Source organism: Papio anubis, chromosome 6 (assembly GCF_008728515.1).
Source record: "Papio anubis isolate 15944 chromosome 6, Panubis1.0, whole genome shotgun sequence".
Classification (NCBI taxonomy): Eukaryota; Metazoa; Chordata; class Mammalia; order Primates; family Cercopithecidae; genus Papio; species Papio anubis.
In genome coordinates this window covers 82,189,109-82,322,255 of record NC_044981.1, presented here as the reverse complement: position 1 = coordinate 82,322,255, position 133,147 = coordinate 82,189,109, and the positions used below count along the sequence as shown (strand labels likewise).

The 133,147-nt window shown below is 38.5% G+C and overlaps 2 protein-coding genes across 2 annotated transcripts; one reads left to right on the top strand and one right to left on the bottom strand.

Moving 5' to 3' along the window:
• Positions 1-3,579: 3,579 nt before the first annotated feature.
• On the top strand, positions 3,580-4,950 carry LOC110743123 (small integral membrane protein 30). Its single transcript, XM_031667295.1, is given in 2 exon segments — positions 3,580-3,601; positions 3,604-4,950. Coding segments are annotated over 2 exon segments (174 nt in total). The 3' UTR covers positions 3,756-4,950.
• Positions 4,951-44,365: 39,415 nt separating this feature from the next.
• On the bottom strand, positions 44,366-130,767 carry HTR1E (5-hydroxytryptamine receptor 1E). Its single transcript, XM_021937578.2, has 2 exons — positions 130,159-130,767; positions 44,366-45,906 (listed from the first exon to the last, which is right to left on the bottom strand). The coding sequence occupies exon 2, from the start codon at positions 45,719-45,721 to the stop codon at positions 44,624-44,626; it is 1,098 nt and encodes a 365-aa protein (XP_021793270.1). The 5' UTR covers positions 45,722-45,906; positions 130,159-130,767; the 3' UTR covers positions 44,366-44,623.
• Between the last annotated feature and the right edge of the window lie 2,380 nt (positions 130,768-133,147).

Below are 133,147 nucleotides of genomic sequence, written 5' to 3'. Positions count from 1 at the left end.
CTTTAACTCTTGAATAAACATCTTGAACTAAGCATCAGCGAAAAGAAGCAATGATGATTATTGTCTTTAGTCCCTGGAGTTTTGCCTTCACTTAAATTAGAGGAATTTCCTGATAGATTCATTTGTTATGTCACTTCACATTTTTATGTGAGGGAAGCTGGTTGTGGGGTTCTTCTCAGTGTCCAATCTTTTCCATAGGACAAAGGCAATAAAAATCACCAGCACAAAAAACAACTCCATGAAGCTACAGCACAATGAAAATGTTGTCTTTAATCTTTCTCTTGGCCAAACAAATTCAAGTGTTTATTGTCTGTGTATTCTTTGCTCAAAATAAAGAGAAGGTGTTCTACTTAGTCCTATGCCGAAATCGTTCCATTATTCAGAAGTATCGAAGAAAGCCTGGATGACAGTTTTAAGTCAGAGCGAAAGATGTTAGTGTGGCTCTGAAAGAATTTAATTTCCTGATCCAGGAATTAAACATATGGAAGACATTTGCTCGGACTGTCTGTTCTCTCCATGTGTTGACTTAAATGTAAGCACATTATTGAGTTTCCTACACCTTTTATAGAAGCAATAGATGCCAGTATCCATTAGAAGAGAAATGCTGTTTTGGATAAATTCAGGAGTGCTCTCACCAAGAGGTTCATGTACATTTCCCTTCTTACAGATAGGTAGAACCATGTGACCACTTTTGGCCAATGAGCTGTGAGCGAAAGTGACTTGTCACTTCTGGGCTGGTATGAGTTCTCTTTGCCTCCCATAGGCACTGAGGATGTTCAGCTAATAGCGCCTGCAGAAGCTTGGGTCCCCAAGGGACTACATGCAGCAGGGCTCCCCACCTGCAATGGACATGTAATGTGAGTGAAAAATTAACCTCTGTTCTATTGAGCCACTGAGATTGCAGTATAGCCTGCCCAGACTTGACCAGTGCAGGCATTAAGAAGTATCAAAAAACATCCCAATACAGGGGCTCCCTTGCTATGTTTTCTTCACAATGATCCATGTTTGCAAGATCAAAGTCAAACTTGTGGGGAGAGGCATGGATGGGAGCAAGTATACAATTTATTTCACAGACTTTTTGGCCAGAGTTTTTTGATGCTTAATTAGAGAATAGCTACTTATTTAGAAATGTTAAAACTATTTTACAAATGTGTTGTATGTCCTTTGTTGATCATTCTTAATGTTTCTTGGTAATAGCAGTCTCCATTATATCCTTAGAAGTGGCTGGAGTGAGGAGGGCATGGTGGCTCACGCCTGTAATCCCAGCACTTTGGGAGGTTGAGGTATGTGGATTGCTTGAGCCTAGGAGTTCGAGATCAGCCTGGGCAACAGGGAGAAACCTTATTTCTACAAAAAATACAAAAGTTAACTGGGCTGGTGGTGAACACCTATAGTCCCAGCTACTCTTGGGGCTGAGGTGGGAGGATCACTTGAGCCCAGGAGGTTGAGGCTACAATGACCCATGTTCACACCACTGCACTCAAGCCTGGGTGACAAAGTGAGATGCTGTCTAAAAAAACAAAAACAAACAAAAAAAAGAAGTTGTTGGGGTGTTTTGTTGACCAGAGCCTGAAGGAAAAGTTGACCTGGTGGTGCTTGGTGCCAGTCTGGCTTCTACTTTCTCCTTTTGGCAACTCCAATGATACTTTACTACCTTAGGAAATCCAGAAGGGCTGAGTACCTCACACTCAGCTTCTGAGAAACTGCTTAAGCTTCCACACCCTCAGGACTACAGTTACAAAGACCTGCTAGGCTGGGGGAGGAGTTCTCTCCAGCTTTGCTCTAGTGAATAATACCTTCAGAGCTTTTATGCCAGTCCAGGACCTTTAGCTACAGAAATTAATACACACCTTTCAACAATCCCTGCCTTCAATCTGCTTATAATCTACCTGAGGAAAAGGACATAAAAACAAGGGTAGAATAACAAAACGAGTGAATAAGTACAGAGAAATAAATGAGTGGTCAAAAAAGAAAGCAGTGGAGATTCCTACTCAAAACAGTGACTTCAGGCTGAGGGAAAGGAGAATATGACCTATGTCTGAAGTGATAAGTCAACTTTTGACAGAGGAAGGTGGACATACAGACAAGTGGAATGGTATGCAAAAGGGCATGGAATGGTTATGCAGGAAGATTGGAATAAAGCAAGACCTGGGAGAAGTCGGGGAAAAGCCTGGAAAGACAGGTTGGGAGAAATGCCCCACAAGTGTTCCCAAAGCTGGAAGAGTTTACAGTGTTGCTCGGCATGCTGTTAGCATTGCTGTAAACACACAAGTTAAGGGCAAGATTCTTGCCAAGAGAATTACTGTGCATATTGAGCACATTAAGCACTCTAAGAACTGAAATAGCTTCCTGAAACGCGTGAAGGAAAATGATCAGAAAAAGAAGGAAGCCAAAGAGAAAGGCACCTGGGTTTAACGGAGGTGCCAGCCTGTTCCACCAAGAGCAGCACACTTTGTGAGAACCAATGGGAAGGAGCCTGAGCTGCTGGAAGCTGTTCCCTATGGATTCATGGCGTAATAGGGGTTAAGAAAAATAAAAGACCTCTGGACTGTAAAAATGTTTGTCTTCATTGAGTAGAGAAGTGTGGTGTCCCCTTCCCCAAATAAATATTTAAAGCAAATAATTCTGTCCTAATTCATTGTGTAATGTCTTTACTATTCAAATTTAATATATTTCTTGCTGAAAGATGTGAGGTGGCAACAAATTACTCAATTGGTTAGAAATTGGCCAGGTATTATTTATGAAACATTTGTGTTTGTTTGAAGATAGTCCCTCTAAATAATCATGAAAGAAATAAAATAATTTACAAAAAAAAAAAAAAAAAAGATAGGTTGGGAGCAGACTGTGGAAAGCACTGGATATTGGACTAAGGATCTAGAACTTTTAGCTTTTAGGGAATAGTCAGTATCTAGCCATGATTTATTTATTTATTTATTTATTTATTTATTTATTTATTTAAGACAGAGTCTCGCTCTGTTGCCCAGGCTGGAGTACAGTGGTGTGATCCCCACTCATTGCAACCTCTGCCTCCCTGGTTTAAGTGATTCTCCTTGCCTCAGCCTCCTGAGTAGCTGGGATTACAGGAGCCCACCACCATACCCAGCTAATTTTTTTTTGTATTTTTAGTAGATACAGGGTTTTGCCATTTTGGCCATGCTGGTCTCGACTTCCTGACCTCTGGTGATCCACCCACCTCGGCCTCCCAAAGTGCTGGTATTACAGGCATGAGGCACCACTCCGGCCTCATTTTTTTAAGCATGGAGAGTATCATAATCCTAGTGGCGCTTAAGTAGCAGTAGTCTGTCCCCAGGAGCAAGGTTCATTGGAGGGGAAGGACTTGGAGGTGAGTATACTTTCAAGGCAGACAGTGCTCATGTGTGGAGATGGGGGGAGATAAGGAGGTTGTGATTACAAAAGGGGGTACAAAGTGGGTTCCTGTAATGGCTGCCTCCTGGAAGGCAGTGTCACAAGGAACCTCGGTCTCAGCATCTAGAGCTCCAGGAAGGAAAAATTTCAAGTCAGACAGAATTCTATATATACCATTTCTTTGGAACCTTCAGCCCTCAAGATTCCAACATCATGACCTGAGTTTCAACACAACTGACTTAGTCCTCATGTCACTATTTTGGTGTTGCCTGTGTGAAGCCGTAGAAGCCTGTGATGCAGTTGCTCTCTTGTTAGGTGTGGTTCTCAGCATTACAGGCATTCTTGCTTGCTTGGGGGTATATACACGAAACAGAAAGGGACAGATGTGACTTTGAAGGGCCTACTGAATCAAGCCTCACCGGGAAAGGCTTTGTGCTATTGAGGCTAAACCTGAACTTTGGTGAAAGTTTCCAGGAAGAATCAGTAAATAGGAGAGTTTTATATTTTTCATTGTTTCCATGAAATGGGAACAACAACAAAAAATTTCTTTACAACAAATAATGCACAGAAAAATGCAGCCTATGATTTGTATTTGCTGGTTAGAAAGAGGTCAAGGAAGTAAGATGCTGAAATTTATATAAGTAATATTTCATAGTTTTAAAATTCTCAAAGCACATGAAATAGGAAGAAGGAAGTTCTTGCCCAGAATCCTGGAAAATCACCAGTATTCAGTTATAATCACTACTTCTTGAATCGTTGAGGAGTCTTTTCTCCATATTTTTATTTGATTTTTGTTTTGTTATCTCCCAAGTTAATATTGTATTTAGATATCAAATGGTCAAAAAGGGAAACTTTTATCTCTGGGGAAGGAACATTTAGAAAAATGTATTCAGTATAATACTGAAATTCAGGAAAGATTTATTGTAAAAAAAAACTATAGACATTGACATGGAAAAGATTTAATGTTATAACAACTTTATATCAAGTGAGTAATATCCTCCTGATGAGAAATACTATATTAAATATAAACCCATTATGTTGTAAAAGAAAAAAAGGGTGGGGTGCAAAGCTGACAATATTGCATCATTGATAATGATAATGGTCAATGTGTTAGCTTGCAGAGAGTGCCAGACACTACCAAAAGCATTATATACTTTAACTCATTTAATTCCCATAGAAACCTGTGGGGAAGGTATTATTATTTGTATTTCACAGGTTTAAAAACACAAGGGAATTTAAGTCACCTGCCCGAGCTCTCACAGGTGGTAAGATTTGGGGTGCTCTTCAGTGACTGCCAAGGGATGAAATTGGAGAGCCATGGTAGAATCCAGACATTTGGCTGAGCTTCTCTGCTGATAGGAGAGGGGATGCTAAGCCTATTTTGGGTGAAACCTCCCCTTGGGAAGCTAGAGCATTGCCTTCCTTCTTCCCCAGATCGCAATGCTGCTGGGTGGTACCTAGGAGGTAATGGGGCGGGAGCAAGGTAGGTCATAACCGGGATATCTTCTCTCTGACTGAGTTTGTTTTTAACTAGGACATCCTGAGATTTCAGTGAAATGTGCTGATGGGAGAGGAAGAGAATGAGTTTTGGTGCAGAAAGGCATCTGAGGTAGGTATTGCCATTTCCTAGCTGTGTATCATTGCACAAGTTACTTAACTTTGCTGAGGCTTTTTTCCCATACCTGCAAAGTGGAGATTATAATAATACCTCCCTCTCACTCAAAGGGCTGTTGTATTAAAAGGGGTGAGGATATAAAATACTCAGCATTCACATATAATAAATACTGCTTTAGTGTTAGCTATTTTGTTATAACTCAATTAAATTTTGTTAAACATGTACTATCAGCACAAGAAAACTGGAAATTGGAAAAATGCTAATATAGCTACAAAAGAAAAATGCTAATATAACTGGAGCCAGTTGAGACACATCCGATTTCCCTCCTCTCTTTGTCAAAGAACCTTTCAGTTCATGTTCTGGAGGTAATGAAAAGCTCATTATTATTTTCTCTTCTGGTTTGCAACTCTTCCTTTCAGGGGTTTGACAAAGGGGGAAAGCGCAAGTTGCCTTATCTAAAACAGTGTGATAATCGGTTGTCTTAGTGGCATTTCATGTTTTATTTTCCCAAGGGGATGGTTCCTGGAGCAGATGGACTGTCTGGGCCCCACAGGCAGCCTCTGGGCCTTCTTACAGGAATGCATTTAACCTATACTCATAATATGCACACATTCACACAGTGTACATATACAAAATAAAGCTGCTAAGCTGCCAGTGCCTCTGTGCAATTAAAAAAAAGGTGATTAAAAAACCAAACTCTCTATGCAAGGACTTCAATTCGTTATAATTGTAAGCCTCCAATCTCACTCTGAGCTAAAGGATATTGCACATTATTGATCTCTGAAAACCACTTCAGCAACCTCTTCCTGAGCTGGCTGTTTTTTTTTTTTTTTTTTTTTTACTTGCAGTGATGCTTTCTTTCTTTCTAAAAGATGGCCACTTCCTTTCATTCAGTGTTTGTGCTTCTTCACGTATCAACACAAGAGAAAAAAAAATATTTTAAATGTTATGTGTCTGAAAATGAGTCCATGGCTGGCTGCTTTTTATTTACTTGCTGGTTCCAAGGTGCTTTTGTGGACTTTGAGCTCCACCCAGTGGCAATGTGTAGCCAAAAACCTAAAAAAAAAAAAAAAAAAAAAAAAAAAGACATGATTGGGAGATGAAAGAAAATATCAGAAGCGATTAATTAGTTTCCTTTTAAATGACCTAGAGAACCTGGTGCTTCAGAAGCAAGAATATGACCAGGTCATTGCAGTCAACATCATTGTAATGCTGACCTTTTCCTCCTTGCATTTTGTTCCTTTGGTTCTTTTGTGCAGTTTTATTATTAGGGTTGCTCCCATGTGTTTAAAAAAAAAAAACCAAATGAGTTTTTGTGATGGTTTGTAACACCTATTCCCTGAGGCTGTTAGAAATAGACATGTTAGTAGTTTAATACTGGATTGATAGCAATCTAATTCAAGTCTGCATGTTCCCACTACCACGCCATAGGGGTCTCTGAGACATGTAATGGTACTCTACTGAGGAGAGAGCTGCCTTGTCTCCTTATTGTAACTGGGGCCGGCCACATAATTCTTCTCTGTTTTTAAATTCAGGGTACTTCTAACCTTGTCAGGCAAACTAAATTTGCATGTGTTATAGACACTCACACACTGTTAGCTCACACCAAACTCACAAACAAGAGAGTCCTTTAGATGCTATCATTGCTTGTCCTATGTCAAGTGCAATGTCAAGGAAATCCAACACAGGTCCTTCCTTTTGCTGACATCAAATTTCATCCTGTTGGTTTTGGTCCCAGTGTTGTTGGGGACCACTGAAGTGTTTTAGTCATCTGGTCTAGTGTTATATTATCTAGAAATTTAATAATCATTTTAGGCTATGTCTCAAGTGATTGATAAACATTTGAATAAAACAGGGATAACAAGTGCCATGGCAGCACACCAGCATTCTCTGTCAACTGTTAATCAACATTTTGGGGGTTGGTTTCAGGAGTTTAGCTGGCTACTGTGAAGTTAATAAAATGAACACAACTGTGACCATTTTATTTATTTATTTTTGAGATAGAGTCTTGCTCTGTTGCCCAGACTGGAGCACAGTGGCGTGATTTTGGTTCCCTGCAACCTCTGCCTCCCAGGTTCAGGCAATTCTCCTTGACTCAGCCTCCAGAGTAGCTGGGATTACAGGCACCTGCCATCATGCCTGGCTAATTTTTGTATTTTTTAGTTTCACCATGTTGGCCAGGCTGGTCTTATACTCCTAACCTCAGGTGATCCGCCCACCTTGGCCTCCCAAAGTGCTAGGATAACATGCGTGAGCCACCACGCCCAGCCAACTATGACAATTTTTGATCATCTTTTATACCCAGGCTTTGAGCTAGGTTCTTGACATGTAGTATTTCAAGGGCTCACATTTCTGCAGAGTACACATGATTATCCTCATTTTGTAAGATGTCAAATAGAAGGCTGGAGAGATTAATTGGTACACTCAAGGTCACACCCAGGATGGAGCTAAAAGATTCCAGCTACTGGGGAGGCTGAAGCAGGAAGATTCCTTGAGGCCAGGAGTTGGAGACCAGCCTGGGTAACATAGAGACCCAAGTTGGTCTCCAAATTCTAGCCTCAAACAAAAACAAAAAAAACCTGGTGCACGCCTGGGCCCTAGCTACTCAGAAGGCTGGAGAGGGAGGATTGATTTAGACCAGAATTTCAAGGCTGCAGTGAGCTATGAATGTGCCACTGTACTGTATCAGATAACCCATCTCTAAGGGGAAAAAAGTTCTCTTTCCTGTTTCTACTTTCCCTGCTAATTCCTAATTATCCCTCAGGCTCTGGTATGGTTCCTAGTTTCTCTGAAAGCCTCTCCTGAGCTTCCTCTAGTGGGTTTTATTCCCTTTCTCTGTGGCACTATAGCATTCTCTGTCTTACTCTATCATTCTATAGTAACCAAGTGTATTGTATTAAAATAATCTGTAACCTCATTTAGATTAAGCCCTTCTTATGAACAGGAACTTTGTCTTATTCACAGTTGTATCTCAATAACCAGTCTACTTCCTTACACATCCTAGATGCTGAATAATTATTCTTAAATATATAAATGAATGAATAAATGGAGAAATTCTTTCACAATAATGTATTCGATTTAATGATGTCATAGAAGTTATTGAGTGTGTATTAGGCTTTCAATTTTTGATGATCCGTTTCATCCCATGATATCAAACTGCTGTCTGTTATTCCTTGTAGGAGTTTTGTGTTGGCCTTTCTCCTGCTTCTAACCTGTTGAGGACTTGGAACCTAGGTTTTGCACTTGGTAGAGTTTTGCATAAAAAACCTAAGTGGGCCGGGAGCGGCGGCTCACACCTGTAATCCCAGGACATTGGAAGGCCGAGGCAGGCAGATGACGAAGTCAGGAGATTGAGGCCATCCTGGCCAGCACGGGGAAACCCCGTCTCTGATAAAAATACAAAAAATTAGCTGGGCGTGGTGGCGGGCGCCTGTGGTCTCAGCTACTTGGGAGGCTGAGGCAGGAGAATGGTGTTAACCCGGGAGGCGGAACTTGCAGTCAGCCCATATAGCGCCACTGCACTCCAGCCTGGGCGACCAGTGAGATTCCGTCTCAAAAACAAAAAACAAACAAAGAAACAAACAAAAAAACAAAACCTCAGTGGACACAGCAAAGAATCCGAGTCTCTTCTCTGAGCAAGTGCATAAACTGTAGTAGACTTTAACAGACGATCTATATTGGCTTTTCAGTCAGTTTTGTTTATTTCCTCATTCTTAGCTATGTTGGGAGTTTGTGATATATTATTCTGTTCTGAATTGCCATTTTCAGTTCTATTCTCCATTCTTAGTCCCTTCTAAAACTTGTAATTATGGGCTGAACCCATCAGCCCCCCTGCTGAGTGATAGAAAGGAGGATGCTGGCATGCCTGGAAACCTTCTGGTCGGGACCCTTTAGGGACCAATCCCATGGAAAACACAGCCTTCTTACCTTGCTCCTCCTGTTCCTGCGTCTTTTCCTTCCCTTCTCTCTTAAGCAGCAGGGTTTCTTGTGAGTTTTGAATCTAATTTAAGACAATACAAGCCTCATGTAGGACTGTAGTGTCCTCCTCCCGGCCCTGTGCCCCATGTTAGTCATTCCTTTCTGTTTTCCACCTTCCCTGCTTTCTCTTACCAATTAGCAGCCACCTTCCTGTCCAGTAGCTCAGCCCCTAGCCAGGCTTCCCGTGCTGTACTCAGGCATGATTAGCTACTTGAACAACTATCCTTGTTAGCGAAGATTAACCAAATCTTGACCTTCTGGGTCAAAAAATACATACTGGGTCTGTGTTAAAAAATACATATTCCCATTGGCTTTTTGAGACACGGTTGTAGTATTTTCCAAATCCGGCCCCTTTGGCAGAGAAGTTTAGGGTGTTATTTCTGAACACTTAGCTTGGAACCTGATTCTCCAGCTCTCCCATGATTCTGTGAACTACCCCCAATCATTTTATATAAAAATTCCTGGCAGGGTGCGGTGACTCATGCCTGTAATCCCAGCACTTTGGGAGGCCGAGGCAGGTGGATCACCTGAGGTCAGGAGTTCGAGACCAGACTGGACAACATGGCGAAACCCTGTCTCTACTAAAAATACAAAAATTAGCTGGGTGTAATGGCTCTTGCCTGTTATCCCAGCTCCTGGGGAGGATGAGGCAGGAGAATCGCTTGAACCTGGGAAGTGGAGGTTGCAGTGAGCCGCTGCACTCCAGCCTGGGCAACAAGAGCAAGACTCCATCTAAAAAAAAAAAATTCCTTTACTTTCTTAATCAGTCAGCAATAGAAGTTTGTAATTGATAACCTAGACAATAGAGAAAGATCTTTGGCTTCCTGTTTTTTCTCTATTTCTCTTTGCTTTTTAAGGACTTTACCTCAATTCTTCCTTCTGCTTGCACACAGAGCATCATAAGAAACTACATCCATTAGGAGAACTTCTCAATGGGACCTGTGGCCTCTGCTGACTTCATTTCCTGTTTCTGAGCATGCTCATTCCTTCTCTATATCAGCACTTGTCTCAGATCAAATTTCTCAACATGAATTCACCTTTAGATTCCCAGTGAATATCCAGGGTGCCGCTCATCTTTCCTTCTTGCTCCACGTGCAAGATTCATTCTTGTCTTCTGCATTTTGGGGTCTGAATTCTAAAGTTGCCATAAATAAAGCTAGTTTCTCTACTGGTGTTTTCTTGTTCAACAGAGAATATTTAACATATATTTACTATGTACCAGACACTTTTCTAGGGACTGGGATTTCAGCAATGAGTAAAGCATACAAATTTCCTGCCCTATTATACCTTATATTTTAGTTAACAAGCATATTAGTTATATATTTAGTTTATATATAATACATATTAATTATATTACATATTTATTATATATAATTTATTGCATATATTATATATAATTTATATATGCATATTATGAAAAATAAGTAAATATATAGTGCGGCAGATGGAGATGAGGGCTGCAGAGTAAAACAAGCAGGTGAGAGGGTCAGGGGAGGATATAGGAATAGAGTTGTGTTTTACAATATGAGGTTTGAGCAAATACATGAAGAAAATGATGATCTGTATAGAGAAAAGTATTCCATGTAGAGAGAACAGTAAAAACAAAAACTCTGAGACAGGAATGTGTGCTTGATGAGATGACAACTTTGCCCCATAAATCATTTAGAATGTTTCTTAATCTGCAAATGTTTCTAAAACATTATGTGGCAGAATTTCTAACCAGAAAGTACAATCAGCCCTTCCTATGGTTTGAATGTATCTCGCCAAAAGCAAGCATTGGAAACTTAATTTCCTGTGCAGCAGTGTTGGGAGGTGGAACCTAATGGGAGGTGATTAGGCCGTGAGGGCTCTGGAGAGGATAATGCCATTTTCGTGGAAGTGGGTTTATTATTATAGGAGTGGGATCCTTATAAAAAGATGAGTTTGGCCCCCTTTTCTCTTTCTCTCTCTAGTCCTTTTTTGCCCTTCTGCAATGGATGACACAGCAAGAACACCCTTACCCGATGCAGCTCCTTGACTTTGGACTTCCCAGACTCCAGAACCATAAGTCAATACATTTCTGTTTATTATAAATTACCCAGTCTGTGGTATTATGTTATAGCAGCATGAAACGGACTAAGACATTTCTCTTTTACGTTCAGTCTAACAAGAGGCAGAACTAATGTGTTCTTCCTGGGTTTTAGAAGGTGTTGTACTTGGGCTTAGGGAGTTTAAATGCCCCTTTGTTTTCTATGCCACCCTGTCATCATGATACTTGAAGGCACATTTCTGGGATTCCAAATTTAGGTAGTCTTAATTTCTTCCCCGAGTGGAGTGGGGTTTGGGCAATTATATATTTAATGAGCCAGGTTTGGAAACCCCTGGGATATTGGGAGGAGGACAGGGTCAGGATTTGAGTATTGATTCTCTTCTAGATGGCCATGATGACTGAGGAAGGCATTGTGGTACTCTGCCAGAGGTCAGGGTGCCAAACATGGACTGCTGGGTTCTGCCACTTATAGCCACCTAGTTGTGTTCCTGATGTAATCCCAAGGAGGTTGGGCAAATACAAACACACTGCATATAAACCACATATAAGTCACATTTTGCTGAGATAAACCCAAAAGACACATTTTAAGTAAAGGACACTAGTGAATATCAGTCTGGGGCGTATTCAGTGAGTCTTTTTTGTCAGTTAGTAGAAAACATATTTAACATGGCAAGGGCATAGACACCAGCCCATCAGTGGTGTCTCCCAGAGGCACCTTACAGTGCCAGGTGTTAATTCTTCAGTCATCGATTTTTGAGGAGTTGAGACAGGGAACCAGGGGAAGGGGCTAGGGCAGTGTTCATTTATGAAACAAGGGTGTTATCTCTTTTGAAAATTACTTCAGTAAGAAAATCATCATATTCATCATACCAAGGATTACACAGGCTGTCTCTGTGAAAGGGCAGGATGGGGCATCTTGAGGACTACACTATTAGACTTGTTTTGAGGATTAAATGTGTAATAATGTATGTAAAGTACTTAGAACATTGCCTGGAGCAAAGTGAGTATAAAATAAATGTTACCTACTATTGTTATTATTGTTACTAAGTCATTAATTTCTTTGAGCCTTAGTTTTCTCATCCATGAACTGAAGATAAAAATAGTGAAATATTATAAGAATTATATGTAACAATGTAGGTGAATACACTTTTATAGTTGTAAAATGTAATGCAAATGTTAGTTGTATTAATCATTATGCAGGGAGGAGAATGGGCAGAGGGAAGAGACAAAGTCTTCAAGGACTTTAAGGGGAGCCAATGTTTCTGTACAGTATGAGTCTAACTTGCACTGAGTGGGCCAAGGACAGGAATAGGGGGTGCAGGGAGGGTTGGAAATGCCCTACCTCACTTTCGAATCTACTGAGTGCCATGTGCTAAAATTCAAAAGGATGATTCCTATACCCTGAGTACAAGGGGATGGGAACTAAATTTTATTTGAAAACTACTCAGAGGCAGGTACTGGGTTAATAATAATTATAATAATTATTATGGTACTAACAGTATTGAAAAATAGGCTGGGTGCAGTGGGTCATGCCTGTAATCCCAGCATTTTGGGATGCCAAGGTGGGAGGACTGCTTGAGACCAGGAGTTCAAGACCAGCATGGGCAACATAGTGAGACTGCCTCTACAAAAAATAAAAATTAAAAAAAAAATTAGCTGGGCATGATGGTGAGTGCCTGTAGTCCCAGCTACTTGGGAGGCTGAGCTGGGAGAATCACTTGAATCTAGGGGGTCAAGGCTGCAGTGAGCTATAATTGTGCCACTACACTTCAGCCTGGGTGACAGGGTGAGACCCTGTCTCAGAAAAAGAAAAAAAAAGTGAAAGAAAAAAAGGAAAATGGAGAAAAAATGACATTGAGTGCTTAGTTTGTGGCAGGTGTTTCATTTATGCCATGCATTATAATTCTCTCAAAATCCCCGTGGAGGAAATAGAAAACCCCATTTTGCTGAAGAGGAAACTAAAACTAAAATAATTCCTTTTCGTCTCGCTTTTGTGTTTAGTGCTTCTTACCCTCAGCATACAGCCAGACTGACTGACAAACACAACCCTAGAAGTTCACAAAACTTTTGTTCTGCCATTTCTTTTGGTTTAAAACATTTAGAAGTTGTAAGCAAGCTGATTCACCCCAAGTTCAGTTAGGTTGGTAGTAACTGCAGTTTTCTCTGCACAATGTTTTCGTTTCACCTAAACAGAAGAATTGAGGCGAGTTTTTTTAGACTGCTAAAATCTTGATACATTTATAGGCATTAATAGGAATCACAAATGAAAAAGCTCAAAAGATAGTTAGATATTGAAACATATGCAATATTCTGATATCTCAGAGTAAAAACTCCAACTGTCTTCAAAGACCTTCAAAGAGATCAAGGCTAGAAGCTTTGGAAATGTGAATTACATTAGGACTGACTGCTAGCTATGAAAATGGCTTGAAATAGCAAGAAAATAGAACCAGCATGAACAATCGTGTCCAGCAAGGCCAGAATGCTGCCTGCCACTTTTCTTGGCCTTACTGAAAATTTTTGATAAGATAGATCTGGACATTTCTTTCGAATGGTGGGTCTTTGATAAGCAGCCTGGAACATGAACAGACAGTATTCATTAACTTTCCATTCAGTCCGTTTTAGGAAAACTCAGTTTGTTCATTTTTATTTATAAAATAGTTCTTTTAGGATAATACATTGTGAATGAAGTAGATGAATTAGATTTCACAAAATATATGCACGCTGTTTTTTCTATCTGAAAATGACCTGAGTGTCTCAGCATCAATTGTTCTGTGTTAGCATCTCGGCTGTGATGACAGCTTTTCCGTGATTGAACACCATTCTCATTTTTTGCCTATGGTCACCATTCATATGCTTGTGAAAGATGCCTGGCTGGCAATAGGGCACATGGTAATGAAAAAAAAGATCAGAGACATAAAAACGTACAGCTGGAAAACATTCTAGACATTATCCAGTGTTTCTCAGACTGGAGTAAAATATGGACCTCTTTTAAGGGCAAATTTCTAGGGCCCTTTGTATTAACCTACATTATTTATAATATTTAAATATTTACATCTATAAAACCAAGGTTAAGACTAATTATTTAATGTGACATAATATTTTGCTAAAAATTTATAATACTGAATTTAATACAAAAATATAAAAAATATTTGGGCTTTATATGTTATTTGAAGATCTGATTATTTTGATCTTGAACATAGTGGACCATCATCTGAGTCCTTATTATTATTATTATCTTACCTTTAAAAAATAAATTTCTATTAAACCATTAATCTATTAAATGGACTTATAAAGGTATATTCCAATACTGAAGATTTAAAAAGTTTCTCTGTCTCCTAGACTGGCATGATTTTGGCTTACTGCAACCTCTGCCTCCTGGGCTCAAGTCGTCCTCCCACCTCAGCCTCCCTAGTAGCTGAGACTGCAGGTGCATGCCACCATGCCTGGCTAATTTTTTTGTATTTTTGGTAGAGACCGGGGTCTCACCATGTTACCCAGGCTGATCTCGAACTTTTGGGCTCAAGCAATCCACCCTCCTCAGCTTCCCAAAGTGCTGGGATTACAAGCATGAGCCACCATGCCCAGCCTAACAAGTTTCTTTCAACCAACAAAACAGGTAGGTATTAGGTGCCACATTTATCCTAATGAACTGTTTCAGCTGGTGTATAGAAGCAGTATGTTGGCTAGCAGAGTGAATATGGTTCTGACTGTCACAATGTTGTTGTTTTTGTCAGCATGTTCAATATGCTTTATGATACTTGAATTCTATCACCTTTATTCTCTATTCAAACACTCTGAACCCTTCATTTAACAGTGCCACTGTGATATCATGTAACTTACCTTGTTATACGTTTAATCACTTATTACATTTATATTTTCCCGTTTCTCATTAGCCAGTGAGATGGAGCACATTATTCTGTTTTATTATATTCGATTGAGATAATTGAGTAAAACATGTATAACAAAGCCTGGCACCTAGTAAGCATTCAATAAATATTGCTCTTATAATCCTTTGCAGAGTCTGAAACCTAAATTCATCTAAAAGATGCAAAGAAGCAGCAATTACACCCTTAGTATAAGAGATAGATACATTATCCCTATTGCCAAGCTTTGTTTTGCAATGAGCTGGGATTACACATTTAATGGATACGTATGTTTAGGAAAAGGAAATTCTTACAGAGATGTTTTTTAAAGTTGCTACCGTATTTATTTTGACGTAATGAAGTCTCCTCTCCCCATTTTTCTTAGATTCTTTGGCGACAGTGTGGGGAACTTGGAGCTTCTGATAAATAGTAACCCCAATACTAATTCAATTCTAATTCTGGGGTAGGGTCCAGCCAGGTCTGTTTTTGTTTTTATCCTTTAAATCAGCCAGGGTCGAGAACTACAGAGTTACATAATATACGCATTCAGCCCATTATTAGCAAAACTGACATAATCTTTCTTTACCTCAGTTTTTTCATATGTAACATGTGAAGATTGGGTGAAGTACTCTTTAATTAATTCTTTTAGTTCAGGTACCACAAGTTTGGCTAGCAACTGTTCTTCTATGCATAAACATTTCAACAAACATAACTCTCAAAAATTATACAAGTAATTCAGTTTCATTGTAGAAAAATTAGAAATAAAGTTAAGCAGAAAGGGAAAAATAAAAGCCATTTATTGACATTTTATAATCTTTTCATACTTTCAGAGTGGGTATATTGTATGTGTGTGTTAAACTTATTATTACGATGAGTGTTTGAGAGATATTTTTAAACAATATCTGTCTGATATGTTAGCTGAAAAACTGAGCAGAATAACATATCAGTAGTTTCTCTTGTTGTTTTTAATGTCAAATAATCTTTCTCCAAAGATTCAAGGACATTCAATAGTATGTTGCATGTAGTAGTCATTCAGTAGTCTATGTTTTTAATTATTTGGTTTACAACAAATAATTCACAGTTTTATAAATGATAAACTTATTTTTACCCTCATTTATCACACTCAGTTTCCTTATGGATTAAGGTAGCACCTTGATTGTATTCCACATCTTCATCATTAGAATTTTCTCTCATCACACTCCCTTTACTATGTGAGTTTCTAGCTAATGTGTTGCATGTTAGATTTTATTTTCCAATTTTTTATTTTGGAGATAGAGTCTTACTCTGTCACCCAGGCTGCAGTGCAGAGGTATGATCATAGCTCACTAACCTCAAACTCCTAGGGTTAAATGATCACTCTGCCTCAGCCTCCTGAGTAGTTAGGACTAAGGCATGTACCACAATGCCTGGCTAATTAAAAAAAAAATTTTTTTTTGGTGTCTCACTATGTTGTCCAGGCTGGTCTCAAACTCCTGGCCTTAAGCAACCTGCTTGCGTTGGCCTCCCAAAGTGCTGGGATTGCAGGTGTGAGCCACTGCACCTGGCCCTGATGTGCTTCATAAACTATGTGGGTGAGAATGTATACTCTGAATTTTTGGGGTTAAATCGGTAATCAAAGAACTATGCATGAGACAAGATGGGTGCAACTTTGAGAAATTTAGTTTAATTCCACTTTTTGAAAAAAAGTATGGTATACCCTTCATAATGGCTTGAGACATGAAACTTTTCAAGGGAATTCTCAATTGTGTCTTTATTCACAAAATCCACTGGAGTGAAACTATAAACATTATCACTTACAATATTTTCTTCTGCTGCTGCTTCTTTTGTGTTTGATCTCTATCTAGTATGCAATCTGACATGAAGACACTTTCTACCAAACCTGGAATATTTGGATTGCATTATTTCCCTGCTACTGCTCTTTTTTATATGTAGATCAATTTTGAAAACTGGGTTTTAAGGGCCTGATAGTTCTTTGATAAAAATATTATATATTAGTGCTATCCATCATACATGACACATTTTTTTCTCCCTCACTGCCTAACTAGAACTTGCAAACATTATTTAAGTTGGAGATAGGGCTCTGGACTAGAATTCGTGTTATTTTACTTTACCGTTTGGCACAGTTATCAGTTGAGAGCTCGGAGGTACCATTGTAAAACATAATAGTTTATGAGTTTAAGGAAGAACATGGGCCTTCCTGGCTCCTGTCATTCTGTTAGCATGTTAATTCAATGAGGTTGCTAGAAAGTGTTAGAATATGAAATTCATAACTACTTGTACAATAACCACCTACTGAGAAAAAAATGAGTGTTTAGTATGAGATGAAGATGCATTTTATTACTTGCTAATTGACCATTTAAAAATGCATACAAAGAAATAAAATTATAGTTAATAAGGCAAGTGTAAATATAGGTCCAACTTTAATAAATGTATCACTTCCTTTTTCAGATGCTGCCCACAAGTCTGTGCTATTTATATTTTTAAACCTTCTCTTGTACCATTCACATCACCAAAGCTTCTCTTGTTGAGGTCACCAGTGACCTTTATGTTGCTAATCCCCTGGTCAATTCTAAGTTTTCATCATCTCATCAGCAGTATTTGCAGAGCTGATCATTCCTTCATTCTGGAAACACTTTCTTAATTTGGCTTCCGGAACCACACTAGCCACTTTTTCTCTCTTTTGCTGAATGCTCTTGTCTTCCCAGTCTTTTAAGTTTGGTATTTCTCGGGGTAAAATCTTCATTATTTTCCTCTTCATTATTTTTACTCACTTCATTGACAATTTTACTCAGTTATATACTTCCAAATATCAACCATATTCTAACAACACCTACATTTATCTCTCTAGTCTGGACCTCCCTTCTCAATACCAATTGGGGATATAACCAAACATCATCTCAGCATAGCTATTTGTAAGTCTAGTAGAAGTCCAAAATCAAACTGCCCCCTCACTGATCTTATTCCTCTCATGGTTTTCTCTGTTTCAGTTAATGGAATTCAGTCCTTCTAGTTGTTCAGGCAAAAATCCTTAGGGTTATCCTTGACCTCTTTTTTCTTCATACACCCCACATCTAATCCCCCATTAAACCTCATTGGCTCTACTATCTTTAAAAATATGTTATTTATTGACCACTTTTCACCACTAGTCCCTTGTACCATATGACTATTATCTCTTGTCTAGATTATTGCAATAGCTTCCTAACTCATCTTGTCTCCCTACACTGTATTCTTAACTCAGCAATCAGACTGATCACTCTGTTAAACACTAAGTCAGATCATGGTGCTCTTTTTAAGAACTGTCCAATGGCTTCCCAATTTCCCTTAGAGTGAAGTCGAAGTCCTCATATTATGCAGCAAGGCCCTATTTGATCTGATTCCCATAATCCCTAAAACCTCATCTCTCACTATTCTGACTGTTCTGATATCCCCGATGCTGCCCCTCTATTCCTTGTCAATCACACTTCACACTTCTTCTTGTTGTTTTTGAATAGGTTGGGAATGATCCCTCCTCAGTGCCGTCTTACTTGTTGTTCCTCTGCCTGGATTGCTTTTCCTTAGCCATCTATAGGACTCTCTCCATTATCTCTTTCAAGTCTTTTCTCTAACACCACGTTCTCCTTCAGGCCTTCTGAGATTATGCTATTTAACATTTTAATGCACACTTCACTCAATGCTCAAGGCTGTAGCATTCCATCCTATTTCTATGCTTTGGTTTTCTCTATTGCATTTATCACTTTCTAAGATAGTATGTAATTTATTCATTTATTTTGTCTAGCATCTGTCTCCCCATACTAGAACATAAACTCTATAAAAGCAGAGATTTTTCCCTCAGTGCATCAAACTATGCAGAGCATGTGGTAGGCTGTCAGTAAATGTTTGGTAAGTGACTAAATGATTATGGTAAGTGCTAATAATGCCCTAAAAATTAAAAAATACTTAATATTTTAGAAAAATTCATTTTTTCAAGATGTCACCTAGAATTAGGGATGTCATAGAGGAGGGGGAGAGAAAGAAAAAATCTTTAAAAGTATTTTAAAGGTTTTATTTTATTGGCAGAGGTTAGAGATTAGGGAGTTAAATAAGATGAAAACAAATGGAAATTCATATCTTCTTATTGAATTGAAAGACAATGTTATAAAATGTCAATTCTCACAAAGCTAATAAGTGAATTTAATGCAATTCCAAACAGAATTCTGTATTAGTCCGTTTTCACACTGTTATAAAGAACTTTCCTGAGACTGAGTAATTCACAAAGGAAAGAGGTTTAATTGACTCACAGTTCTGCATGGCTGGGGAGGTCTCAGGAAACTTACAGTCATGGTGGAAGGGGAAGCAGGCACCTTATTCACATGGCAACAGGAGAGAGATGTGCAAAGGAGAAACTTCCAAACACTTGTAAAATCATCAGATCTCATGAAAACTCACTATCATGAGAACAGCATGGGGGAAACTGCCCCAATGATCCAATTGCCTCCCTCCATGAGCAGATAAAATTTAGGTTTCTTTAGTTAATGAAGTTATAAGCTACGATTATTAAAAATAATAGCATATTAAAAATTATCCTGGAAAATGTCCTGTAGATAGGATTTTTGTCTTATTAGAATAAGCTTGCTAGAATGCCAAGTCCAGGATTGGCAAAAATTCCGCCTCTCTGCAATTTCTTTCAAGTCCCTGTTTTCTTTTTGTGTTTCACATTATGTTAGCTTTGAAACCAGGAGAATTAAGTTATTCTGAGCAGTTACCAGGTGAGCACAGATGGTTTTGTATGGTTGCTAGGTGGAAAAATCTGTGGCACAAATTTATAGTCATAAGTTGGGTATGCCAAAAGAGTGGAGGATATCCACTTCTTTACATGAGATCTATTTCACCAACCTGTTTTTCTTTTCTCCCACTCATTCATCTACAGGAAAGCAGCTGAGTGAACTCTTATGTATCGTGATCAATAATCTCTCACTTGTTCTTAGAAACAACATATTGTTTCTTCTGTTTGTTCCTGGGTACTTTTCATATTTAAAAACCCCAGATGACATATGGTTCCATTGATTAAGAGGGTCAAAGCTTAGTGACTAAGGGCACATAAGAAAATATCTCTAGGGGTCAGATCTAATATATTGCATGGGTTTATTTGTAGTACCAGTCAATTGTTTTTGGTTTCTCTTTACGGACCAAATAAACTAGCTAAATATGAGTTACAGCTACAAAGTCAAGGGTCTCCTAGTTTGGTCTGTTCATCTGAAGAATGTAATTCTGTTGTTATTTTATGAAACTTCTAGTTTTCACAAAATCCAAATAAATAGCTGGCTTATAGTCAGAAATCTACCACATTTAACCGACCTGTCAACCAGACATCTGCATTTTAAAGGTGGCATTTCTTACTGTAGTTCATTGTGGCATTACACGAGCAGTTTCTGAAACTCTGGTGGAAATGCATTCTTCAGAGAAGATGTCCAGTGTCTCACCTAAGACTCCACTGAGACTACCAAAGCTCTTTTATCTTTCAATTTCCTCCAATGAAACAAGCATAAAAATGGCAGCAGGTGCACACTCTGTGTGGGCCCATGGCAGCATCCAGGTGGGGGTGCCTGTGATCCCTGAAGCCACAGAGGGCATGCTACAGTGCTGTTTCAGCTCTGCCATTCGTGGCTGGCTTAAGTGTTAACAGTTTAGTGGGCCCTTTGCCTTGTAACGTGGGGCAGTTGCCCTCCACCAGTGAGGGTAAAGGACCAGTGTGACAACCTCTTTTTTTTGGGTATCCACACTCATGGCTCCTGAACTCTTGTCTGATGTCCAGGAAAAACGAGGTTACATGAATGAATTGAAGGATGGTAAATGTGGAGGATTTTTGAATGATGAAAGTGGCTCCCAATGGGAAGGGGAGCTGGAAAGAGGATGGGGTGGGCAGGTAATCTTCCTTTCAAGTCCTCCGAAGTCAAGCTGTCAAGCCGTTCCTCTGAAGTCAAATCACTTCTTTCCAATGTTCAGCTGCTTCACCCCTTCTCTCTGACTGAGTCTGGGGTCTTTATAGGCACAGGATAGGGGGCAGGGTGGGCCATGAGTAGTTTAGGAAAAGGCAACATTTGAGCAGGAAAACAGACATAGAAGTTCTGCCTTTGGGCTGTGGGTGTTAGGCTTTTTGGTTTGAAGGTGGGGTTTTGTCAGGGACCCGCCCCTCTCTGCCTAAAATTTCTCTGCCTCCTGTTGCTATCACTATCACATACTTGTTGCTCCAGAATTGGCTGTGATGTCAAGCTTAAATAAAATTCCAGATGCAGACTACCTTCAGTAATTAATGTTATTTGAGAAGGTTGATTTGAAGGAGAACAATATTTGGGAGGGTTGATTTGATTTGAATTCAAGTCACTTTGATGAGAAAAATATTTATTGAATTATGCTTCCACAAAGTGTTGAGCTCTTTTGATGTTAAAAGTCAATAGTACCTCCATTGTAGGAATTTATACTTCATTTTAAGACCTGCTTATGAAAAAGAACTAGAACTAGTAATAAGGGTTGTACTGCATAGCTAGATTGGGTAGCATGGATCTTGAAATTAAAGAAGAGTAATTCCACAAAAATGGCTAAGAAATAAGAGTTCTTCAAGAAGGTGGGACTTGAAGTAAAACAGGAAGTGGGAACTCTTGAAATGGAAGTCACTAAGGAATTGAGACTCTAAATCTTAGATCAAGTCCTAAGCATGGAAGAGTCTCTAATTTCTAGATTCTTCTTTGTTAAAATTCACTCCAAAGTGCAAGGTCCTGAGGTACCAAGAACAAAAGGAACAATCTAAGAATCAAACTTTCTTTTTTTGAGACAGAGTCTTGCTCTCGCCCAGGCTGGAGTGCAGTGGCGCGATCTTGGCTCACTGCAAGCTCCACCTCCTGGGTTCATGCCATTCTTCTGCCTCAGCCTCCAGAGTAGCTGGGACTACAGGTGCCACCACGCCCAGCTAATTTTTTTTTTTTTTTTTGTATTTTTAGTAGAGATGGGGTTTCATCATGTTAGCCGGGATGGTCTCGATCTCCTGCCTATGTGATCCACCCCCCTCGGCCTCCCAAAGTGCTTGGATTACAGGTGTGAGCCACCGCACCTGGCCCCAAGAATCAAACTTTCATGGGATGCCCAGAGCCAAAAGAAGAGTGACCAGGGGGTCATACTGGGGAGTAATGGGAACCAGGGCCAGGTTCTTAAATAAAGATGGATTAAGGAGGGCCTTGGCTATCCAAATAAAGACTTTTTAGAAAACATTTATTTATTTTTATTGACATGTAACAATTGTATATATTTATGGGGTAAATGGTGACATTTTGATACAATTTATAATGATGAAATCAAGATAATTAGCATATCAATTTCAAACATTTATCAGTCTTTATGTTGGAAACATTCAATATCATCTCTTCTAGCTCTTAGAAAATACACAACACATTATTGTTAAGTTATCCTACCGTGCTACAGAAAACTAAAACTTATTGGTCCTATCTAACTGTAATTTTGTATCCTTTAACAAATCTTTTCTTATCCTTCCCTACCCCCTACCCTTCCCAACTTCTAGTAGCCTCTGTTCTACTCTTTATTTCTATAAAGAAACTTGGGTTTGACTTGTGCAATCAGAGACCCAGAAATGTTCAAAAAGAATTTTTTTTTTTTTTTTTAAGACTTGAGGACTGAACACTATTTGTTCAGTTATTTGGTTAAAGATGAATGGTGTCTGAAGGAAGAGCCTGCCAAGCTGCTCTTATGGCCAGATCAGGACAATTGGAAACCAGCTCATTACTTATATACCAGTGGTGGCAGTTGATTTTTTTTTCCTTTCTTTCTTTTCTTTTCTTTTTTTTTTTTGAGACAGAGTCTCACTCTTGTTGCCTAGGCTGGAGTGCAATGGTGCAATCCCAGCTCACTGCAATCCCCACCTCCTGTGTTCAAGTGATTCTCCTGCCTCAGCCTCCTGAGTAGCTGGGATTACAGGTGCCTGCCAGCATGCTCAGCTAATTTTTTTCTTTTTTTGTATTTTTAGTAGAGATGAGGTTTCACCATGTTGGCCAGGCTGGTCTTGAACTCCTGACCTCAGGTGATATGCCCACCTCGGCCTCCCAAAGTGCTGGGTTTATAGACATGAGCCATCATACCTGACCAAAATTTATTTCCTTTTAGTACTCCAATTCTGCTCCACTAATGGTATACTCCTTTTGGGTATGTGGTACAGATAGATGGAAGGTTCAGATTCTCCAGTTGGGATAACACCAATATCAAATTAATGGCATCTGAATAAATGATACATTATTTTGAAGAAAGCTGTGTTAGAACTCAGAGAACTTAGAAGAACTCAGAGCTAGAGAAGAGAATTAAGCTCTGTATTTTTTTTTTTTTTTTGAGACAGAGTTTCATTCTTTTTGCCCAGGCTGGAGTGCAATGGCGCTATCTGGGCTCACCGCAACCTCCACCTCCAGGGTTCAAGTGATTCTCCTGCCTCAGCCTCCCGAGTAGCTGGGATTACAGGCATGTGTCACCACCCCGGCTAATTTTGTATTTTTAGTAGAGACGGGGTTTCTCCATGTTGGTCAGGCTGGTCTTGAACTCCCGACCTCAGGTGATCCACCTGCCTCGGCCTCCCAAAGTGCTGGGATTACAAGCGTGAGCCACCACGCCCGGCCAGCTCTGTATTTTTATTCTGGCCATTCTTACACTAATCAGGGTGCTGTTATTCCATAAAAGTTGGTATTATCGACTAAAATGTGATCCTTTCAAATCATATGTCAAAGCCCTAAGCCCCAATGTGACTGTATTTAGGAGATGGGGATTTTAGGGAGGTAATTAAGGTTAAATGAGGTTATAAGCGTGAGGCTCTAATCCTATAGGATTAGTTCTCAAATTTTAGGGAAGAGTTTTTTGGCAATACTTTGGCAAGGACTATTATAAATTGTGGTCATGGATGAGAAATTTGTAAGACAATTTCCTAAAGAAATCTGCACTGTTGTGCTGGTAAGAGTAGTTGTGTTTCTTAATACAGAGTGTTGATTCATGAACTCTAATTGAAGTTTGTGAGTGACTGAACTTCATAATAGCAGGGACTGACACATGTATTTGTGTAGTAAGGAGATTGTCATTTGGTTGCTAAGCATTATTTAACACTATGCCAACAAGCTCTTTCTCCTGAATAATCCTATGTTGCAATGTGTATTTACATAACAGTTGGTTTCAGGCAGAATCAATATGATTTTGACTTAGGTATTCTAGGACTGTTTTAGGTTTTGCATTCTCTTAAATATCAATTTGTGTGATTCTAAAATTAAAGCTGGTCTGCCAGACACTATTTTTTTGCCACAGGATGTGTAATAATAACAATAATATTCCCTTCCTCTCTCCCTCCCTTTCTTCCAAAATGCTACCTGTTTCTAACCTTGTAGTTACAGAAAACAATCTATCAATTCAAAGAGAACCCATTAAGATGTGTTGTTTTCAGGTTAAAAATATCTGTTAGTAGGAGAGTTGCTGTAGTTTCAACATCTGTTCTGGTCATGGCTAGCAGAAGCAAGTCTGCATCGGCTGGTAGGGCTTGTAATCTGGAATTGGTGCTCTCTGGGTGGCTCATGCCCAAATGCTGTTTCTTTCTCTCATGGGGCATTTTATGGACTTTTAAGAAACACCAGCTTCCTTTCCCTTACCAAAGCCTTCAACATTTCCCTGAAGTTGGTGCGGCATTCCCCAGCAAATGGCTTCTGAGGTCCCTTCTAGTCTACACTATGCAGTCTCTTTCTGCGGGGCTCACCACATCTCTCCAGGCAGTCCTCCGGGGTAAGGGCCCTTAGAGGTCACTCAAGCTTTACTATCTGCTGCCGTGCTCACCCCAGGCCTTTGGAAACATTCTTCCTCAGATGGGTGCAAGTGCGGCTTTCTCACATCCCAGGTTTATCTCCTGGCTCCTAAAGCCACTCCAGGCAGCTTCTCATTTTAAGAATTTCTAGATAAAAGGTAGGCCCCAGTACCTACTCTCCAATTCTGGAGGATGCAGGTTAAACTGTCTCTCATGGCTGTGCCAGGACAGAATAACATAAGCCTGCAGCTCAGTACATGTTTAGTTGGGCGCTTCCTTCCTCATTGCATACCTTTTATCCTCCTAGAAAACACCACCTTTCTCTCTGAGCATTCCTTTGAAAGCCCCGTCCTTGAGCTAGTGGTAGGGGAAGGCGCTTAGCTAATCAGGGTGGAGTTTGGGGTTGGAATGCCTGACATGCTGACAATTCTGTTCCAAGAACTCACCAATAACTTTAAGTCATTTCTTAGCTTTCTCTCCTATATCCTGGTAACGTGCTAAGGGTTGTAATCTTGATTTTTTGGGTGCTTTTTAGCCAGTCCTGTATTTGGCCCCTCTCTAAAATGTTGAGATACCTGTTATCTGTTAGTTTCTGCTGAAACTAGATTAGATTAGGAAATGTCCCATTTAATATTCAATTGTAAGAAGAATAATTGGAATTGCGAAGAGGAAAGAAATCTCATAGAATTAATAAAAGTGAAATGGAAATATGCCATCAATAACTTACAATCAAGGTAGAAAAGCATAACAGGAAAATGTGTTTTATAATTGTGAGCATTGCAATGTGAGGTACTGCAGACAGTTAAGCACAGATAGTAAACACATCGAATACTATCTTAGGCATCTATTTTATTATATGAGCTCTTTATAGGGCATGCATATGAAATGGCAAACTACAGGAAACACATTAGAGTATAACTTAGCAAAGTGTTCACATCAATAGTACAGCATTTGATTCTTGAGTTTGTTAAGCATGACATGTAAGAGTAATGAGATTGTTGAAATATATAAATAAAATACACAAAATTTAAATAATTATGAAAATTTGATAGAGTGGTAGCAGATATTCTTTTAAAATAATTTTTAAATTTTAGAATAATTTTAGATTTACAAGGAGTTGCAGAATAGTATGGATCATTCCCATGTACTCCATACCCAGTTTCCTCTATTGTTAACATTTTAAAAAAAGAGGTTTTTTTTTTTGAGACAAAGTCTTGCTCTGTCACCCAGGCTGGAGTACAGTGGCACGATCTCAGCTCACTGCAACCTCTGCCTCCCAAGTTCAAGCAATTCTCCTGCCTCAGCCTCCTAAGTAGCTGGGACTACAGGCCCGCGCCACCACATCTGGCTAATTTTTGTATTTTAGTAGAGATGGGGTTTCACCAAATTGCCCACACTGGTCTCAAACTCCTGAGCTCAGGTAATCCGGCCACCTCGGCCTCCCAAAGTGCTAGGATTACAGGTGTGAGCCACCCCACCCTGTTAGCATCTTATGTTAGTATGAAACATTTGGTGCAACTAATATATGCATAATGTATGTAATAAGAATCACACATTATTAGTTTGTTAAAGTTAACACTTTATTCAGATTTCCTCAGCTTGTTCTTTTTTTCAAACCTGTTTGTTTTTTATCCTGCTATTCTTCTTCTGTCCCAGGATCCCATCCAGGAAACCACATTACAGTTAGTTGTCATGTCTTCTTAGCTCCTCTAGACTGTGTCAGTTTCTGACACTTTCTTTTTGATGACTCTGACAGTTTTGAGGAATACTCATCAAGTATTTTGTAGACTATCACTCAATTTAGATTTCTTTGCTATTTTTCTCATGAAGAGAATGGGATGATATGGGTGTTTGGGAGGAAGACCACAGAGGCAAAGTGCTATTCTCATCACATCATATTAAGGGCACATGCTATCGCCATGATTTATTACTGTTGATATTAACTTTGATCACCTGACTGAGGCAGTGTTTGTCAGGTTTCTCCACTGGCACAGTTAGTCTTTTTCCTCCCTTTCTGCATTGTACTTTTTGGAAGAAAGTCATTTTTCACAACCCACACTAAGGGGCAGTATCTAATTTATTTGGAGAACTTGATGGGTGATTTTTCTATTTATCCCATTATTTATTTAATCATTTATTTATATAATTATGGATTTATAATAGTTATTTTATTCTTTAGGCTATAATCCAATGCTATGTTATTTTCTTTGTTGCTTAAACTGGTCTAGGTTTGGCCATTGGCAGCTCCAGTATGCCATTGCCATACACCTATCATTGTGTTTTTTTGGCACATTTTGTTTTCTGGAACTACAAGATGCTTCAGACTCATCTTATATATTCCCTGCCTCAGCACTAGAACCCGTCATTTCTTAAAGGCATCCCAGTTCTTTTTATTGGAGGATGGTGTTAGGAACCAAGATCTGAGCACTGAGTGTGCTCATTGTTACTGGTGACTAGTTGTATTTTTAAACTTTGGAATTTCTATACTATCAGGAAAGAAGTAAACAATAACACTTGTAGGTTGTGTATGTGCATCTGTCCGTGTGGGCTAGAGATTAATGAAGAAATTTCCAAAAACACTAATACCTGGAAAGCACAATCTGAGAGAGGTTTTAAGTTTCAAAGGCTGAGGACTTTCAAGTCAATGAGGATAGATTTTTCTGGATGAGGGGTGGAGACTTTTGCCTTGAGGAGAAGTGGCATGTGTTCTAACCTTCAGGCATTGCATTTCCTGAGACAGAGGGTATAGAGATGATTGTTTTCATGAGTGTTAGTCTTGTGTCTTCCTTGTGGGTAGCACCCTAGTAGGGACAGGAACTTTGGTGGATAACTGGGTGGGTACTCTACTAAGCGTAGGGCACTAAGTACCTCAGGAGAATTCTCCACAGCAGAATTTGGCATCAGGGAAACACAGAGACAGCAGATGAAGATATCTTTAAATCATCCATATACTCTGAAAAATGAGAATGGTCTGAGGATAAGGGCTCTCTCCCATGATTTTCTGGAGTGCATTTGCCCTGAGTCCATTTATGCTTTCCGTGTGCTCATTCCAAGCAACAATATTTTATTTATTGCTTTTTAAAAAGTAAAAATCAATCAACCTAAATTTTCAGAAATGTGTCTATGTACTTCTGTTTCAGTTTCATGAATTTTTTTGTTTTCTATGTGCCTCTGTTGGAAACTTATCTAACAAACATCCAAACCACAGTTGGGTATGATTGTTAGGGCTCTCCAGTGTTTAGGATACTGGGACAAAGTCAGGAGCTTAGGGTAACAAGAAAAATAAATATTTGGTGGCAGGGGAGGGGGGCGGAATACTCTGATTACTATTGCTGCATAAGAAATTACTCCAAAATGTACTGGCTCACAACCACCATTTATTTGCCCACAAAATTGTGAGCAATCAAGAAGAGTTTGGGTAGGCAATTTTTGCTTGGGATGCCTCACACATTTGCTATCAGATGTCAGTTAGGTCTGCAGTCCTCTGAAGGCTCAATTTGGCTTACAAGATGGCTTATTCCCATGGAAGCAGATGCTGGCTGTCAGCTGGGAACTCATTTGGGACTGTTAATCAGATCATTTACACCTGGGCTCTCTAGGATGGTGGTCTCAGGGTAGGTCGACTTACATGGTGGTGGCTTCTTCCAGAGCGAGCATTCAAAGAGCAGATGGAAAATTGATGGTCTTTCCTGACCTAGCCTCAGATGACAAAGTATAATTTTGTTTTATTTTATTGGTCTAGTCAATCTTAAACTCATCTAGATTCAAAGAAAAGAGACATAGCTCTCACCTCAAGATGAGAGTAGTATCATATAGTTTAGAGCTATGTTTTAAAACTGCCAAAGCAATAAAACGCTTTCAATCTTAAATATATCTCTTACCCCGTCTATGTAAGTGTGCTTGTCTAGCACTTGAGTTTTGATTTTGAGAGTCATAGAACAATTTTTACTTGTCCCGTATCTTTGAAGCATGAGCTAATGTTCAAGATTGAGTCCTAAGGAGAAAAGGCACCAGATGGCTTGGCTGCTGCAACTCTGGGGATATGCAAAAGGCATGGCAGTGCATGAGGCATGGTGAAGAGAACCAGCTCTGCCATTTGCTGGTGACAGGGCCATGAGCAAACTACTTAGTTTCTAGGAGTCTATATATCCTCAACTATAAAATAAGCACAATGATAGCATTCATTCGTTAATTTCTTCATACAATTATTGAACATCTATTATGCATGAAATTTATAGGATTATAGTGAGGATTATGCATGAGAAGTGCTTGTCAAAATGTCTGGGACATGGTTAGAACTCAATAAAGGTTTTAACACCGTTATTATAGTAAGTAGTGGTAATATTTTGTCAACATGGTGTAGTTGAGGTAGATGAACCTGTGATTCAGCCCAAGACATACCCAGTAGACCAGAAAAAATGGATATATTTAATGGCCAACATTAACCGTGGGGACATTTTCCAGGCTGATAAGATTCTGTGTTTGGGGAAGGAGAAACTTGGAATAGAGCCAAGCAACAATCAGAACGTCAGCTTTCAGCCAGGCATGGTGGTTCATGCCTGTAATTCTAGCACCTTGGGAGCCCAAGATGGGAGGATCATTTGATGCCAGGAATTTGGACCAGTCTGAGCAATATAGTGAGACCTTGTCTCTAGAAAAAAAAAAAAATTAGCCAGGCGAGGTGGTGTGTGTCTATAGTCCCAGCTACTCAAGGGGCTGAGGTGGGAGGATCACCTGAGTCTAGGTGTTTCAGACTACAGTAAGCTATGGTCATGTCACTGCACTCCAGCATGGGTGACAGAGTGAGACCCTATCTCTAAAACCAACCAGCCAACCAACCAACCCACCAACCAACCAACCTACCTACCTCAGCTTTCATCCCAGATAGGAGGCACTCAATCTATGGGCAGGGCAGTGGGGAAGGACTCCACACTTACCACATGGACACGAGGTCCTACACCATGAGGCCTGTTATTAGGTGTCCATTGGTATTATGTGCTACATTGTGGGCCCCCTATCTCCAAATTCATATGTTAAAGCCACAAGGCCTTACAACTCAGAAAGTGACTGAATTTGGAGAAAGGGCCTTTACAGAGGTGATCAGGTTAAATGAGGCTGGTAGAGTGGGCCCTAATCTGATCTGACTAGTGTCCCTACAGGAAGAGGAAATTTGGACACAGACACCAGAGTTGTGTGTGCACAGAGGAAAGACCATACGAAGACGCAGTGAGACAGAAGCCATCTGTAACCCAAGGAGAGAGGCCTTAGGAGAAACCAAACCTGCTGACATCCTGATCTTGAACTTCTGGCCTCCAGAATTGTAAGAAAATACATTTCCATCATTTAAGCCACCAGCCTGTGGTATTTTGTTATGGTGACCCTAGAAACGAATACAGCCATAGGGCTGGGATGTGAGGGACAGGTAGAAAAAGGGTGGGGGGTGCAGAAATCAAAAGAGAACTCTGGGACGAGGAGCTGGGGTCCTCAGGGACAGGAAGAGGTGTGATACAGGGAGCATAAAGTCTCAGGTCTGACTACAGCAAAGATGGCTCAGGAATCAACACAGGCGCCCTTTAGGATGTTCAACATGAGTAGATGGTGGGTCTCAAAAATGGTTGTTTGGGAAGTAGGGCCTTGTGGATCTTCATATGAGGAATGTTTTGATAGACTTGTCTATGAGAGGCTGGGAAACACAGGGGCTCCAGAGATGGTGTGTTGGTGGTGGTGGGATTCGGTCATGGAGGGCTATCAGGGATTTAATTGGTTATAGCATTAGGCTAACCATAATTTGGTTTATTCTAGGGGTCGTGATTTTTCTTTGGGTCAAAAGTATGATATTTATGCCATGCAAGGTGTTCAGTGTGTGTGCATGAGTATGTGTGTATATAAAATTGTATGGGAATTAGGAATGTATTTTAGTTAAGTTCACTTAGATCTTAAGGTTATCTGACTGGTTAGGGCATTTACTCATATTTTTTATATTGCTACACTTCTCAATAGACCATTCTTATAGAGTCTGATGCAATAGGAAAATTTAAAAATAAGAACAAAATTAACTTCATCATTATTATGTTTCATAAATTAAATATTAAGTGAAACTGGTTTACCCAGTAATTTGAAAATTTACCTAGTAGTGATTTGTTTTGGGTTTATATTATTGGCTCAATGTTTTTGATACATTTTTGTATTTTGTATATCCCTTTATTTACTTATTTTATTCCCCAAGTCAGCCTTCCTAGTGTTCAGGCATATGATAAGCAGATTAGAGGGTCATGCAGAAAGAATTCATGTTGTACATTGGATGATAATGTTATGGCCAGTAGGGGGCATCAAAGAACTGTCATAAGTACAGGCTTTGATTAAAAAATACTTGCATTTTAATTGCCAAAGCATCTGTTCTAAAATAATTCCAAGACGTAAATGTATATTTAAATCATGTTTACATTACTGAGTGATAATTTGGTCCCAATCAGTATAGATACACCTTAATTATACATTTTAAATAAGAGTGGATCTTATTTATATCAAAATGGTAATTGCTGAATTTTGATACTCAGGAAAAATATAAAGGGTGAAATTTCAAAATAAATAGTATGATTTTGGCTTCTGAAATACTGTATGTATGTATAGCCCCTTGGTGCCTCTGTTTCCTCCTCTCATAAATGTGGGAATTGAATATACGCTCTCCAAGGTCTAGTTTCAGTATAATATGACAATAATTTTTTATTCTTTTTTCTGGGAACAGCACTGAAAACAGGAGGATTTAGATGCATACTGTATCAAACACTGGAGGGCTCTGAGATCAAATCAGAATTTGGATTAAAAGTGCTGGGCAGTTTCTGGATAGACATCAAGTGTCTGACTTCTTAGCATTATTTATCAAATTAGAATCCTTTTAATATCATTGCATTATCTTAGGCAATTTTAAAGATTTTTTGACTTTACTTCCCATCCCCTTCAATCTCTTTTTCTGTCTTTCTATTTTACTCTCTGGCTTTGTAGTTAACTAAAGCACTTTTTGAGTACTATATAATTTAACTCTCACAATAATCTGGGGAGTAAGTATTTTTACCTGTGTTTTGTAGAGGAAGAAACTGGATTCTGAGAGATAACACTGCTTTCCTGATACCATTCAGCTAATAATTTTGGAATTGAAATTTAAACATAGGTTGTCTTACAACATATTCAGTATTCTTTTCAGTCTACCAGAGTAAGTCTCAAGTTAATTTCAAATATGTTACTTGAGAGAAGTAACCTATTAAACTATGATTATTATTGCATATATTTTCAAGAATCATAAGAGTTAGTGGTGAAATTAACTGTTCTGATTTCTCATTAGCAAAAATGCTATGGCTTCCTCTATATCTCCAACTCTGATTTTATCTTCTGTCTCTGTGTTGGACTCATTAGCTTTGGTGCCTTCAAATAGTAGAGCATATAGCCACTTGCACCTCTGGGCTCCCATTTTAATAATTCTTAGGCAGCATCCATAATCCCAGGAAAGGACCCGGATTGACCAGACCTTGGTCACGTGCCCACTCCTTGCTGGGACTGGCATTCTGTGATGGAACGCCTCCTTGGAGCCATATGAAATGGGGATGGGGGAAAATTTCCTCAGCTGTTGCGGGAGCTGTTTCCAAAGGAACAGAGAAAGAAAATGGTTTCTGAGCCTGGGCTATTGGTCCAGCGTGGGTGCTACAGAGGTCTGTGGGCAGCTGGGAGCAACAGGAGGACTCTAGCATCTGATGGTTGTCAGAAGAGTAAAGAGCACAGAAAACAAATTTCACTTATTTAATTCCTTTACTGGCGTCGAGTCCTGGCTGAATGCAGGCAAGAGCAAGTGTAGGAAAGGCCCAAAGAGTATAACAATGTTAAGGGTTGAACTTCAGAAATACCCCGTAAGGTAGTTTTTGATTATCAATATAACAAAAGTCAAGGAATGCAAAACTATGATTCCTGGTTTTTCTTGATAGTCTAGGGCCCATCCTCAAAATGAGAAGGTGTGATGTACCTCCTCACCTGGGGTGACTCTCTGTATTGAGGCTTTTATCAGGACACACAGCCTGAGAATTCTAGCTTCCTGAAGGGCAACAAGGTGTAAAGCTCATGGAATATAGTCAGGTGGAACTCTGGCAGTTAGGCGAGCCATTTTTCAGATGCTGACTTAGATGCACATTTAAATATCTTGTGTTAATGGTATACACACATATCCTGAAATTTAAGCACACATTTTAGATTCTTTATATTGTATTAAATGCAAAGTAAAGAACATTCCGTTGGGAAAGGGTCTTTTATTGATGTTTCCTTATTGCTTGTTTTATGTTTTTGTGTCTTGCTGGATTTGCAGTATCCTATAATTCAGGTGTGACAGAGGCTAACTGAATAAACAGGAACAGATTCCTCTCTTTCCCATTTTCTTTCTGCTTCTCTTGGCCTTTTACTTGCTTTAAAAGACAAGGTAGATGGTCTCAGGATCCCAGTCAGCTAAATTCTCCTAGCTTAGGTACTCTCTTTAATCTTGCCTGAAAAGGATGTTTAAGATCCAGAAGTTTTATTAGGACAACAAAAGAATTAGTTGAAAACATATGAACCCAAATAATGAAATACATTTATAAAATATTTAATTTGAAGCATAAATGCACATAGCAAATTATTTAAACAGTATCATTATAACTTAATTTTGGGTCAGGTATTAAATGCTAATCCCTCTGCACTGGGCTATGGGCAAAATGAGTGATGCAGTGAGAACTCTGTCCTGGCCCTTGTTTTCTACCTTCATGGCTCTGGTTCTACATGTCTGCTTGCGGTCCCAAGTGTGGACACTCATCTCCATTGTCTTTCTGAACCAACTTGCTCAAGGGTCAGTTGGATTTTCTGCTATAGTTGCATTAGAGTCCTGCAAGTATGCCTGTATTTACCTGCTCTTTCTTTCTCTGTTCTTAATTGCTATTGCTGAAATCATGATACACACGAAATGCAGATTTCATCCTCCTGCCAATTTCTCTTCAAATGATTTTGAGTGAGAATGACTTACACTGGGTTATGGGAATCTATGCCATTCAAAGTGTGGTCCCTAGACTAGAAACATCAACATTACCTGGGGATTTTTAGAAACACACTCTCTCAGGTACTACTCTAGACCATAAAGGAAATACTTCCCTTTATTGCACTTTAACACACTGTATTGAAAATGCTACTTAATTTGTCTCTCACTTTCATTACAATGAAATCTCAGTCAGGGAAGGAATCTGTACTGTCTAGTTCACCACTGGATATATAGGACCTAGCGTAATTCCTGGCACATAGTAGGTGCTCAGTTAATGCTTGTTGAATGATAAATGAATGGATATCTGCTGGTGTGAGGGATGTTTGCTTAACCATGTTGTGAAGTAACCAATGTGTTTAGAAGGGCTCAGTGAAACAGTAGGGCTAGCAGTGGAGACAAATGAGGTATGTAATTCACACCTCTGATTATATTGTTATTTCACAGAAAGATTTTCTGCCCAGTTGACTATGATTAAGCAAGGATGGACAATCTGCAAAGTAGAAAAATAATTCATCCATTTGGCAATAGTGACTTGGTCTATTCTACTATATTCTCAAATTGTGAGATTTATGTCCTGCTTCTGCAATTACTACATGGTCCTTTTTGCAATCTGAAACTTTGCTCTCTTTCAATTTAAAGAGTTTATCTTCTAGTTAAATCTACTTGTCTTTCATCCTTCAATTTTATTTGTGAAATCTCTCTAGCATCTCCCCACCTTCCCCCTCCCCTCACTTTCTTTTTCTTCTTTGATATAGACTCTCCCTTATTTCTCATTGGCTTTTTCCAACACGTGTTTACCGAGTCGTCATTCTTCCATCTTCTGTCTTTCATTCAAGAATGCTTTCAAAACTGAAGGCCTGATCTTGTTCTCCTTTGGTTAAAAAACCTTGGGTGATTTTCTGCTGTCTGTAAGGTAAGATCTATTGTTCTTAGCAAGGCATTTGAGGCCCTTTGTGGACAATCTTCCCTGCCAGCCTCTTCTCATGCCATTCCTCTTTCTACCGCATACTCCGGCCACCACAGGCTACTTCTCATTCCCTGAACACCATTTATATCTCAGCATCTACATGCCTTTGTTCATGCTGTTTATCTGAATAAATTGTCAGCCTAGCAAACTCATATCATGTTCCACTTTAAAATGTGATTATTACAGGCTCCTTTTTCCTATGTCTCACATACATTTTTATTTAGGCTTCTGTGCTCACGTAATGCATTGTACATATCTCTATTATAAAATGTGTCACACTCTATTGCAATCACTTATTTACTTGGCTTTCTCTTCCAATAGACCATATGTTCCTTAAGGGCTGGGGCTCTGCCTATTGACAACACAATGTGTTGCAAAGCTTTACACACAGAGTTAACAAATGTTTGTTGATTGAACTTTATCTTCAATTTATTCTCTAGTAGATTGAATCCTCTCCTCCCCCCACTGGATTTTAGTAATTTCTCTTGGTTATTTCTATTCAGAAAAGACTTCCCTAACGAGAAATATGTCTGTTTTATTTGCTGGAGTATATTCAGATCTGTAACATATAGATCTATAGCATATAACATCTATTTATAAGATAAGAGGAGGTGATTCTGTCCCCCTAGGATGGCTGTGACTGGGCTAAGCCTGGCTGAGCACATGGTGGTGGTTAATATCATAACTGTGCTCTCCAAATCCCTTGAAAAACCCAGAGAGGATGCTAATGGGGCTGGTGAAGCCTGGTCCGCAATCCTTGTTCAGATCCTGTTAGTACTCTCATCCCTCTGCCCAATACCCCCCTCATCCTTCCTTCACTACTCCTTCTCACTCTCAAGGCCAAAACTAAAGAAAAGTCAGTTGTTCCTTATATCACTTCATCCTAGGAACAAAAGCAAAAACAACAACAACAAAAAAAGGAAAGCAGCAACAACAAATAATAATAAATAAAATTGAAATACAGGTAGTAAAAAGTAAATGGAGGAATTTAATTTCACTGAGGGAACTGAAGTGTATCAGGGAGTAACAAAAACTCTGTACATTTCCACAATGGAAAGGTCAATAGAAATGAAAATCATGACTTGAATCTGGCCCAATTGCACTTATTGTTCTGGTTTATTGTAATGGTAACTGGTACAATAAGAGTAAAAGGAATCTCTGGACTATTCTTACAGCTAAACCTCAAGGATCTGGGAATAGTTTGGTACCTGGAAGGCTGTTTGGTGTTGGAAGAGGCACTCTAGGGAATAAGTGAAATTGTTAGTTTCTCAGCAGCAGGAATTAACTGCGTTCATTCTTGTCATGTGCGTTGACTGTGAGTGAGCTGGGGTTTTAATCAGCCTCTGTTTGCTTATCTTTCTCTTTCTGATCCGTTGACAGTGGTATGTCCTTTGTATATTTTTAGTTCAAATTCTTGAGAGAGTAAGAATGTCACCATCTCAGTGAGTCACGTTGTGTTTGGGGGAAGCTTTTGTATCAGACCGTGTCATAGCACATGGCCATCCTTGGGCCAGGTGCTCAACTCCCCCGATCAATCATCTGCAGGCAGAGAATAAGGGTGGGGCGGGAGGTGTCACCTAGTGCTACATGGTGCTTTGTGCTTAAGGAACCAGCTAAGGTTGCTTTTCTAATGGAAGCTGTACGTGATCACCCATTTAGAAGAAGTTTGTGGGCAGGGCAGGCATTCTAAGGCAAGATCTTTTCAATATAGAACACATTTTGGAGACTCTGATTTTGACTTATCTTCAGCACGATGAATGAGGCTGATATCTCATATCCTCCTATTACAGTTTTCACAGTGTCCAACAATCATACATAGAATAACATGTACATAGTACATCTGATGTTATGCTTCGATATTACATTTCTAATTGCACTCTCCTAACCATTTAGCCTGTGACACTTGGCCCATGTCAAACCGATCTTTGCTTTCCTTACTGAGGTTGAGAATATTGTTTCTGATTCTCTCTCTCTCTCTCTCTCTCTCTCTGTGTGTGTGTGTGTGTGTGTGTGTGTATGAGATTAGAATGGGAAGTTAGGTCTTAGTTTTTATTAGTTAAAAATGATAAATAAGAAGGAATCAAGTAAAGCTATCAGGTAAAAAGCTGCATGCTGCCTCAACATTTTTATAGTATTTGTCAAGACAATTTACATTTTAATTATTCTTATTGTTTGCTGTAAAACACCTCTTCCACCCTCCAAAGTACAGGAAGAAAGGCTGGCTAAATGTTCAGCTTGCAGCCTCAGCTTTTTCATATGACTACTTCATACCTCTTGAATGCATATTTTATCAGCATCTTTCTTACTAATTTACCTAAATACTTTTGCTATATTGCCAAATTGTTCTCCTTTGTTATCTAACTTCCAGCTCAGGCTTGATTTCTTAACTGAGCAACTGATTTATTCATTTACCAATCTCTCATTGAGTGTTTACGAACTGGAAACACTTGAGGTTACTGGTCTGCTTATTTTTAGACTGCATACAAGTCTAAGTTTTTCTTAGTTATCTGTTTCCAACATCTTTCTTTTGGATATCTTCATATATTAGCTTTCTTGAGTCATTACTTGATGTATGATTGTTGGATACTAGACAAATTGGAAAAATACGATAGCCCATATGACCTTCTTTCTTGTATCCCAAAATACAGGAATATGTATTCCTGCTTATAGATATTCTTTATATATTTTCTTTGAACAACCATCCCTTCTCTATTCTCCAGAGTTTCCAGTATCACCTTCATTTTCCCCAAGATTCATATGTGCAAAGTGTTCTCCTATGTCTCCTTTCTCTCCCACCCCCTTATAATTCTTTCTAAAATACCATTTTATACAGAAAATAAATACAATGGACTTTCTAAAAATCTGTTCTTAAGATCTGGGTCTCATGGTTTTCCACTTGGATCATCTACTGCCCCACCCCCACTTTTCTTTTCTCCTTACAGAGATCCCAGTGCCTAGTACGATGCTAAAGTCATAGCATAGGCTAAATTAACATTTTTAACAACAAACCACAATTGACATTATTAATATATTCTAACCTCTGCTCTTTCCATTGCTGTGTTCTCTCTTGCTTCATATTATTGCTTTTATTCCTATTTTTCTTTTTCAATTAAAAAATTTCACAATCTACTTAAACTTATATCAGGTACTCAATGTGTTTTGATTACCTAAAACTCTGCTGATGCCATCTCTCAGTCCTTCCCTTTGCTGTTTCTTTTGTATCATTATCATTGTCCTGGATACTCCCTTTCCTTTAAACAATTTTAGGTATTTAACAATTCTACTTCCATATGAGAAGGTGCCCTCCTTACCCATTACATAGTTCTCCTTCTAAATTTCCTTCATTCCTCCCTCCTCCTCCTTCCTTCTCCTCCCCTCCTTCTATTCCTTCCTTCCTTCAGCCTTCCTTCCTTCCTTCTTTCCTTCCTTTTTGGCAGAGTCTTCGCCATCCTTCACTGGAGACTGGAGTGCAGTGATTTTGATCTTGGCTCACTGCAGCTTCTGCCTCTTGGATTCAAGGGATTCTCCTGCCTCAGTCTCCTGCGTAGCTGGGATTACAGGTGTTCACTACCACAACTGGCTAATTTTTGTATTTTTAGTAGAGATGAGGTTCCTGTGGTGACAGGCCCCGGTCTTGAACTCCTGACCTGAGGTGATATGCCCACCTTGGCCTCCCAAAGTGCTGGGATTATAGGTGTGAGACACTGGACCTGGCCTCCTTCTAAACTTCTTGAAATCTATAATCAATGTATCCATTCCAATTAAGTTCACCCAATATATATATTATATAAATTACATGCCACCATGCTCTGTGCTGGGTGCTTCCAGGCAGGCAATAGATGACTTTACTGAAGGAATTTCCCCTCAGAGTGATACCTATTTATTCTGAAGAAAATAATTTCAAACCATTTTTGTGGTAAGGCTGAAACCCACTGTATATTCTCTAGGGTGTGGTCCTAGATGATCCCTCTAGGGGTACACTGGATATTCTTGAAACCCTGAAATTATCCAAGGACATTCCCTATGTCCTTGGACAACATCCCCTATGTCCTTGGGTAATTTTAGGGTTGGATGTCCTTGGATAATTTTAGGGTCCCAAGAATATCCTATGTTTCCTTCCTACCATTTGAAATGTCTCCTTCTCTTATGGACCAGTGCCTGAGATTCCACCTCATAACATCATTACTTGAGGACACGTGAATTGGATAACACTCTTGCTTTCTCTCCAATTTAAGACAAGCTCTCCAATGTATCAACTAGTTAAGGTCTGAAGGTTGTCCATCAAATCCTTTTTAATTTTAAATCTGAGGTGGCTTAGGTAAGACTATACTTATAGTCTTTGTAAGGTTTTCCATCAAATAAGGATGTGAGTCAATCCTCTGAAGCATTAATACCATGCACACACTCCTCTTTGCTGATAGGCATTTTATTGGGCCCCTTTCTTAGTTACTTCTGCCAATGTCATGGGAAACTCTTTAATCATTGTAGTGTTTTCATTTGCTGGCTTGACCCTCACTTTAATGTTGAGTAAATTCAAATTGGCTTTGAAACTTTGAAACCTTTCATGGCTCTTAATGAAATTTTGTAAGCCACATGTTCACCATGCCTCACCTTTAAGTTCTCAAACAACCCCTAGTCAACTTCTAAATTAACATTAGACTTCTGAGCATCCCATGTTGATGCTGATACTTGTGAATTTCTCAGCAGGTGGTGATATTGGTATTTTGGGTGGGACAATCCTTTATTGAGTGGGACTGGTTTATCTACTGCAGGATTTAGACTTACTGAATCCTACCACAAAAATGCCATTACTATTCTCTATGGAGACAACTGAAATGCCTACACATATTCCCAAACTCCTTTTAAAACTACTGTGTGGTGCTCAGACACTTTTATATCTCTATAATTCCATTCACATTAACAGACATTGAGTGCTGACTGTGTGTAAAACACTGTAGGGGTCCCTAGAGATACAGAGAGGAAACAGACACAGTCCCTTTTCCTTCTTTTCTCCTTAATTATTGTCCATACTTTAGGTGCAGTGGTCTTCACCTGTTACGTGTGGCAGTCCTTGAAAATTGAGCAAGATTTGATCCCATTCTCATATGCAATGGTTGTCATTTTCTTAGCACTTTTACTTAAAAGTTGTCTTTACTTATATTCTTGTCATAGTCATATGCTTCTTTTCACTAATTTTTCCAATGCTATCACTGCTTTTGCAAATGCTGTGCATAATGGAGTTAAAAGTTGTGTGTAGAAGACCTTACAAACTAAGCTAAGGCAGCACACACATTAGTAGACCAAGACCAATGTGATGGTTGAAACTAAAATGCGTTGTGCTGGAAGCCAGTGCAGTTGCTGGAATTTATTTAGGAACTTACCTCAAAAGTAATTATCAGAGTTTGAAAACTGAAGTCCAAAAGTGTAGGAGGCCTGTAGTGTTACCCAAAGCAGACCATGGTAGCAATGCTAATGGGGGTTCTTACTGCCACCTGTTGTAACTAAAGGACCTGTCAGGTCTACCAGGGAGTGACTTATATTCAAGAATTCTTTCACCAAGAATGGAAAACTAAGAAGTCCTAATTTCTAATGGAGGTAATCAAAATGCCATCCCTAGGACTTACTTTTAGCATACTAATGTTTGCATGAGAAACACTGACCTTAATAAAAGGTACTATTACTTCATTCAAGCTTTAATTTAAAGGGGACAACAGTAGTCAATGGCAGCTGGCACTATTGACTCAATAAGCGAAGCAAATAATAGATTATTTTTCAACAGGTTTGGTTTATACCAGGAAATACATGCAACTTCTTTGCTAAGGGCAGAGGCAGCTGTGAGATAAATGTATTTAATTAGGACTTACCTCATAATTAGGAAATGAGTTAATGAAAATAAGCAAGTAAAAATTATTATGCATCTGCTTTTTGATTTTATTTACTTAGACTCTTAAAACTTTAAAACTTTTATAATTGCCAAGAATTTTCAAAGATAGTATCTGGAGGATAATGGGAAAGCAGTGTGAGTTGCTCATATACTTTCTAGATATTGTAGTCATAATAAATACTAATTTTGAGCGTAGGCACAATCTTGGTAAAATCACCTGTAATTTAGATGCCAACATCCTTGTGCATAAATAACCACTAGCTGGGCAGCCATGTGACTTTCTCAGTAACATTTGAGTTGCTCATACAGAAACCAATAGCCCCTTGTGGCAGATATTGTTCTTTGTCCCCTTGTATCGAATCTCTCCTTTTTCCTTTCTCTCTTTTGAGAACAGCTTATCTGGAATCCTAATTAATAAAGGATATTCACTTATATTCAATGAGAAATTTATTTTCTTTCTATATATAATTTTTTCCCAGAATTTTTCGAAACAAACCTGGAACGTCAGGGTAAGCTTTGGAAAAAAAAAGGGTCAGTATAGAACCATGGAATTTTGGAAGTTTTGTTTTCTCACGGAGAAAAGATGTCACATTTACATTTTCTCCTCCAGGGACTTAATTCCATTCACATTAACAGACATTGAGTGCCAACTGTGTGTAAAACACTGTAGGAGTCCCTAGAGATACAAGAGGAAACAGACACAGTCCCTGCCCTCAAGGAGCTCACAATATACTAGAGAAGACAGCACAAATACACAAACAAATGCGCTAGAAGATAGGATGCATATAATATTAGAGATACAAGTGAAGTTATATGGGAGCATAGAGCTGGGAGAGAGGACTCCCATAGGGACAGGGAAGGAAGAAGTATCTCAGGAAGACTTTTTAGAAGAGATTGCATTTGAGCTACATATGAAGCATTGGTGGAAGAAAGATGTGAAGCCATGGAGGTCAGATTTCTAAAGCAATGGGATCAAATGTTAGGGGAGTTTAGAAAGCACAGGTAATACTCACATTTTTCTGGAGCATGAAGTAGGTGAAAAGAAGTGGTGAGATATAACTCTGCAAAGATAGTTTGGGGTCACAAAGTAAGAGGCCTTGAATGCTATACTATGGACTATTAATTTATTTTATATTGCTAGGGAAAGAGTAAAGGATTTTGAACAATGCAATTAAAAATCTACTGTATGCTCTAAAATAGTGACTCAAACTTTAGCTTGTATCAGAATCTCCTGGAAGGCTTATTAAAACAGAGATTAATGGACTCCACTCTTAATTTTTGATTCAGTAGGTTTTGAATGGGGCCCTTGATTTTGCATTTCTAACAAGTTCTCAGGTGCCGCTAATGCGGCTAGTCTGGAGATGCCTCAGTGAGAAACTCACACTGGGAGATGTGTGGGGGCCGAGTTGCAGGTGGGAGAATCCAGAGGCAGGTGGATCAAATAACATTTGATCTAGGGGAGAGGACCAACTTATTGGAGAGTAAGGTGGCATAAACACATGTTTCTGTAGAGGTAAATGGACAAGACTTCAGGACTATCTGGATGTTGGAGACCTGAGGCAAAGAGAGAGAATAACATTCATCTAATAGGAATGATAAAAAGCATGGTAATTCTGTTATCTGAGACTGAGAAGGTAGAAAGAGGAGAAGGCTTGAGTGTGGGGAAATTATCCTGAGTTAAGTATAGGAAGGCTGTGTTTGAGGTACCAAAGAAATATTCATAGGGAGAGGCTCACCAGATGTAACTTATGGGTCTGCAGTTTAAGAGAAAGATCAGGACTAAAGTCACAAATTTGGGAGCTACAGGCATGAAACTAACAGTTGAAATGGCCAAAGTTGGGATGGAATATAGAGCTATAGGAGGTGATTGCTGAGAACAAAGCCCCAGGAGGAAGGAAAGGAGACAAAGAATAAAGAGACAAGGAGGTAGTTGGATAACCAGGAGAGCAAAATATCCTGGAAGGTATGGGCTTAAACATGAAAGGGATGGTTAGCTGTTGTAACTGATGAGAGAATGACAGGTAGAGACGCAGAGAAGGGCTACTGGCAAGTCTCCAGTGACCTTTGGGAGATAAGTTTGGGAGAACTAGGGTATACTCAGATGGAAAAGGATAGAAAAGTCAGTGGAAGGTGAGAAGTGGATGCAGAATGAGTGGATTAATGATTGGAGAAACCCAGGTGAGAGAGTTAAGGGAGAGATGAAGTAGGATCTTGATGGGGAAGTAGGGCCAGAGGAAGTTGATTTTTGTGTCCAAGAGATTTGAGTAAAGTAATAGATGAGATTAAAGAGGAGTGGGGAGGAAAAGTGTTGAGATGGAGAGGGAGAAAGGAAGGTGCAGAGGGAGGTTGGGTGTAAGAAGTAAGATTCTAGTAAGGTTGAGAAGGGATTGATTGAAGGACTAAAAACACAGAGGTGGAAAGGAGGCAAATCAATGTCTTCTCCCTACAAAGAAGAGTGAAGCGACGGGGAGAGGCTGTGGATGAGAGACTAGGAGCAGAGGTTGAGAACGGTCACCTACTTAGGAGTAGGTGCAAGAATGTACAAACTTTCAGTCCTCCTGCCCTCACTCTTGACTTTGTAATGGTGTACTCCTCCATGTGACTACAGCAGTCACTCCTTCTCAGGCCACACCCATGGCCTCAGGTCCCATCTGCAGCCTCCTGGTCCCAGGGTAGAGTCTGGCACGGAAGCCACAGTTATTCTGGGAGATACAATTTCATTCTCATATCCTGATGAGTGGCCTTTAGTGTAAACACAGATTTTCAGCTTTTACTTTTTTTCTCCAAGAGCACAACTGGTAATTTTTTTTTTTTTTTTTGAGACAGGGTCTCACTCTGTTGCCCAGGCTGGAATGCAGTGGCACGATCTCTGCTCAGTGCAACCTCTGCCTCCCAGGTTCAAGTGATTCTCCTGCCTCAGCCTCCCGAGTAGCTGGGATTACAGGCACGTGCTACCATGCCTAGCTAATTTTTGCATTTTTAGCAGATATGGGGTGTCACCATGTTGGCCAGGTTGGTCTCGAACTCCTGACCTCAGGTGATGCACCTGCCTCAGCCTTCTGAAGTGCTGGGATTACAGGAATGAGCCACCATGCCCAGCCGCAACTGTTAATTTAATGAGTAATATTCTCCAACGAAGTTCTTCAGATAATATATTCTGTCATTTGATCACTGCACCTCATTAAGCTTCTTAAAAAGTTTTCCAAATTTGACATGTACTCCCACCTTAGCCCTGCTACAGTGAAAGTGTATATGGGAGGCTTAGCTGGGATAGATTTTAGAATTGGAGGAGACCCAATGTGTCTATCAGGTAATATTGCAACACACTGACCAAAGTAGATTTAGATGATTTCTTATTTGCTTTATGTTTTATATTCATAGTAAAAGACAGAAAACTGCCAGTGCATTTATTCCAGGTATTTCCATTTTAGAAAACGAGGAAGTGTATTTAATCATGAACTAAAAAGGACAAGCCAGCTGTACTATTTTTACCTGAAAGGAATAGGCTATGTAGTCACAGTGCTACAGTAAACGACTTTAGCTCAGGTCTGCAAGCAGTAGATGACAGCACATCACTTTCTTTGAATTCTTTACGTAGTCATGCAATTCCCACTGGAATATGTATGCAGATAGAGCCATAATCTCAGATTTAATGCCATAGAGGGCATTATCAGGTATTTAATTTATAAGTAATAAGAAATTCTGCAAAGAAAGATATTTTTGGCATTCTTTAATTGCAGGGTAACTGAAATGACTAGGAAAAACCAAGCCCATAAAAAGTATTTACTATTTCACCTTATTATTACTTCTACAAAATTTATGTTTTTGTATGATAATGTTTATTTGAAATTATGTATCACAGATAAGACCAGAGGTAGAAAACAGCACGCCAAATAACAATCCTCAAACAAAACAGAACAAAACAAACAAACAAACAAGAAAACAAGACCACACATACTTACAAACTCTCCTGAACCAAGTATGTCCAAGAATTAATAAGTTGCACCCCTTACCCCCATCCACTCATGAGGCTCTGGTAAAAGTCGTGCCTTTTAGCTTTTGACAGTCTAAGCATGCTCTCGGCATCTAATGAGCTTTTTAAAAGCCAGCTTAAAATCTTCATTAAAACTCGTATAGAGCAGAGGGTTGATCAGAGAATTGACATAACCGAGCCACGTCAGAAAATCGGCCACTTCCGAGGACACGGTGTAGATGCTCAGACCCACAATCAACTCTTTGATGAAAAATGGCAGCCAGGACAAAATGAATGCGCCCAGAATCAACCCCAGGATGCGCGCTGCCTTCCGTTCCCTGGTGCTAGAAATCTGCTGGCGTTCTCCTGGGTGATCTAGATCATTGTCGAAGGGTGGGATCCTGATGGAGGCATGGAACTTTTCAAACTCTGTGGTAGGGTCTGAAGTGGAGAAGTCAGACACACAGAAAGTCTGTGTAAGTTTACAATTTGCAAAAGAATTCTGGCTATCTGTGCTTCTGTTGCTTAAGTGCCGACTCGATCCCCTTTTCTGGTAAAGGCTCTTGGCCGCGTGGTAAATCCGGTAATAGAGAATCAGTATTAAAGTCAAGGGGATATAAAACGCACCCAGCGTGGAGTAAATGGTGTAGATCACATGGTCGTGCTGGATGGTGCACTGGCTAGGGGGAGGGCTTAGGCGGCGGTGGCTCCTCCAGAACAGAGGGGGCATGGAGATGAAAATGGAGATGGTCCAGACGGTGAGGATCATCAGCGCCGCCCTCTTGGCCGTCCTCTTCCTGGCGTATTCAATAGCATTGGTGATGGCCCAGTACCTGTCCAGGGCAATGACACAGAGGTGGAGGATGGAGCAGGTGCAGCAGGTCATGTCCACACTGAGCCACACCTCACAGAGGAAGTATCCAAGCTTCCAGCGGTCCATGACAATGTATATGATGCTCAGGGGCATGACGAGCACGGCTACCAGGAGGTCCGTCACGGCCAGAGAACAGATTAGGTAGTTGGCAGGCTGGTGGAGCTTCTTGGTGGTGCAGATAGCCATGATCACCGCCAAGTTCAGCAACGTGGTGAGGGTGGTGATGACCACCAGAGTCATGCAAATGAGCATCTTTTCAGTGATGGTCTTGGGCCTCACAGCCATGCCGGCTTCTGTGGTACAGTTTGTGATGTTCATGTTTTCCCTGTTTCAGTGTACACTGTGGAGAAGCGGTTGGTTATTTTTCTTTGGCTGAAAACTACGTAGCCTCGAAGGTTTCTCACTTGTAAGGAGGCTGTAATTTGTTCAGCTATGTGGTCTCTTGTGTTCCATTTTCTGTTGGTAAAGGGAAGGGCCACAGCATTTCTTCTGAGTGAAGGTTCCTGGAAAATATTATGCTATTGGTTAATGAATGAGAAAGCCACACTTTTCCTGGAAAACATGAAAATAGTTTGATATTTATACATTCTTTATAAATTTTAATTTTCTCTTTCCTGTGGAACTTGAGCTCATCTTTACATTGTTCCTCAAAGGATACTTTTTCACTTCGGGGAAGTTTTCAAACTGTTTTTTTTTTTTTTTTTTTAAATTATATTTTAAGTTCTGGGATACATGTGCAGAACGTGCAGGTTTGTTACATAGGTATACACGTGCCATGGTGGTTTGCTGCATCCATCAACCAATCATCTACATTAGGTATTTCTCCAATGCCATCCCTCCCCTAGCCCTTCACCCCTCAAAAGGCCCTGGTGTGTGATGTTCCCCTCCCTGTGTCCCTGTGTTCTCTTTGTTCAACTCCCACTTATAAGTGAGAACACACGGTGTTTGGTTTTCTGTTCCTGTGTTAGTTTGTTGAGAATTATGGTTTCTAGCTTCATCCATGTCCCTGCAAAGGACATGAACTCATCCTTTTTTATGACTGTGTAGTATTCCATGGTGTATATGTGCCACATTTTCTTTATCCAGTCTATCACTGATGGGCATTTGGGTTGGTTCCAAGTCTTTGCTAGTGTAAACAGTGCTGGAGTAAACATATGTGTGCATGTGTGTTTATAGTAGAATGACTTATAATCCTTTGGGTACATACCCAGTAATGGGAATGCTGGGTCAAATGGTATTTCCGGTTCTAGATCACCTGAGGAATCACCACACTGTCTTCCACAATGGTTGAACTAATTTACATTCCCACCAACAGTGTAAAAGCATTCCTATTTCTCCACATCCTCTCCAGTGTCTGTTGTTTCCTGACTTTTTTTTTTTTTATTATTATACTTTAAGTTCTAGGGTACATGTGCACAACGTGCAGGTGTATTACATATGTGTACATGTGCCGCGTTGATTTGCTGCACCCATTAACTTGTCATTTACGTTAGGTATTTCTCTAAATGCTATCCCTCCCCCATACCCCCACCCCACAACAGGCCCCAGTGTGTGATGTTCCCTGCCCTGTGTCCAAGTGTTCTCATTGTTCAATTCCCACCTATGAGTGAGAACATGCAGTGTTTGGTTTTTCTGTCCTTGCGATAGTTTGCTCAGAATGATAACTTTTTAATGACTGCCATTCTGACTGGCCTGAGGTGGTATCTCATGGTGGTTTTGATTTACATTTCTCTAATGACAGTGATGATGAGCTTTTTTTCATATGTTTGTTGGCTGCATAAATGTTTTCTTTTGAGAAGTGTCTGTTCATATCCTTTGCCTGCTTTTTGATGGGGTTGTTTGTTTTGTTCTTGTAAATTTGTTCAAACCATTTTTGACAAAAACATCACAAAATTTTAAATGTACTTTGCCACCCCAATTAATTTCTTATTATATTTATTCTTTTATACATGTTTATATGTAAAAAGGCTTTTTTTTTGCATTTGAAATATTTATTCATATTATGTAACATTAAAAATTCTGGGATCATTACATTAAAGAAAAAATTATATTGCTTATAAGAAGCAGCTTTCAAATTAGATTTTAAACTTTCACAGTAAATAGGCTGGGTGTGGTGGCTCACACCTGTAATCCCAGCACTTTGGGAGTTTGAGGTGGGCAGATCACCTGAGGTCAGGAGTTTGAGACTAGCCTGGCCAACATGGCAAAACCTCATCTTTACTAAAAGTACAAAAATTACCTAGGTGTGTGGTGGCACACACTTGTAGTCCCAGCTACTTGGGAGATTGAGGCATGAGAATCGCTTGAACCTGGGAGACGGAGGTTTCAGTGAGCCAACATTGTGCAAATGTACTCTAGCTGGGTGACAGAGTGAGACTGTCTCAAAAACAAAAACAAAAACAAAACTTTCACAGTAAATATTAAACTCCAAAGGTATGTAAGTGTCACAGTGGGATTACACAACTTTGTCTAATTATTTCTAACATTTTATGCATCATACTGTTCTATTTTTCTTTGGAGAAAAGCATATAACATTACATTGATATTTGTGGAAAATTATTCTCTGAGTAATACAATAAATCAACTGTGAAACAGCATCATCACCAAACTAAAGATGTTTCTATTAAAAAAAGTATTTTGTTTTACTTGACATTTGTGGCTGTCCTTCCCTTCCCTTCCCTTCCCTTCCCTTCCCTTCCCTTCCGTTCCCTTCCCTTCCCTTCCTTTCCCTTCCCTTCCCTTCCCTCCCTCCCTCCCTCCCTCCCTCCCTCCCTTCCTTCCTTCCTTCCTTCCTTCCTTCCTTCCCTCCTTCCTTCCTTCCGTCCCTCTTTCCTGCCCCCTGCCCTTCTTCTTCTCCCTCCTCCTCCTCCTTCTTCTTCTTCCTCTTCTTTTCTTCTTCTTCTCCTTCTCCTCCTTCTCCCTTCTTCTTTCTTCTTCATGCTCTTCTCTCTATCTCCTCTTCTTTCCCCTCCCCTCCCCTCCTTTCTCCTCTCCTCTCTTTCCCTCCTCCTCCTCCTCCTTCTTCCTCTTCTCTTCTCTTCTCTTCTCTTCTCTTCTCTTCTCTTCTCTTCTCTTCTCTTCTCTCTTCTCTTCTCTTCTCCTCTCTTCCCTTCCCTTCTCTTCTCTTCTCCTCTCCTCTCCTCTCCTCTCCTCTCCTCTCCTCTCCTCTTCTCTCTCGTTCTCTCCAAGATAGCTGTGATTAAGCTGGTCAGTCAATGAGCTAGTGTCATTTTTATAGAAATATAAAATCAAATACAAATGTATATTCATGAGAGCACAACAATCAAAATTACATGGAAATATTCACAGTTAATGACTGCTGGATAGAAGGCTTATCAAATTCTATGATTTGACTCCACGGGATTTGGTCCAGGAAGACTTCAAGGAAATGTTAGCAGTTTTAAGAAGAGATATAGATTGATGTGCATAAGATTTAACAGACAGTGATTTCAGCAAGGGATGGAGGCAGGAGCAGGTGAGGCACATGTGTAAGAGGGTGTGAATGTTGGAGGGAGTCTTTGGGTGGTTTGGAGATAGGTGGCAGGAGTAAAAACCTCCAGCCTGTGGACAAGATCTAGCCCTAGTTTTAATTTCTTCTGCTTATAGAGCAAAAACCAAGAAGGGGGAGAGATAGGTGACATTTAGCCTTCAGATATAGAAAATAAAAGAAAACAAGAAGTTCACTGAAGACCACAAATGTGTCAGTTGTTTTCAAGACAGTTTGTATCTTTCTGTAATTAAATGACAATCTTTTAGCCTGTTTCCATTATGCACTCACAGCATTTCTATGACTATACCTACTATTCAATGACTCTTGTGTTTCTCTAGTTCTTCCATGGGGCTAGTTCTATGAACAACCCCCTCTCTTTTGTAGACTGAATATTTTCTTCTCTGCTGGTACCTTTCCCTCCTTTTTACAAACAGTTTAAACTTGCATTTGTATCTGAGATAGACTGTAAAATGGAAAGATTGTGGGCTTTGGAATTAGACAGACCTGGGTTCAGATTCCAGCGGTGCCATCTACTAGCTGCTTGGACCGACCTCTATCCATTGTTCCCTGTGTTGCATGGTCAAAGTTTCTTCACGTTGACCTCTTTCTCTCTAATTGAATGAAAAAAGTTGTGTTTTTTTGTGTGCATGTACTAATCCTTGGTTATGTTTTCCTTGGGTTCTAGAGATTTATTGGGTAGAATGGTTCTCAATAAAAAGGCTTTTCCATTCTGGTTGTAAGATTGAGAGTACAGAGAGTAGCATTGATAAGGAAAACTTTAGAAATTTCGATTTATAGTAGAGGTAATTAGGAAATGTAGTGATTTTGAAAGCATGCAGTTTAAAAACATCAGAAATAATTCAGCTTTATAGATCTTTTAAATCTGCTCAGTTTATCTGAGCTCCCATAACTCCTAACTGTCATCTCTCTGGTGACATTTTCTTCCTTATTTTGTGACTATTTTTTTATTCTCCCCAACAGACTATACATTTCTAGTGGGTGGGATGTATGCCTGATTCACATTTTGGACTACTTCTAGTTAAATTAGTAAAAATATTACAGGTTGAGAGCTACTTTCTTAGCTCTTAACATGACTTCCTGGTTTATTTTGTGCCTAAGCCTTTCAGAGTAAGAGTTAAATTTTGTATCCCTATGTTGTCAGTCACCCCAAACTCCTTCTCACACCTAGCTTGCCGTCTTCCATCTTTTTTTCATTTAACAAATATATTTTGAAGTTTGTCCCATAATAACACATATAATACATTCTTTAAAATGGCTAGGTGAGATCAGGCCCAGGAAGACCTAATTGCAGAGCAATTATGGATTGAACAATTCTGAGAACTGGGCCCTGGAGCTCTGTACTGTTTTTGAGATAGGGTCTCACTCTGTTGCCCAGGTTGGAATGCAGTGGCACAATTATGCCTCACTGAAGCCTCCACCTTCCCAGGCTCAGGTGATCATCCCAACTTAGCCTCCTGAGTAGCTGGGACTACTGGCACACACAACGATACCCTGTTAGTTTTTATTTGTTTTTTTTGTAGAGATGTGTTTCACCATGTTACCCAGGCTGGTGTTGAACTCCTTGGCTCAAGTGACCTGCCCTCCTTGACCTCCCAAAGTGCTGGGATTATAGGCATAAGCCATTGCGCCTGGCCTCTTTTTAAAGGTCAAGTTGGTAAGAAGGAACCAGCAAAGCAGACAGAATAACAGCCACTGAGGTGGAAGAGAATGATGAGAAGTAATTTTATTCCAAGGCCAAGTGAAGAAAGCTTATAAAGCTGCATAAATACTGCTGATGATTCAAGGGTGATGGGGACTTGACCACTGGGCTAGGCAATAGGATGACATCTATGCCCTTGACAAGGGCAATTTGGTGAAGCAGTGGAGATAAAAGGCTGAAGGTGGGGGTTTCAAGAAAGAATGGGAGAAGATAAGACAGACAATAAATAAGAAAGGTTATTTCAAGTGCTTTGCTGAAATGGGGAGTAGAGAAATAATAGCTATGGAGAAGAATGTGGAGTGAATTTTTTTTTTTTGGAGAGAGATCATCTTTTTTAACGAGGCTATTTACAGTTTTCTTTGCTACTACACTCAGTATCCTTTATATTGGGACAGAGAGCATTTTTGGAGTGAGTGAAATGTAAAAGAGGAAGAAGAAAAGCAGTAATGGGGGAGGCTGATGAAAGTGGTCAATGGGGCCTGGGGGCATCAAAGAAGTAGAGTTCCTTGAGCAATTTTAGGGATCATGTGGGGGCAGTGAAGACGTCAAAGATAATAGTCACACTCAGGAAATGATTCAACCTCAATTGTGTTGAGTTTCTTTAACTTCTCAGGAAAATAACATGTGGTTTTCTAACCACTACCAATTCCTTAGTGTTTTTCTAACCGCTACCTTAACCACTACCAACTCCATAGTATGATTTCTAAGTAGAACAGAGCTGGTTAAATAGCACCTGGGAATCTGTTAAGCCTCTTCAGCTTTTCACATAGTGTGGGAGGAGGGACTATAATAACACTCAACTCAAAATACATTCTGCAGAACAAAGCCAAATACTAATATCAACACACCAGACTTTTATCGGTCCGCCAGAATGGAAAGTTAACTGCAATAATCAGAGGTAAAAATGGATACGTCCTGTGAGGAGTTGATGGAGGACCTTTTTGGGGAATTTGTAACTTTAAATTTCCACTTTATTGTGACATAAAAAATATCATGAAGTCCAAGGCCATATTTAAATGGCTTTTCATAAAAATTACAAATAAGAGAGAATTACTCTAAACCAAACTGGTTAGTGTACGCTGCTCCTCATTTCCTGGGATACTCTGGAGCCTCTGCTATACCATCCCAGTGAAGGTCAGAGCACTAGGGAGACGAGGTTACAGGGATGATAGATGTTAAGGCCGACTTTGTCATACTATTCTTCAGGGGTTTGTCCTTTGCAGCAGTTGAAGAGGGACAAGAATCTCTTCCTCATCCGGGAAGAGTTTCCAAAGCACCTAAGCATTATCAAGAAGGAGGAGTCAGCTGGCACCTGCTCATCTTAAAAATTCTCTTAAAGAGGGTTTTATATTTTGGATCTGGTTCCTCCAATAGAAAACTGACATGCACTTCATAAGTCCTGATTTACTTTAAACTAAAAAGTGTGCCTGAGTCAGCGGTTTTGGAGAGGAAGTTTGGAGTGGTGACTACCCACATGGACTCTGAATGCTGACTCTGCCACCTGTCAGCTGCGGTGTAATCCTAAGCATGTTCTTTAACCTTAGCCTGCTTCAGTTTCCTCCTCTTTAAATCAGGAGTAATGACATCTTTCTCTAAGATTAAGGTAATGTGAAGATCAAATGTGTTAATACACATAGAAGCTGAGAACAACGCTTAATACATAGTAAGTGCTATGTAAGTGTTAGAGGTCATTTGTTATATGAATTTCCTCAGTGTTTTCTGCATTGGGTAATGGAGACAAATTTCATCCCACAAACTCTGATGTGTAATAAAAGCCTATTAAAAATAAGTCAACTTAATTTCATTTTTTCATTTTTCATTTTTTCTTTCCAACTTTTATTTTAGGTTTTGAGGGTACAAGTGCGGATTTGTTCCATGGATAAACTGCGTGTCACAGGGTTTGGTGTACAAATTATTTCACCACCTAGGTAATAAGCATAGTACACAAAAGGTCGTTTTTCAATCCTCACCCTCCACTCACCCTCTACCCTCATGTAGGCCTTGGTGTCTATTGCTCCCTTCTTTGTGTTCATGTGTTATTCAATATTTAGCTCCCAGTTATAAGCGAGAACATGTGTCAACTTAATTGCTGCCTCTAAGCTTCTCACTTCTCATGCTTGAGACTTTCTCTAATCCCAACCACATCCCCAAGTCTCTGGAGGATTATGCAGGGCCAAGGCATTGAGGTTTGATTGGGGAGAGAGGTTTCAGGTGTCACAGGCACAGAGAAAGTCCCTGGTAATATATTTACTGTCCCCTACTCCTACAGTTCTTTCAGATCCAGACTGCTTCCCTAACATTCTTAGGAAATGTCCCAATGTCGGGAACCCCATGCCTAGGCCCTAAGTCCCTAGCCACACCATGCATTTATCCCTTTTAAAAATATTATAGACTCTCCAAGGGACTTTCAGAACTTCTGGCCCGAGTCTTAGACTCCCAGGATCTTTTCTGTTCCTCCATTTTTCAGGGGATAGGTATGTAGACCATGGGAGAAATTCCTTTCTTCCTTCCACTTTTTTTTCCCCTAACCCTTTCAGCCACCTTCTAAAAGCTCTCTTTTCCTTTTTTGCTTATTTACAAATCTTTTATTAATAGATCTCCTATGGGCTTGGCTTTGAGAACATAAATAGGGATTACTGTCTGATACTTCTGCTTTCTGAAATATCTGTGAGGTAAGGAAGCGTAAACCAGGCCACATGCTTGACTGAGGGAGAGAAAAAATAGAAAATAGCATCCAGCCATACATGTAACATTGCTTGTTGACATACTCCTCTTTCCTGGCATTTTTTGAGTTATCTGAAATATGGGACAAATATCCTTACCACAAAGTTTTGCTAAGACTTTGAATTATCGGAAAATATTATATAACATCTCAACCATTAAAAGTTTAACATGCTTGTGGACCCGGAGCATTCCTGATCAACTCATTTACTTTGCATGCAATCATCATCATTTAGAGAATATTTTCCCGAACTGCTTTGAAGGACCCCAGGGTATACTTGCCTTTCTCTATTTAGTTCCCAGTATTTTCCCAACCTGTGTAAGTCCTGACTTCTGTCCCTTCCTGGACACTTCCAGATACCACTTCCCTTTGATAAGCCATTCCCTCCTGCTACAAGGTTTCTGTTTTGCACATGGCCTCTAAACCCAGCCAGGAAAACTGCCCTCAATTCTGTCAGCGTAGCCACCCTCTCTCCTAGCAGCATTTCCTGGCTCCACGTGATGTTCTGAGTTGCAATTGCTCTACCTCTTGCCTACCAAAAATTCAGAGGTCATACAATAGCTATTGCAAATGGCATTGAAGCTGTCTAAAGTCAATGTATTAGAAGTTTAAGTATCTTAGACCAATAACTACTTTAAAGAAACCACAGAGAATCAAGAAACTAACACTACCTTATGATTAGGCAATCATTGGAATCCAAACTGTAAAAGAATTCATGGGTTAAATCACCCAATTTCTTCAAAAATAAATTGCAGACAAGGAGGGCGATGAGAAGTGTGGCATATAGACTAAAAGGGACTTAAAAGACACATAAAAATAAAAGCAAGCAAACCAAAACTATCAGTCTCAGGGATATGTATTTGAGTGATGTAACTTTCAAGGAAGCTTAAACATAAGGAGGATGGTTATTTTTACAGGGGAAAAACATGATTGTGATTGAGACATAGCTTCTGTGTTCAGCTAAGTTACATTTCTTGATCTGGGTAGTGGTTTGCAGGGGTGATTATCTTATAATAATTTAATAAACTATGCACTTATTTTAATTTAAGAGGTTTAAAAAGATGCTCTTAAATGTAAATAATAATTCAGCCTGGAATTCTGTTTCATGCGTTAATCAGCAAGCTGCATTTCATACTCTAAAATCAGTGCCTGTGAACTTAATTATGAAGGACCTCTTGTCTCCAGGAAGAGTCAACACTCACCTTTCCCCACAGAGAATGGCTGCTTTTGGACATTGATGTATGTGGCATGCTCAGTTCATTTTTAATTTCACCAATTTAGCTAATCTATTGGTTTTCAATAACTGTTAATTCACCATAAATATTCTTTCATCTCTTCTTTGGTTGTTCTCATTTTGCCCAAATTACTTCCAATCATTTAAAGAAGTCTTCAATATGTACCAATTTCTTCTTTTTTATTATTTCAGGAATGGCACCTTGGCCTCACATTAGTAATTTTTTCTTTCTGTTTGTTACATTTACTTTCTCAGCCTTTGGAAATACTTTTCTTTGCCTCTCCAGGGAAAAGGAAGGGTGGATGATCTGTTTCCCAATTAGATCTTCAGTAGAAGCAGTGGGAAGATGTAGAGGAGATACTGCAGTGTGCGATTCTTTATTCTCTTTTTCTTTTTTTATTTATTTAAATTGTGATTGGAATATGACATGTGATTATTACAAGGTTATTATATTCATAAACAAGAAAACATTACCATTTTATAAACTCAAAACAGTGCATAGAGTTTTAGGAGATGTTTATATACTCTGGATACAAGTCTTTTGTTGTCACAATGTTTTGCGAACATTTCTTCCATTCTGTGGTTTGCCTTTTGTTGCTTTTTGACAAGCAGAATAGTTTAATTTTTTTTTGAGACACAGTCTCACTCTTTCACACAGACTGGAGTGTAGTGGCATGATCTTGGCTCACTGCAACCTCTGCCTTCTGGTGTCAAGCTATCCTCCTGCCTCAGCCTCCCAAGCAGTTGGGACCACAGACATCTGCCACTACTTTGGTTAATTTTTGTATTTATTGTAGAGACAGGATTTCATTGTGTTGCCCAGGATGGTTTTGAACTCTTGAGCTCAAGTGATCCACCACCTCGGCCTCCCACAGTGAGGGGATAGCAGGTGTGAGCCACCATGCCCAGCCAGAAGAGTTTAATTTTTAAAAATATTTAAATTTTTTTGTGGGTACATAGTAGGTGTATATATTTAGATGGTACATGAGATATTTTGATACAGGCACACAAAAAGTAATCATCACATCAAGGTAATTGGGGTATCTAATATCTCAGCATTTATTCTTTTTTTGTGTTACAAAAAGTCCAATTATACTCTTCTAGTAATTTTAAAATGTAGAATAAATTATTGTTGACTATAGTCACCCTGTTGTGATATCAACTGCAAGATCTTATTTTTTTCTATCTGACTATATTTTTGTACCCATTAATCATCCCCATTCTCTCCATCCCCTGCCTCTGGTACCCTTCCCAGCCTCTGGTACCCTTCCCAGCCTCTGGTAACCATCGTTCTACTCTCTATCCCCATGAATTCATTGTTTTAAATTTTAGCTCCTACAAGTAAGTGAAACCGTGTGAAGTTTGTCTTTCTGTGCCTGGTTTATTTCACTTAACATAATGATCTCCAGTTCCATTCATGTTGTTGAAAATGACAGGATCTCATTCTTTTTTATGGTTGAACAGTACTTGATTGTACATATGTATCACATTTTCTTTTTTTTTTTTAATTTTTGTTTTTATTTTAAGTTCCAGGGTACATGTGCAGGATGTGCAGGTTTGTTACAAAGGTAAACGTGTACCCTGGTGATTTGCTGCACCTATCAACCCATCACCTAGTTATTAAGCCCCACTTGCATTAGCTATTTTTTTTCTAATGCTCTCCCTGCCTCCTTCCACCCCCACCTGCAGGCCTGAGTGTGTGTTGTTACCCTCCCTGTGTCCATGTGTTCTATTGTTCAGCTACCACTTATAAGTGAGAGCATGTGGTGTTTGGTTTTCTGTTCCTGGGTTCATTTGCTGAGGATAATGGCTTCCAGCTCCATCCATGTCCCTGCAAAGGACATGATCTCATTCCCTTTTTATGGCTGCAGAGTATTCCATGGTTACATGTACCACATTTTCTTTACCCAGTGTATCATTGGTGGGGATTTGGGTTGATTTCATGTTTTTGCTGTTGTGAATAGTGCTGCAGTGAACATACACATGCATGTATCTTTATAATAGGATAATTTATATTCCTTTGAGTAAATACCCAGTAATGAGATTGCTGGGTCAAACGGTATTTCTGGTTCTAGATCTCTGAGGAATTGCCACACTGTATTCCACATGTTAAAGTAATTTACATTCCCACTAACAGTGTAAAAGCATTCCTATTTCTCCACATCCTTGCCAGCATGTGTTGTTTCTTGACTTTTTAATAATCACTGTTCTGACCGGTGTGAGATGGTATCTCTTTGGTACCACATTTTCCTTATCCATTCATTTGTTGATGAACACTTAGGTTGCTTCCAAATCTTAGCTATAATTGTGCTGCAATAAACATGGGAGTGCAGATGTCTCTTCAATATATTGATTTTCTTTCCTTCGAGTATATACTTAGCAGAGGGATTGCTGAATCATACTGAGGAACCTCCAAACTGTTCTCCATAGTGTTGTACTAACTTACATTCCCACCAACAGTGTACAAGGATTCTGTTTTCTCCAATTCTTCACCAGCATTTGTTATTGCCTATCTTTTGGATAAATGCCATTTTAACTTGGGTGAGATGATATCTCATTGTAGTTTTGATTTGCACTTATCTGATGATCAGTGATGTTGAAGACATTTTCATACACTATTTGTATGTCTTCTTTTGAGAAATGTATATTCAAATCTTTTGCCTATTTTAAAATCAGATTATTAAATTTTTTCTCCATAGAGTTGTTTGAACTCCTTATATATTCTGGTTATCATTACCTTGTCAGATGGATAGTTTGCAAATATTTTCAATATTTGTGGGTTATCTCTTCACTTCATTGATTGTTTCCTTTGCTGTGAAGAAGCTATTTAATGTGACATGGTCCCATTTGTTCACTTTTGGTTGCCTGTGCTTATGGAGTATTTCTCAAGAAATCTTTGTCCAGACCAATGTCTTGGAGAGTTTCCCCAATGTTTTCTTGTCATAGTTTCATAGTTTGAGGTCTTAGATTTAAGTCTTTAATCCATTTTGATTTGACTTTTGTATATGGTGATACATAGGGGTCTATTTCATTCTTCTGCATATGGATATCCAGTTTTTCTGGCAGCATTTATTGAAGAGATTGTTCTTTCCTCAATGTAAGTTCTTGGCACCCTTGTCAAAAATGAGTTCATGGTAGATGTACGGATTTATTTCTGGGTTCTCTATTTTGTTTCATTGGTCTATGTGTCTATTTTTATGCCAGTACCATGCTGTTTTGGTTACTATAGTTCTGTAGTATAACTTGAAGTCAAGTAATATTATTCATCCAGTTTTGTTCTTATTGCTCAGAATGCTTTGACTACTCTAGGTCTTTTGTGGTTCCATATACATTTTAAGATTATTTTTTTCCATTTCTGTGCAGAATGTCATTGGTATTTTGATAGGGATTGCCTTATAGCTGTAGATTGCTTTGGGTAGCATGGACATTTTAACAATATTGATTCTTCCAATCCATAAACATGGAATATCTTTTTACTTTTTTGTGTCCTCTTCAATGTCTTGCATCATGTTTTATAGTTTTCACTGTAGAGATCTTTTATTTCTTTGGTTAAGTTTATTCCTAGGTATTTTATTTTATCAGTAGCAATTGTTAATATAATTACTTTCTTAATTTCTTTTTCTGATTGTTCACTGATGGCATATAGAAATGCTACTGATTTTTATCTGTTGATTTTGTATCCTTGACTTGACTGTATTTGTTTATCAGTTCTAATAGTTTTTTTGGTGGAGTCTTCAGGTTATTCCAAATATAAGATCATATTATCCATAAACAAGGATAATTTGACTTCTTTTCTAATTTGAGTGCCCTTTATTTCTTTCTTTTGTCTGATTGCTCTAGCTAGGACTTCCAGTACTATACTGAATAACAGTGGTGAAAGTGGGCATCCTTGTTGGGTTCCAGATCTTAGAGGAAAGGCTTTCAGTTTTTCCCTATTCATTATGATACTGGCTGTGGGTCTGTCATGTGGCTTTTATTGTGTTGAGGTATGCACTTCCATACCCATTTTTTTTGAGGTTTATCAATCATGAAGTGATGTTGAATTTTATCAAATGCTTTTCAGCATCAACTGAAGTGACCATATGGTTTTTGTCCTTTATTCTGTTGACACAATGTACCACATTCATTGATTTGCGTATGTTGAGCCATTCTAGCATCCCAGGGATAAATCCCACTTAGTCATAATGAGTGATCTTTATTGTGTTCTTGAATGTGGCTTGCTGGCATTTTGTTGAGGATTTTTCCATCAATGTTCATTAGAGATATTGGTCTGTAGTCTTCTTTTTTTGATATCTTTGTCTGGTTTTCGTATTAGGGTAATACTGGCTTCATAGAACACATTTGGAAGTATTTCCTCCTCCTCTATATTTTGGTATGGTTTGACTAGAATTGGTATTAGTTCTTCTTTCAATGTTTGGTAAAATTGAGCAGTGAAGCCATCATATCCTGGATTTTCCTTTGCTGGGAGAACTTTTTATTACAGCTTTGATCTCATTACTTGTTGTTAGTCTGATCAAATTTTGGATTTATGCTTGGTTCAATCTTGGTAGGTTGTATGTGGCTGGGGATTTATCTATTTCTTCTAGGTTTTCCAGTTTATTGACATATAGTTGCACACAGTAGCCTCTAATGATCTTTTGAATTTCTCTGATATCAGTTGCAATGTCTCCTTGTTTCATCTCTGATATTATTTGGATCTTCTCTCCCTTTTCTTAGTTTGACTGATAGTTTGTCTATTTTGTTTATGTTGTTAAAAAAACAACTTTTTATTTCTTTGATTTTTTTGTATTTTTTGTTTCAATTTAACTTATTTCTGCTCTGATCTTTATTATTTCCTTTTTTATAATAATTTTGAGATTGGTTTGCTTTCGCTTTTCTAGTTGTATAAGATACATTGTTAGGTTGTTTATTTGAGGTTTTTCTACTTTTTTTCTTGTAAGAACTTATTGCTGTAAGCTTTTGCTGCATCCCATAGGTTTTGATATGTTGTGTTTCTATTTTCAGTTGCTTCAACAAACTTTTCCATTTCCTTCTTTTTTTCTTTTTCTTTTTTTGTGATGGAGTCTCACTCTATTGCCCAGGCTGGAATGTGATGGTGCAATCTCGGCTCACTGCAAATTCTGCATCCCAGGTTCAAGCAATTCTCCTGCTTCAGCCTCCTAAGTAGCTGGGGCTACAGGTGTGTGCCACCATGCCTGGCTAATTTTTTAATTTTTAAGTAGAGATGGAGTTTTGCCATGTTGGCCAGTCTGGTCTCGAACTCCTGACCTTGGGTGATTTGCCAGCCTTGGCCTCCTAAAGTGCTAGAATTACAGGCTTGTGCCACTGTGCCTGGCCCTCAGTTTCCTTCTTAGTCTCCGACCCAATAGTCTCTGACCCAATAGTCTCATAGATAGTTCTTTTTTGATAAACATAAAAATTGATCCTTCTGGTCTTAAAGCTTGAAACTTGTATTTGTTTTTATCTGCATTCCTTCCTCAGGAAATGACCTTCAGGCCTCTCACAAAAAGTATTAAAGAACTGAAACTCACCAGATCACTACATCCAGACAATGAGATACCAGATGCTTCATTTGTCATGATTGTTTCCTTGCCGCTCTCTAGTTCCTGCTTTCTTATACATTGTTACATTTCTTCCCTGCTATATAAACCCCTAGTTTTAGTCAGTCAGAGAGATGGATTTGAGACTGAGCTCCCATCTCTTTGGCTGCAGCACCCAGTTAAAATCTTCTTCCTTGGCAATACTCATAGTCTCAGTGACTGGCTTTTTGTGTGGCAAGCTGCAGGACCTAGACAGAAGTCCTGGTGTTTCAGTGACAAAATGTGTTTCTTGTAGGCACCAGATTGTTGGGTCTTGTTTTTTAAATCCATTCATCTACTCTATGTCTTTTGAGTAGAGAGTGTAGTCCATTTACATTTAGTGTTATTATCCATAAGTAAGGACTTACTCTTGCCATTTTTTTTTTTGTTTCTGGTTGTTTTCTGGTCTTCTTTTCCTTCCTTATTTTCTTTCTGTCTTCCTTTTGGCAAATGTGATTTCCTCTGGTGGTATGTTTTAATTTTATGTGTTTTCTTGTTTGTGTTTCTGTTATATGTTTTTTTGATTTATGGTTACCATGAGGCTGGCAAATAATCCCTTATAGCCCATTACTTTAAACTGATGACAACTTAATACTAATTTCATAAATAATAAGCTAACAAGCAAAGAGAAAACTAATAAAAATGCTACATGTAAACTTTATCCCCCACTTTTAAACCTTTTGTTGTTTCTATTTATAGCTTATTATACTGTCTTGGAAAGTTGTTGTAGTTATTATTTTTGATAGATTTATCTCTTAATCTTTCTACTCAAGATATGAATGGTTTACACACCACAATTATAGTGTTATAATATTGTGTTTGTTTGTGTACTTATTATTTCCAGTGAGTTTTGTACGTTCAGATGATTTATTATTGCTCATTAATGTCCCCCTTTCAGATTGAAGAACTTCCTTTACATTTCTTGTAGGACAGGTCTGGTGTTGATGAAATCTCTCAGCTATTGTTTGTCTGAGAAAGTCTTTATTTCTATTTCATGTTTGAAGGATATTTTTGCATGATATACTCTTTTAGGATAAAAGTTGTTTTCCTTCAAGCATTTTACATATGTCATGCCACTCTCTTCTGGCCAGTAAGGTTTCCACTGAAAAGTCTGCTGCTGGAGATAATTGGAGCTCCATTGTCTGTTGTTTCTTTTCTCTTTCTACTTTTAGAATCCTTTTAAAAATCTTTATCCTTTGGGAGTTTGATTATTAAATGCTTTGAGGTGGTCTTATTTGGGTTAAATCTGCTTGGTGTTTAATCGTCTTCTTGTACTTGAATATTGATATCTTTCTCTAGGTTTTGGAAGTTCTTTGTAAAAATAATTTTATATTATAATTGTTTTATCTTCTTGCTGAATTGACCCCCTTTTCAGCAGTCATTGATATGGGAATAAATAGAGGTCAAGATCCCATAACTGGCAAACCCAAGTTGTTTGGAGATGTGGAACAACCCCAGGAACAGGAAAAAAGCCAGTTACATCACTCCAGTTCCTGGGGTTGTTGGTCCCATGACAATGGGAATGCTAATGGAAAATACCATTATTGCTGCAAAAAAGTGCTGAGGCTTGATGAGTGGGAAGTGCTGAAGTTTAAAGAGCTTGAAATAGCCACAAATTAGCTGTTATGTCTTCTGTGTCATGAACAGCACCCCAACCCAGCTCAAGAAGCAAGGTAGGCCAGCAGAAATTATATATTTTTAAAATTTATTCTACTGAAATGGTTTAAAATGATGCTTTGTATTTATTGAAAGCTTAATGGCAGGTGTTTGCGTACATAGCAGCACCTCACCAGGGAGCATTCCAGTATCATGCAGGGTCATGTAATCTAGCTAAGTGTAGCTGTTAACCTAGTGATTAACATGGGAGATGCTGTCACATTGAGGATGGATGCTGAACTTTCTCAAGCTACCTTGGGTAAAAATTTGCCTTTTCTAGGATTGCATTTCCCAAGTGCTATTCCAATAAGAGTTGATACTCATTTTAGGTCCCAAACCTTTTGGATTCAACTGATCAAACCAAAGAAAAACCACTGGTAGAGAAAATCAGGGAAAAGGTGAAAAGGAAAAGATTGTGGTAATTGAGTAGAAAAAAATTACTCTAATAGTTTTTTTCTAAGGTGCTTTTTGTGGCTTAGTTACATGGGAAAATGTTTAGGATTGTTCCTTGCTATTAGTCCTCATTTTATGTATGTTAGTTCTCAATGAGGTCTCCCCATTTTAGTTATTTAGGATTGAAAGGCTTATTTTATAAATTATTCAGGTGTATTGTCATATTTGACTTTTACTATATACTTTAACCTCATTTTTAAATTTTTTGTATTGTTAGAGGGTAACTGTATAGTTTATTTGGTATATCTTAAAACCTATTTTTGAAAAACAAAACAAAAAACCCCAAAACTGTCCTGGCATGGTGGCTCATGCCTATAATACCAGCACTTTGGGAGGCTGAGGTGGGCAGATCACTTGAAGCCAGGAATTGGAGGCTAGTCTGGCCAACATGGCGAATCCCGGTTTCTACTTAAAAATAAAAAAATTAGCCTGACGTTGTTGCCTGTGCCTGTAGTCCCAGCTACTCGGGAGGCTAAGGCACGAGAATCATTTGAACCCAGGAGGCAGAGGTTGTAGTGAGCTGAGATCACGCCACTGCATTCCAGCCTGGGCGACAGGGCGAGACTCTGTCTCAAAACAAACAAACAAACAAAAACAAAAACAACCCCCCCAAAGAAACCCAAAACAATATTCCTTTCATATTCTTTTAGCTTATAATATCTATAGTAATATTTCTTCTTTCATTCTTAATCTTGGTAATTTCAGTTGTTTTCTCTTTTTTCTTGATCAGTCTAAGTAGTAATTTTTCAATTTTATTGATCTTTTTAAAGAACCAGCTTTTGAATGACTTAATTTCCTCTATTATTGTCTATTATTTTATTCCTTTCAGTCTTTATATTTATTATTTCCTTCCTTTTATTTACTTTGCTTTAATTCATCATCCTTTTCCTGGTCTCTTAATGAAAAAGCTAAGATAATTAGTTTAAAACATTTTGTCAGTAACAATATAAGCACCTAGAATTATCCATTTGCTCTAAGCATTATTTTAGCTGTATCCTACAAATTTCAGTATATTGTATTTTCATTGTTAGTCAGAACTATTTTCTAATTTCATGATTTCTTATTTGACTTACAGAATATTTAGGAAGGCATTTATTAACTTAAAATTTTTAGGGATTTTATATAGATTCTTTCAAAACGTATTTTTAGTTCTATTGCACTCAGGCTCATAGAATATATTCTGTATGATTTTAATGTACTGAAGTTTATTGAGACATTTTATGGCTCAGCTTGTAGTCTATCTTGGTGATATTATACTTATGTTTCAAAATAATGTGTATTCTGTGATTGTTCCACATAATGGTCTATAAGCGAATTTACTTGATAGTTTTGTTCAGATCTTATATACCTCTATCAGTGTTTTGTCAGCTTGTTCTGTCAATTCTTGAGGAAATTGTGTTAAAATCTCTAACTATAATTGTGGGTATGTCAATTTCTCCCTTTAGTTCTGTCAATTTTTGAGTCATGTATTTTGAAGTTCTGTCATTGGATATATACACATTTAGGATTCTTACTTTTTATGAATAATTCTTATAACATTATGTAAATCTCCATTTATCCCTGATAATATTCTCTGTTCCAATGTTTACTTTGTATAATATTAATATAGCTATTCCAACTTTCTTTCGATTAATGTTTGCATGACATATCTTTTTTTAATCCTTTTATTTTTAACCTATCTATGTCTTTGTATTAAGCGGGTTTCTTATAGCTAGCCTGTAATTGAATCTCGCATTTTTATCCAGTCTGACATTCTTTGCTTGTTAGTTGGGATGTTTACATTATTTACACTTAGTGTAATTATTGGTATGCTTCGGTTTAAGTCTACTATCTTTTAACTTATTTTCTCTTTGTCTAAGCCTTTTTTGATTCATTTCATTAGCATTTTGTAATTTTCAGCATACAAGTCCTGCATGTTATGTTAGATTTATACCTAACCATTTTATTTTATTTTGGAATAATTGCAAATGGCATTGTGTTTGAAATTTCAGTTTTCACATGTATATTTTTAGGATATAAAAATATTTTTTATTTTGTGTGTCGATTTTATATTATGCTACCTTGCTGAACTTATTAGTTATGAGTTTTTTTGTAGATTATTTGAAATTTTCTTCATCAATGATTATGTCATTTGACATAGGAACATTTTTATTTCTTCTTTCTCATATGTATGTCTTTTCTTTTTTATTCTCGTCTTATTTTAGTGGTTAGATCTACCAGTACTATGTTGAATATCAGTAGTAAGGGCAGACATATTTATCTTATTCTCTATCTTAGAGATAAAGCATTTAGTTATTCTCTATTAAGAATCATGTTAGCTTTAGGTTTCATGTAAATGTTCTTTATGAAGTTAAGGAAGTATTCCTCTACTACTACTTTTATGAGAATCTTTTTTATAATGAATGAATGTTAAAATTTGTCAAATAATTTTTCTGTGTTGATTGATATGATAATGTGATTTTTCTTCTATAGCTTGATAATCTGGTGGATTATACAGCCTTGCATTTCTAGAATAAATCTCACTTGTTTGTGCTGTATAATTCTTTTTATATATTGCTGAATTCTTTTGATAGTATTTTGTTAAGGACTTGTATGTCTATATTCATGAAGGATTTTTTTTTTTTTTTTTTTTTTTTTTTTACTATCGTTGCTTGGTATACTGGCTTCATAAAATGAGTTGGAGAGTGTTCCTTTTCTATTTTCTGCAAGAGATTGTGTAATTGGTGTTAATTCTTTAATCTTTTTATAGAATTCTCTAGTGAAACAATCTGGGCCTGGATATTACTTTTTCAGGAGTTTTAAGATTATTAATACGATTTTCTTAGTAGTCGTAGGCCTATTTAAACTTTTTCCTATGGGTGAATTGTAGTAGTTCGTGCTTTTTGAGGTATTGATCAATTTCATCTAAGTTGTTATATTTACATGTATAGAATTGTACTTAGTATTCTCTTATCTCTTTCATATCTGCAGGCCTGTAATGATATTCCCTGATTCATTACTGATATCAATAATTTGTGTCTTTTATTTTTCTATGTCAGTTATAAGGTTTGTCAATTTTATTGATCTTTTTAAAGAAACAACTTTTTCTTTCATTGATTTTTCTCTATAAAAATTTGAAGTATTTAAAGATTTCTCCTGAGTTGCTTCTTTGGCATATGAATTATTTATAAGTGTGTTGTTTAGTTTCTGTTTAGAGATTTTCCGGTTATACTTCTATTATTGATTTCTAATTGGGTTCCATTGTGGTCAGAGGACATACTTTGTGTTAATTTAGTTCTTTTGAGTTTTCTGAGGTCAATTTTATGGCCCAAGATAATGTTTATCATGGGGCCTTGAAAAGAATGATTATTCTGCTGCTGTTGTTTGAAGCATTTTATAAATATTTATTAGCTCTTGTTGGTTGATGGTATTTTTGGTTTCCTTTATACTCCTGTTGATTTTCTATCATTTTGTTCTGTCAGTTTTTGAGTGGGGTATAGAAGTCTCCAGTTCTAGTTGTGGATTTGCCAGTTTCTCTTTCCAGGTCTGTTACATTTTGTTTCATGTATTTTGCAGGTGCTATTTTGTTTATGCACATTTAGAATTGATATGTCTTCTTGGTGGAGTGAGCTTTTTATCATGATGTAATGTCATTCTCTTTCTGTGGTAATTTTCTTTACTCTGAAATCCACTTTATCTGATATTAATACAGACATTCCTACTGCCTTTGATTAATCTTTTCATGGCATATCTTTTTCTACCCTTTTACTTTCAACCTACCTAGTTACATTTGGAGTTTTTTTGCAGATAGCATGTAGTTGGGTCATGTTTTCTTTTCTTTCTTTTTTTTTGGAGATGGAGTCTCACTCTGTCACCCAGGCTGGAGTACAGAGGCATGATCTTGGCTCACTGCAGCCTCCGCCTCCCAGGTTCAAGTGATTCTTCTGCCTCAGCCTCCCGAGTAGCTGGGATTACAGGTGCCTGTCACCACGCCTGGCTAATTTTTGTATTTTTAGTAAAGATGGGGTTTCACCATATTGGCCAGGCTGGTCTTGAACTCCTGACCTCAGGTGATTCGCCCACCTCGACCTCCCAAAGTGCTGGGATTACAGACTTGAACCACCGTGTCTGGCCGTGTCATGTTTTCTTAATCTATTCTTCCAATCTTTGTCTTTCATTCGTATGTAGACCTTTATTAATTAATTAATTAATTAATTATATTATAGAGATGAGGTCTCCTTATGTTGCCCAGATTGGTCTCAAAGTCTTGAGCTCAAGTGATCCTTCCACCTCGGCCTCCCAAAGTGCTGGGATTATAGGTGTGAGCCACAGCTCCGGGTCAGTATGTAGACCTTTCAAAATTCAATGTAATTATTGATATGTTAATCCTTAAGTATGCCATTTTATTTTTTGGTTTTCATTTGTTTTCACTGTTTATGTTTTTCTGTTTATTTCTCTCAGCTCCTGCGGGTTACTTGGGGACATTTTTAAGGGAATTCATCATAATTTACTTACAGTGTTTTTGGATTTACCTCTTTGTAGAGCTCTTTTAGTAGTTGCTCTAGATATTATATGATATATAAACAACTTATCCCATCTATTGATGTTACCAGTTTCCAGTTCAAGTGCAATGTAGAAACCTTACTTCCCTTTATATCATTTAACCCTCTTTCCATTTATAATAAAATTATCTTAAATATTTCCTCTACATCCACTGAGAACCACATCAGACTGTTACAATTTTACTTTAACTATCAAACATAATTTAGAAAACAAGAGGAAAATGAAAGCGTATTTCATTGATTCATATTTTTGCTCTGTTTTTTTTTCCTTTTTTCCTGATGGTCTAAGATTTCTCCTTATCATTTCTGTTTAGAGAACTTTCTTTAGCTATTCTTTTAGTGTAGATCTTCAGGCAAATTCCCTTAGTTTCCCTTCACCTGAGACTGTATTGAATCCTTCATTAGTGAAAGATATTTTCTTTGCATGTGGAATTCTGGGTTGACAGTTCTTTTCTGTGAGCACTTGAAAAATGTGCCAGATTTTTCTGGTCTCCATGGTTTCTGCTGAAAAACCTAGTCATTCAATTTTTTTTTTTCTCCTGATAGGTATGGTGTCATTTCTCTTTCACAGCTGCAAGATTTTTTGTTTGTCTTTAATTTTCAGAAATTTAAATATGATGTGTCTGGTGTGATTTGTTTTATTTATTATATTTGTGGTTTGCTCAGCTCTTTGAATATTTTTCTACATCTTTTGCCAAAATGGGACATTTTTAGCCATTATTTTTAAAAATACTTTTTCAGCCCTGTCTTCTTTCTCCCTTATGAGACTCCACTGACATGAATGTTAGATCTTCTGTTACATCTCACAAGTCCCCAGTACTCTGTTCATTTTCTTCTGTTTATTTTATTTCTGTCATTAGATTGGGTGATTTCCATTTTTCTATCTTTAGGTTCACTGATCTTTTCCTCTGTCTTCCATGCTGCTCTTGAGTCCATACACTGAGCTCTTTAATTTCAGTTATTGTATTTTTCCATTCTAAAATGTTAACTTGGTTCTTCTTTATATCTTCTGTTTCTTTGACAAGACTTTCTATTATTTTATTTGTTTCAAGTGTGCTCACAATTCTTCACTGAGATGTTTTTGTTATGGGCTTCAAAAAATTCTTTTCATCTGCGAATTGTTTTTTTTTTTCTCAAGTTAAATTTTCCTGGTCTTTGATATGATGACTGACTTTTTATTATAACCTGGACATTTTGGGGATTATATTATGAGACTCTGGATCTTCTTTGAATCTTCTGTTGTAGCAGTCTTCCTCTGACATTGCTCCAGGGAGAGAAGAGGAGTACTGGATGATTGCTGCCAGGCAGTGGTAGAAGGAAAGCAAATTTGGCCTTTTCTGGCAGGAGAGGAGATACAGTCACTTTTTTAAAAAATTATTTTGGTAGTGCTTGGTAGAAATATAGTGGCTATAGTTAGTAAAATTTAGAACATATTCTGCTTCTCAGACTCCTACACAAATAATACTTCACTTGTTCTGTGAAGAGCAAACATCGTGTTTCCTTTCCTTCTGCAGCCTGTTGTCACCACTCCACACCTGGCTGCTGAAGGCATTTACTTTTCCCAAGGTTTCTTTAACTGTCCTCTTTGGATTTAGCAATGCGTTGGTTATAAAACTCCGCCATTCCCCAGGCAGGAGCTTGCAATGCGATACATTTATACTATCTATTTTTTAAATAAACTTTTTATTTTGGTAAAATTTTATATTGATAGAAAAGTGTAAAGATAGTACAGAGAGTTCTTATATACTGTCACCCAGTTTTACCCATTGTCTAAAAGTTTTCTTCTTGCTTGGTTGTTCCTTTTCTGGTCCTTTTTCTGGAGAATGAACTTTGAACAGAAGTGGTATGCACTACTTCCAGGTCTTGCACACAAAACCCTTTAATGTGCTCTTAATCTCCATCTAGCTATTGGATAGTGAGGTCTCTGGGGACCTAGAGGAGGGCAGAGCTGTGGGATGAAAGTATTTTGGGTCCCTGAATGGACAGGTGGGATAGAATATTCTTAGCCACACCCACCACTGACTTGCATTGAATGGTGATATGAGTGAGAAACATTTTAATATTTTATGGTGTTAAGCCATTGATATTTTGGAACTAATATTACTCATCTTAAGTAACACATCGATTCTCCTTGGGTAAGTTACTTAATCTTTGGAAACTTGGTTTTACAATTTGAAAAATGAGGATAACTATATTTACCTTACACATTTATAGAGAGAATTAAATGAGACAGCATTTGCCAAAGTGCTTGCACATTTCCTGTCACCTAAGAGATACTCAATAAACATTTGTTCAGTCTATTGTTTGCTGAACATGTTCATATGCTGATGGATTTGTTATCTACATATTGAACTCTGAAATATTTACTCATGTTTGTGTTTTTGAATGTTTAGTCCATCCCTTTTAAATTTATTCTTCAGCCATCAAAGTGATAAAACAAAATGTGAACCTAATATATATTGACCAAAGTATAATGCATTTGTCAGTCCAGTTCACATTGTTTTTTGGTAAACATTCATAGTAGTCTTGAGAACTTGAATTGAAAAACTGTTTTTAATAACCTCCATACCACATGTTTTACAAGCTACGCCCAGGCCTTCCTTGGAATTTTTGGAAACACAACTGTATATTTCTATGGAAAGATGATGAGAAAAAGGGCAAGTTATACAGGTAATTTTCCCTATCTACATAAAGCTTTTGTAGAAAGCAGATACATTTCTTTTTTATCCATTAAATCAGTTGCATTCATTCACAAAATCATTTTGAAGGGATTATTGTTCAGAAGGCAAATCCAGAAAAAGGTGTTAAAGGAAAGAGGGTGGTTGAGATTTTTCTGATGAGGCTAAGGGATGTAAGTGGGATGGGTAGAGGGGGACAGTTTGGGTAGGAACTGAAATCTTCAGAATTGAAAGCAGAGGATGGCCTGAGTGGGAAAAAGAAGTAATTTAGAGGGCAGGGTGGCAGAAAGGTGATGCAAGTGATTGGCAAAATGGTTTCACCACTTTTAGATGATAGTGTGAAAGTCAGATGTAATATTCTGCACAACTTATAAGGAAAATTTAGAAAAATTTCTCCAATTTGAAGAGTTTGTATAAAACATATGTTTGCAAATGGAGTCTATTCTACTATTAAACATTTAATCATTACTAGGCAGCCACTACACATTTGTGTTTCTGTGAAATCTGGTTTACTTGTTGGTTTGAGCTTTTACCTTCCTTAATTTTTTGTTTATAACATATTCTGCTTCTGAGATCACTACACAAATAAGACTTAGTTTGTTCTTCACTGAAAAAACATCACTTTTCCTTTTATTCTACAGCGTGTTGTCACCACTCCACCCCTGGCTGCTGAACGTATTTAGTTTTCTCAAGTCTTCTGTCTTCCTTGGATTTGGCAATGCATTCGCTATAAAACTCTACCATACTCCAGGGAACAACATGCACTAAGATACAGTTGCACCATCTATTTTATGAAATAAACTTTTTATTTTGGTAGAATTTTATATTTATAGAAGAGCTGTAAAGATAGTGCAGAGAGTTCCTATATACCCCTCATTCAGTTTTACCCATTGTTAACATCTTACATTACCATCGTACATTTATCAAAATTAAGAAAAAGACATTGGCTCGTTACGATTAACTAAATTTCAGACTTTATTTGGATTTAACAGTTTTTGCATTAATGTCTTCTTTCTGTTCCAATTCAGGACGCCACATTGTATTTAATTTTTCATATCTCCCCAGCCTCTTCTGGTCTGTGACTTTCTAATCTTTGCTTGTTTCTCATGACTTTGACTGTCTTAAGAAATACTGGCCAGGTATCCTGTAGAAAAAAATGTCCCCCTGATCTCAGTTTATCTGATGTTTTCCCTCATGTTGAGACTGGGGTTATAAGTTTTGGTGAAGAGTATCTCAGAAGCCAAGCCCTTCTCATTAGATCATATTAGAGAACATGATATTCACATGACATTACTGGTGGTGTCAACGGTCATCATTTGGTTAAGGTAGCATTTGCCATGATTCTCTGCTATAAAGTTACTATTTTTCCCTTTCCCTGCTCTATTTTTTAAGAAGTGAATCACTAAGTCTAGTCTACTTCCAAAACTGAGGAATTAAGCTCTGCCTTTTGGAGAGGGAGAATATGAACATACATTATATGGAATTCTGCAAGGAAGATTTATCTCTTCTCCCTTATTTTATTTGTTCAGTCATTTATTTATATTGATATTGACTATGCATATATTTATGATTCAGTCCCAAGGGGCAGTAGCCTTTAGTGCTGGGGAAATTACTTTTATAAATTCACTATTGAGGCCTATTTATGTTTATTTATGTAAGTATGAACTCATGGCTATTTATTTTATTCTTTGGGTCATAATCCAATACTACGTTATTTATTTTATTGCTCAAGTTGTTCCAGCTTTGGTCACTGGGAACTCTTTCAGTTAGCTCCTGCTGAACCATTTCTTTTATGAGACTGTTTTCCTTTGTCCTGTATAGACTGGCAATGACACCTCTTTGAAAGGTGATGGGGAAAAATGATTTGTCTTGTGAAATACAGATAAGGTTTTAGTCAATACAGAGTCTATTGAAGGCAAATAAATCCTTTTTATAGGAAGGACACCTGTAGCAGTGTTATTTACTTTTCAGCTGAGAATAATAAAAATGAACTTTATGAGATGCCTGTCATTTAAGCTAGCTGGTGCTTGAGGTTGTAGTAGCATATTTTAAAACAATGAAATGACTTTTTTTTTTTTGACCCAGCTTAATAACACCACTGAAGTAGGAAACTCCTCAGAGAAGAACTGGGCTCCCTCCTGTGCTGTGCACACATTTGCCTTTTGAATCTTTTGTAGTGCAGCATGCCTTTGTGGCAGACCCAAGGGAATACACATGGAAGCTGCCTGCAGGGCTGAGGTTTCCTGCTAGGCTTCTACTTAGTGCCATCTATCTAAGCTTCCACCTAATGCGTTGCTATCTCAGACCACTTGATACTGTTCCAGTCACCTGCAAGGACATGTTCAAGAAGAAGGTTTGTATGTATCTTTTTTTTTTGGCTCAACCTACACTAGGTTGAAAAGCAAGAGATAGTATGTTGTATAAAAATGGAGGAGTGAAGAACAGAATCTGCCTGCAAATGTGTCTTAGATTATTAATGATTAGTTGTGTGACCCTGAAAAAGACACTCCTTGCTTCAGGTCTGTTTCCCTATCTGTAAAATTAGGACCTCATTATTTCTGACCATCTTTTGGGGCTAACATCCTATGATTTTTATTCTACAGTCAGTGTTATGGTAATTGTTCATACAGTTTATAACTTCCAGAAATTAATGGCAAATAGGTTGGGAAGGAACTGATTAGAAACTACTGCTTTTTCAACAAGGACCAATAACTTATCCTCAGGTGACAATGTTGTCTATTATTTTCCCCTAGATATTTAATTGAATTTTACAAAGTCACAGGAATCCTCCAATACCAGTTATCTGATTCCTAAGGCACTCTTCTCTTCCAACAACCACCTATGTCTGCAAAGTATAAGTAGCTCATCATTTTTTCTCATGATTTGGTGATAGCTTCTTAAGTTGGTGCAGAAAACATCTTCTAAGACCACTTCTCATCAGGGCATAAGGCACTGCACACTTTCATTCAATATGTTCAAGGCAGAATTTGGTGATTTGGGGACTGGTACTCAGGAAGACAGGCAAAAAGGACAGCTGCTTGGGGAGAGAAGATCTGGGGCTGGCTTCAGGGAGAAGGACATCTGGGAGGCAGTGTGGTGTCGGGGTAGGGGCAGTAACCTGGAGGATCCCTCAGAACAGATGGCTGCCTTGGGTAAGGGGTACGTGCATGTATTTATCATTCAGTTCCAAGAAAGAAGTAGCCTCTAGTTTGGGGGAAATTATATTTAAAAACATGCTGTTAATGCCCAATAAAAATGTCAGTGATTCATCACACTTATATGGCACTATTATTTCCCAAATTTACTTTCACTTTAATTTCCTGGCTTAACATTAATTTCTGGGTTTAACTTTGAACACATAGTCTTTCTATCAAACGTACACACTTACACCTCGACTTGGCTCTTATGTTGATATTTAATCATCTTTCTCTTTTCTGGGCTTATTTTCTACTCTTTGGTGAAAAAACAGGAGAAAACAGTTTTTCACCAAACAGGAGAAGAAGTGGTGTGTGGTTTCTCACATTTATGCATGTTTTGGGACTTCCTTCATTTCAAGTTATCATTTCAAGAATGTTTATATAGACAGCATCCTTGGAGGATAGATATAGAGAAAGGGAGTCATACTTACTGTCTATTATGATAAAGATAATACTGATAATACTCCGCTTTAGAATAAGGAGTAGGCATGTTTTCTGCCCACTATAAATGATTTAGGTTTTCTAAGGTAAGTTTGCAAACTGTAATGCAACCCATTGCATGCACAAGAGTTATCTGGCCCTCTTTGCATCCATCATTCTGTGGGAATTTGGGCTTGGGAAATTGCTGTAAGAAAATGTTCATACTCTGTCTACTGCTATTACTGTGAGAAATAAAGTCCTTTCACTCTGATCCAGGAGTCTCCTGTGTTCTGCTGGCTTTCATGAAATTGACATGCTAATTTGTTAGCTTACAAATAGGGTAAAATCTCAGATTTTCAAAGTTAGTTCTTTGCAGTGTACTTCCCATGCTATACTCATAATGGGCTGCGTATAACCATTAGTTTCAGGGCATGGTCTTTTTTTGATCCATACCTACCTTAAGTTTGATGTGGTACCAAGGAAGGGTCTGATAACTTAGTTTCTGAAAGAATGAGATTCAAGTATACATTTGGTCACTCTCTAGCTTTGTAATGTTGGCAAGTCAATATCTGTGTCTTTTTACCTTCTCTTTTCAATGGAGATGACCTACTTGACAAAGTTATTGTGAAGATCAAATGAGATACTATGGATACTTGTGCTATTCAATATAGCAGCCATATATAGTGCTATGGTTTGACTATGTCCTCTCCGAAAGTCAGGTGTTGCCAATGTGTTAGTACTAAAAGGTGGAGCCTTTAAGAGGTGATAGGGCCATGAAAGCTCCTCCTTCATGAATGAGATTAAGGCACTTGTAAAAGAGGTTTCACACATTTGGTGAGCTTGCCCTTCTGCCTTCTGCCATGTGAGGACACTGTATTCTTCCCCTCTGGAGGATGTAGCTCTCACCAGACAACCAAACCTACCAGTGTCTTGATTTTGGAATTCTCAGGCTCCAGAACTATGAGAAAATAAACTTCTGTTCTTTAGAAATTACCCTTCTTGCTATTTTGTTGTAGCAGCACAAAATGACTAAGACTCATGGCCAGTTAAACTTAATTACAGTAAAAATCAGTTTCTCAGTTATACTAGTGCTAATTTTCAAATGCTCAATAGACACATGTGATTAGTGGCTGCCATATTGGACTGAATATATATATATATATATTTCTATTATTGCTCACAATTCTGTTGGGTAGTGCTGATAAAGCTCTTTATACATTGCAGAGCATTAGAGAAATACAAGATAGTTTTCTTTTTCCTTTGCTATTGAAGGGAGGTTGGATGAGATCAGCTTGTCTGCCTCACTGCTAACTTGTGGCAAGTTTTAAGACTCATGTATGCCTTGGAGAGCCCTAGCTTTTTATATACAGTATAGTAAAAAACCTAAGAAAGCTTTAGCAACAGATGCAAGACTGGGAATGACGACTAAGCCTTATCTCATCTCATGTTTCAGTGATTATACTGACACTGCGTTGGGCAATGATTGCATATGGTCTCAGCATGAGAATTACTGTGAATTGGTGATTGATATTTGCTTGCCATGGCTGTGGGAAGGGGTTGGGGAGCATGCATCCTATATATTTGCCATCTTTGTTCTATATGTGTTTATTTACTTTGTATTTGGTTGTCTTGCCTCAATGGTAAATGTGTTTTTGCTTTCCCTTTGTATAAACATATTTTCTGACTTCCAAGTTTCCAATATTTACTTTGTCAATTTTTGCCTCCTTTTCTTTTTCCTTCATCAATAGTATGGTTATGAAAGAGGCCAAGGGGACTTTGCTATGTTTCTTCTTACCCCCGGTGAACCTTCTTAGCTGCTAAGCTATCATTAGCTACAATTCCTTCTAGAATATGGTTAATTAAATTTCACTATTACTTAAGAAAGTGTTGAAAGAGTCTATGGGGATTAGTCGCACTAAGCAGAATTTGATAGGGTACTCATATCTCTATAAACATTATAGGATTATATTTATTTTTCTTAACTGCTACAAGTGAGGTACTTCAGATTTAATGGGAAATGTGAATAGTCTCACCTCATGTAAACTTCAACTCATGGGTGCTTACTGATGGAGTGCTGGGCTGAGTATTTGGAGGTAGTGTTCAGATTCAGCAGAAGAAAGTTATGACTGATTAGTGATCAGTCACTAGCAACTAGCCTACATTGATATCTGAAGAACTAAGATATTTTATTTTCCTAGAATTTAAAAAGACTGCCTTCTAAATGGCAGCAAAGGTCTTGAAGACTGTCATCTTTGTGCAATCTAATTTCAATTCTAGCTCTGCCTAGAGAAAAACAAATTCTTCCAAACACCATGAGTATGTATTCAAGCTCTTACAAAAACACTGGTAGAATTGTGATCCTATACAATACTTTAAAAATGTTTCTAAGAAGTACAGCAAGGTAGTGATATAAACTTTTCTCCTGTGAAAAAAAGCATATATAGTAAATAACACTCCTCCAGATATTGGAAATAGTAAATGTTACCAGAATTTGTTCTGTAAAATGTGAAGAATGTCATCATAAATTTTGAACTAATAGTTTTGCCAGTTCTCCAGATGTTTAGGACTGACAGAATAGGTAATGACAGTTTTCTGAGGTGAAGAGTCTGTGGAGAAAAATATCTCATATTTATTACACAAAGTAAGAGGGGATGACAGAGGAGAAATGTATAGAGAATAAATGAATTCCAGTAAATTTAATCTGTGATTAAAGTCAGAAGCATTCAAATATGAGACAGATAAGAGCACTGCATGCCTCCCATCTTGACCTGACAAGATACGGTTTCCAGAGTCAAGACATGCTTTAAAAATTTCACCTTGTTGCAATGTATGCTGCAGCATTTAAAAGAAGCAAGTTGATGCACACATTGAATTTTATTCAGTTCTCCAAACCTGGGTAGATACTGGTAATTGGGGCTAAAGGATGACCATGGTCTTTGCCTTTGAGGTGCTCACATTCAACAGGGAAGGCAGATCTGAGTGAAGCTGGGCTGATAAGAGGACCAATCACCCAGTTAATTTATCTTTTGCAGCGCTAATGGTTGTCCTGATGCTGTCCTCTAATGGTTGTCCTGAAGCTGTCTCTGCTGACTAGCACTATTCTAGTTCGTTTGATTTGGAATATCTTCCCTCATGTCTTCTGCTTATCTGAGCCCTGCTTTTTTTCTAAGGCACTCAAATCCCATCCCATTTGTGAGGTCTTTTTGGGCATTCCTTACACTTATTTAAATATCTGGACCAAGTTGATACCTTAAAGGGCTTGGATATTATAAAAATATTTTGATGTTCTCTATACACGTGATTAAAAATTGTTAATCATAAGTATAAAGAAATCCTACAAAGTTCTTACCTTTATTTTGATGAACATTTTAGTTCTATTTAAGGACACATCAGGGATCAAATTGTTTCAAAAACTTTCTCTTTTTTTTCTGTCTCTAGTTTTGGTGCTCCTACATTGGAATCCTAAAAAGGTACTTGATTTGCTTTGAGGTAACCCAGCACCGCTTAGGCCTGTCTTCTACACGGGATTGAGAGCACCATCTTCATTTCCTTAGTTTACAGCCCAGCAAGTGCCAGCCGGTAGATGTTTAGAAAGCATTTGCTGAGTGACAGAGTGAATACATTATAGTTCTTTATTGTCACTTGGCCTATGCCGTCTTTGATTATTACTACAACATCCAGAATAAAGTCGGTATTGATAAATTCTTGCTTAATAGTGTTTGTGGTTGTGATGAATAGTTGTACACCAAAACTTGTGCTCCCTGTCCCATAGTTTAGGTTTAAGTATATTTTCTACACTCTCCCGCTCCCACCACCTTGCATCTTAGTTTGATTTTATGATTATTTCACATCAATGAAATGTGAGCCAAAGTGATGTGTGTTACCTCTGGGCCATAGCTTTTAGGAAACAGAATGTTTCTCCATGCTTTCTTCTTTCATCGGCAAAATGCAGAAGATTGTGAGACCCTGAATGGCAGGACCGCAAGAGGCAAGGAGTGTGTCCCAAATCACCATGTAGAGAAAAGCTACCTCGCAATCAGGAGTTCCAGAGTGGGGCCATTGTTTGAATAAGAAAAAACCTTCTGTTTTGTCAAGCCTCTGACATTTCAGGGTTTGTTTGTTACAGTACTTAGGGTTATTCTAACTGATAAATTCTTGTAATTAAGTTCTTAAAATCAGTATCCCTGTTTTTTCTTGTTGGTGGCTCTCTCTTGCTGTTGGTTAGAGTATAGTATTGAAACCCAAGTCATGGGTAAATTCCTTACACAGGCCAGAGAGAGCTGCCCTAAGCACTGAAGCTCAAATGGCTGTGCTTTGATTTTTAAGAGAGGTCAATTGAAAGAATGTGGATTGATCTGTTTAAATCTATGTATTCATTTTGTGGAAAACATCCATGTGAGAGTAGAATTATATGACCTTTCACCGAGGAAGACAGTATTATATTTGACACACAGGTATTCTGAAACCACTGCTGCTTTTGTTTCTTAAGTCTGAAGAGGGTGGCCTTTTGAATTCTAAATAAATATGCCTAGTTGTAGAATGTATTTGGGAAATGAGGCTTGAACTCAAAAGTGAAAGCCATCAAACCAAAGGCCACAGCAACTAGGATGCAATTTGGAAAACTTTTCCAGAGTACCTCCAAAAATAAATGTAAATATAGGTTAACATAAATTTGAATTTAATTAGGGGGATTGATCACAAAGAGCATTAGTTACGTGAAAGTCAAATAATTCTAGGAATATATATATTTTAAAGTAAGTATATTCTTTTTGTAATTCAGGATATGATCTTTGACTTTCTTGAGTTTTAAATATTGATTATTTTTGAAAACTAATTGTTTAGTACAATGAATAAGTTTATTCAATCAGTTATAAATAAAAAAAGGATTTGAAACATTTTAAGACTATTGTCATGCATTTCTTCAATGATTATTAAGATTTTACTATGCTCTGGTTACATTTTCATGGGCAATAAAATTATTCCAAAACAAATCCACTAATAGATACAACCATAAAACAAACTAAATTCATTGGAAAACAAAATTGAGGTGGGCAAGCTGGAAGGATGCTCTGTCTGTAGGACGCTTACTGGGGATCATTGATCTTTAAAAAGAAAAAAAAATCACATATTTAATTTGGTCCTAGAACAAATGATCAAACAAAAAAACCCAGGAAACATTTCAAGGGGTACCCATGAAAGATTTTCCATAGAAAGTAGAAGACAGATGAGATAAATATTATCTCAGGTAATTACAGGTTTATTCAAAATTAAAATTTTTTTTTTCATTATTTTACAACGTCTTGAAATTATCTAACATTTAAAATTTTTTCCTTAAGAAGTCTTACAGCAGAAACAAAAGTACTCTGTACCCATAGGCAATAATAGTGTCCTGGATTGGCAGGCCCCCAGGGTCGTCTTAATTTCCATTCCACCCCACACCTCAAATTCTCCTATAATAAGTTGCAGAACTCTTACTATAATTACAATTGGAGAGTTTATTTGTGGAATAATAGTTCAAAAGATCAGAGGCAACATGAGAGGCTAGCTACTGAACTCTATATTCCCATACTAGAATTCTTAAAAAGAAATTTAAAATGCAGTGAATCATTCCAGGTCATCATTCAACCTCCCCTTTCCCAAATAAATTAGAAGAAAGACCTCCTTTAACTGCACTGTACTGAGAAGACTCTTTTTTGGTGGGAATGTGGTATCAAATTTTTTCTTCCTTGCTATTTGAGCCTGTTAATAGATACTAAGTTAAGTACTACATGAACCAGCACATACTGATCATGTATATGCATTTAGTGGAAAGTAAACTAATGAGCAGTTTCATATTGGTATCTCTGTTTTGTAAACTATAAGGCACATTATGTAATAGTGATGATAATATAGTATTTAGGGTCTTTATGGGAAGACCATTGACTCCATAGGGTGCTATTCCTTGACAAACTATCTTGCCTTTCCTGGATTTTCCAGGACCAGTTTAATCTGTTGGTCAAATAATGCAGTTAAGCACTACAGTTGAATTAACATTCTGTTGATATCCCAGCATGAATAATTTGTGGCAAAGAAATTTCTTCAACATGCCATTGCTTAGCTCTCTGTTGAAACAAAGCTGTCCTGGGTCTGGACTTATGCCTGTTGTGTTATTCTAAAGATTGTAGAACATTTATGTAAGAATCCAAGACTCTAAATAGAACCTGGACATATGTCAATAGAGTGTTTTAGTTTCAACCCAAACTAGATTGAACTCCTTTGTTTTACATACTTGCTAGTTCTCTTTCTAAGACAAAGAACATTCACTGAATGGCCAGAGCAATTTCTTATTTGTACTATTGTCTTATAAGTATAAAGGTACAAAATTATCTAAAGCACATTCTTCACTAATTTTGTCCTAATTTATTAATCAACAGATATTTCTTGTGCACTGACTTTGTATCAGTTACTGTTCCAGTTGCTGGAGATGTGGTGTAAATAAAACAGATAAAAAACCATGCCTTCCACAAGATTATATCCTGTTCACAGCATAATTTATTTGAAATAAAATATTAATTGTGGCTCCTTTAGAGACAGACTTAAAAGTCTATTTTGAGCTGGGTGCAGTGGTACATGCCTGCAATCTCAGCTGTTGGAAGGCTGAGGCAGGAAGCTAGGAGTTTGAGACTAGTCTGGGCAACATAGCAAGGCACCCATCTGAAAAAAAAGCATTTTGTATAATTTGTAGGACACTGTACATTGTGGGAAATGTTTAAATAAATACCTCTTTATTTTTTATACCGAAACACTCCCAAAACTTTAGTGTTTATTAATTTATTAATTCGATCAGATTAACCTAATGACATTATTTGTATATTTCTTATGTGATCTATTGGGACCAAAGTAAATAATTGTTTTCAGAGTAGATAATACCGCTGCTGTGTTTGACTCACTTCTTTTTTATTTTTAATTTTTGTCAGTGCATAATAGTTGTACATATTTATGGGGTACATGTAATGTTTTGATACATGCATATGATGTATAATGATCAAATCTGGGTGATTGGGATATCCATCACGTCCAACATTTATAATTTCTTTGTGTTGGAAACATTCTAAATCTTCTCTTCTAGCTATTCTGAACTATACAATAAAAATTATTAACTATAGTCGCCCTATTATGGTATCAAGCACTAGAAGTTATTTCTTCTAACTGTATTTTTGTACCCATTAACCAACCCCTCGTCATCTCCCCCTTCCCATTACTTGTCCCAGCTTCTGGCAACCACCATTTTATTCAGTATATTCATGTGACTCAATAATTTTAATTAAGAGCTTCACATTTTCCTTAACATCTTCCAGTCACTAAAACCTCCTTTTCCTAGAACTTGGGATATACATGTTTTTCAAATGAATATCTTTAAATTTTGATCAGAAGATAGTGATGCCATGATCAGAAGATAGTGATAGTGACGTGTGTGTTTCTAACTTAGCAACTCTTAAATAATCACTTTAAAGAAATGATTTCTTAGGGAAGAATTTTCTTTCTCGGATTTGCTAATTTCATTTGAAACAATGAAGAGTTACATGTTAAGTTAGCTCTGAAAAATGGTTCTCTGTGTTATAAATTGCAAATGGCTCAAGTTAAGAAAGACAGAGAGAAGAATATTTGTATTAATAGTTTAAGATAATCAAACCTGGCTTATTTATAGAAAATAAGAGGTAAATTTACATCATTTCTTTTACATGTGAAATATGTTTCTGAATTTGCAATGCATTCTGCCATCCTTAAGGAAGCTCCTCTTTTGCATGGCTTGAGGAGCTCTCTTTCTCTCTCACTCCCTTCTCTCCCTTTCCTCTTTCTTTAATCAGATAACATAGACTTCACGCTGGATGGTTTAGGATGTGAAATTGCATAGTAAGTGGAATGTAATTAAATTATATGGGCTGATAATGAATCAGTAAGATGCTATATTCCACATAGACTTGACTGGCTTTCATTCAAATTACCCAGTCTCATCTTAATTATTTTTAGAACTTTCCTACTTTATAATCGTTCTTTGTTCCACTTAGTTCCCTTGGAGAGGGAGCTCAGGATCTTTTCATTTTTGCATAGTCAGATTCCAGACTGGTGTTTAGGACCTTAAAGGTCTTTTACCTGGAAGAGGAATAGGTAATTAAGCTGAAGACACAAGTCAGGCCCACCAATCTGAGCAGGTACAGTGCACACCATGGTGCCTGCCCCAGATCCCTTTTCAGGGCTGACCCATTCCTGGATTCTCACTCCTCCTCAGGCATTCTTCTGTCACTTCCTTGCAGGTGTATCACCTGAGAGCACATCACAACCAAACTTCTGCACACAATTCTCTCTCTTAGAATCTATTTCCAAGAAACCCAACCTAAGACAAAAGGAGAGTGGGTTAGGGCAGTGCCTCCCCTTAAAAATATTCTCAAAGCCCAGTAAAGGTATAAAATTATCTAAAGCACATTTAGAAGGTGAATGTTCTCTAGAGACAGTTGAAGCAGGGAGTAGGCTGTTTGGACAATTGGGTAATTATGGTAGAAGGGAAGAGGAGGTAGATACCTACAGGAAAATGTGGTCTATAATTAAGAAGAAAGACAAGAGATAGAACTTCTAGTGCCTAAAGACAGGTCACATTGGTGTGTTGCTTGCCCCTGTTATGGAGCTGGAGAACACTGGCAATTGAGGCCAGACCCAGCCCATCTGATTCTTATTCTCCAGGAAATGGTAGATATTGCTAGAGGCACATGTGGAGGGCTAAGGGTTCAGATACATCTCTCAAGGGAGAAATCAAAGTTAAGTGAACAGCTTCATTTTCTGTGAAAAACCAATGGAAGTGTTTGAGAGATAGTGAATATGTCTGGCCAGAGTTGCTGGAGACACTAGGGTAACAAGGATAGAGGCATCAGGTTTAGAATCTTAAGTTGAAATCCTGACTCTTTCCCTTCCTAGGTAGTGTCTTTGGTTAATTTACTTGATTTCTTTGAGACCAGTAAATTGGAGATAATATCAAAGGACAGTTGTAAGAATTAAACAATATATGTAATACACTTAACACAGTGTGCAGTAGGTATTAAATACATAGGTAATTATTTATTTGTATGATGAGAGAATGTTGTACAAGTACCCATGTGACTGCTGGCATGAAATACCTTAGCCTCAGCAGTGGCTCCATAGCTCCTTCCTCCATTCCAGGACATTGAAGATGATATTAAATAGAGTTTCTCCAGCGGAGCTGAATTACAAAGTACAGATCTATTCTAGGGCATGAATTATCTTCTTCCTTTCTCACGGCTTTGTGGAGTCATTACTTGGACATGTAAATATTTGCCTGCGAAATGGTAAGCATAATTTATGCAATTCACTGAAATCCTAAGGTTCATGTGAGGCTGTAACTCTTAGGCCCACAGAAAGTCACTGAGGATTTGTTGTATTTTAATGTCATCTGTTGCTTTCCTTATCTAATATTTAATTTAAAGTAGAGTAGTTAGCACTCTCTATATAAGTTTAAAACAAAGCTCTTTTCAAACCAGAGCAGTCAGTAAGCAGCAAAGTGGATGTTCCCATTAGGTATGCTGATCAGGCACAGGCATGGGAACCACAGAACTTAAAGTCGGTGGATATCTGAGCCTCTATTGCCTCAACCCATTACTCCTTTGAAGAGTAGCTGGAGGGGTGAGGGACTTGCCAAGAGACCTACAGCTTCGTAGTGAAAAGACAGATCATGACCAGTGTCTTCAGAACTCTCTCCACTGCACTAGACAACCTACGAAATCCATCCCTGAAAAGACACAGACATGATGAGCTAGTGGTGGCCTTCCAGGTGCATGTACACACGGACTGTCAATTGATCAGTTCAGTACGTTATACACACCCACCCACACATACTCCTGGACACCGCTTAGGTGCATAACAACTCAAAAGAGAACTGTGAATCTCATAGGCATTAGTATAATTTAGAGATGGAATCAAAACAATTGTTTCCAGTTTACATAAACACTTTACTCTTTAACGGGAATAAAGTACTGCCAAAGCTATAAAACTAGAAGGATATTTTTGCCTGAGGGGGAAAATTAGCTTTACTATCAGAAAGTTAATGGTTATAAAATAAGTGTTTGTTTATATCCATAAAGTTGTCAACATAGAGTATGATGACTAAAAACTAGCATTAACTAAATGGAAGGGATTCTGAAATATACGTCTTTCAAAAAATGTGTATCAGAGCTACTGTGGAACTAAATATCTCTATTTCTTATTGAGAGGCCCTCCTGTACTGTTATATGGGCAGTTTCTGAGTTGGGTGGCGCCTGTTTGCCTTGTCACATCCCTCTTCATCCATGACCCTATTTTGGTTCTAAAGGACTGATCTTGTCAGATAAGATAATCCAGCTTCCACCCCCTCAGCTTTTGTTTGGATTTGGTCAGTGAGAGGCTTTGGCAGGAGGTCAGATGATGGGGAGAGAGTGAGGATGGGGTATTTATTTCCAGGGCTCCTTTCCTGTGGTGCTGCAGGTGGACTGTTTCTGTAACCTTCCACCTGTGATCATAGCTCCTGTCAGGCATCCTTCTACCATCATGACTCTCAATAGGCTAGCTTCGGCATAGGAGTGGTAATGGCTTCTCCTGTTGTCAATCCTAGGCTCTTTCACCATCCCTGTGGCTTCTCTTAATCCCATCTTTTACTCTTTTGTAAATGGTACTTTAATTAAAATCTCTTCAATTACCTTTTTTGGATTGTGTTTTAAGTTTCCTATAAGTACTTTGATTGATCCAGGTATGCACCTAATTTGTACCCACACAGCAATATATTGTCAGTACATATCTTAAAGTCTTCAGGGACTTCTTATTTGCTTGTTGTGTTTCCCAACTGTACTGTAATAGACTCAAATCTATATATACAGCCACGTTGCCGTATCCAAGAGGCAGTCACCTTATATCTGTCCTCTCAACCAGGCCAAAACTTAAAAAATACATCTTATTTCATTTCTTCTCTTTTCCTCTTTCATGGTAATTTCTCTGACCATCTATAGTTACTACTTGGCCTTCAGAAATAGTTTTTGAGTCATGAACTCCTTTGTGAATCAGATGAAAATATAATTCCCCTTTTCAGAAAAGTATATACACATACACAACAAATTTGCATATAATTATGGTTTCTCCTATTGAACTGGAAGTTGATTTTGTTCAGAGAATATTTTCCTCATGGAAAAAGCCATGTAAATTTAGTGGTGATTTTCAGGAAATAATCAAGATGAATCTAAACTGTGTAAAAAAAATAAATAAATAAAATCCTAAGAGTAAACATTAACTCTGTACAAATTAAGCCATCTGATGTTAAACTTGAAAAAGAGACTGACATAGCAATGTGAAAGTTATCTTGGACACTCAATTGATTTTGACATTTTTATTTTGATGGCAGCTGGTACTAAAACCTGTGACTCAAAGGCACATTGCTGTCAAAGAACATCAGAATTCTCCAAGACTCTCTTGGGTTTAATTTGTGTAGCATCATTTCCTTTTTCTTCAAATCAGTGAGGTTACCTTGCAAAGCTGGCGTTACCAATTCTCTCTATGCCAGGAAAAAAATGATTATGGGATTGTGTTTAAGCTTTAAAGTTGTCTCAGTGGAAGAAATCTGCATGGGAACTCTTCAGTGTTTTCAGTTATTTTCAGATTTCCTTCTGCAGGGAAGCTGTGAAGGCCTAACCTGCAGAAACACTTTCACAAGCACCTGAAAGTTGGCGTGCATGTCTGCTTGCGATTTCAGTTTTCAGACAGAAGGTTGGACTTGATTTGATCAATTAGGATGTTTCTGGCTGCAAGTACAAAAGCCCGAGTCAATGATGAATTATACAGTAAAGAAGTTTATTATCTCACATAACAGAGAGTTCAGAAGTAGAGTCAGCTTTGGTCAGGGTGGTGACTCAGTGATCCATAATGTTATCAAGACATAAATTCTTTCCATATTTCTGCTCCGTTAGACAGCCTGGAATTCAGATTGCTTCTCCTATGGTTACAAGTCACCTACCAGGAGAATCTGATGTAACATATGTTCTTAACATTGTAAAAGAGAGTTCTTCCGCTAACTATGATTGGACCAATGCAGGTCATGTAATTTCTCCTCTACCTACCACAGTAGCCAGAACAATGTCATGTGCTGACTGGCTTCAACTAAGGAGGGACAATTTGGCAATGAGATTTGTTTTCCTCAGTCATTTGGTGAGTGGGGGAAAGAAAGAATGTCCAAACTAAAATCAGGATTTCAGTAGGAAAGAATAAAGTGAAATGAATGTTGGGAAAGTAACTAATGTGCCCTACTGATCTTTGCAGTAGCATCTACAAAAACATCTGTAGGAAGCATATAGAATGATTTACTTCAGCAAAAATATCTGCTAATTAAACTAATCATGGAATAAATCTTCATCAAATTGTTCTGTGAATAAAAGACACTATTAAGAGAGTAAACAGACAACCTACAGAATGGGAAAAAATATTCGAAAATTACGCATCCGACAAAGGAATTTAAGCAAATCAACAAGCAAAAACCAAATAACCCCATTTAAAAATGGGCAAAGGATATTAATAGACACGTCTTAAGGGGAGAGATATAAGCAGCCAACAAACATATGAAAAAATACTCCACATCACTAGTCATCAGAGAAATGTAAATTGAAATCATAATCACAATTCTGAGATACCATTTCAGCCATTCGTTCAGAATGACTATTATATTAAAAAGTCAAAAAACAACATATGCTAGTGAGGCTCTGGAGAAAAGGGAACGCTTACACACTGTTGGTGGGAATGTAAATTAGTTCAGCCATTGTGGAAAGCAGTTTCGAGATTTCTCAAACAACTTAGAGCTACCATTCGACCCAGCAATCCCATTACTAGGTATAAAACCAAAGGAAAATAGATCATTATACCAAAAAGACACATGCACTCATATGTTCATTTCCTCGCTATTCACGATAAAAAAGACATGGAATCATCCTTAGGTGTCCATCAATTGTGGATTGGATAAAGAGAATGTGTTACATATACATGGAATACTATGCAACCATAAAAAGAATGAAATAATGTCCTTTGCAGCAACATGGATGGAGCTGGGGGCCATAATCCTAAGCAAATTAATGCAGGAACATAAAACCAAATCCATATGTTATCACTTATAAGTGGGAGCTAAACATTGAGTACCCACCGACACAAACGTGGGAACAACAGACACTGTGAACTACCAGAGGAGGGAGAGGGGAAAGGGGGCATGGGCTGAAAAACCACCTATTGGGTACTAAGCTTACTCCCTGAGTGTAACATACCCGTGTAACAAACCTGCAGATGTGTACCCCACACCTATAATAAAAGTTAAGAGGGAAAAAAAGAAATTGGCAATATTAAGGTTTTCATACAGTATTAGAAAGTGTCACAATAAAGGTAGTTAATAGAGGATCTTAAAAAAAATTGTTCTAAGAATGGCTTTTCTTTTCCTCTAAAAGGAGCAAAAATTTTCCCTTAAGTTTTATTATGTTTCAAAAACTACTTTTTGGAAATCCAGCAAACTTAGGTCTATAATGAAGAATACAAAGAGAATATTCAGGTATGCTTTTGAATTCAAAGTGATGAAAAGGCAATGATTTCATAACCTGGATTTGACAAGATCCTAGCATTAGACAAGACATTTTTCTGGATTGTTGGTAGGGGATTGAGTCAGACACATTGACGTGATGAGATGTGTAGTTTCTTTCTTTATAAAAGCAGCAAAATCAGATGTGATGCTAATGCTGCAGGCATTCTATTTATACGTATATCAATATTTTTCTTCAACAAAGTTTTGATCAACCAAGAACTCTTTCACCATCTTGGAGATGTTGATGTGTGGTGTCCAAAACTGATGCTCCAAACAGCAATTATTTAAAGATGTCAGGAAGCAAATATGTAGACAAAAATTCAGAAGTTGGCTTCTCAAAAAGTGTGTGAACAAACAGTTTCTGCATTACTGGCTTAGACATGGCAGTGATTTTGGAGTAGGTAACTTTTTTTATTTTGACAGTAGCACTGCTTTGGGGCTGATAATAAAGTTGGCACCCTTTGCCATGGGATTTGGTGGCTAAGTTAGACGCTCCTGAATGCCGCTCCCACTACTTTCTTTTCACATTTCTCCCATTTAGCATCCCACCTGTGGTTTTTCTCTCCCAGATCACCCTTTCCATTTCCCTTCTTGCTACTTTCCTCATTCTGACCTTTTCTTTTTCTTATTTACTCATCCCTCTCCCTCCTGTTTTCCATAACATCTTCCTTGTATTTCCTTTGTTTCTGTCATCAGTCTTGTGGAAGAATCTTTCCAGCAACAGAATACGATAGTCAGTGTTTTCCTTGAAAAATATTAGTACTTTTATTATCCTTTGCCAATTTTGATCCACAGGGGATTGAGCAAGAGTGAAAGAAACTTTCATGGTGAAGGAATGGGAGAGTGTGTGTGTGTATGTGTGTGTGGTGTGTGTATGTGTGTCTCAGAGAGAGAGAGAGAGAGAGAGAAAGAGTGAGATTTAATAAAAAAGTGATACACTTTTTCTCGTAAACAATGATTATATTGGTGACTGGTCTGGTCTGACAGGCAGAAAAGAAGGAAAGGAATCACTTTTCCATGAGTGTGTTTCAAGTATGCTAATGAATTCAGGTTTGGCCAAGGACCTTAAGGTATTAGGATGTTCCTAGACTAAAAATCCTACCAGTATCTCTTTTTTCTTTAACTAAAAATTTTTATTATTTGTAATCAGAGTGAGAGGATGTGCATGTATGGGAATCCTAGTAGAGTGAGGAGGGTACACATATAGGATAGTCCAAAGTGGGGTATCGGAGCCCAAGCAGGGTGACAAGGATATCACAGGGGGTGGGTGGCCTGGCATGGAATTTTCAGAGAATGCACAGGCTTAGGAGACTATACAGATGGAGGGATAGGGGAGAGTAACTTGACAAAAGTTTCAGAGACTGAACAGAGAGGGGGGGATATCCATGTGCAATCATGACCTGAGTGGAATAAGGAGGATATTTATGTGGGAAGGTGGTAGTTCCAAAGATGGGAGACATATATGGAAGTGTTTAAGTAAGTAACTATATTAAGGATAATGGGAGCCAGGTTTCTCACTATTGGAAATAGGAATTGCAAATATGGAAAGGGAGAAAGCTGGAATAAACTCAATGGAGTTGGAACTTTTAAGTGTGAACTCACGATTTTCAGTATCTATAGGTAGATAATAACTATCTGTGTAAACATGTGTGGATTTATACATGTGTGCACTTATACACATTCCCATGATTTTAAGCTCTGTCAACTGAGCAGTCTTTGGAGCAATACTACCCCAAATGCAATAAAAACTCCTAGGACTCAGACCTTGGTTTCTAAATACCATTCTTAAGGGAATCAGGAGTCCTTGTAGAACTATGGATGAGTCCAGGTTGGGGGAAGAGAAAATACGAATGCTCTTGGAACATCTTATAACATAAAGCAAAGAAATGCTCAAAGAATGGTGAGGATGTATCAAAGTAGACAGGAACCACTTTGAAGGGGTTTCCACTGGCCAAATCTTGTCAATTTCAGGTTCGAAAGAAATAATGATAGTAATGGATTAGAGCTCATAGAATAAAATAAACAGTGAGTCCATACTGACAAAAAATCAGTGAACGAATAAAAGTTTCAAAATATATCTCCACAAAATATCATTAATTACACAGGGGAAAAGAGTAACTTCAAAGTTGAGAAGACTGGCAGAAATCATCTTAAGCAATCAAAGTGAGCATAACTAATAATAGAACAAATTGCAATCATGCACCATTTAATAAGAACAAATCATCACTTCTGTGATATTTCTACTGAAGGTGTGTAAACTGGATCTAGTCATGAGGAGACACTAGACAAACCCAAATTGATGAGTACTCTATTAGTCTGTATTTTCTAAATTGACAAGGTCATGAAATTTAAGACTGAGACCCCATTCCAGATTGAATGAGATTAAAGAGATGATAATTAAATGCAACACTTGATTCTGAACAGGATCCTTTTTCTATAAATAACATTACTGGACTGAGGAATAGATGGCTTTAATGTTTCAATATTAATTTTCTGATTTTGAAGGTTGTACTGTGGTTACATAAAGAATGTCTCATTTCTTTGCAGGAAATACACACAGAAGTATTCAGCTGTGATGGAGCATTAGGTTGGCAATTTACTCTCAAGTGGTTTAAAAAAGTTCTCTGTATTGCAATTTTGATTGTTTCAAAATAAAAAAAAATATGTGTGTGTATATATATATACATGAAAAAGTTAAAAACATAAAAATCAAAGGAGGGAAAATTACTTCCAGCTGTGGGTATAAGAAGAGTTTTATGGAGAAGGAGATGTTTGAATGGGAACTTGAAGGATAGAAGGATCTGGTCAAGCAGAGGTGAAGGAGATTTATCCTAGGCAGAGAATACACATGGGCCGTGTGGACTTGTGACTGGCCAGTGGGTTCTCTACCCTCAGAAAATAGAAATTGTTGAAGAGTCTAAGATGGGCTTCAGCAAGGCAGTTTATTGCGGCTTTCACCTGAAGCAGAAAGGGAAACTACAGCAGAAAGAGATCTGCTGTTGGCTTCCTGAAAGTGGGTTAACTTGAACTTTTATTCTTTCTAAGCTCTCTTCCAGGTGACATTATTGCATGTTTGCATGGTCTGTTGGCTGCAGCTGTGCAGTCTCTTGTCATGCTTCTTTATATGTCCCATGTCTCATTAACATCTTAAATGTCCTCCCTGGGCTCTGTGATTTTTACTATTAAAATGAAGCAAAGGTTAAGTTAGGGTGAGCTAAGACCCTACAGAACATATGTATTTGGGGAGGGTCTTTTGGAAAGTCTCTATGCTGATGGCCAGGACATTTGTGGTTACAGTGCTCTATCTCTTTTAGGTCTGACTGATTGATTTTATGAGACTCGGTGGCTGCAAGGTTATGGAGCTGGGTATAGCTGTAATCAGCACAGTACGAAAAGAAGTGGGGAGAGATCCCCTCTCCTGCTTTCCCTGTCAGCCTCAGACTTACTGAATTTCCCACTCAGCTACACACACAGACACACAGACACACACAGCCACTGCCTTTGTTCTGGCTCATTATTTCTTGCTCAGACTATTGCAACAGCCTCCTGATAGGTCTTCCAGCCTTCAGACAAGGAGCATAGAACCTACAGTGGAGTTAAAAGCCAAGGATTTAAAAGGAGAAGGTGGAAGGTAGAATGAAGATGCATTTTTTCCCTCCAGGAAAGTAAATCCTACTAAATAGTAAGGAGGTATCCAACCTTGCTAGAGAATTTCTATATTATAGACCAAGCTGTGAAATACAACTGTAATAAAGAACTAGCTAAATAGAAACAGCAGCGGTACAATGTGCTCCTGTGTTCAAGCCTCTTTTTAGAAACCATCTTGTAAAGAGTGCTGTTTACCTAATCTGCCTGCTCTGGGAACTAGGATCTAGTTATGAAAACAGAATTTATTCCGATAAAAGTTATACAGATTTATTACAGAAACTCAAGATGATTTAGCAGTAAGTAAAATGAGAAGTAAAAATCATCTATATGCCATAACCCCAATAATCACTGGCAGATTTTCTTCCAGAGTTCCCCCAACTCACATACACACTCATATAGCTATCTGGGATAATTCAGATATGATTTTTAAAGTCACAGATATGCCATTATTAGAAATTTAGATTTTTTCCCCTGTAATAAATAGTGCTGCAATGACATATATCTTTTTTGTGTCTTTATTTTTTAATATAACCTCTCAAATGGTAATAGAGTAAAATGCTAACTATTTCAAGGCTTTTTATGCAACTTGGAAAACTGCCCTATACAACAATATTTCATCGTGTACAACCACCAGTTGTAATGAGAAGATGAGAAGAGCCTTGTAAAAGTTGGTTACTTCACTCAGTTTAGGTAACCTTTTTTTCCCCCCTGAAAATACCGAACAACACCTTTAAGTGTTCGGCATGAACTTTAACCCCTGCATAGCTAAGAATGTAAGGGATGAAAAAATGCATAAATAATTTTTAATGCATTTTACTAACAGAATTTAAGCAGCATTAACTTACGAATAGAATGAATAATGTTTCAGCCATTATTTGTGCTATTTTAAGACAGCAATTGAAACATGAGAATATTCAAGTAATATAAAATTTTATACTTAATGAAAATTCCACCAACTAAAGTAGGTAAGATTGCTTTTAATTATTGCAAAATAAAAAATTATAATGCTCTGTTTAAAATCATAATAATGCAATAGAACAAAAACTTTCTTATATTCCATTGACATTCACCCCTCAATTATCTGCTTGTGGGTTATCTTTGTAGATTATATGAAGTAAATTTTAAGGACATCTAAAAATGGTTTCTAGAAAACCAGATAGTGTATGTTCTTATAAGTGGGAGCTAAACATTGGGTATACATGGATACAAAGATGGAAATAATAGACACTGGGGATTCCAAAAGAGGGGAGAGAAGGAAGGGGACAAGGTTTGAAAAACTACCTATGTTCACTACTTGGGCAATGGGATCTCTAGAGCCCAAACCTCAGTATCTTGCAATACTCCCATGTAAAAACCTGCACATCCCCTCTAAATCTAAAATAAAATAAAATTTAAAAATACAATGATTTCTGTTCATGACCAGCACAATAATTATCTTTTTTGTCACCCAGTTAACATATGCTCAGACAATCCAAACTCATTTTTTTTGCCACTGGAGGCAAAATGAAATTAGGAAGGAAAATTTACTGCTGAACTGATCATACAACAAGGTCTCCAAACACATACCAATGACTTTTGATTATCCACAGTTTTACATTCTCTCATTAGCAGAGGCAATTGGAAGCTAAATGAAACAATTTTATTTGCAGAAATCAGAGTAATTGCTCATATCCATGATGCCTTTCTTTTAGAGTTTAGAGAGTTCGTAGTTTTTATAATCCATAAAGTTTCTGAAGAACAGTGAGGCTACAGGAGAAAAGACGTGAAATAATCAGCTCTAACAGAGAATAAGTATTTGATATGTGCTGTTATATTATTATCATTTTATTTTTTTTCAATTTGAAAACAGTTACTGTTTATTAATGGACTAGATTACAAAAATAATCATGGTAGACACCTTAGTTCATTCCTCTAATAAGCCTGTTGATCTGGTCTTCTCTGTTGCCAGCATCTCCACCTTCTATAAAATGAGTGGTCTTTTCTTCATTCGTCCTCATGGAGGGGATAATTTGGAGAGCCACAGGAAGTTATTTGCTTCTTTGAAGTGTTTTCCAACAGTATAGATCTCATGAATCAGATCTTCCCAGCAGATGATGCCACAATTGCCAAGAGATTGAGCAAAGTGTTATCTGTCAAGACGATTATTGATTTTGCCTTAACACTGTTGTAGATGAGTTCATTTACTGACTTCAGGTTTGGGTACCCTCATGCAATAAGTGGCTCTACAAGCCTCAGTATGTTACCTGAAGCCTTGCTGAGCTTAACAAAGGTTCCATTGAAGATCCGACAAAGGTGAAGAAGCTGCAATAATACCTTTCAGACCTTTGGGGACACATCATTGGTACTTCTGATCCTGATGATAAATGCCAGTTTGGATTCTGCAGGTATATAGAGGTTGCCAGCTTTTTTTTGCCATTCTGGCCATTTGAATCTCATTCTGTCCATCCGCCTGTATTCCTTGTGATAGTGCTTCAGTTTTTCACAGATAAGCTTTCTCCTTGCCTTTACAAGTATCTTTTGGGCAAACTTCTTTCTCAGGCGCTTGATCGTTAGCTCTGCAAAATTTCTTTGCTTTTTCTTGAGTTTTTTTTGGCAAAGCAGGAACCTTTTTCTCTTTGGCACACTCCTTGGTTCTGGCAATAAAAGAGGGTATCATCACCATTTTAATATCAAACCTCAAAACATTGCCATTTTACAGGTGAGCAAACCAAGGATTTGGGCCCAAGTCAGCCTAGATTTGAATCCAGATTCTGCCATCAGTCAGCTCAGTGATCTTTTGCAAGTAGAATATCCATACATGGAAGCAGTTGTTACTTTAGGATTTAAAAGAAGTTTGCCGTATTATTTATTCCTTTTTCCTCCCTGTATATTTATGGAATGCTGTTGTGCTCCAGGAATGGAGCCCTGGGAATACAATAGCATTAAGACACAGTTTCTTCCCTTAAGAAACAACCTTCGGGAACTGTTAAGAAGTTGCAGTCATTTTCTAGAAGTGACAGAAAATCTAACTTAAAATGATGTGAGGAAGACCAAGGAATTTATTACTTTACATAATGAAATAATCCAGAGATGAGATTGGTTTCCAGTTTGATCCAGGGCTTCAGATGGTTTTCTCTGTCCTTCCATTTCTTGGTCCTACTTCATTTTTGGTCCATTCTGCAGACATCTGTTGTTGTAAGATGACTTCTGGTTTGAGTCTTCATTCAGGCTCCCCAGGCCAAGTTTCACTGTGTCACATTAGCTCTCCTTGGGCACATGCCAACCCCTGAACCAATCACTGGGGTGTGGAGAGTGACTCATATCAAGCCGCTTTGCCTAGGTCATGTGTGGGACATCAGTGGTGGGGTCGAGTCAGTGCCATCAGAAGTACCTGGGCTTAGTGTAAGAGAAGGAGAAGTCATCCAGAGAGAAACTTAGTCACTGAGAGAGATGACTAGAAGCTGAGAGTGAAGAAAAATGTCCACAACAGAAGTGAAAGCTTTGAGACTAGACAATACAATGCACAGAATGCCGCAGGGACCAAAAAAGGAACACTTGATTCATTCTTTGCCAAGTCATGGAAGTAGATGGCGGAAAATAATGTTCAAGCTGAAACCTGAAAGGTAATTAGTGAGAAATCTACACTGGGCTAGAGAGGTAGGTAGAGACCAGACCAGAAAAGTCCTGGAGTACATGTGATGCAGCTTGGACTTCATCACGTGGGCAGTTGGAACAGGTGTCCTCTCATTACCTTTTATATCATTAAAGTGTTTGTTTTGGAGTTGTCCCTACTTTTTCTCTGACATTTTAATCTCCTTTTCCCTCTGTTCCTATTTGCTTTCTTAATTCCAAGTAGGCATCCCTCCTGCTTCCTGCATATTGCTTTTTCTGCGTTTCTTGCCCCACATATCTGCTTGAATTCAGTAGGTTATTATCAACCATCAACGTTAGTGAATCAACCCCGGGGAATGTCTACATCTCTAAACTGAATAATGATGACTTTTACAAATCACTTTCCCTACAAGGGAATTTAGTATATGACAGAAGTATTTTAAACTCATGGAAGAAAGGTGAATTATTCATGAGTAGAGTTGGGACCACTTAATAGTCATCTATTAAAAAAATAAAGTTATATCCCTACCTCATAACAAAATAAATACCAAAGGTATTAACAATTTACATAAAAAATCCTAAGTGAAAACTAGGAAGTTTCTTTTTAAAAAATAATCTTGTGTTAATAGAGATGTTTATGAATATGAAACAAAACTTAGAGGCCACAAAAGATTGATTAATACACTAAGTTATTAAAGCTAGGTAATTCTGTAAGGTAAAAATACCATTAATGAAAAGGAATGCCACACTAGGAAAAATATTTGCAATTCAGATTATGTAGTAAGGACTAATTTTATCAATATTAAAGGAGTTGCCAAAAACCAATTCAAAAAAGAACACCCACCCCATAAAAGAACTGAAAATATAAATAGAGTTCACAGAAACGAAGCCACTAATGTTTTTGTTAAACTATGAACTAATGCTTAAGCAATCTTATACTTAGAAGGAATGCAAATGAAACTACCATGAGATTCTGCTATTCACTCATCAGATTATGAAATATCTCAAATTTGGTAACACATTGTGTTGGTGACAGTGTGAGGAAACAGGCACTCATACATTGCTCCTAGGAATTGCAGCCAGTATACATTTTCCAGAGGGAATTTAGCAGCAACTACCAAATTACCAAGGCACATACAGTTTAGCTCAGCAATTCCACTTTTAGGAAATTGTCTTACATATATACTTGCAGAGGTGTTTCTACAAAGATACTTATTGAATTACTGTTTGTACTAGCAGAATTTTTCAAAAACAAACAAAAATTATGACAAAAGTTCTATACATATGCTTTAATAACAGACCAGTTAAATAAATTGTGGTACAATTATATATGGAATAAGATGCAACCATTAAAAATAATAATGCAACATGAAATAACCTCCAAAATATAAGAGAAAATAGGGTGCAGAACAGTGCACATAGTGTGATACCATGTGAGTAAACTATGTTAGTATACTCATTTAATATCTCTGGATTGATATGCAAAAATGTGATTACAGTGACTGCCTTCAGGGAGGGAAACTGATAGCTGAAAGCCAGGTGAGAGGAACAATTGTTTTTTGCATATATTACCTATCCAAAAAAATCTCTCCCTTCTCCTTCAGTATGACTGCCCTTTCATGCTCCAACAAATCAGTTGATGCTTCTCTTGAAATAAAATTACCTCTCTTATTCTCACATCTTCCAGAGACTATATGCCAAGTTATCTAATGAGATAGGTTTATAAAACACTTTGTAATGTATAAAACACTGAACACAAGTGAGAAATAACTAGTATTAATACTAGTATAATATCTTGAATTTCGTTAATTTGACAAGTGAAGCATGGAAATGTTGGAGTAGAAAAATAAATTTCCCTGATCCTAAGCTTTTCTGTCTTCTGCGTATTTCATCTGTCCTTGTCAGAGTAAGAAACACATCCTCTCAAAGTTTGGTACAGTGCTTAGCTCACTGTGGGTGTTTAACGAATGTTAAATAATAATAATAGCTATTTATGGATCACTGCACTACTTGATAATACTTTGTCTCCATTGAATTACATCTTTTAGCAAGCCATTTTTAAAATGTATTCCTAACTAAATAATGGTGCAATAATTCACAGTGAGAATTGATATTTATATAAAAAAGAGAACTGGCACAAAACCAATGATATAAACTGCAACTTTCCAATCCCGTCTTGGTGGCGTTAATAATGGTGCCCTTCTGAAGTGTCTTTTCTTCTTTCAAATACCACATTGTAATGGTGATAGGTTGGCTAGAGGGTATAGTCTTCCCAGTTGCTGTTTTTCCCCCTTGCCTTTGCCTCTATATTTGGTGATATGCCATGGGGGAAGGGCATCAAAAGGAATAATAATCTAATTTTAACCTTTAATTGCACTTGCTCTTTAGCTACGTGTCTGGTTTCACAGTCTTTCTGCTCATTATACTATTTCACTCAGCCACGGCACATGGGTACAAGGGGGCTGAGATAAAAGATCCCTGAGGTCCCCTCCAATTCAGAAGCTCTGTGTTTCTCTAGAAAAGATGGACATTTTATGTGCCTTGTATTGTCTCTGGTTATGAAGAATTATATCTGTTCAATAAACTTGAATAAAATATTAACCCTTTAAAAGAATAAAAATTCTTTAAATCTTTTAAGAATATGTCCATGCAGCTGAGTTTCAGAAGTCTGGTGTGATGAAAATGCACATTTGTATCTCCAAACCTTCACGTATGTTGGTTATCCTTACTTGAAATACCCTTTCTCTGCCTGGCAAACTCCATCTCAGCATTCCATACTCAGACTGAGCATCACCTCTTTTCTGAATCAGTCCCCAACAAAGGCATGTCAGCAAGTTCCTTCTCAGCTCCCACACCATCTTACACACCGCTGTACTTACCTCCTAGACTCAAGGGATGGGAAGCACAGATCCTACCTCACAACAGGAGGAGATTCAGTCTCATAATGCAAGAAGAGAATGTGTGAGAAAAGATCTTGCTGTGGGAATCTTGGAAAGTCTCCCACAACTGCCCAAGATTGCAGAACTGGAAAGAGGTAGAGATGAGATTCCATCTGTCTTCTTTAGCTCAGGACCTGTATACTTTGCATTATCCACAGGGCCTCAGTCATTGGATGATGCTAATAACTGGATGGAGAGTTTCCTTTTTTTCATTTAAATAACATTAACTTTCCTGAAAAATCTCAATTATTTCCTTCTCACTTTTCTCTTTCTTCTTGTGTTATAACTTTTTACCTTGGACTCAATCAGTTAAACTGACTTTTATTTTCAGCTGTTTTTCCTTCTTCCCTCTTCTTGGTAATACTATTTCCTACCCAGATCCTGCATTCATTTTTTTTTTCAGACTCTGAAAAATTTGAAACCAGCCATCCTTTCATTTTGTACCACCCTCCAAGAAAGACTGGATCAGTTAGAACAACTTAGATACAGGGGAACATCATCTATTTTTTTTTGTGTGGGTGTTAGAGAATTCCTATTTATTTTTTTATTTCCATAGGTTTTTGGGGGAACAGGTGGTGTTTGGTTATATGAATAAGTTCTTTAGTAGTGATTTCTGAGATTTTGGTGCATCCGTCACCCAAGATGTATACACTACATCCAATTTGCAGTCTTTTATCCCTCAACCCCTTCTACACTTTCCCCCGAGTTCCCCAAAGTCCATTGTATCATTCTTATGCCTTTGCATCCTCATAGCTTAGCTCCCACTTATGAGTGAGGACATACAGTGTTTGGTTTTACATTCCTGAGTCACTTCACTTAGAAAAACAGAGACCATCTATTTGCTATCATTCCTTGAGCTATTTACTTATAGCAAGTTTGTTGTGTATGTGTGTGTGTGTGTGTGTGTGTGTGTGTGTGTGTGTGTAGACCCCTGGATGGAATGGTTTGACTCTTGACATTGACTGGGAAGGTGAGGCCTGCAAGAAACCCGCAAGGATAGTGGTCTTCAGCCCTGACTGCACTTTAGAGCCACCTGGGAAATTTCTGCAAACTGTTGATGACTCAAACCTATTCCAGAATGATTAAATCAGAATCTATGTGGGTGATGGCTAGGCACGGATATTAAAAGAAACATACAGAACTTCCCAGATGAATAAAATGTGAAACCAAATTTGAGAACCACTGTACTAAGAAGTTCTAGTGTTCTCAGTTGAGAATCATTGAGAACCTCCGAACTGGAACTCATAGAAAGTGGGGGGAGTGGGATAGATTCCATGTCAGGAGTGAGAGCCTCATTATCAGGTAGGAACACTCCTGCAGAAGATAGTGAGACTCTGAGAACTGCTTCGAGTCAATGGCTTGCTCTGTCAGAGGAGCAGTGAGCACGCCCAGGACTGATGGAGGAGCCCCTCAGGTGGCTTCAGTGAAGGAGGTGGAAAGCCCTGGGATGCTGAGTCCCTCAAGTCAGATTTGGTCTGGAAGCCCACATATGGCATGGAGTGGGTGCAGTGATAGGGAATTTGACCTATAAAGACAAGGGAAATGAGGCAGAAGGTGATGTTAATTGAGCAGATTTGGTTCTGAAGCAACAGCTCAAACAACAAAATCTGTGGGAGAATGAAGCTCGATAAATTTGAAGAATATGTCACTGAATATGTTCCTTTTTCTTTCTTTTACTAGTACTATGTTGTTTCCTTTATTAATTTAAAATCATTGACTATAATTTTATGTACAAGTTATAATTCCTATGATTGAAATAATTCATTATTTCAAGGCATTAATATATAAGGAACCTTAAGAATTAATAAACATTAACAATTTGTAACTACTCTTTCATTGAGTTCTTCAGTACTGTGGATCATTGTTTTAAGATGATTTAAAAAATTTTCAAAAACTTTGTTCAAACTGTAACTTATTTCTATTGTAAGGAGAAGTTGACAACTTAGACAAAGTTTACAACTTCACTGTTTTAAAGAAAGGTTTAATTTAGACAAATGTAACTACCCATGCTTGAAAGAAAATATAAAGGCAGAGAAAGAGAGAAAGAATTTAAGTACTGCAGACAGTTCTGCTATATCACTAAATGAATATATCACCTGCTGTCACATTTTCCTTGTGTCTCACATTGAGAGCATCTTGCCACAGAGTGTGATTCTTGCGTTTATTGCATGGATGGCATATTTAGGCATATATATTACTTACTAAATATAGCCACAACATAAAACTATGCACATATTCATGCACTTAGTACTTTATGAGCAATAGGTAGGACTTTTAAGGATAATTGTAAATATTCCTGATTTGTCTTATGTGTTAGTAGTGCAACCTGCCCCATGCCCCCAGATACGATTCCAATGCATATTTTTTCAGTCCTGCAAATGGCTATATGAGCTTTCTTCATAGTCACATGATGATTTTGTTTTTCAAACTAGAGGACTGGATATTGTTGGGAAGCCTTCCCTAGCATACCATTGCTCCAAGGAAGGTGCCTCTCTTCTTCTCCATAGCACCCAGTGCAACTTCTTTTCTAGGGTTTTCTAGAATGATGTCCTGAACTGTAGAGTAATTTTTGCTTGTCTATTTGTCCTACCCCTAAGACTATGAGGGCTTTGAAAATAGAGTCTGTTTATTGTGTCTCCAGTGCCTAACAGAGAGTTGGGTATATAATAGGTGCTTAATAAGTATAGTCCTACATTGCTTAACATCAGGGACATATTCTAAGAAATGTGTTGTTAGGGAATTTTGTCCTTGTGTGAGCATGACTTACCAATCTAGATGGTATAGCCTACTACACACCTAGACCATATGCTATAGCCTATTTCTCCTAGGCTACAAACCTGTACAACATGTTACTGTACCAAATAATGTAGGTAATTGTAACACAATGGTAAGTATTTGTGTATTTAAACATAAAAAAGTACAGTAAAAATACAGTATACAAGATGAAAAAATGGTACATCTGTATAGGGCATTTACCATGAATAGAGCTCGTGGGACTGAAAGTTACTCTGGGTGAGTCCGCGAGTGAGTGAGGGGTGAGTATGAAGGTTTAGAACATTACCGTACACTACTGTAGACTTTATAAACACTGTACACTGAGACTACATTAAATTTATAAATGTTTTATTTTCTTAAATTATAAATTAACCTTAGCTTATTGTAACATTTTTACTTTATAAGTATTTAATTTTTTTAACTTCTTGATTAAAAAACAGAGCTTAAAACACAAACACAGCTGTACAAAAATATTTTCTTTCTTTACATCCTTATTTTATAAGCTTTCTCCTATTTAAATTTTTTTTGTTTATTTTAAAATTTTTTCTGTTAAAAATTAAGACAAAAATATACACATTAGCCTTGGACTACACAAGGTCAGAATGATCAATATCACTGTCTTCTACCTCCACATCTTATCCCACAGGGAGGTCTTCGGGGCAGTAACATGCATGGCGCTGTCATCTCCTATAATAGTAATGCCTTCTTCTGGAATACCTGCTGAAGGACCTGCCTAAGGCTGTTTTGCAGTTAACATTTTTTTAATGAGTAGAAGGAGCACACTAAAATAATAATGAAAGTATAGTATAGTAAATACATAAACCGGTAACAGAGATCACGTTTTATGTACTATACATGATTGTATGTAGTATGCTTTTATTTTTATTTTATTTTTTATCTTATTTTTTGAGACAGGGTCTCTCTCTGTCACCCAGGCTGGAGTGCAGTGGCACGATCTCGGCTCACTGCAATCTCTGCCTTCCAGGTTCAAGTGATTCTCCCACCTCAGCCTCCTGAGAAGCTGGGACTATAGGCATACACCACTACACCCGGCTAACTTTTGTATTTTTAGTAGGGACAGGATTTCACCATGTTGGCCAGGTTGGTCTCAAACTCCTGGCCTCAAGTGATCTGCCCACCTCAGCCTCCCAAACTGTTGGGACTACAGGTGTGAGCCATAGCACCCAGCCTGTGGTATGCTTTCTTATGACTGGCAGCCCAGTAGGTTTACACCAAATCACCACAAACACATGAGTAATGCATTGTGCCATGATGTTAGGATGTCACTAGGTAATAGGAATTTTCCAGCCCCATCTTACGGGACCACCATCGTATATGTGGTCTGTTGTTGACCAAAACATTATTATGTGGTGTATGACTGTATTCATAGAACGAATAATTATGTTAATCTCTTCATGTCTATATCTGGCCAGTCTCGAATAGCTGGATAAGATGATTTGCACTGAATCTCTGACATTTTTGACCCAAGTAACTTCAGGAAAATGGGTTTTTATTTTCTTCTTTATGTGCTCCAGGATTGGAGATTACACTACCACATTTTATAAACTGCTCCATTGTACCTAACCAAAAAATTCTCCTTAATGTTCAAACAAAAATCTTACTTGCTTTATTTCCCTTCCTTTTTTACCATGTTCCTCAATGCCAGTCATGAGCCTGTACACCCAGTTCTTGATCTTGTGCCACAAGTTCATGCATTTGTTACTTATCTTCCCTGCTGTGGATGTCAGCCTGTGAGTTCGCTATGACAGCAGAAGTATGCACGTAAGTAACAAAGTGCTAAGAAAATCTGGAGTAACTGGAGGGCTCAGATTTAAAAGGGATTACTCAGATGAAGTTCTGCAAAGGAGCTGAATTTAGACTAGGTTAAAAATGTGAAATCTGTTCTGATCTTCACTTGCCACTCATTTCTGACATGAGAATTCATACAGCTAGGCATGCATTTTTGTGTGCACACGTACATTTGCATGTGCATATGTATGCATTACAAAAACCAAGAGCAACATAAAGGTTACAGTCAGTGCTCAAAGGCATGACCTCATCCCTCTTCTCCTGCTCAGCACACTGCTTCTGTTTCTTCACCGAGTCAGAGCTTCTTAATAGCCATGGAGACACCTCTGGCTAACAATACATGCTGACGCACTTGGCAAAAGAGGGGCATGGAAGTGAATCATTAAATCCACTGATAAGGAGGAGAAAATTAATTAGAATAACCGGATACTCAGGAAAGGAGTAATAAAATTTTATACCAAGCTTGGGCAAATTAAACTCATATAATGGGTTTTATACATTTTAGTGTCATTCAAATGGGATGTGTAAGAATGGGAAAGACTTAAAGTCTGGTAAAATAATTAAATTTAAAAAAAATTCTTTTTCTTACCAACCTGACATTACGAACATATATTTTCTTTTGTTTAATATGTGATCCACATTCAGTAGGTTAGCATTATAATAAGGTATGACTTTTAATTGTAAAGGCATGAGAAGATGATTTTAAAACAGATGAAAAAACCCATTTGACTTCCATAGCAACAAGAGATTTTCTGAATCAGTTGAGCAGAAAAAAATATCAAAAGAGAAAAACTGACTCCCCAAATATTGGAAGCTGATTTGAAACCAAAATACTAAAAAACATAATGGTCTTTGGAAATAGGACCAGGCTCTCTTGATAGTTCTTAGCTTCATTTTTATCACTGGCACAATATTATTTTCTATTTATAAATTCTATTTATAATTTCTATTTATAATAATAAAACATACAGTATATGTGTAAAGCAATTCAGAATCTGTATTCAGACATCCTATTGTGGGGAAAATAGATTTTTTAAAAAATATGGGTTTTCCATTCTTTAAATGGTAGAAATAAAACCAGCAGTAGTAGTAGATATTTGAAAGCACAAGGGTGCTAACACATATCAGGCATTAGGAGAGGGTTCTGAGGCAACCCAACAGAGTGTCTGAGATTAGACATCCCATGAAATTATAGGGCTAAAGGAGAATCAGAGAGGAAACTGAGGCTTAGGGTTAAGTGACTTGTCCCAAATGATCAAGAGAGGTGTTAAAATCTAGAATTCAGGTTCTCCATGCCTAGCTCAGCCTTTCTTTCATTTATCCTCACTTTCCTGAAGTGGTTGCTCCTGATTCACTTCTCCCACCCACTACAGCTCAACGGATCTTGATTGAACAACCGGGATAACAGAACATTCACCTGAGTTGTGTCATAAAGGGAGTCTAACTGGTGAAGCTCACCAGCTGGAATAATGTAAACCCCAAATATAAGCTTTTCAAACTTGCCTGGTTTGAATGTGTCTCCAAATTCATATGTTGGAAATTTAATCCCCAATGCAACAGTGTTGGGTGGTAGGACCTTTGGAGAGGTGTTTAGGTCAGGAGGGGTCTGCCTTTATGAATGGATTAATGTCAGTATAAAAAGGGTTATGGGGGGTGGGTTTGCTCTCTTCTGCACTTCCACCATGTGAGGACACAGCATTCATTCTCCTTTTGCCCTTACACTTTTTGCCTTGGGATGGTGCAGCAAGAAGGCCCTCACTAGTCACTATATGATGGCACCTTGATCTTGGTTACCCAGCTTCTAGAACTGTGGGACATACATTTCTATTCTTTATAAATCATCCAATCTTCACTATTCTGTTAAAGCAGCACAAAACAGACCAAGACACCTGCTCAATTTTATCCTGAATTATCTGGATAACTTTCCCAGTGTGCCCCTTCAGTTTGCTTATTTAGACAGTCTGCATTTCAATGTACTTACTTGTACATTGAGTACGATTGGCTGGCTTCCTTACGAGTATGAGGAATATAGTGGCATTAAGGAAGAGGGTCTCTGTAGACACAGCTGGGGATTCAGAGACGCCTTATCTTTGCCTACAGCTTTATCTATATGCACTTGGCTGATATGGGGCTGCGAGGAAAGGGCTCCTATGGCTGAACATGAAGTGATCTTCTGACACTTGCATAAAAGAGGATTAACAGAGATTCAAAATTTGTCAGGAGGTTACACAAAACTTGCCCCTTCTTTCTCACACAATGTCTGTTTCTAATTTTTTCACCACAGGATACTCTCTGTGTTACCTACACAGCTGAGGCTCCAGCTGAGGTTCTGTCATCTGCCCAGGATGATGAATTTTGTGTTTCAACCTGGCTAGGCAATGGTACCCAGATTAGTCAAAACACTAGTCGCTGGAGTGCAGTGGCAGGATCTCCACTCACTGTAGCCTTGACCATCTGGGTTCAAGCATTTCTCGTGCCCCTGCCTCCCGAATAGCTGGGGACTACATACAGGCGCCAGGGTGCCTGGCTAATTATTGTATTTATTTTTTTTTTTTTTTTTTTTGTAGAGACAGGGTTTCATCATGTTGCCCAGGCTGGTCTCGAACTCTGAGCTCAGGTGATACACCCGCCTCAGCCTCCCAGAGTGCTGTGATTACAGGTGTGAGCCACAGTGCTCGGCTGAGTGTTTTTTCTTTTCTTTTTTTTTTTTTTTTTTTAAGATGAGATTAACATTTAAACTTAAAGTAGACTTTGGGTAAAGCAGATTATCCTCCGTAATGCGGTAGGCCTCCTCCAATCAGTTGAAGACCTCAAGAGAAAAAAGACTGAGTTTCCCCAAGGAAGAGGGAAATCTGCCTCTAGACTGTCTTCAGACTTGAGTTGCAACGTCAGCTCTTCCCTGGGTCTCCAGCCTACCGGCCTACCCTGCAAATTTTGAACTTGCCAGACTCCACAACTGTGTGAGCCAATTTCTTAACATCAATCTCTCTCTCACACACACACACACACACACACACACACACACACACACACACACACACACAATTGGTTCTGTTTCTCTGGAGAGCACTGATTAATACATTGTCTTATGCTGTGTGGGAGCTGGGCCAACATCTGGTTGGTAGACACTTCCTGTTCAGAGTCTGCGGCTGCTAGGATCTTCCACCAGGCAAATTTTCTCTTGTATCTCTGGAAACAAATGTCTCCTCTAACAAATAAGAAAGGGAACTTTGGAAGCAGATGTAAAACTTGGGCACATTGCTATTTTTGCTTGCAGTCCCTGCTCCTTCAGAGTTTTACAGCAGACAATAATGGGACAAGGACATTTGTCTCATTCATTCTTACATTTATTCAAATACTTTTTGAGCATCTACTCAATGCTCGATTCTCCTGTAGGCACTGGAGATGAAAACTGAACAAGATTGTTGAGACTCCTGCCCTCATAATGCCTATATTCTAGTTGGGAGAGAAGAGAGGCCAACAGATACTTATTAATTTTGGATTATGGCAAGTATCGTGAGGGAAAAAACGGAAACAGAAACAGACTGGAAGAAGAGAGGGCACTTTAGACAGAATGTTTGGGATCATTGTGAGGAGCTGGCATTTAAGTATAGGCTCATGGGCTTCTCCCAAGAGCTCGTAAATTAAAAATGCCTCTGTTGGTCAGGGAATGCATGCCTCCTGCCCACTCCCAGTTAACAACAATTTAAAAAATTAAATAGCATGGGGATATAGCCTGAGTTTAAAACATTTTACTATTATGGAAGTATATATTACTAAAGGTGACAGGCCCCCTCTCTGCTCACACTCCACTCACCTTCCATGGGTTACCAGCATCCACCATTGTGCTCCTGTAGGCTTTTGCCCATGCATTTCCAGGCACATGAGATCTCGATATGCAAGCTATGTTTTACTTCGTTATGTCCTTTTTTTCCATTTAACAATATCTTTGAAACCTTTTCACGCAAATGCATAAAAATCTTTCTTTTCCTTACTGGGAAGATAATTTATTTTGTAAGAAATTGTAAAACAAATGGAAAATATTAAACATTCAGATACATTGATTCAGAAGATAGGTGGGTGGCACTGTGATTTTTCTTCAGTGCCAAGTGACTGAGATGTTGGGGCTCAGGTATTCATGGACAGTCCCTTAAAAGTTAAAAGGTAAGGTGAAATATGACAGTGTAAGGGAAAGCTCATCAGAAATTCTGGGATTTAATTCTAACAATGTTTCATAAAAACACAGATGGTCTTGGCCAGAATATATGGTAAGAAACTTTCAAATGTCCTAATAAATAGAGGTTATTGTACCTAGCTATTTGGAGAAAAAAATAGATGTCTTATTTTATTGCCTTCTTTAAAGGTTAAAATAAAAAATTCTTCTTAGATCAGAATTATTTGAAAGATGTTGCTCAAGTAGTCACCTCAGAAGGTGGGAAAAAATTTAGCCTTGAACAATGTTGACTGCTTATTGTTTTTGAAAAGTCTCACAAATGCCAGCTCTATTTGATCAAAAATGCCCCTGGGCTGGAGCCTAGATGCCCCAAACCATCTGCTTCCAAGACTTCTTAAATTTTGTTGGGTAGGTTTTACTAAGCTGTTTGAGTGCCACAGGCTTGTTGGATTTCTGAAGATTAGCTGTTTCAATAATCATGCTAAATCTCACTTTGTTTTCTATACTAAACGACAAGGTTAACACGTAATAGAATTCAGCCATTGAACCCAGTGAACACCAAGAAAGCAGCAAACAAATAAAACCTAACCTTATAGTCTTCTAGCATGGCCAAACAGTATGCTAAGCATATTCACATACATTTATCTCTCACATACATTTTATTCTCGTAAGACTCTGAAGTTGGTGGAGTTGTTCTTACTTAAAAAAAAGAAAATGAAACATAAAAAACTCCATAAATAATGTGTGCAAGGTCATATGGCAAGCAAGTAGTATCCCAGCTCTGACCAAGAAAAACATGTTTTTATTTAAAAAAATTGTTTTTTCTCAGTCAATTTAGAAGTTTATTTTGTCAGGAATAAGGGCATGACAATGACACAGTTTCAGGAGGGTCTGAGAACATGTCCTCCAGATGGATGGGTTACAGCTTGGTCTTACACATTTTAGGGGGACAGAAGTTGCAAGCAGACATCAATCCATACATAAAAGGTGTACATTGGTTTGGTCCGGAGAGGCAGAACAACTCAAAACAGTGACGGTGGCAGGGCAGCTTCTAGTTATAGGTGGATTTAAAGATTTTCTGATTGACAGTTGGTTGAAAAGGTTAAGTTATTATCTAAAGCACTGGAATCAATATAGAAAGGAATGTCTGAATGAAGATAAGGGGTTGTGGAGACCAGGGTTCTTATTATGCAGACGAATCCTCCAAGTAGCAGGCCTCAGAGAGATTAGATGGTAAATATTTCTTATCAGATTTACAAAGGTGCCAGACTTTTAGTTAGTCTTTCTGGGATCAGAAAAAGACCTGGAAAGGGAAGAAGATTCTCTATAGAATGTATATTTCCCCCACAAGAGACAGCTTTGCAGGGCTGTTTTAAGATACATAAAAGAAATGTATTTTAGGGTAAAATACTTTCAATTTCTTTCAGGGTCTGCTATCTATGATTTTGTGATGTACCTTATTGCCACAAAGAATCTGTTTGGTCAGTCTTAGGTTCTCTGTTGTGATGTTAATGCTGGTCCGTTGTGCCCCAGTTCCAAAGAGAGAAGGGTATAATGAGGCATGTCTAATCCCGCATTCCCATCACGGCCTGAACTAGTTTTTCAGGTTTACTTTGGAATGCCCTTGACAGAGAGGGGGTTTCAGTCAATTGATTGGGGGGTCTTAGAATTTTATTTTTGGTTTACAATGTTGAGATGTTGCAGCAACGAGTGTAAATTTATCATCATTTTCTCAGCCTTTTGAAAACCATATGTTAAAATGTATTTCATTTGAAAATATGTTTCCTTTGGAACACACATACACACACACACACACTCTCTCTCTCTTTCACTCAAGCCTACACATAGCATTCTGTTATTTAAAATGTTATTTTACATTTGAGATTGAACACTGTATTAGTTGTCTGTTGCTGTGTAACAAATTATCATAAATTTAGCAGCTTTAAACAACATACATTTATTATCTCACAGCTTCTGTGGATCACGAGCCTGAGCATGACTTAGCTGAGTCCTCTGCATAGGGTCTCATGAGCAGGCAGAGGTAAAATTCTACATGTGGTCACCTACATTTCCAAGGTGGGATTTTACATCTGTATGATGACACTGGACATGAAATGACCCATGCCACTTTATCTCACCACCAAGTATCTGTGAGAGAAGTTCCATTTCTCTACACATACAGAGCATTCTAATGTTTTTGGGGTGCTACCGCATGCAGACGTCTCCTTTGATCTGGTAACAAACATATAGGATAGCAGTGAGAGAAAATACTTGAAATCTAAATTGTGCAGGAGGTGGACCTGCCTGAGTTCACATGATTGCTAAGTGCAAATGGGAAGATAATCTGCACGGGAACCATGTCTGCTTTCAGTGGTTCTGTAGAAAATAAGCCATGGTGCCAGTGAAGAGATTGCCCTGACAAGACCAGCAGGGAGATGGAAGCCTTGCTGAACCTCTGGGAAGTGTAGAAAAGTGTGGTAAAATCATAAGATGTGGGATCAGGGAAGCTGTTGACAACCAAGCACACTGTCGGGGAGCAGAGGGTCGATTTGCTCTGGTGTATGCTGGGTTCCTTTCCCAGACACATTTTGAGATGGTGCTCTGGAATATTTCTCTCATTAGAGGTTGTTCTCAAGATAAGAGGGAGAAAATCAAATGAAAAAGAAATCTGCTGCAGACCAAATTTGACTTCCATTAAATATTGCTTTCAAGCTTTCCAAAAGAACTAAGAGTATCTATGGGCACTTCAGACTCAGAAAAAAATGAAAGAAAATGACAAGCTTGTTTTCAATTTTTCTTGCATTTTCCTGGCACTGACTTGGTAACAGAATACTGACTTCATTTAGAGAGTTGAATTTTTCAGGGCACACAGGCTTTGCCATTACATACTGTGATAGAAAGCATCTCCTGAGTCTCTCGTCCTCTGAGAAGGGTCCCACACCACTCTCTTCTGTAGAGGGGCCTCACAGTAACCACGTATCTATTCTGTGGCTCCCTATCCAGAAACAGTGGGTGAACTGGGATGAATCACTGCCCCAAATGGGGGCAACCAAATCCTCTGTTTTGGGAATTGGAATTGGTGCTAAGAGATACTATTCAGCTGTCTGAGCAGATCACTTGAACTGAAGACATGCACACTGGGGATTTGTGGGGCAGGTCTCTAGGGTGTTATATACATACATTGAATCAAGTAAGTTGAATAAAGTAATTGAATAAAGTAAGTTGTCTTAGTGAGAGAAGCAGAGTAAGAGGCCATATGATGAGAGGCAGACAGACAGCCTGAATAAAAATGGAAATATCTCAGGGTCTGCCAGCTTTACAGTTCTCAGTTCTAGCCCCTTGTGGTGTCTGGCTATACAAATTATCTTTGACTTCTTTGAAATATCCCTTGTTGTGGACTGCAAAAATGTCCCTACTACAGCTCCTGCCATCAAGAGATGAATCTATGATATGGTTTGTATTTGTGTCCCCACCCAAATCTCATGTTGAATTGTAATCCCCAATGCTGGAGGAGGGGCTTGGTTGGAGGTAATTGAATCATGGGGGTGGATTTCCCTCTGTTGTTCTCATGGTAGTGAGTGAGTTCTCATGAGATCTTGTTGTTTAAGTGTGCAGCACCTCCCCCTTCACTTTCTTCCTTTTTCTCCAGCCGTGTAAGACGTGCCTATTTCCCCTTTGCCTCTGCCATAATTGTAAGTTTCCTGAGGACTCCCCAGCCAAGCTTTCTGTACAGACTATGGAACTGTGAGTCAATCAAGCAATCTTTTCTTTATAAATTACCCAGTCTGAAGTAGTTCTTTATAGCAATGTGAGAACGGACTAATACAATCTGTTTTCTGTTCGTTGAGTCTGGGCTGACCTTATGAATTATTTTGACTAATAGAATGTGACAGAAATGGAATCATGTGAGTTTTCAGTCTGAGTCTCAAGGACTTTGCTGCTTTCTTCATTGTACTTTTAGGAACCCTGTGAGGATGCCTAGTATAGCAAGCATCCTGGATGTCGAGAACCACATGGCCTAGTCCCTTCCCACCACTGCTTCCTTTGCATTAGCTGACAGCCTGCCGACCCTTAGAAATGTGAGAACACACCAGATCATCTGGCTTGTAACTGACCTGTCAGCTCAGGCAGAGGCATGAACAGTCTCAGCAGAGACCACCTGAGCTGGACCACAGGAGAAAAACTACCCAGCTAATCTCCAAAATTGACTTAAGTAAAGAGTGCAGTTTTATGCCATTAAGTTTCAGGGTCATTTGTTATGAATTAATGGAACCCTTTCAGTAAACTCCTGCCAACATATTTTTTCCTTAAGCTAACTTAAAGTCTGTGGTTTTATATCTGTGTATATTTTTACTCACAACTAAAAGGATCTTGACTAAGAGAGAAATTGTATCAGTAGAGAGAGCTACAGTTAACATAGCTACATAAAGAATATGAAACTGGTTGGCTGAGTCAGTCAAGGCAGCATGCAGAGAAGTTAACTTTATTTTCTTTACATTGTAGTGAAGCACTTGATTTAGGAAGGAAGCCACCCCAACAATAATGGAAGCCCATAAAACCTATTTATCCTACTCTTTACCTTTCTTGCAATCCTTGTCCTGCAGGATGCAACATATTCTCTGGTCTGGTAACCCAATGTATGATGTTGCTGTGGAGATTTTTGCTTCTTGTAATCATTTTTTGAGTGGGAATGTTTGTGGTTCTATTGATAACTTTCTAATTTTACCATTTAATCATTATGTTGCAGAATAAAAAGAGAAAACTATTTTTCTGAACAAAATGAAGGCTAATCTACAGAAAAAAATGGACTATTCTGGGGATTGTTCATTTTGTGAAGAGGGGCCTATTGATGACATTTTAGGATTCAGTTGCTAGATATGATGGATTGGATTATCCCCTTTAGGAAGAGGGTGAATGAGAGTGTAGTTCAGTGTAAGATGGTTAAGTCATATATGGCAGGGAGACCTTTTAATAAATGGGAAGAATGGTAGGGGTGTGTGTGTGTGTGTGTGTGTGTGTGTGTATGTGTAAGCCAAAAGGAAGAAAAGACAACTTTTTTGGGGTGTCTGTACAACCAGATCCCCCTTTTTCTGCATACTGTTCCACTTCTGCTAAGACTAGATTCCCAGCACCTATGTTTGCACCACTGTTGATGGGCTAGGGATAGAAAGCTAACTATAGCGGGGCCAAAATCCCTTTATTTCTAGGAATTTGAGCTGTGAATGAGAGATGCTCGTTGGTTTTCTCTGTGAGTTGTTTGAATCCCGAAATTGAAACTAAGGAGCTATGGGACACCTACATTTAGTCACATGTGTGTAGAAATATTGAAAGCCAGTCTTGGAAAGAGAAAAGGGAAGAGAAAAATAAGGTTCTAGATTCCTGATAATTTCCTAGTAGCTAACTCTAGCTCTTGAGTTTCACCAAATATCCTGGATCTTCTAATAAATTCCCTTCATGATTAAGGATAATTTAAAGTAGGCATCTTCTACTTGTAATCAAGAGAGTGTCAACTAAGGAAAGTGCACATCAATGAGAAAGCAGTTATTATGAGTTTCTTAATAACAGTATAAAAAGATATTTGCCAAGGCCTGGCTGCATCTAATTTCTAGTTTATTTTCTGGTACTGTTGCCAATTGTCAATCTGGGGTCCAAATATACTGTATGTTACTTAAAATTCAGGTGACATTCTTATTTGCATTATTCTATTTATATTACCTGAACAAAAATATTTTTCTACTTCTTAGGGGATATTTCAATAGAGATATCTATTTTTTTCTTTCAGTGAATTAAGCTTTGAATATATCTTTCATAAATCTGTAATTCAGTTTTCAAAAATGAGTATAAGTATCAGTTAATACAAGCATGTTTTGTAAGGGAAACATTATCATCAGTTCAAAATATTATATCTGCTTAACAAACGCTCCTTTATCCTGTCTTTTTCCCCAGCGGTAATTGTTCTTGGAGTTTATAAATCAACAGAGTCACAGTTATTTACATAGGAAATAGAAAAGTTGCACCTTTTAAGGAAAAATATCAATTCAGATTTAATGGTGATGCATAAAGTCTTTCAGAAGTCTAGTTTGAAAGTTATGCCATTTAAACTGATTTCTTACTTTGGAATCCAGGCAAAAAATTTAAAAGCTCTTCATGAAAAGAAAACAAATATTTCAAAGTCGTGTTGGTAAAGGACATAGTTAAGGGCTGATAAGAAGAGTTTCACTCTAGCTTGATCAGTGTAAACAAGATAATACACTCAACCAAATAATGCATCCCGCCAAAACAATTAGGAAGAAATTATCTGTATTAGTGATCCTCATTAACCAAGTTAATTCTTGAACTGGTTACTTTTGTCTGTGTTATCAGCATCATGAGCCCTTTGATCATGACAAAGACTCACTCTGGAATCTGAAAGAATGTCAATAGTATTATCAAAATCATCATGACAAAGAAGGTTTTCTGCAATGAGCCATTGAACAGTCCTCCCCAAATGGTGCTGAAAAATCTGAGCACTGGATCGATAAAAAGTTATAAATAGACAAACCTTGCTTTATTATTAAAGATGATCACCTTTGGAGAATGGATGCAGCTCAATTTCAATGTAGAAAAACAGATTTGAAAAAAATCTTCCCAAGTTTGCCCCTGTTATAGATTTTTGGTTTACCCCAATGTGTATGGGCATTGTAATAGCATTTTAACCCCCCAAAGGCACTTTTTATATAATTTGGTCCAATTTACTCACCTAATGACAAAACTGAGGCCCAGGAAGATTTGATAGCCTTTTTAGGGTTATGAAACCAACTTGACAAAACTTTAGAGCCAGTGATGAAGCAGGTCTTATTATTTTTGAGTGCCTATTATATGGCAGGTACTATGCTAAGAACATTGCATACATTTTCTCATTTCGATTCTGACAATCCTATGATGTTTTGTATTATCATTACATGATATTATTCTTATCACAGATAAGGGAACTGAGGCAGAGGGTAGTTAAGTACTTTGTTCAATGCCTTTGCAGCCTAGAAGTGGAAGGGCTTTGTCTGAATTCCAACCTAACTGCTCCAAAGCTTAGGCTCCCACCCATTCCCCCTAAGGCCATGGACCTTCCCACCACACTGTCATTCCTTCCGTGCACTTCAGCTCTATCAGAACCTTTTAAGGCCTTACAGAAAGGTTCTCTACTCAAAGAATAGTTTGCATTTTAATAACAGGCAATGCAGATATCTGAAAATATTTTTAAATAATAGAAGTTGAAAGGCAGCCTGGATTTGAATAGTATGACATTAAATATAAGATAACATGTACTTTTTCAAGCAGAATAGTGAAATTTTATATAAGTCAAGGGAATAACCTGACTCTTAATATTTAACAATGATTATGAATTTGAGCATAATATTCTTATTTAGAAAATGTTTTATTCACTCTGTATTTAGGTATTAGACTAATTTGTGATGGAAAATTTCACTAAGCAGCTGTGTCTTCATTTGCCATATGCCACGTTCTCTCCAAGCCAGACATGATGAAATCTGATTTACATTTGGGAGAGACCAGCTGCCTCCCCAGTAAGTACATTCACTCAGTGCTTGGTTAGGTAACGGGAGCCTACTAACCAAGAGCCAAATGATTCAAGCATTCTGCGAAGAGCAACTGGTTTAATAGGAAGGTATATTAAAAAAACAACAACACTGTGAAAGGTACTAAATAAAACACTGTGAAAGGTACAGTTACTTGTTAAAGTAGAAATTATAGTAATAAAATGTATTGTAATGTTAAAATTAGATACATTTAATTAAACTTATTATAATAAAACTCATAATTTTTAGTTACAAGTTATGATAACCTATAATCCTACAGTAGCATCTGGTTATTGCCAGTAACTTAAACTTATTTTCTGGTGTCCTGGTCTACCTCAAAAACTTTTGACAGAAATGTTCAAATATGTGGACAGAAACTTCTGAAAGCTTAATGCTCAAATATATCATAAAGATGATGATACACTTAGCTCTTGAGAAAGAACAACAAGAAGAGAAAAGAGAAGACCTAAGTTTGAATTTTAGCTTGGCTGCTAAATCTCTGCATGAGTGAAATAGGTCATTTACTCTCCAGTGTTTTCTTTCCGCCTTCAAAATAACAACAGCAGCAGCAGCAGGGTCACACTTAACATAGTAATTAAAATATGCCAGGTACTGTTCTAAGCACTTTTTCACATATGAACTTACTTAACCCTGCAAACCCCCTCTGAGGTGATAAGTGTTAGCATTATTTTCATTTTATAGGTAGGGAAGCTGACTGGGGCAAGGTCATGTAACCTTCCCTCGTTACACTGTCAAGTGATGGAACTAGGATTCAGCTCCAGAATCTGTCTGAACTACAACTCATTTTCATCAATTGAGAGGGTAAAAATCTCTGGATTATTAAAGACCTTTTAAAAGACAAATGACAGACATCTTCTTAAATTGGCGTAAGTAAGTAGGAGACTTTACTTGCTCATGAAACTTCAGTGTCAAGGGTAGATCAGGCACAGGTGGATCCAGAAACTTAAATAATAAGTCAAGAATCTTTCTCTATCTCTTGGCTCTTCCTTCCTCCGTGTAAAGTTTTATCCTCAGGAGGCACTCCCCTTATGTTGGGTCCCTGCAATTCCTGGCATGTATCCTTAAATCTCCAAATCCAATGGAGATGACGGCACCTGAACACCTCTCAACTGAGCCTCATTGATTCCAATTGGTCTGCTTGGACCATGGCCCATCCCTGAACCAATCACAGTGCCCTGGAGAACAAGATGTTTGGATGGGCCTGGGTCCCCTGTCACTCTTGGAGCCAAGGGTGCATTCAGTGTTACCTGAACCATATGGGCCAAAAACAACAGATGGCCACCCCAATTAGATTGTTACTTCAGCAATTTCCAGCACTAAAAGTCTGCAAATTTCTGCCAGTGGGAGGTGAGAGGAAGTGGTAGGGAAGAGGGAAGAGAAGACTGTGGTGTGTATATTTATACTTGGATTACCAAACCTCATTTCCCCCTAGTGACTTCAAGGACTCCTTTGCTACTTGTACTAAGATAACTAGAATAGATAACTAGAATAATGAATGACAAAGACTTATGTAAAAATTTTCTTTACATGCTATAATTTTCTAGTATTAAAAACTGGCAACCACCTAAAAGTCCAATAGTAATGACTGGTTAAATAAGATATAGTATATCCATACAACAGAATATTATATACTTATTAGAAATGATGTTTTCAAATAATACTTAATTATATGTGAAACTTATTAAATAGATAATGTTTGCAGCTGTAAAAAAGAATGAGTTCATGTCCTTTGCAGGGACATGGATGAAGCTGGAAGCCATCATTCTCAGCAAACTAACACAGGAACAGAAAACCAAACACCACCCGTTCTCACTCATAAGTGGGAGTTGAACAATGAGAACACATGGACACAGGGAGGGGAACATCACACACTGGGGCCTGTTGCGGGGTAAAGGGTAAGGGGAGGGAGAGCATTAGGACAAATACCTAACGCATGCTTAAAACCTAGATGACAGGTTGATAGGTGCAGCAAACCACCATGGCACATGTACACCTGTGTAACAAACCTGCATGTTCTGCACATGTATCACCAAACTTAAAGTAAAATTAAAAAAAAAAGGAAAAAAAAAACCAAAACGACTTCACAATTGTTGGAATTGATTTAAAAAATCTGAATTCAATTATTAACTATATTTCTTACAGTTCATCCAAATTCCACTTTGGATATAGTCAATATTTACTAATTTATGTTGTTGAATCAATAAATGGAAATACCATTTAAAAAATAATGTTAATTAAAAAAAGCAGAATACAAGAAAAGTATATAACATACTCCTGATTTAATTGAAAAAGAAACCACTCTTTTCTTCCTATAGAGAGGGAAAGCAGTAAGGCAGAAATTCATCAAAGTATCAATCGTGGCTACCTCTTAGTGGTGGCAATAAGAATAACTTTAACTACATTTTTTATACCTTTCTGCATTTCCAAATTTTCTACAATGAACATGTAATATACTTATAAGCAGAAAAAAAAATCCCTTAAAGTGGTGAATGGAGGAGTTTGAACTTCACTTGTTTTGCATCTGCCGAATTTATGCCAATTTACAGTGAAAGAAGAAATGTAGATAACACAAGAATCAAACAAAAAGAACTCTTTGAGATAACCAAGAGCTGGTTTTATTTGCCTACTTCAAAAGGTTGTTTAGTGAGTTCTTAAGTAACTATAAATATTTATACAGGTGTGCCCAATTCAAGGGCACTTGCTATAATGCCAGAAAATTAAAATAGTAAGATAAGGATTATTTATATTACAAAAATATTAATGATATCACAAGATGAGACAAGCATTGTAAAATTCCACTAGATACATAGAAACATTGTCTGTGCATTTTCTTTTTTTTTTTTTGAGATGGAGTTTCGCTTTTGTTGTCCAGGCTGGAGTGCAATGGCGCCATCTTGGCTCATCACAACCTCCGCCTCCTGGGTTCAAGCGATTCTCCTGCCTCAGCCTCCTGAGTAGCTGGGATTACAGGCATGCGCCACCATGCCCGGCTAATTTTGTATTTTTAGTAGGGCCAGGGTTTCTCCATGTTGGTCAAGCTGGTCTCAAACTCCTGACCTCAGGTGATCCGCCTGCCTTGGCTTCCCAAAGTGCTGGGATTACAAGGGTGAGCCACTGTGCCCGGCCTCTGTGCATTTTAATTACGGTTCAGTTTCTAAAAATTCTGTTTGCAAACCACCTTTCAGGGGAGCATATCTAATGTGTCCAGCAAGATAAGATTAAACCATATAAAGTCATTGTAAAACTTGGAGTAGCTGGATTTGATACATATACTTAAAACATAACTGATGAAAATCATATCTAGTTACTTCAGTTGTCCTCAAAGGACCATGGAGTAGAAGTTGAAACATATAATCATCTTCATCATTGTTATTATTACCATCATCTAATTTTTTTAGATTTCAGCATAATTTTATATATAACCATGCATCATACATTCTGAGAAATGCATTGTTAGGCCATTTCATCATTGTGTGAATATCAGAATGTGTACTTTCACAAACCTAGATGGTGTAGCCTACTGCACACCTAGGCTATGTGGCATAGTCTATTGCTTCTAGGCTACGAAGCCAGACAGCATGTTACTGTATTGAATACTGTAGGCAAGTGTAACACAATGATATTTGTGTATCTAAACATATCTAAACGTAGAAAGGTAAAGTAAAAATATGGTATAAAGATAAAAAATGGGACACTTGTATAGGGAACTTATCATGAATGGAGTCTGCAGGATTGGAAGCTGCTCTGAATGAGTCAGTGAGTCAGTGTTGAGCGAATATGCAGGCCTAGTACATTAGTGTACACTACTGTAGACTTTAAAAACACTGTACACTTAAGCTACACCAAATTTGTAAAAAACATTTTGTCTTTCTCCAATAATAGGTTAACCTTAGCTTACTATAACTTTTTAACTTTATAAACTTTTTAATTAGGCCGGGTGTGGTGGCTCATGCCTGTAATCCCAGCACTTTGGGGGGCCAAGGCAGGTAAACCACCTGAGGTCAGGAGTTTGAGACCAACCTGGCCAACATGGTGAATCCCCATCTCTACTGAAAATACAAAATTTAGCTGGGTGTGGTGGCACATGCCTGTAATCCCAGTTACTTGGGAGGCTGAGGCAGGAGAATTGCTTGAAACTGGGGAGGCAGAGGTTGCAGTGAACTGGGATCACCACACCACTGCACTCCAATCTGGGAGGCAAGAACGAAATGCCATCTCAAAAAAAAAAAAAAAAAAAAACAAAACCCACAAAAATTTTAAATTAAAAAAGCCTTTTTGACTCTTTTTGCAATAATACTTAGCTTAAAACACATTGTATAGCTATACAAAAATATTCTCATTATTTATAAGCTTATTTTATAAACTTTTTTTCATTTTTAAAACTTTAAATTTTTTCTTTCCTTTTCAAACTTTTTTGTTAAAAACTAAGATGCTCACGCCTGTAATCCCAACACTTTGGGCGACTGAGGCGGGCGAATCATTTGAGGTCAGGGGTTCGAGACCAGCATGGCCAACATTGTGAAATCCTGTCTCTACTAAAAATTCAAAAAATTAGCTGGGCATGGCGGCGAGTGCCTGTAATTCCAGCTGCTAGGAAGCTGAGGCAAAAGAATCGCTTGAACCTGGGAGGCGGAGGTTGCTATGAGCCGAGATTGCGCAACTGCACTCCAGCCTGGGCGACTGAGACTCCATCTCAAACAAACAAACAAACAAACAAAACTAAGATACAGACACATTAGCCTCAGCCTACACAGGCGCAGGATTATCAGTATCACTGTATCTATTTATACATCCTGTCCCATTGGAAGGTCCTTCAGGGGCAATAACATGCATGGAGCAGTCATCTCCTGTAATAACAAGGCTGTTTACTGGGATACCTTTTGAACCACCTGCCTGAGACTGTTTTACAGTTAAACTTCTTTTTACTTTTTTTTTTATTAAGTAGGAACACACCCCAAAATAATGATAAAAAGTATAGTACAGTAAATATATAAACCAGTAACATAGTTGTTTATTATCATTAGCAAGTATTGTGTACTATACATAATTGTATGTGCTATGCTTTTATACAACTGGCAGCACAGGTTTGTTTACACCAGCCTCATCACAAACACATGAGGGATACATTGTGCTACCACAACATTGCAATAGCGATGATGTCACTAGGCTGTAGGAATTTTTCAGCTCCATTATAATCTGGGACCACCGTCATATATGTGGTTTGTGGGTGACCAAAATATTGTCAATGTGCTGCTGCATGGCTGTCTATTATCTTATTTTATCCTGGTAAGTCTGTTATTATCATCACTTTTATGAGAGAACTAAGGTATGAAACAAATAAATGGCTTTTCCAAGGTCACACACAGAGCAATGTGTAGAATTCGCATCTCTTAATCATTGATTTGCTGTTCTTATATCACCACCTATAAAGTGGAACTGGATTCTCAGCATTAATAAAACTCATAAAATGTTGATATTGTGTAGAGCTTTATATTTTACAAATTCTTTGACATAGATTATCTGATTTCAGTCTGAGAACATGACTATGAGATAAAACTATGGTGACACTGAATTGAGTCTTTATCAAACAGCTTCTCATGTGTTACCATATTGTGGCAGGCAGTATCTCAGGCAGCTCTCAATGATTTGGTTCCTCTAGGTATTCCTCCCACTGTGTAATCCCTTCCCCTTGAATTAGGCTGGAACTAGTGTCTTGTCTCTAATGAGGAACACAGCAGAAGTCATGGGATATCACTTCTGATATCAGGTTACAGAAGGACCGTGGCTTCCATTTTGCCGTCTTTCAATCTTAGCCCTTGCTCCAAGGAGAGTAAGCTGCAACATCTGCAAGAAGCACTCTGTTTTGCTAGTAGCCCTATAGAGAGGTCCATGTGGTAGCAAAAGAATGTCTACAGCCAGCAGCCAGCTGGGACCTTAGGCTTGTCAACAGCCACATGAGTGAGCTTGGAAGCATATCTTTCCCCAGTTGAGCCTTGAGATGTCTGCAGTCTCGGTTGAAACTTGGCAGCTTGTGAGTGAAAGACCTGAGCCAGAGGACCTAGCTAAGCCATACCCAGATTCCCAACCCATAGAACTATGATAACAGAGATAATAAAAATCTGTTGCTTTACGCCATTAGGTTTGGGGGTAATTTATTATTTAGCAATAGATAATGATAACACATAGATAACACATATTTAACCCTCATAATAGCCCTATGACATGGTACTGTTATGTGAGCCCTAACAGATGAGGAAACTGAGGTGTAGAGATGTGAAAGCAGTTAATGGATGGCAGAGCTGGGATATGAACCTGGCTTTCTGGACTCCGGAGCTTGGGCTTGAGCCCCATGCTGTGTTACCCCCTAGGAGTATAACACAGGGTGCAGTTTGACATCACAGGTGACAATGAATCATAATACATACTTTGTTTTGAGAAACTTCCGTGAAAGGAGGCTGAGGTAGACAGGGCATGTATGATTGTCCCCATTGTAATGATGACAGACCATGCAGCTCATACAGCCAAGAGAATGGGGTATTAACCCGGGCTTTCTGACCCCAGGTCCGTAGAGTTGAGCCTGTGTTTCACTGCCACGCTGGCACCGTGGCACTCACTGTACATTCAGCAAGCCCTGAGGAAGCTGGTGAGAGGTTAGCTGATATCCACAGGGCAGGTCAATTTGTTCTCTGGAGAGCATTCCATGAGATGCAAATATCTTCACACAGGCCTGGGTTAATACCCCATCCTCTCGGCTGTGTGTAGACCCTCTCACCCTTAGATTCAGACTTATTTTACTAAACAGGCAAAACATAGCTACAAATTTCATGTATTTTAATATAACAGGAATATGTGGTAATGATAATAATATGTAATCATTGTTAATTAAATGCATGCTAATGGTACGTAAGTCTGAGAAAGAGCACTCAGGCCGGGCGCGGTGGCTCAAGCCTGTAATCCCAGCACTTTGGGAGGCCGAGGCGGGTGGATCACGAGGTCAGGAGATCGAGACCATCCTGGCTAACATGGTGAAACCCCGTCTCTACTAAAAAAAATACAAAAAACTAGCCGGGCGTGGTGGCGGGCGCCTGTAGTCTCAGCTACTCAGGAGGCTGAGGCGGGAGAATGGCGTGAACCCGGGAGGCGGAGCTAGCAGAGACCTCACCACAGCACACGGGAAAAAAAGCAAAACCACACTCCAAAAAAAAAAAAAAAAAAAAAAAAAAAAAAGAGAAAGAGCACTCAGTACACTTAACACAATGTGAGAGATTATCTCAAAGCCAGTGGGACCTGGCTGGACATCTTTTGTGCTGGAGAAATTACTCCATCTGCATCACAAGAGCATTGCCTCTGTCACCACGCTGAAACTAATCAAGTCTTGTGAGCTTTGAGAGTTTTGCCTCCTCTAAAGTCATTTTTCATCCCTTCTTGGTAAGATGCTTCATTTATATGTAAGTCACCAAACCCTGGGGTCAGTACAGTCTGGTTCTCCAATGGCTAGGACATAAAGTAAAACCTCGGGTAGTCTTAGAAACAGGCTTACTGTATTGCAGAGAGGGTGAGGAGATTACCTTGTTTTACCAGTTTACAATCTGTGAAATAAAATATGCTTGCCAATATGAATGTATCTTGTAAATGATTTATTTGCTAATTATAAATTAAGTTACATATTTAATGCTTGATTTTTAGAGCATCTGCATAAGGAACTGAATTAGGCTCAGAAGGAAAGAATAAGAAAGTTAAAACAGCTCAAATGAAAGCATAATAAAAGAGGAAATCATGCTTCTTTCCTTGAATGTTAAATTGTGATGAACTATATGGTAGGATAGTGTTTATGGATTACTCTATATCAAATTCTTGTGTTAGGTGACAAATACTTCCTTGACTAGGGCAGAGTTCAACATTAAAATTAGCACTATGTAATAAAGTTTAAAATGTAAGGTACTTGAGTAAGTATACAATTCTTGTCTACTTACAGGAAATAATTAATTACAATGACAAACGACACTGTCAGAAATCATGTAGGATAAATATTATTGAATCCAGAGGGATGAGTTTGGAATGTGGAGTCCTTCCTTCCTGTCCGTTCCTTCCTTCCTTCCTTCCTTCCTTCACATGAGGTGGGCTTTCCTTTCTTCCATTCCTTCCTTTCTTCCTTACAGCTTCCTTCCTCCCTCCCTCCCGTCCCTCCTTCCTGCCCTACAGTATTGAAGCATAATATAAATCCCTATGATTATGTTGTTGCAAATAATGCATGCGGAAGTAGCTAGGCATCCCTACTTAGTATCTCTACGGTGTTTTACTAATAGCATGTTGACAATTGTTTGAGAAGGACATCCTCATTGTGAAAAATTGTTCCTTTCTATTCCTAGTTTTCTAAGAATTTTAAAGAAACTATGGATATATGTTGAACTTTATAAACTTTTGGTAAATTTTCAGCTGACCCTTAGTTCATCGATGTGATATTCTTACTCATTTTTAAAGACAATTTGAGTTCCCCATAAAGAAAATTCTGGTAATAAAATATTTGCAACATATTTTCCTGCTTAAAGATGACATGTCTATAATCAGGGCTAGCTCTTTGAGAGTAAGTTCTGTTATGTGGTTTTTGTTTATGTGGTTGTAATAGACACATTTTTTTGTACATCATGCAGAACCCTGTAGATCGACGCTACCCAAAGTGTGGTCTACAGATTAGCAGCATCAGCATCACCTGGAAGGTTGTTAAAAATGCACATTCTTGGCTTTACCCCACACTACTGACTAGAAGCTTTACAGGTGGGGGCCAGGAGTCTGAGGTTTAACATGCTTTCCATGTGATTCTTCTGCACACTAAGGTTTGAGAAGCATCATTATAGAACATACAGAATTCATGTGACTCTGTGGGTGCAGAGCAACTGCAAATGGAACTCCAAAGTGACAGACAGGGACTGGTCTCTTTTCCTGCATGCATAAAGAAATAATGTGTCAGTGGATTCAGAGTTTGGGGATTCATGGTTAGAGAAGATAGCACTCAAGGGCATGCGCTAGGTCTTGAGGCTGTACCTGATCTGAGGCAAAGTTTGGGAATTAAAAGAGAACAAATCTTGTCGACAGGGTTCACTGCAGTGAAACTCAGCCTGTACTTATCTGTCTTTATTTTCTATAAGGCCAGCACCACACACTTCACCTAGATTAAGGCCAGGATTATTTATACAACTCATCTCATGGGAATAATAATGAAGATATTAATTGTAATAACACCTATTATTTCTTCCCCGCCTATGCAGCATCACTCTTTCTTTACTCCTTCCACCTGGTATTGAAGGCAGGGGTTGCTATTTCCATTTTAGAGATGCGACAACTGAGGTGCAGACTGGGCAAATAATTTATTTTGGGTCATGATAAGAACAAAGTGAGGGAGAGCATTAAATTACAAATAAGAGAAGTGAACTGGAGAACTGGAATAAGGATGTAACAGAAAATTAACACAACAAAGGTCAAATAGCCAATGGCATGCTTTAACAACCCCATGTTTCTTTAATAACGATGTTTTTGCAGATACCAAAACTATTTCCTAAAGGAGGTCAAAGTAAAGGAGAAAGTCAATCATATCCAGGAATAGAGCTGGGATGGAGGCAGAAAACAGACTGTAATTCTGCCCTTTCTAGGTCATAAAAATTTTGTGGAGTGGCTCTTGGTAGGAATTCACTGAACACAGGTGTGTGAAAGCCAGGGGCAGCAGTCCCAGCATCGAAAGCAAAGACAGAATGAATCATGAAGTCAGAGGCATAAGGGCTGCTGTGTCTGATGTGAGAGAAGGAATCTTCCCTGGCAGAGTCTGCTCTGCCTGGGAAAGGTTCTTCAGTTAGCCCCTTTTTGAAAAGTGCACAGCATAAAATTTGTTTCCAGGATACAATCACTGAGTTGAACAGGCAGAGATAGTAAAGGGAGGTTTTTCATGAGCAGTTTTTTGTTGTATTTCAGTTGTCATGCAGGTCCAACCATGAAAAAGCTATAGTGAAGTTTATTTCAAGCATTAAATACGATACCATCATGCACACACATGCACACACACAACCCCCGCAAAACGCAGTTTCTTTAGGATCATCTATAAAGTTCCCACTGAAGAAAGTTATCAGTATACCTTTTCTACCCTCTTAAGAGAAGTTGTTCATCAAGGGGTCATATATGTTCATCAAGATTTCTGCCTCTCATTGTAGCCCCAGCTGTTGGTCTTGCTGTCAGAACAGTCTTCGACTGTCAGCCCCTTCAGGAATGTCCTCAGCTGGAGAAAGCTGCCTCCCCCAAGAGCATGCCTTTCCGGGAGAAGACCACACTCAGTGACTATGGGAGAAAGGAAGACCTATTTTGGCCCATCTTGGGACAACTCTCACGGATCTTTTTAGCTCAGAGTTGCTCACCATGGAGTCAGCTTTGAATGTTGTTGGGCCCATTTTGTAGCACAACCCAATCCTGCGTCCTTCTTTTATTCCTTCAGTGTGGTTCCCAAAGGCATTTCCTAATAAACATCCTGCATACTAAACCCCATCTCAGAGCCTTTTTCTTGGAGAACCCAACCTGACATATGCCCCCAAAGACATTGCCTAATCACTCTTTTTTTTTTTTTTTTTGAGACGAAGTCTCACTCTGCTGCCTAGGCTGTGCCTAATTACTTCTAATGATGTAAAGAACACACCGTATGGACAATCTACTTGTATTTTCAGATATGGTTAGAAAGTTCTGCCATGAAGGGTTGGAACCGACTCTCTGAACATTTTGTTAACTGGATGTGTCCTCTTGAACCAGCCAGCCAAAGACTACCCTCCACAAATTCCACTTCCTTTATATCCATTCATTTCTCCTGAATTCTATCTTGTAGTCTAAAAGGTAAAACAAAGTTTTAACTGATCAACACCTCCTTCGTTTTTGTAATTGTGCTGCTAAAGGGAGACAAAATTGAGGGGAAAAGCAAATGATTCATAGCTCACCCGTTCAGGAAATATGAAGTAGTCATATTCCTTTTTAGGTGGCTACCCATTACCATTTGCAGGTGGGGATGGGGGCTGTTGTAGGAGGAAGGGGCATAGTGAGAACTATGTGAGAAAAGACATAGTGAGAAAATAATCTGTGCAGAAGCACAGGTTTGGAGTCACCTTGGGCAATCCTTTTAGCCTTTCTGAGATTCAGTACATACGTTCTTTTTCACTCTCCTGTGTTCTCAGTCATGGCGAAAGGAAACATTATCTACAGGTTTAGAAATTTAGGAGTTGTTCTGCATTCTATCCTTCCCTTCACTCCTCACATCCATTGAATCTCAACACATTATCATTTCCTTCTTCTATAGCCGAAATTCATCTGGTTTCCGTTTCTCTCTCTCCATGTCTACGGTTACTGCCTCGGTTTGGGCTCTCATTGTAGCCTTTGCCTCTACCAGGCCCACTCCCTTCAACTCCATGTTACAGCCAGAGTGAACTCTCCCTAACACCAAACTAATCGTCTTAGCTAATAGCTTGAGATACTATAATGTGTTATTCATTATAGCAAAAACCTAGAAACAACCCAAATGTACATCAGTGGTGGAATGTGTAATTAAATTGTGACATATTTATATAACATAACATTATATAACAACAAAAAATAAACAAGCCTCTGGTATTACCATCCACATGAATGAATCTCATGAATACAACATTGAATCAAATGACAAGAGAGCATTCCATATGATCTACATGTATATGAGAGTTACAATGATTTGTGATCTTGGAAGTCAGGTAGGTTCCGTTTAAGGAGGAGGATGAAGTCATGACTGGGTGGGAATAGGAAAGGAATTTGTATAGTGGTGATGTTCTATTTCTTATCTTGGCAGTGGGTAGTTACGTAGGTATGCCTACTTTGAGAAAAGTCACTGAGTTTAACACTTACGATGTGTATGCTTTTCTGTATGTGTATTATTCTTCACAAGTACCTTTAAAAATTCTACAATGGGCCATGTGCAGTGGCTCATGCTCATAATCCCAATACTTTGGGAGTCCGAGGCAGGAGGATTGTTTGAGCCCAGGAGTTTGAGACCAGCCTCAGCAACATAAGGAGACCCCATCTCTACCAAAAAAAAAAAATTAGCCAGGCATGGTGGCCTGTGCCTGTAGTCCTAGCTACTTGGAAGACAGGTGAGAGGATCCTTTGAGCCTGCCGGCTTGAGGATGCAGTGAGCCGTGATTGTGCCACTGCACTCCAGCCTGGGCAACACAGAGAGACTCTGTCTCAAATAAAACAAAACACCAACATTGTTAAATGATTCCTCTGAAGGTAAAGAGGAATTTGATAGGCTCCTCTCCATGACTCACACACACTTCTCAAACTTTCTCTTTTGTTTTTCTCCCATGTGTGTTCACTGCCACTCTGAGTTTTTTGCACTTCTGTAAAAGCACAGCAGGCTAGGTAGATGGAGGATATATATAATTTTTAAATAAATGATTGAATGGTGAGGCCAATAATACTTACATTGAAGTGCTTTTGTAAGCATTAAACAAAAGAACATACGTGCAGCTCCTAGCATAGTTCCTGAAACATAGCCGACACTCAGCATATGTTACCTCCTTCTTCCTTTTCGCTTCCCTACAAGTGCAGGTGAATGAACTCATGACTCTGAACATTATTAGGATATTGCAGCTAAAGTCACTTTTTGGGAGTTATTCTCTGTCAATCTCACTATCTATTTGGTGTTTACTTCAAAAAGACACTCTGGCTTGTCTTCAATTCCCAAGAATGTGAATCTTGACACAAATTTAACTTTCTTGGATAGGCTATCCTAAAAAAACCTATACTTTAATGTTTGTGTCAGATCCTTCCCAAATCTCTTGGAAATATCACCACATGCTCATTATCTGATAAAGCAATAAAGAACAGCTGCATCTGAGGAAAGATGTTTCATGGGGTCTGGTTTTACTTTATTTGGGCACTTTAGGTAGATGGGGTCATTAGGAGGATCTGAGAGTTTTAGAATAGCTAGCTGCTGCTGCTGGTCACTAATTCTCAAGATATTTTCTTCTTGCTATAAAATGCTCTCCTTCTCACACCAGATTTCATAAAGGCCTTCCATCTGGTCTGCACTGATAACTAGAAATCCAGAGATGTTCATTCCTCTTACAACTTGTAGTTAAAAATGATCCAGATGCAGGATTAGGTTTTACAGCCTCTTCTAAAGGATTTTGTCTTCCTAATCCTATAGCTTCATGTGGTGAGAATTGATCAACATGAGGGAGTGCTAACAATAAACCTATTAAAGTGTCCAGTTGGCTATGTGTACTTTTCATTTGACGTGTTTTAGGGCAATACAACAACGGGACAAAAACACTGACATCTATTTGGGTAAGGACTGCAGTAAACCAGATAATCCACAGTGGATAAGAGAAATAAGAGAAAATAAGAGAACTAAAAAAGAAAGACAAAATTACAGTCAATCTGTATTAGAAAGAGGGTTCTCAAGAATTTTATCAATTTGTTGTGATCCAGGAATATGACAGTTGATTGAATGATCTCTATAAATTCTGGTTCTCAGTTTCTTAATCCACAAAATGTGAGAATGAATAAAAAGTAGCTGGGATTTTGATGAAAGTCCTTTCCTCGCCAGGAAGATGAACTTTTATAAGTTGACTGACCTAAGCCCCAAATTTAGGGGCCACAATACCGGTTTTAGAAAATGATTCGGGGAGGAAAAAACAAGAGAGAAATAAGTCATTCTAAAGTGCTGCTGCCCCATTTCTCTTCCCTGTTCATCTATCCCCTCGTCACTTATGGTGGCACACTCATCTTCAATGTTTTCCTGGGGTTTATGTTCATATAATTTCACACATAATAAAAATCTGGTAGGTGGAGAAGAAAGGAGCATAAAGCATGAGATGCTAAACTCACCTCTGCCTTGAGATGGCCTTGATAATTTATGACATAAAAAATAAGTTCCTATTTGGTAGAAAGTCAGCTTTTGATCAGTCTCAAGCTTATTTTTTTGTGTAAATAAGCTTGTAAAAATAGAGGGAATGCTTTCCCACATTGGAGTATTAGATTTGATCTTTCACTTTTAAAGAGTAGTGTAGAAATAGAATTCCAAGGTGGGCAATAAAACAAACATGAAAAAAAAATGACCTGTGTGTAAAAGTGAGATGTAGGGAATTAGACACTTGAGTAATGAGAAGATGACAGAAAAGTTCAGGGCCTGAGGCTTTCTGCAAAGAGATCCACTTTCTTTTTCTTTCTTTTCTTTTCTTTTTTTTTTTTTTTTTTTGAGACATAGTCTTGCTCTGTCACCTAGGCTGGAGTGCAGTGGCATGAACTTGGCTCACTGCAACTTTGGTTTTCTGGGCTCAAGCAATCCTCTCACTTCAGCCTCCCAGGTAGCTGGGACTACAGGTGCACACCACTATACTTGGCTCATTTTAAAATGTGTTGTAGAGACGAGAGCTCATTATATTGCCCAGGCTGGTCTTGAACTCATGGGCTCATGTGATCCTCCCGCCTTGGCCTCTCAAAGTGTTGGAATTACAGGTGTGAGCCATCATGCCTGGCTGAGATCTACTTTTCATTTGAAGCCTTGGTATCTTGGTGGTGGTGGGGGTAGCATATTGAGCCCACCTGGGGAATGGGCGGTGCTTGAGCCAGGTGGGAACAATGTGCTGCCAATGATATATCTTACTTCCCTCTTCAATAATAACCCAGCAGGAAATGGAAATGCACTGCAGTGTTACCTGAACTAGAGACGTATCCTAGATTTTGTCTCTTCTTTGGTACCACTTCTGAGAAATTCTGACTTTGTTATCTTCCTCAAAGGAATGGAAACTTATTTATATGATTGCTTCTGACCAGGCATCAATAACAAGAAATGGAGAGCAAATACTTTGTATAGACACCAGAATGGCTAACAAAGGTGACATCATGCTGAGTTGCAAGGAAGGCACCATTCCCTTGGGCAAATGTTGAGAGACATGAGCCATCCTCTCCATGCACTTGATCTGGGACTATGCCTTGAATGAAGTCATTATGGCAGAAGAGGAAAGAATGAAAACTTGAGCTTACTATGTTTGTGATGTTGATTTCTGTGGAATTTAAAATTTGTTAGCTGGTGGATACACATTGTTAATTTGAATACTCTTCATTATAAAAATAATCTGCTAAGTTTTCATCCCTGGAAATTGTTATGAAAGCAAAAACAGTCACCTAAGGGAATATTTGAACATCCATATACCTAATGACTAGAGTCATGGCTACACTTTAAAAGGCTCCTTTCTAGTTGTCATTAGAAATCTCAGTTGAGAATCCTTGGAGCTTCTGCAGCCCATATCAGGTGATGATGACACAATAATTAAGTTCTATCAACAATGGTGAATCAGGATTTGATTGAGTTTCTCTGTATAGCTCTCAAAGTGATGAAATACCTGGGCAGAAGTACTTCTCCCACCTCTATGCAGCAAAATAGTTAGTGGTGAGGTGCTATGCAATTTTAGAAATGAGCAACATACTCTGTTTTAAATATGGTACAGAAACTGATCTGAGTCCCACCTGGGAGGTGAGCTTCATCATCATAACTCCGTGGGCTGGAGGCTAAAGCTCTGAAGGGAGAAAAAACCGAGGTAGGCATATTTTGTGCTTTTGTTAAATGGGCCTCAAACGCCTCCAGTCATTTATTTGTTGAAGACAGGGTCATCTTATTGAATTCAGCAGGAAAACAACTGTACCAGAAAGAGAAAAGCTGTCTCAATCTTCTCTGTATTTCAAAGGTATTTCACATATGCTCCTCATGAAGGAGACTGCACAGGGAATCAGACCCCGGTGCCTGCTTTGCCTCTCTTGCACAGGGTTAAGTAAGGGAAGCCCCTGACTCACAAGTGCATCCTGGCTGTTTAAGGTTATGCATATTGTGTCTGAATGTATAACCATGGTAAATATATATTCTGGAGCAATGTTAAATTCAGCTTAGGACGATGTACTGCTTAGAGTTTTGAGGGAAAACATAAGAACGATGAAATGAGCCTAAATTATTTTTGAAAAAACACTGCTCTCCTAACCCATTTGACGATCTATTACTTCCTTCTGGGCTGCTCCCTTCCCAAGAGATTTGGTACAGGAGGCAAGGAAGGACAATAAGAGAGGTTAGGAAGAAGCACCTTGGGATGCTGACACCCTCTGCCTTATCCTTCTAACTCAAGGACAAGCAGCGTTGGGTTGAATACAAGGTCCTTTCTTCCAAAACTGGGCACAGACAGAAACATACATATAGATGCAAAACCACTATGATCCTGTGATAGGAGCTGGAATCACTTCCCTTTAGACTCAATTTCCTTTCATTTTCATTAGGTAGGGGGTCAGCCTCTCACCTTGCAGTGTTGGGTGGAGATGGCTTAAGATCAAACTTCTCATCTTAACTCTTACTTCCAAGATTTATTTTGTATTAAAAAAAAAAATGAGCCTGTCCCGTTACCTCCTCACCTGGGTATTTTATCAGGACTGAGCACATAGTTATTTTCTGAGGGCTGGAGCAATCTGCAGTCCTTTCTAATCAAAGATTTTTTAATCAGCTGGCTTTGAAATCACACCGTCCTCCCGGGGTCCCTGGAGCACACCACCTCCCTGTGATTTCTACTCAAGTTTTCCCCGGCACCCCGCAGCACCCGTTCCATACCTATTTAATCTTTAAACTGCCTCTAATCCTTTTGCAAGGAAGCGGGATGAAATGCTCAAACCACAGTTACACACGATGTTGATTCTCAGGTTCACACATTTGAGGAATTGTTTGAACAAGAAATGCGCTCAGTACTATAATCCAGGGGGCAGGCACGGTGCCTGGGCGACCCTCATAGTCTCCCTCCGACACCCCGCATCCCAACTCCCGCCACCTTTGCGCCTCAAAGCTGGCAAACATTCCCAAGCCAGATCTAGAGTACCTGGAGTGGGTGCGGGTAAGAAGAGAAGCCAAGGTCGTCCCGGAAGGTGTGCGCCCCTCACCTTGTGGATGGTGAGTGCAGCCGTGCCGCACTGGGCAAACTGGGGCGTCCCGCTGGCTCCAGAAGTCTCACTCGGAACCCGCTCCTTTTTCTCCTGAGCTGGATCAAAGCACTGCTTTTCTCAACATTCGATTCAGGAATGCGTTGAACCCAGGGCGTTCTCCCTGCCAGCGTCCTTGCCCGCGCCAGTGCCCGCCGGGGTGCGGCGAGACAGAACCTGGGAGCGCGGCGCGCCGGGCAGCCCGAGGCACCGCGGGTGGCAGGCACTGAGCTTCGCCGAGTCTGGGCGCCTGGGCTGGAAGAGGAGGCGACAGAGAGAGAGAGAGCGGGGAAGAAAGAGGAGGAGGAGGAGCAGAAGCAGGGGCAGGGGCAGTCTGCTAAATCATCTACGCAGGTCGCAGCCTCCCAGGACACCGTGAACAGAGAGGGGGGTGGGGTGGGGGTGGGATGAAAAGATGAGCCCGGGTGTGAGGCAGGTGGTGTTGTGAACTGGAGGTCGCAGCTCCGAGGTGCTCCAGGTCTTGCTTAGGTTGTAAAAGAGATATTATGGAGCTGATGGCGCCTCAGGGCTCCCGGTTGCAAACACTAGAGGGCAGGGCTGTCCGTGTTATAAACGGGGCCTGCGGGGTTGGCGGTGTGTGCAAGGGACTCACCTCCTGAGCCCCTTGCGGGCCACAGCCCTGGCGGAGAAGGGGAAAATAGATGCAACAAGGGGGCAGACCCTACTCCCCTCTTCTGCAGAGAACCTGGGTTGAGGAGGGAGAGGAACAGCGGTTGACAGATTTGCACGCCTTCTCTGCGGGGCTCCAACAGGCAAACCCTCTGGAGGTGCATTTCTTAGCTTTCCTCCAGGGGAGATTACAGTCAACATCCTCAGAACGCCTCAAGGAGAGAGATTACAAGGAAGGGGTGAGGGAGAAGTGGACGAAAATGGGGGTGGGTCAAAGTGGAAGTGGGGAAGAGAGATGGGGAAAGCAGTGAAGAAAAGGAGACGGAGGATGGAGTGGTTGGGGCTGAAAGACCTGGTGAAGCAGCCTTGCCTTTTTTTTTTTTTTTTTAGGGAAGTCTACCTGGGTGCCATCTCAGGTTGGCAGAGGGCTTTGTGCTCTTCTTAGGGGGCCAGGGGCTGTTCTTTTTGATGTGCTGCTGCGGCAAGGTCAGAAAAGTTAAGCTGGAAGGGACTTTACAGAATCCTGGCAATGCTAAAAGAAGCTTCCTTAGGGCTGGTTGGTTATTCTCTGTGGAGAACCTGGGCTACTCAACTTTGAAGCTTCACATGGATCGAGTCCCTGCCATTGTAAAAAAAGAAAATCAGATTGTTCAGACTAGCCATAAAATGAACTAGACAATCTTATGGAGAGAGTATGGTCTGTAGACAACCTGATACACGCATCTTAGAGTTGGAAGGACCTTGGAAATCATGTAGGCAACTTGGGTAGCTTCCCCAAACACCTGCCTCACACTTTTCTTTCTGGTTTGCAGCCTTATGGCTGATCTGAAAAGCACTTTAAGTTATTTATTTATTTTTTGAAGTTTGGCAATTCTAAACCAAATGAAACCCTTCTTAAGTTCAAAAAGCAAGCCTATGTGCCCTTCCTCCTGCCTTCTGGAGTGCCTCTCAAGGCCAGCAGGGGCTGACTGATGGATGTCAGGGGAATTTCACTGAACAAGAGAAAGGAAGATTGGTAAACTATAGTCTTGAATTGTGATTTGCTTCTGTTAATCCCATTAAACTGAGAATAGGCTTAAGTAGACTGAAGTCTAACAGGAGGATGAGGTGGAAATATGTTTTTCTACTAAAGATGACACAGCTTGAAGTTTGTTTGATGATAAAGGTATTATGTAAAAATAAACAGAACAAGAATCATTCCTCATTTAAAAAAAGAATCTTATAGGACTGAAGTTTTTTTAGATATTCCAAGAGAGTAAGTAAGGACATTGTCCTACTCTGGCAAATTTGGAGTTCCTCCAAAATATAAAGGAAATATGAGTTTGTTAAATTCCTTTTTAAAAAATTGATTTACCTATTTTTTGGTTATTACAATGTAAAGAACTATGGAAACAAATATACACTTGGAAATGATCCTGAGCATACCTCAGAATACCCGCTTTTTGGCAGATGTTCAGCTTTATGAAGTGTCTGATTATTTTCAAGCTATTAATTAACTTCTGGCATATATTTCACCAGTTTTAATAAAATCAATGCTCTCTTAGTCAAGAGCTGATAATTCAATTTGTATTACCCATTTGAATATCCAATGGGCTCTATGAGTGCTTTAAGATTGTAGGTATACATCCCCATTTCATAATAGAGAATTCCTTGTCACTTAAAAAACTATAAGGATTGCATGGAGCCCTGGACATCTGGCATAAAAAATTCATCAACTTGCAGCAGGAACTAAAAAGTCATTATGAAGAAATTATCAAATCCACTCATTCGTTAATTCAAAAAATGTTGATAAATATCTACCGTGTTTGAGGCACAAGGCAACTTCTAGGACTAAAATAACGAAGAAACAGTTTATTCTCTCAGTGGGAAGACTGAGTCCCAAACTAGTAAATCCATTCCAGAGTAACAGTTTGGAGAAGGGGGAAGTACAGGATATTATGGGAGCACAAAGGAGGGCAATCTAATCCAGGTTTTAGGACCAGGGAGTAATTGCTGGAAGTGGTGCTGGCAGTGGTGGTGTGTATAGGTGGTGGGGTGGTTGATAGTGGTTGGGAGAGGGAAAAATAATGAACAATGGATTCCCTCCATCTCCTAGACAATCCTTTTCACTTGGATGCTAGAACTTCACATTAATGGATGAGGAAGCAAGCATGCACATGGTACATTTTTCTGCTAGAAGTAAGACTACAAGTTTTGTGAGGCAGGAACTGTGTGTAACTTGTTCATCACATGATTACAGAGAAGAATCAAGATTCTGGT

Excerpts from the sequence above, each read along its gene's own strand:
- HTR1E (XM_021937578.2), bottom strand. The coding sequence starts at position 45,721 with ATGAACATCACAAACTGTACCACAGAAGCCGGCATGGCTGTGAGGCCC.